The 144,179-nt window shown below is 43.0% G+C and overlaps 2 protein-coding genes across 4 annotated transcripts; both read left to right on the top strand.

The window, feature by feature from the left end:
• Window positions 1-36,023: 36,023 nt before the first annotated feature.
• On the top strand, window positions 36,024-121,706 carry P58IPK (DnaJ P58IPK-like protein). Of its 3 annotated transcripts, none has more exons than XM_087382377.1 (10): window positions 36,024-36,230; window positions 74,221-74,295; window positions 74,804-74,969; window positions 76,895-77,096; window positions 88,390-88,550; window positions 90,644-90,737; window positions 90,855-91,067; window positions 94,875-94,955; window positions 120,569-120,787; window positions 121,098-121,706. In XM_087382377.1, exons 1-10 carry the CDS (start codon window positions 36,131-36,133, stop codon window positions 121,245-121,247), a joined length of 1,461 nt encoding a protein of 486 aa, XP_087238503.1. In that variant the 5' UTR covers window positions 36,024-36,130; the 3' UTR covers window positions 121,248-121,706. The 3 variants fall into 3 exon arrangements, with proteins under 3 accessions (XP_087238503.1, XP_087238502.1, XP_087238504.1); XM_087382376.1 differs by having other exon boundaries at window positions 74,215-74,295; window positions 121,098-121,705; XM_087382378.1 differs by lacking the exon at window positions 36,024-36,230 and adding an exon at window positions 36,379-36,424 and having other exon boundaries at window positions 121,098-121,705.
• Window positions 121,707-136,096: 14,390 nt separating this feature from the next.
• On the top strand, window positions 136,097-137,158 carry LOC147895751 (uncharacterized). The gene has a single exon (XM_087383081.1). It carries the CDS (start codon window positions 136,205-136,207, stop codon window positions 136,868-136,870), a length of 666 nt encoding a protein of 221 aa, XP_087239207.1. The 5' UTR covers window positions 136,097-136,204; the 3' UTR covers window positions 136,871-137,158.
• The last annotated feature ends 7,021 nt before the right edge of the window (window positions 137,159-144,179 follow it).

The raw sequence follows: 144,179 nt of genomic DNA, 5'->3' as shown, positions 1-144,179 counted from the left end.
CATGAATGGATGTCAAACATGGCCATGGAAAATTGACATCTTGGACCCACAATGTGCCTGTTCAATTAAATTAGTAGCGAACCCTAAAACAATGCCCATAGGTTTTAAAAATTCACAACCCATTTCAGACACTTTTAGCAACAAAAATATCAATGCTGTGGGAAACATAACCTAATTCCAAATCGTATCGCTTTCATCCTTCTCTCCCATCCTTCACTGATCCTATATAGCTTTTCCGAACTCCATAGCCTTTAAGCAACTCTCTACAACAAAGGATGACTACCACACCTTCCAAACATCCCTTTCCACTAGGTTTCAAATTGTTGATTTTCTTTGGTTTTCTTTCCTTTCCCTTTCCCCTTTCCCTTTCCTTCAATTTCCATTTGCATCCCTTTCCCTTTCCCTCCCCTTCCTTTTTCCTTTCCCTTTCCTTCCCTTTCCCTTTCCCTTTCCCTTTCCTTCCCCTTCCCTTTTCCTTCTCCATCCCTTCCCTTCTCTTCTCTTTTCTCCTTCTTCTATTTTTCCCTTTTCTCTCTTCTTCCCTCTCCCTTTCCTTCTTCCGTTTCTCCCTTCTCTTTTCTATTTCTTCTCTTTTCTCCCTTCCCTCTCTTTCCCTTTTCTCTTTTTCTCTTTTCTCTTTTCTCCTTTTCCTCCCTTTGTTTCAAAATGTATGTATGCTTAATTAATTGAATTTACAATGAGTGTTAGACTTTATGAATGTATGTTTTCTAGAAATAGGGTTGAAACATATGCTTTCCCTTTATTTTAAAATGAATGTGTGTTTAATAAGCTGAATTTGCAAGGCCTAAAGGTTCAAAGCTGCGTATGCATATTCTCAAAGATTAAAGCATATGCATGTGTTAAGCATATGCTTCAAAGCTTTATGTTTATGCTTTAAAGCTTTAAAACTTTAAGCATATGCATAAGAAAATCCTTCAAATCTTTAAGCTTTATGCATATGCATAAAGCTTATGCTTTAAAGCTTTGAGATTTATGCATATAAATGCATCCCCTAAGAGGGAAGCATATGCTTAAATCCTGGGGAAGCATATAGTCTTGAAGCATATGCTTATGCATCAAAGCTTTATGCATAAGCATAAAGCTTAAAGCTTTCAAGCATATGCTTCAAGCCTTGAGAAGCATATAGGCTTGAAGCTAAAAAGCTTTAAGCATATGCTTCAAGCCTATATGCTTCTCAAGGCTTGAAGCATATGTTTGAAAGCTTTAAGCTTTATGCTTATGCATAAAGCTTTGATGCATAAGCATATGCTTCAAGACTATATGCTTCCCCAGGATTTAAGCATATGCTTCCTTCTTAGGGGATGCATTTATCTAGGGGTGAAAATTCTAGCGAGAACACAGTGTTGAAGTGGATGGAGACTTCACCATTTTGTTGCTTGGAATCCTTGCCCTCGTTGAAAACATGCTTCCCTTTCCCTTCCCTTCCCTTCCATTCCATTCCCTTCCCTTTTCCAATCCTTCCCTTGTCCTTTTTTTCTGTCTTCTCCCTTTATGTTTTCGTCTGTTTCCTCCCTTTCTGCTTTATGAATGTATGTTTTTAAAAAATAAGCTTAAAGCATGTTTTTTATGAATGTATGTTTTTTAGAATGTATGTTTAGTAAAAGCTTAAAAGCTTTATGCCGAGTTTAAAGCATATGCATAAAGTTTTAAAGCTTTAAGCATATGCTTCAAAGCTTTGTGCATATGCATAAAGCTTTAAAGCTTTAATTAGTTGAGTATTCTCGAGAAAATAGTGCTGAAATGGATGGAGACTTCACCATTGTGCTCTCAGAGAATCCTCTCTCCCTAAAAACATGTGTGTTTAATTAAAATGCATTCTAAAGTTTAAATAAAATCTTTTCAAAAGGTTAAATAAACCCTCCCATTTTGTTTTGTGAAGATGCCAAGTGAAGGATCAAGTGGTAGGGGTAAGAAGCGACGCTCCTCCAATAGTACTAACTAGAGTAGTAGTATGGAGAAGGCTCGCAAATTACTCACAAAGGTCGATCCCAATACTAGGGAAAGACTCATGCACTAGTGGGACAAGGAGAGACAACGAGTGTCAAGTCTATAGGCCTCTATAGAGATCTCTCAAGGCACCATCGACTAAGGAGAGAGAGAGCCATCATTGACATAGATGATCGAGCTCTGGTATAGGCAGTGCCATTGGGGGGAGCCCAGCCGACTCCCAAACTTCCACCACCCTCCCTATGAGGTTAATAGGGAGTATGAAATAATAATGGAATCCAAAGGTACCCGAGTTATAAACCAAATGCATAGGCTTGTATCCTCTGAATTCAAGAGGGTGGTGATGATGGATTTTTGCAAGTAGCCACAAAAGAAAAATGATTATATTCTTATTACATTAAAGGTAGAGTTCCCTATGCCATCTAACCTTACCTTGAGTTCGACAACCATTGGATGCTGAATAAAACAGGTGTGCTAAAGTCACAAAAAGATCACATCCACAGGAAGGCTAAGGCCAAGGAATCCAAACCTACTTGAATCCATGCAAAAGATTGAAATTTTGTTAAAAAGGAGTTAAAGGACCAAAAAAATTATGCGCAACAAGAGAAGGCGACGGTCGCGAGGAAGAGTAAAGTGGGCTAATCCCACTTGCACTCTGGCAGGCAGGCCACCTTTGAAAAATATTTTGTAAGTACCTGTTCTGTCACTCTTTTAATGTATAATTTTGGGTAGCATGTCAATCACTAAAACTAACATGTATTCTTATGATGTTACTTTATTGAAATGGGCCGAGAATGTATGGATTAGGAGTATAGGTATGCATACAACAACAACAATGAAGCTCTAATGAACCTACTCAAGGAGAGAGGAGGAATTGTAATGTTCCTCAATGTAAGCCCTTATTACATTTATTTTTTTAGAAATGCTCTTAAAGATATATATACTAACCATGCAAATCATGTGCCGATTAGTTCAATAGGAGGATGGACATGAATACTTGAGAGAAGCTCACCAAGAGGATGCTACAGCATGTGGAGAGGGCATTAGTGGGGGTGACAATAGTGGAGAGGGTGCCAGTAGGAGTGGAGAGGATGAGGACGAGGATGGGAGCAGTGAGGACTAGCACTATATTATTGATGACGAACATAAGGAGATAGTGCAGATCTTTATATAGTGTCAATATTTTACCTCATATGATGTTATAGGATGATTTTGTAATGAACAATTCTAAACAATACAATACAATGTCCACTACATTGATTATAATACATACCTTTATAAGAGGGCAGATTAGGGCTTGGCCAGGCCCTAATCTGCCCTTTTTTTTTTAATTCCCAAAAAAAAAGCGCGAATATTAGCATCGATAAGGCTTCGAGAATTTTTTACTAGCATCGATATTAGCATCGGTATCGCCATCGAAAAATGTATCCCAGAGTCGATATTACCATCAGAAAAAGCATCGAAAGAGACCTATAGAAAACTTAAAAAATCATCGATATGCACGTTGATATTACCATTGATATTAGAGTCAAAAATCTATATATTGATGGAAATTTGGACTTAAATAACGTTATTAATGTCGACATTAATATATACGCTTTTTTCAATGGATATCAAAGTTTGAAAAAAAAAAGTATTTTCTGTCAAAAAAAATCTTCGAAAATGAGTTGAACTGTTGTAGTGGCTCATATTCATCATCTAAAATATACTTGTGTACTCTAAGAACATATTGAATTGTTTGTTCTTGCTCTCTTCTTTCTGATGCTACTATGTATATTTGTGGCCTCAATGGAGGGTTCCATGTATTTGGTAGATGTACAGACGTAGGATTTGAGGATATGACCCATTGGGCATTTGCATTGTGACTTGGGGTTGGTTAGACCTAACATCCTAGGCTATAGGTCTTCTAGGAAGTGGCATGCTCACCCCAATCATAGGCCTATAAGGGGTGGTTGTTGGGTATGGCATACCTCCTCCCATGTTCTATGGCCAAGTAGGAAATAAAGGAACTTCAAATGTGAGGGATTTGTGTACCTTCTGGATCACTCCTCCTTCCACTATGTTCCAATATTTGAAACTCTTGAGGGAACCTAGGGACAAATTCACCCCTATATGACCGGCTTTTCATCAAAGGATGGATATGATGGTGATTGATTGCTAGTAGATACAAATGGGAGTTGGTTTCCTAAATATTTCTTTCAATACTAATGATTGTTTTTTACACCTGAGGTTCCATTGGCACCCTATTCTACCTAGCAAATGGGTTTAGCATGTTAGTTGGTTCAATTAGTCCAAGCCTCCCCATCATGCTAGAGAAGGTTACCCTTAATCTAGCTACTATAAAAGGGGTAGGAGACTCGGGATCATTAAGCTTGGAGTTTCGGGTCACTAAGGATCTAACATTAGGGAGTTCTCCCATGTATCCATCCACAAGCTCATGGACTCTTTTGAGCTAGACGGTCACCTTGTGGTGGTTCGTGCATGACGTAAGAACTGACTTTTGAGCTTGTAAAAGTTGACCCTAAGGATGTAGAGCTAGGTGTGTAGGTCCACAAAAGGGTATTTGATGCACTAAGGTTAGGTCATAAGGCTGTTCTTAATCTTAAGACTCTTTTCGACAAGAGGATATTTCATGCACTAAGGTTAGCTCCTAAGACTCTTCTTGATCTTAAGTGCATATGTCGGTTAGCACAGTTGAGACTGGTTAGCTCCTATGACTCTTCTTGATCTTAAGTGCATATGTTGGTCAGCGCAATTGAGGCCTCAATTCTAGGTTGGTCTTCTTGATCTTAAGTGCATATGTTAGTAGTCAATGGAATCGAGGTCCCAATTATAGGTTGATTCCACTTTGGTGTGGGGTCAAGGGGTGGCAAGCTGCTTGTGGCTTCCCTTGCCATAGATGCAAGGTCTAGGGACAACATCTCAGCAACAAGCTATGGGAGCATAGCCTTAGTGACTTTTTTGAAAAATGGGGCTTATTTCAAACCAATCTGAATGGAAATCTCATCATTTCTATCTAAATCTGCAGCAGCTGGCCAGGTATCAATTTTTGGGGCTATTTTAGCTACTGCAATGCTGTTGTGTTATGATTAATACACTGGCACCACATTAAGAATATCACTACGGATGTCATGTTAATGTTATTGCCCCTAAATTTTGCATTATAGATAATGCATTGGTGCTGTGTTACAATACAATAGGTGTCATATTAAGGTTAATGTAATGGGCACCCTACTAAGATTATCACCCCAGACTTTGTGTTATGATTATTACTAAAGATGTAGCATTGCGTTAATGCCTCAACATCACATTAGGAATAATGCTCCGAGTGTCGTGTTATGCTAACACACTGATGCTACATTAAAGATTATGCAATGTGGGTTGACTTTTTAATGCAACCTAGGTAGGTGACTGACAACATCAAATGTGCATTAAATGCCAGTTGGCAGTTGGTGGGATCGATCAAAGTGAGGTAAGCTAATGCTACATGGTGCTATGTTATAATGTGATGTGGCATCCCCGTAGCACTATTACAATGTGGCACTACATTCTAATGTGACGTGCCATCACCTTAGTGTTAATGCAACATTGCATTGCCTTATGCTTAATGCAAACAATGTAATATTTTTGGACAAAATTTTGCAAATTAGGCAATTTTTTTGCAGCTTCAAGGAATCTTGGGTGAAATTTAGGCCCCAAATGTAAAAAATATGCCAAAACTTTGATGAAAGTGAGATTTTTGAGCCATTTTATTTCCTAAAATTGCATTAGACTACACTATACTAGTCATCAAAATATGGAAAATAGTGTTACACATTTTAAAAAAATTACAAAATATATATAGTGCACTATAATAGGCATAAAATAATGTTATATAGAAGCTACACATCATGACACTTTTTCCAAAATCTATGTGGGTATTGCCAAATGTTTGACACTTTTCCAAGGGGAGGCCTTGAAAAAACATACAATAAATGCAATGTCCCTAATCCATGCAGTTTGCCGATAGGAGTTTGATGATTTACAAGTGATTTTGAGTTTTTGTGCAATTTTATTGTGTGTAGGGGGGTGCTAATCTACTTATTTAGGTGCTCAATCGGGATCGGTTTTTTGGCAAGCTTTTTAAGGTGAGTTTTTTTTAGCAAGGTGAGTTTTTCTTTCTAGGAACCATAGAATCGGTGAGCTTTTTCCTTGCATATAGCTAGGTTAACCATATGTTGGTCAATCATAGGGCTGCTAATTTTCATATCTATAGATTGGGTTGCAACCTAAGAGAAAGTTGGGAGCCTAAACCAAGTCTACCTCAATTCTAGGTTGGTCTTCTTGATCTTAAGTGCATATGTTAGTCAATAGAATCAAGGCCCCAATTATAGGTTGATTCCACTTTGGTGTGGGGTCAAGGGGTCGCAACTCCTTGTGGCTTCCCTTGCCATAGCAATTCAAGGTCTAGGGACAACATCTCAGCAAGCTACGAGGTAGAGCCCTAGTGATTTTTTTGAAAAATGGCGCTTATTTCAAAGCACACTGAATGCAAATTTCATCATTTCTATCTAAATCTACAGCTGGCCAAGTATTAAAATTTGGGGCTATTTTAGCTAATGCAATGTCATTGTGCTATGATTAAATACAATGGCACCACATTAGAAATATCACTATGGATGTCATGATCATATTATTGCCCCCAAAAGTTGCATTATAGATAATGCATCGGCGCTATGTTACAATACAATGGGTGTCATATTAAGGTTAATGTAATGGGAAACCTACTAAGATTATCACCCCAGACGTCATGTTATGATTATTGCTATAGATTGATAGGTAATCAAAGAAACAATCTGATATTGCAAAGGATAAACAAAGGTAGAAAATTACGTGCAACTATAGAAGAAACCTTTTAATAAAAGACTGTGCACCCCTACCGGGTATGTTACAGCAAACAACACAAAATTATGAGCCACAAATATTTGATGAATGATCACGACACATAGTTGTGATCATGAAACACACAGTGTAATATATTTCCTCCGCTCACCTATACTATATACTCCTCGTAGGAGTTCACAACCATGCGCAACAGCATCTGATCCTACTCTACAATCCTACTCTACACTATCTATTACTAATCAACCGACTCTCATTCTTCTCTAGATGATCACAGGTCAGTCAAGATGGTCGCAGTGCATAGGTAAGAGGGCATAGGTAAGAGGTAAGTGTTGTAGAACCCATGAGATACTTCAAAGGTCACGACCACGTGTAGAACCCGCCATGTATTATTGCATGCAAGAAATGACCAATCAGCAAGCTTGATTGCATGGGCCAATCCCATTGCTATGATTGTACCACCCAACAAATCAGATGATACTCCAAAAACCTTAGGACTATAGAGGCCTCCCCATGAGGATGAGCTACAAGGCTCTGAGCCAACATACCCCCCTCGACCAAAATGGGGAGTCCTTGACATGCTCTCAAGGAGCAAGTAAACAACATAGCTACCTCACAAAGAGCTCAATATCAAAAAAAGCTTCACCAAAAAAGAAGAAAATTGCTCACAAAGAGGTCGTCTGCTCACACAGAGCCCACGTCAACAGCGTCTCCTTCAAAAAGCCCATCCCTGATCCTTCAAGAACTCAGCTTCTACAAACATAGATGTCTCATTCACACCTTCTAGGATCATGACCTTCTTTTTACGTTTATCTAATTTTGTGACTTCATCATGTTTCTTGGTGTAGCAAAACTTCTCCACATGACCATCTTTTCCACAGTAAGAACAATGTCGAGTGTCTTGCACGGTTCTCTTCTTTTTGTTGATAGTTGAGTAAGCTCTCAAGTCATAAATAGACGAACATGTACTCCTCTCCTCACTTAAGAGCATTCCCACACACTCTAGGAAATCTAAATCGTCATCAAGACGTAAAATCCGAATTATTTCACCAAACTACTCCATAGGTAAACTTCTAAGTAAGATGGCCTTCTTATCTTCCTCCTCGACTCACGCTCCTACATCACTTAACTACTTGAGAAGAGCTTGCATGCGGTTTAGAAACATGCCCAATTTCTTAGATTCATTCATCTGAAGATCAAATAAATCTTGTTTGAGATTTGACTTCGAGTGCTTCATGTGAATTCCGAATAGAGCTTCCAGTGTTTGCTAATTCTCTATTGCCATGGCTTTCCCATCAAGGTGGTGAAAGTAGTTAGGTCCTAAAGCTCTACCCATATAGCCAACTACCTTCTTATCCTTCTTCTCCCACATAGGAATTTTATCTACTTTGTGAGAGCGCTCTTTCAACTAGTAGATACAAATGGGAGTTGGTTTACTAAATATTTCTTTCAATACTAATGATTGGGGCTTATTTCAAACCACTCTGAATGCAAATTTCATCATTTCTATCTAAATCTGCAACAGCTGGCCAAGTATCAATTTTTGGGGCTATTTTAGCTAATGCAATGCCGTTGTGTTATGATTAATATACTAGCACCACATTAAGAATATCACTACGAATGTCATGTTAATGTTATTGCCCCCAAAATTGCATTATAGATAATGCACTAGTGCTGTGTTACAATACAATGGGTGTCATATTAAGGTTAATGTAATGGGCACCCTACTAAGATTATCACCCAAACGTCATGTTATGATTATTGCTATAGATTTAGCTTTGCGTTAATGCCTCAACGTCACATTAGGAATAATGCTTCGAGCACCATGTTATGCTAATGCACTGATGCTACATTAAAGATTATGCAATGTGGGTTGACTATTTAATGCATGCTACCTTGGTTTCATTTCATTGATCCCCTCCAGCTCGACATGCGGCATCAAAATGCTAGAGGAATTTTGCTGGATCGCCCGGCCATTTTATTTTGGAAGTTCTAGTTTGCCAGGGGTCGCCTACCTTGATTGTTATGATGTTGGTCATAATTGTTGCAACAGAGAAAATAATTATCCCCATCTGCTTCTAGGCTAAAGTCACCATCATCACGATGGCAATCTATCATGTTGCGAATTGGAGGAGTCAAATGGATTGGATCAATTATAAGGGGGGAATTTGGGTGGTCAGAGACGTTGGTTGTGGAGTGTAGTTGCATGCAAAATTATCGAGAGGTCGATTGGTTAAGTCCCCTTTAGGTCTAGTTACTAATGTATGTGTGTTAGGGGGGTTAGATATGGGTTAGTGGATTAGGTAACTTTGTGTTATAATCATGCTTTGGATTGCCCCCCTTGAGTGTAGGAATGTGCCGATGCAGACGGATCGTTAATCGAAGGTCACGAGTGAAAGTTATGAGCAAATTAGCGCAAATTTTAGCCCACACGGGGGCATGAATTAACCAGTTCTAGGAATGCCAAAATGGTGTGTATTTGGCTGGAAATTTCCTCGTAGCATGCATTTTTGTGTGTGAATTCTTGGTTCAAGCGAAGTCCAATTTGGTCACCAAATGAGCGAGTTACGAGCCTTTAAAGTTAGGGGGAATTAGGGGGCCTTTGTTCTGTAGGTCCAAGTGTGAATGGACTTAAAACCTAATTGACCCAATTAGTTGGCCTAACTAAGACCATGTAGTAAACCTAACTAGTCTAACTGATAGTTAGTCCACTATCCTAACTAGTCAATTTATTTTACCTAACTGACCTCCCCAGTTCCACTAACCTAAGTGAGGTTATCCTAACCTACGTGTAGTTAAATTAAGCTAGCTACAGTTAGACTGACTAAGTGACTAACCTAACCAAACCTTGACTCGATTAATCTAGCCTAACCTAAAGTCAACTAACCTAACTAACATTAGTTGGTGGGTTGGAGTGAGGGTTAGGGGTTGGTTGTGTGTTTTTTTTTTTAAGAAGGGAGGGGGGGCCAAACAACCCCAGCGACGGCCTAGTGGTCAGTCGAGTGGGGGGCCTTGGAGGTGGTGTGGGTCTAAGTAGGGGTGAAGAGGCAGGGAGGCGGGTGAGGGGGTGAGGGGCGTGGAGGGGTGAGGGTCGCTTCGAGGCACATGGAAGGCGTCCATGGTGAGGCAAGCGCCGTCACTTGGTCGTGGACGGGCAAGCGCCGTCGCCTATGGCGAGGCAAGCACCATGGGTTGTTGATGAAGGCAGGGTGGGTGCGAGTGCCCAAGAAGGCACCACGGGGCATTAGAGGCACCTTGCACTACTGTTGGTGAGTGCTACGGGATGGCCACCACTTAGGCAAGAGGCCTTAGGTACTTAGGGAGGGGCTTGAAAGGGAGTGGTGTGAGGTGGAGGTAAGAGAGGTGAAGGGGGGAAAGAGAGAGGTGAGAGGAGAAAAGGGGAGAGAGAGAGAGGGGGGGGGGGAGGGGAGGGGGGAAGAGAGAGGCGGGGGCGGTTAGAGGATGGTGAAGGAGGGAGGTTGGGGGGGGGGGCGGGGGGGGCAAGAGAGGGAGAGAAAGAGGGAGAGGGAAGTGGTGGGGGTGGAGGGTGGGGGTGGAGAAGAGGGGGGGTTGGAGAGGGTAGTGATAGAGGGTGGAACGAGTTGATGGGGGTGAGAGAGATGGAGACAGGTGGTGGTGTAGAGAGAGGTGGAGAGATGGTGGAGTGGAGGGAGATGGGGGTGTAGAGTGGATGGAGGAAGGGAGATGGAGAGAGGTAGAGAGATGGTGTGAGAGGGGGGATGGAGGGGTGGAGGGAGAGGAGGGTATAGAGAGATATAGAGAGATGGTGGGAGGACAGGGGATGGTGGGTGGAGGGAAAGTGGGGGATTACCTTGAGTGGTGAAAGTGGAGGTGGAGGTGGAGGTGGAGGTGAGGGAGGAGAGTTTTGAGAGAAAAATAATGATGGAGGAGGGGTGGATGGAAAAAGGGGTGGTGGTGGTGGTGGTGGTGGTGGTGGTGAGTGGGAGATGGAGATAGTGAGTGGGAGGTGGAGGGGATGGATGATAGAAGTGATGATGGAGGATGGAAAAAGTGGTGGTGGAGGGGGGAGATTGACGGAAAAAGTGGTGGTGGTGGTGGTGGTGGTGGAGATGGTGGACGGAATGTGGAGGCAAACAGAAAACATGGAGGCTTGACAAAATTTGTAGATGGAGGAGAGATAGAAGTGGCTTGGAAAAGTGAGGAGAAAGAAGTGAAGAGTGGGGGGATTTTGCTTTTAAAGGATGTAAGGGATTTAAGCGTTTAGTGTGATTAGTGTATTAATGTGCTTATGTAAGTCAACATTATTTAGGATGTAAATCTCATCCTTTTGCACCAATTGAAAGCATTTTTTTACTCCTTTTCCTTGAGGGATGTGTCTTGAATGGTTTTTCGATGGGGATTCTTTTTCAGACGTGCAAACACGTGCTCCACTTTTGCTTCAGGTGCTAACCTCCTCGGTAGCAGTACCAAAATGTTGTCACTTTTTCGATACATGAGATATTTATCATGGATACACTTAATCAGAATTTGCGACTCCAAACAATAAGATTACTCAAATTATGCTAGAGGGTCAAAGTTTATAACATTATAGAGTCATAAGAGCCACATTTGATGAGAATTTGCAACTCAAAAAGAAACTATATTAGCAATTCTAATATGATCTACTCAGCCTAGTAAAGAGCCACACTTGATGAGAATTTGCAACTCAAAAACAAACTGTATTAGCAATTCTAATATGATTTGCTTAGCCCTACCAAGCTTGTTGTAGAGAATACAAAATAAGATTACAAACTATTACAAGCCACACAAGCCGAGACCACACTAGAAGATCTCATCATCACTCTCTCTTAACTTCTCAACAACCCAATATTTCACTGACTCAACGTCTATATCCTCAACAAAACATTTGGACAGTTTCACAACAAGACATTCATTCTACACGTCAAACATTAAAATTTAGGCATAGACTGTTATATCTCACACATAATACATTGTTCCTAAACCTCAGACATTAAACTTTAGGCATAGACTATTGAATCTCACACACAATACATTGTTCAGCAGATATATCTAACGAACTCTACAAGTCTAAAGAAATCTGTGTTGTCCACAATGTCAAGACTTAGATATATCTAACCAACTCTACCAGTCTAAGAAATTTGAGCTGTCCACAATGTCAAGGCTTTCATTTTCTATACAAAATGAAAATAAGGAAACTTAAGATGTATGCTATTGTTGAAGAGACAGATGCAAAAGCTTGCTAAAATGAAAGATGATGGCCACCCATATAAATAACAGTAAATGTTTGATACATTTTCTAGTCAACTGTTATCCAAAAAACTTCAATTGACTTCCTTTAGGGGAAGAGAGAAGTTCTACACACCAGTTCCTTTGAAACAACCTTCCATCTTTTTTTCACAATTCTGAAGGCAAAGCTCCAACCTCATCCAAACTGTTTACTTCCTTTCTGGCCCTCGTATGCATTGAAGACTCTGGCCTAGCATTTGCTCCACAAAATCCCACGTCTGAACTCACGGCATGAACCTTCTGTATGGCTTCCTCCTCACCAGTCTCTCTTGATTCCAAATTCTGCCCCTTTAAAAAATTTGTATTAGTATAATGTTAACAATACTATCTGATACTTAATTTGAAGGGGGTAAAATAAGTCACCTGGTAGAGCATCCTTTCATGACAGAATCTACACCATTATGGAATATGCTGAGAAAATAGAACATATTCAGTGCAAGAATTCTTTATGCAAAATATATGTTCCACATCGCACAAGGCTTGATAGGAAAAGCGTTTTGACGTGCACTAAATTGCAAATTGCAATGTCATCACAATATGTGAAGATGCGGTCACCGAGAGAGAGGCAGCATGATTCTTGTAATGGTATGTAGGAAGTACTGCTTTCATGGGTAAACAACTAAGAATGGGAAAATAGACAAATTCTCCTGGCAAGACAAGCAGCAAGATATTAAAGTTTTTGAGTGCAAAAAAGACAGCCCATTGGGTACAAGTTGCAATTGCTTTTGTGCAGTATCTATTAGTTATATATGCTGCTGTAATCTGACAAATTTCTGTGCTTCAACATACACCTGGCTCCATTGTTTCCTTTTCCTTTCCCCGCCCACCATTTTGGATATAGGGGGATTCTGTCAAAGAGTTTTGTAAGACTTCGGGGATACATTATTGGTTTACTTTTGATAGCCCAAGAAAAACCTACCCTCTCATTAAAAACCTAATCCCTTGCTAGTGATAGCCAAGCTACAGAACCCCAAGTAAAGGGCACAAGGGAACAAATCTGCCCATAAGTAAATGGTGGAAGGGAGAAATCTGCCCATAATCCCCCAAAAAATCCTGGCCCACCTACCCTCCCAAAGTTAGTGTTAAATAGATTTTGAAGCATGTGAGCACCTAGGGCTTGAGGGGATCTGCTCCAAATTCCCCTCCACTTATTCACTACAATTGCATCATTCTACGGCTGTCTATCAATCTCATCTAATGTGGAAGAAAGATTACGCCTCGAGGACTCCCTAGGCCTTCACTATAGAATAGAAGGCAACCTGATATCTGCGGGAGTAAAAATCCATCTACTGAGGAGTACAAAGAGTGAATGTCAGCTAGGAAAAAATCCTTCCAAGGCTTTTTTCTTGGCATCAATACCTCGACAACTAATTTTGGAAAGCAAAGATTTACTTTCAAAATTTGGATTACAGATATTCAGCCTGGAGCCGTCCCTCATCAGTAAGAAGGATCAAAGTCTCCCAAGCCACCCTCACTTTATCATTTACAGAGCCATCCAACCCACTCCAAAGAAAATTCCCGATCGGTCTCTTGAGCTGCCCAACACATCTAGCACCAACAAGAGCAAACAAATCAACCAATGGCTAAACGGACATCACTGATCACTACCACACTTGAGGCAAGGTCTAGCTTTGCAGAGCTCCAAAATAAGAGCTTCCTCTTGATACTCTTCACAACAAGAGCAAATAGCTATGGGGATGAAAGAACAATGCCAACATGGCAGCCAAAATACTTGCCTGAGGTCCTGGAGGAAAGATATGAGGTATAATAAATCTTTTGACAAACAAGACAAAATGAGACATGACCTGGGTATCTCTGGCATCCCACCCCCTCTCATCCTGAGTAGGAGCAGCAGGTGCAGCTGGCTATTTTGGAACTTGCTATCTACCACATGGATTGCATGTTGAGGTGTGGCAGAAGCAATAGCTGCTTCTGCTGGGCAGACCTCATCTCTAGTGACAAAGCCCCAAAGACACTTTGTAACGAGCAGATTCTTCACCATTAAACTCCACATGGAATAATTAGTGTCATCCAATTTATCATCTTGTAACTAGCAGATTCTTCACCATAAAACACCACATGGAATAATTTGTGTCATCCAATTTATCATTCTGGGCCAAAACCCCAAACATATCTCCTGAATTCTGATTATGATTATGATCCATTTCTAATGTATGCACATGTAACTGCCCTGACAAATTCACATACTGTGAACGGTACTGTACCAATAAAACCAAAACACCCCACTAGCCAATGCTTGGCTAAACAATGCACAACCTCACCTACATTCTGACTATACCTTCAAATGAAAAATCCCCTTGGCAGGGTGACCAACAAAGTGGGGAATGGAGAACAAAAGTCTCAGGACAAGAAAACTCCAAATGTGAGCGACAGAGAACTAAATCCTTACAAGGGATTTATCACAGAAATGTGGACAGCAAAACACCTCAAAATCTGCCCCAAAAGTGATTGAATCGTGACTAAAGTGAACCAAAATAAAGGCAAATGCACGCCCCTCAGTGAGGGCTTCACAGCCGAAGGAAAAACATACTTTTTAAAACCCCTACTGGGACTAACACAGGAGAATACAGAACTGTATAAGCACTAGAGGAGGCACAAACTACACTAGCCGAGCTGGAACCAAAAAAATAGTCCTGATTTCAACCTACAAAATCAGGTAAATGCTCAAAAATAGAGGCAACTTGACAGAGATTGAAGGGAGCAGCTCCAAGTCTCCAAAAAAGTCGGCGATCAGGGGATAAAATCTTGGAAACCAATCGAAAACCGCCAAAACCAGGTACAGCCTGATAAAAAACAGATTCAGCAGTTGAATTTCACACAAACAGGCCCTAAAAATGGTTGGCCAGCACTGTAGCACTCCAGGACTGCTCCAAAAGAGGCGCCCGGGCCTGTACTACAGGCAGCTGATGGCATTCAAATTTATATTGGATGTATCTCAACTTCTTATCATCCATGTTGAAATAGTAAACTCATGTCTCAATTGCTTGCAAGCTCATGTATGTAGATTGTGTTTGTAAATCCTACTCATATTCATGTATGCATATTGTATATGGAAATCTTCAAAATTTTGGAAGGCAGTGATCTACCTTTGCTCCCCCCTCACTTGGATCTCAAGCTAGATTGAGTAAAGATCATAGATTTGAGCTTGAAAGTCTAGCCTATTGAAGAATGCTAAAAGCTAGCTTGGGTCATTGGATGGCCTAAGTGAAAGCTTTGCCTGGTTGCAATTGATTCTAAAGGAGCGTCTCCAAAGCCAGCACAATAGGCCTTGGGGGCGCCCTTCTAAAAACCCTACGTAGTATGACATGCATTCAAGGAAATTTTAAACCCCTACTTTAAATTCCTTTCTCGTTAAAAAGAATTGAATTTTATGGCTTTTTGAATTGGTTGTGTGTGTGTGTGTGTGTGTGTTTGTGTGTGTTGGGCGGGGGGGGGGGGTTGTGCGCTAATCTTTGATAATGAGTTTTTGATAGTAGCGAGTGTGCTTTGTTTCGTTGTCGAGCATAGGACCAAAGAGAGAACTTTTTCTTGTGCTATCCCTAGAAGGAAATGAGTTTTTTCATTTTTGGCCCTCCAAGCATCCTAAGGGATGAATTGATTAGTTTGTGGTAATCAAGTCCATCTGACTTCTTACAATGTAGTTGGTCCAATTAACTAGTTTATTTAGTGTTTGATCCACACACACACACATGCACACTTACTATTCTCCTTTTTCTTTTGCATCCATTTTAACTTTTCCTTTTACTATTTTTTCTAATTCCTTTTCCTTCTATCTCACAAACACTCCCTAATATTTTCTAATTCCTCCTAATTTTTTTTCAATTTCTTTCTCAAAGCTCTAAATTTCTCTCTCTCTCTCTCTCTCTCTCTCTCTCTCCCCCCATCTTTAACCAATTTTCTCCTATTTTCCCCTCTTCCTTCCTTGTAATTTTCCCTAATTTCACTTGATTTTCCCCTAATTATTTTTATTATTTTTTTAAAACTAAGTCTTAAAATCCTTATTCCTTTTTTTCAAATTCTCTCTAGGCCCCTTTTTTTACACCTTTAAAGTCCACATCGAGCTGTTTAAGTCTATGTTTAAGCTACTATTTTATTGTGACCTTGATAACAAGGGAGGGGTGTTTATGACACCTGTGTTCCCAATTAAAGTTAAGCTATTTTTTACCATTTTTTCTTGTTGGATGGTGGTAGGTATGCAGACTCTCCTCTTTAATAAAAGATATGCTGTAAAAACATTATTGTCATTTCTTATCAAAGCTCTTATAGACTTTTAATGCAATTTCGTAGGTGCTTTACCTACATACTCAAACTCTTCCTTAATTCTATAATGTTCCCTTTCTATCCTTTACCCTAACTCTTTTGTCTTTTCACTATGCAATAGGGGTTCTTGACTTGTCTTCCACACACACACATATTTATTTATTTATCTATATTAGTTTTAAAAAATATTTTTTTATGTCTATTTATTTTTCTATGAATATTTTTAGTTAAAGATCCCCTTATGTTGAGTCCACAGTGTGGATGCAGACTAGCTCTTCCATGCATCGTGAGTATATAAAAAAGTGCAAGTTTCTAGGATGTATGTCTATTGGTTGGCCACCTAAGGAGGAGAGAATCTTTTTTTACTACTCATAAGCAGAACAAGGCAAAGACCTAAATGCAAAGTTTTCAAAACACGTACATTTAAGAATAAAACAAAGATATTTTATCGTGTAGAGGGAAGAAATGCATACTTCTTCATGTGATACTCAATGGTGTTGCATTATCAATATGATGGGTAGAATATAATGGTTCCATTCCATGTTCATACAAGATAAATTCAAAGCTATAAGAAAGATAGCTTGATATGTAGTTATAAAATGGAATTTCTATGGCATAGTTGGCATGTGTTGCAAGGGACTAAGTTGTACATGTACATCATCAAATTGATAATAAAGAAAAGCTTGACAGGGGGGTGGGGGTTATATATTTGTTGTGTGTATGTTTTTAGTGTAATTAAAAGTTCTTGAGATTATCTAGAGTATATTGTTCTTAATAAAACTCTGGGCGACAACTGTAGCAATACATAGTCCACATGGGGGCATATTTTTATAATCTCTATATTTTTTATTAAAATGCAAATATTAATCCACAACTCCCACCTCACCAAAAAAAACTATTGCAATGCCTATTTCATGTGGGGTACATGGTAGTCTTACTATTGTCCATAGAGAAGTTTTTATAGGATGTTTGACTATAGTAATACATAGTCTACATGGTGGACATAATATCGTTACAATTGCTACTCATAGGCAAGTCCTTAAAGGTGGTTCCATGATAATTCCTTGTGGGGGAGGAAGGATGTAAAAATCAACATAATCTTTATTGTATTTATTTTTAATTTTATCAACAATAGTAAAATTAAGATGAAGTGGCAATATCCTATACCTTCATCTTTGTGTATGCATTCTTAGTTGGTGTTCCCATTGGTTGTCAATGGGTGTGCTTTTAGATGTGAAACACCAGTAGAAAAAGATCATTGGGTCATAGATGTGTTTAGTTTTTCAATCATATGCTAATTGAGGCCTTGTGCAAAGGTTTAAGATGAGGAGGTGAGGTCTAGCATCATGTCTTAGATCTCAAATATTTTGTGATCTAGATTCCAAGTCTTCTTGTGCTAGTATTGAGGTTGCAGAGAGATATAAGGAGTGGATTTGGAGGTGGGGGAGAGTTTTACTAGGGCATTGGAAATGGCTTAAGGCACATCTACGGCTTCTATTCTTGTTGTACTGTGTCATGTGTAAATTTATTATGGAGGGATATTTACAAAGGGGAGGAACAATGATATAGAATAATAGACTAGAAGTGTAATTGTAAGGGGGGAGAGGGATTTAAGAGGAGCCAAAACAAATAATATAAGTAAAAAGGAAAAAGGCTTATCATTCTACAAAACAAGAATGATATAAGTACTTTCAAGGAATTTAAAGAAAGACTTTTAAGAATATTTAAATAATAAATTTAAGATTTATTAAAGAAATAATTTTAAAGCGAGAATTTCAAAGAAAGAAATTCAAAGAAAGAGGAGAGACTTTTAAATAAAGAGATTAAATAAAAAATTATAATAAAAATAAAAAGAGGGGGGGTGGAAAGGGGGGTGTTAAATGTTCAAAAAATGGGGGAATTTGAATTTTTGAAAAATGTAAAGAAAGGGGGGAGTTTGAACCCTCAAAAAATGCCAAAAAAAAGGGGGAATTAAATCTTTTCAGAAAGCGGGGGAAATTAAACTATTAGAAAGGATTAAAAAAGGAGGCAGGGGGGGCACAAGTAAAGAGAGTAGAACTATAAAAGAAGGGTTAGAATAAAAAATAGAGAGGGGAAATGGAATATATGGAGAAGGGGAAATGATGTATGTAGAGAAGGGGGAGGGAAAGTACATAATAAAGGGGGGGGGGGGGGATTTTAGGGTTTAGGTTTCTAAATTAGCTTTACTAGTTTATGATAAAGGGGTTAGAAAGGACTTGGATGGGAAGAAATAAAGGGAGAGAGAAGTATTGGAAGTAAGTAATAAATCAGATAACAATAAAGGAAAATAAACGTTATAAACCTAGGAGTCAATGATGTTGACACATGTAGAGAATAGAAGAAAGAAGCCTGCGATCTCGTCATGAAAGGAATGAGTAGGAGTACATATGATAAAGAATTAACCGCTGTTGTTCATGCTTTACGAATGTGGAAACATTATTTGATAGGAGCTGAGTTTCTTATCAAAACCGATTAGCAAAGTATCAAGCATTTGGTAACTCAGCCACTAATATCTGATAGGCACATCAAGTGGACATCATTTATATAGAGTTTTCAGCCCATGATTCAGTATCAACCTAGAAAGGAAAATGTAGTTGCTGATGCTCTTAGCAGAAAGCCAAGTATTAATCACTTCACTGCTGTAGAGACCCAGCCTTTTGAAGGTACGAAGAACTCTTATCAAGGGGATCCAGACTTCTCTGATATATGGAACAAATTAGAAAATAACAATTGGAATCCTATGTTGGACTATTCATGCAATGATGGATACCTCTTTTATCAAAAGAAATTATGCATCACTCAACCCTTTAGACAAATTGTAATGGAGGAAATGCACCAACCACCATATATGGGACATAGGGGAGTGACTGCCACTTTACAAGTAATAGCAAGAGAATTTCATTGGCCTACTATAAGAAAAGATGTGGCTAAGTTTGTAGCCGAATGTATCACTTGTCAAAAGATCAAGAGTTACAAAGGAAAGACCCCAGGATTGCCAATGCCTTTGCCTATTCCTATGCAACTTGGGAACAAATATCTATGGATTTCATAACAGGTTTTCCTACTACAGCGAATCAAAATGATATGATTTGGACAATAGTAGATCGCTTTAGTAAGCAAGCTTATTTCATCCCATGCAAGAAGACTTTAATAGCTCAATAAGCTACACATTTATTCATCAAGCATATCTTTGTTCATACAAATAGTACTATTCTGGATATGATAAAAGCTTATGTGGGAAGTTAACCAAATACTTGGGACAAGTACATTCATCTCTTACAGTTTGCTTATAATAATACTCCTCATTCTGCAACTGGAAGAGCACCCTTTGAGATTATCTATGGGAAGATTTTACCTATTCCTATCACACGATTGAGCCATAGAAAGGAAGCAGCAGATGCATTTACCATGACTATCAAAATATTCTCAAAGAGGTTCGAGAAGCCATTGCAATCGCTCAAGAGAAGTACACAAAACAAGCTAATAAGAAACGGAAACACATGCCTTTTAAAGAAGGCGATTATGTACTTCTTCGAATTGAGAAAAGAAGGTTGAAGAGTGTTGAGAAATGGCTAGTAATCAAGATGTCCCCACGTTTTTATGGACCATTCAAGGTGATTCAGAAAATCAATGATTTACTTTATAGGCTGAATTACCTCTTAAAGCCCTTCAAAGGACCTTTACCTATTCATCCTGTCTATGAAGAGGCTCCATTGATTGTTGATGAAGAAGAAATTCTAGAGCCTGAATGCATTATTGATCATCAACAAACCTCGATCCGAAAAGGAAAAGTCTATATTAAATACTTGCTCAAATTTAAGAATCATCCAAGAGATGATGCTCAGTGGATGCCTCAACGATTCTTTTGAACTTTTCCAAACCTCATTAGTTCCTATAATCAAACACGCAACAGAGGTCAGTTGCAATCCAAGCAAGAGGGATGTTACGGAAAATATATTTCTGATATATATCTTGCTTTGGACATTATTATTTTAGTCAAGTGTGACTATGGCAAAGTACTCCATAGGAGCGCACCGAACGCGGCGGGGGTCCTAGTGGATACTTTGTGTGGTTAGTTGGGGACGCCTGACTAGCTTGTGTTTTGCCATGCTAGATGGTCGGTATTGTGGGTGATTCCATGTTAATACTGATATCGCTAGTGTTATTGGTGTTGTGCTTGATTATTGTGCTTTGAGCGCAGTTATGTTGGGATCAGTTGATTTGGTGATTCGTTCAATCGATTGTTAATAACTAATGTAATTGATGGCTTGAGTACAGGTGATGGAACTCATAGCGAGGATTGAAGTTAGTGCAAGGGTACCGATCGAGGTGTCACACAGCGCATTACATATGGCCATGGGCCAATTTTGTATTTGTTTTATTATTGCAAGTTTGAGCAATATATTTTGTTGAGGACATAATTCAATTTGGGACCTAAGATGGCTATGTAAAGCAAATCCCTAATTTTTGGATGAGAGGGATAATTTTGGCTCCTTGGTGCTTTTATGAAATATCATAAATACTCTAGATGAGGAAGCGTGAGCCACTCATCTAGGGGGGAGATTGTACCCAGTCTGATGTCGCTCTCATGGTGTGATTGTGCGTTTCCTTCTCCAATTGATTATGTGGTGAATTTGTGTGTTGAAAAGATTACCTTTTGGTTTCATCAAGCTCACAAAATGCTTATACATAAGGCATCATTGGCTTGAGCCCGTTTATTGTCATTGCAAGATATTGTGATCTCTCACCTAGACTACAACCACATCAACATTGGTATTGTCCTTCAATCTTGCATCCACCATGGTTACATTCCCTAGCACACACTCGTTGTCGAGAACATCCACCAAAATAGAGGGTTGATTCGGTTCTCGATACAATAAATTTACCTGATTATAGAAATAGTTTTTTTAAACCTCCCAAAGCCCATGGTTAGAGGAAGGTGTAAGTGAATGCATGTTTGATTTAATTATCTATTTATTTTTAAATGAATTTTTAAAACATATGTCACAGAAAGTGTGGTGGAGAAGTGGTGCACTTCCTTCTTCATGTATTTATAATCAAAGAAACATGCCCTTCCCTAGGAGTTGAAATGTCGCGTGGACAATAGTGTCATGGAGAGTGTCTTGGATAATAGGGTCATCTCATAAGGTCATGAGCCTTTAACCTATTGGTGCTATCAAAGAGTCTATTACAAAAGTGTTTACTTTTTGCATTGTCCTAGCATTTAATACCGAAAGGCTTAATGAGCTTCAAATAATTGCATAGGCACAAGCACACAAGCATATTTTCATAAGCATGTATCTAAGAAAAGAAATAAAGAACACTAGTAGAGACTACAGAAATGATATCAATGTTCAAATCATCCCATGAAGCAATTCTCAGTCACATGCTGCTATCCCACCCACTTTTTTGGAGTGGTTTACTCATTCCCCTACCACAATCTACATCCAGGTTCATTGAGTAAGAAGCATATCAAATGGACATTGATGGATAGGAAAACTTCCTAGTCTATTGATTATTTTATGATGACTATGTAGTAAATGAAAGATTGTTTGCAAGAGAGAGATATGAGACAATGAGACAAACAAAATCTGACTCATTGATCTATTGAATGGTCAAGTCAAAATTGCAAGAAGCTAAGATAAAACTTGCAATGCAAAACTAGGTTGAAGCAAAAGAGATCAAGGACTTTCTAGCTCGCATAGAATACAATATGAAGTGCAATAGAAGAAATTTAGAGCAACAAACAATCCAAATGACAAGACATGACTCTCTCTAAATACAATAATAGAGATTCACAGCAAATATTACGAGCCAACCAACAAAATTTTCCAACTCAGCCAACAACTCCACCAAGGCAATACTAAATCAATAACAAGCAAGGACCCATCAAAGGGAGCGAAAACAAGCACATGAAAGAACTACTACTAGAAAGCTTTGGGCAAATTCAAGTCCTAGGCCAAACAGAAAAACTGAACAACGCTTCAACAATTCTAGGATTCCAAGATAACCCACCAAAATAGCACCAAGCCCAACAACTCAAAAAGCCAATCACTTGGCTAAGAGAAAAACTACATCTTTTCACAAAGGAAACTTAAGCTACTAACACTACTCTCCAACCAGTTGATTTTCCATCACAAACAAACACAACTCTCACACAGCTATAACAATCAAGGCTACAATCAAGAGGGATTCTCCTCAAACTTAGTGGGCATACAGCCTATGTTCATTATCTAATTTATTAGCCCTCATTGTTTCGACTGAGCAAGGTCCCTTGGCCTCTACGTAGTACCTCATGCATTCTCATGATTAAGGGCACAATGCAAGCTAGTTTGGAATTAAACAGCGATTTAAAAGTGACTTGTTTGTGTTCCAAATGTCCCTCTTTCCCTTTTCATGAGCCCTATGTCCAAGGTTGAAAGCTCTACAAATCTCCCCCATAGCATCCACCACTAAGGGAGACTCAAGAAACTACACTCGATTCCATTTCTGTATCAAGGGTAGGATAGGAGCAACAATTCAATAGCCTCACCACACCCCTACCATCTCCTTATTTTCTTGGCTCTCCCAAAAGCAAATTGCAAGAGAGCATACATGTTAGTAACTATTCACCTCATCTAAACTAAGCATTTATAAATACTTTTTACAATTGAGCGATTGTTAATTTGCTAGTTGCTATAGTTTTCTAAAGGCCCCTCTTCCCCTATTCCCAGTGCGATAGCTAAGGTTTGAACACTCACCAACTCTCCCTTATTCCCAATGCAACATCTAAAGTTGAACATGCACTAACTCTCTCTCGCCTCCATTGCTTGTCTTTGGATCCCTATTTGACATGTGACTAGGTGGGACCTATTTGTTGCAGTTTGCTACTTTCTACTTGGGACATCTCACTTTGCTCGAGATGTGTGTGAGGAGGTTGACACGTCACCATATGCAGCCATGTAGCTATACATTGTAAATTTCTCAAACTGCTTCGGAGTCCTCGTGGGGGAACTCAACACAAGGACAAGTGTGCGCTAGGTTTCGGTCGTTGACTTCAAGAACGATGCTATTTTGTTGTTGGACATTGATTTACATGTAGGTATGATGCGAGTCTTTGCTGACAGGCGGGTCTTGGTCAATGCATATGGGCATGCTCTACTGGACATGGGTAGGATGCATGATCTCATCATATACAATGGTGGCCTTCTTCAAGTAGTGTTTCCCACTTGGGGAGGCTTTAGCATACTTGACTACATGATGGGATCCCTTACCTTCACATCTAGTATCATTGATTTTTCTATTGCACACCATACATCTCCACCCCTGGTCTCGCAATACCACCTACACCACCGATCACTCACACTAATCATGCAATTTCTCACCTAATAGTTATGCCCGCCTTTACACACTGCTTACATATATTGATCACATACCTCTACTGGACGAGTGGGTTGCACATTTGGTTACCATTTCAAGACCCAGCATGCACGGTCTAAGGCTCAAAATAGTAGCATTAAAATGTACACTTAAACCATCCATATTCTTTAATTGCACTATGTACACAAAAATAATAAGCAAAATGGCATAACATCCTTCAAGTTGAGGTTTAGCCAATGTACAATGAAACCATCTTCTTTAACTACATTATTTACAATTTGCTCCATTTTTTTGCACATTTCTCATGCAAATTTTGCAACAAGAAAGATACGAAAAAAGTGTAAGCAAAATGGTATTATGTCCTTCCAATTGAGGTCTAGCCAATGTCCATAAATCTTTGCCAAAACCAATATTCGATGCAAGACGCACAAACATATACATATGTAAGTGCATATATGTACATGTTTATGCAACAACATGACATATGACCTTAGGTTATACCTTTTCCATAGTCAGCGTGAGATAAAAAAAGAAGTGAGATTTTCCCTAAGATACATTTTCCCTACCCAATGCAATCTGCAACTCATGATCCCTTAGGATAAGTTGATGCACAAACATATACATGTATGCATCCAAGGATGGTGGGATCTAGAGTGGGCCAGGATCCACGAGAAAAAAAGATTATCAAATTCTAAAGTGCAAAAAATCTACCCAAGATATTGGACAAAGATGGATGGAGTCAAGATTTGCGATTTATGCCAGTATCTAGGTCAAGTCAAAATAAAAAAGAATGTGATTTTTAGATGTGAAGCCAGGAGAGGGATACAAGAATCAAATCTAGATTGATGATCCAAATTACCAACATGGCATCTGGATTGTCAATGGAATCCAATAACCTATGGCTTTGAGAACAAAATCCACTACAAAAAATGACATCACAACCCCACGTGCATCTCAATACACATATCATCAACACCTAAAACAAAGTTTTCTTCATAGAGGTCATGACGTCACTTGTGAGACCCACATTCATCCTTGCAAAGAATTGCACTTGCACAAGTCATCAAACTCATTATTAATTCCCTGCCATACCAACCTTCAAAAACAATAATCATTCACCTAAAAACCCATTTCAAATCAAAACATTCAATAGAATTTCATCTCCTACACAATTGATGAGCTTCCCAAATACATTGGCTAGGTCAATATATGCTATGCTAACCTTACAAGCTATTGCATGTGGCTTGGAAAACACACTAGCCAATGGACGATATTTTGATAAGCATATTTCCATACCCTCGTTGCTCAAATGGATCAAACCCTCTATATATACATATATATAATATATATATTATAGCTTAAATGGATTAAACCCTCTTAGTAAGATAGTACAACAAAGGATAGGAGCTATAGATGTCCTCCTAGTGATTGCCAATGCCCTAGTACAACTCTCGCCTACCTCCAAGTCCACTACTTCTATCTTCTCTCAACCTCAATACTAGCACAAGAAGGATTGGAAATCTAGATCACAAAAGAAGAGAGATCCAAGACATGACGATAGACCTCACCTCATCATTCTTGAATTTATATTGTATGAACATGGAATGGAACCATTATATTCTACCCATCATATTGATGATGCAACATCATTATCACATTAATAAGTATGCATTTCTTCCCTCTACACAATAAAAAATCTTTGTTTTTACTCTTAAATGTAACTTTTTTGGAAAATCATACATTTAGGTCTTTGCCTTGTTTTGCTTATGTGTAGTACAAAAAGATTATCTCCTCCTTAGGTCAACCAATAGACACACATCCTAGAAAACTTGCACTCTTTTCTATACTCATGATGCATGGAAGAGATAGTCTACATCTACACTGTGGACTCAACATAAAGGGATCTTTAATTAAAAATATTCATAGAAAAGTAAATAGACACAAAAAAATAGTTTTAAAAACTTATATATATATATATATATATATATATGTACGTATGTATGTATGTATGTATGTATGTATGTATGTATGTATGTATGTACGTATGTACATACGTATATGTATATGTATATGTATATGTATACATGTATATGTATGTGTGTGTGTGTGTGTGTGTGTGTGTGTGTGTGTGTGTGTACCTTATTCTTCCTCGATCCCCCCCCCCTTTTTTTCAAACCTTTTTCCCATTATTTTCCTATTTTTCCAAAATAAAGTTTCTAAAATTTCCCTACTTTTTCCAAAATGTTTCCTTTATTTTCTCCTAATTATCTCCTCTTTTTTCCCCTAATTTCCTTCTTACAACCCCCCCTCCCCCCTCTCTCTATTTTCTACCATTCTTTCCACTTATTTTTTCTAAAGTTTCCCTAACTTTTTCATATTTTTTCCTTTCTCTAATTTTCCTAAATTTCCCTATTTCCTAAATTTTCCTATTTTCTCCTTAAACACCCCTCTTCTCTTACATTCTCCCTAATTTTCCCTATTTACACTATTTCCTATTTCCCCCTATTTTCTCCCTAAACCCCCCTCTTCTCCTACATTCTCCCTAATTTTCCTTCTTTTTTCTTCTATTCCTAAATTTCTAAGCTATTTTTCTCCCTATTTCTACTTTTGTTTCCCTATTTTTCTATTTTTTCTACATGCATCTAACTAACCACACAAATAAACCTTCTAACTACCCTCGACTCCCAAACTTCTGCGACCTCTTTGGACTACCTAATCGTTCCCCTACGTTGACTGAGCTACCCAATTATTCTCCAACTATCCTTTAAAACCCCCAACCCTATCTCTCTCACCCCCTAGCTATTCCAGCTCGCCATCCCATTCTTTCTTTCCTCCTGTGTGTTCCTCTAGCCCTAGCCTTGCCTGCGCATCTATCATCCATGCCTTTGGCCTTGGCCCCATCTACGCCTCTGTGCCTTCTTTGTGCATGCTTGCCCCGTGCATGGGTACTAACCGGTGTGCCTTTACCTTGCAACACTTCTACATTGCCTTTCCAATGACCCTGTTGCATTTTGTTGGTTTTAATTTTGGTTTCTCAAATGCTATTAGATGTCCATCTTGCATAAGTACAGCTCAGCTGTGTGAGAGCTTCTTTAAAAGCTGTAAAAGATTTATCTTGACGCTCAACCCATAAGAAATCTTAGCTTTTCTAAGAAGGTCTGTTAATGGGTGTGCAATGTATGCAAAATTCTTGACAAACTTTCTATAAAAGCTACACAATCCCAAGAATGATCTTAATTCATGTATATCTCGAGGTTTAGGCCATGTGACTATGCACTCAATCTTCTTTGGATCTACTCGAATCCCATCGACGGATACAATGTGACCCAAATACTCTATCTGATCTTGAAAGAAACTACTCTTTTCAGGATTCATGTACAATTGATTTTCTTTCAAGAGTGAAAAGACTAGCTTCAGATGTTCTTTATGCTTCTTGACATCTTTGCTAAACACCATAATATCATCGAAAAATACTACCACACAATCTTAGTGTTAAAGAAGGATTCGATTCATCATTCTACTAAAAGTAGCTGGAGCATTAGTTAGCCCAAAAGGCACAACTAAGAACTCATAATGTCCCGTTTGAGTTCTAAAGGCAGTCTTGTATATATCCTCTTCTACCATACGAACTTGATGATAGCCGAATTTGAGATCTATCTTATTGAAGACCTTGGCCCCTTTCAATTTGTCCAAAAGATCATCAATCCTAGGGATTGGATATTTGTTTTTCACTGTGATTTTGTTTAGTGCACGATAGTCTATGCACATTCGGTAGGTTCCATTTTTCTTTTTGACTAATAAGATAGGTGCTCCATAAGGAAAACTGCTGGGTCTTATCAATCCTCTTTCTATCAGTTCCTCCACTTGCTTTTGAATTTCCTTTTGTTCTAGTTGATTGACTCTATAAGGAGCTTTGCAAAGTGGAGTATTGCCCGGTAGGATTTCTATCCTATGATCTTTAGGTCGAGAACATGATAGTCCAGGCGATAAATCTTCTAAGAAACAATCAAAAAATTGAGAAAGAAATTTTTGGTGCATAGGCTTAGTGTTTGGCTGAGTAGCCGTTACCGTATTCACCAAAATCAGATATGTCTTCTCACGTTTTCTAATTGCTCTTTTGGCTCGCATGTGGTTGAGTAAAGGAGTGATCTCAGGTTTCATTGAGCTTTTTAGACACATTTCTTGTTTGTCCTTCTCAATCCACATCTGATGTGAATCGTAGTCTATCTTAGGATTGTATTGATGTCTCCATGGCATTCCTAAGATGATGTCCACTCCCTGTAGGGGTGCCACTAGAAAGTCTCGTGTATCCTTGTAGGGTTTGATTGTGATTTGAAGATTCTTGACTTCTCTAGTACAATTGTACTTTGTTTTGGTAAAAGCAGCTTTGACCTTGTAGCTAGATGGGAAAGACTCTAGGTTTAGCTTTGCTAAGGTTCTTTCCGAAATGAAATCATGAGTACTACCATCATCATGCAGATTAACAACTTCTTTGCCATTAAGGAAACCTTTCATCTTTAGAAGAGCATGACAATTATACTTACCTCCCTCTTGCTTGGCTGCTTCGTCGTCAATCATGTGCACTTTCGCCGTCGGGGTCTTCTTTCTTTCAGGACACTCAGTGGCTATGTGTCCCACCTTATTTCTTTCTTTTGATATTCCCACCATTTGGTTTCGAAGAAGAATCTGTCTTCTATGGAGCAAAACCATTTTTAGATTTAAAGAAAGGCTTTTTATCAAATCTCTTTTTCTTATGGAAAGGTACATGCCGTTCTGAATCTTTCCCTTCTTTTGGGATCCCATTCTTCCTTTCACAATTCATTGCAAGAGAAATTGCTGAGCTCAGTGAGCAAGGATGAAACATGTTAATCTCAGCTCTCAACTTAGACTTTAGACCTGCCACATACTTTTTGTGTTGATCTCGCTCATTAACTTTCTCTAAGGATTGTAATTGGATCAACGTTTGCCAAAATCTATCAGTATATGTGGAGATCGTTTCCTTATCGAACTGCCTGAAAGTATCCCATTGTTGTCTAGCTTTTGCTTTGAAATGTGAGGGAAGGAAATCTCTCTTGATGGCTTTTGAAAAGACTTCCAAGATTTTGGTCGCCTTTTACTGTGCTTAGTGATGTTCCACCAAAGTGCAGCACTCTCTACTAAATGATTTGCAGCACATGTAATCTTATATTTTTCAGAGAATTTCTCCACCGAAAAATAATCATCTAGCTGACTGATCCAAGACAGGACAGTGCGTGCTTCTTTCTTTCCATCAAAATTTTGAAATGAGAAAGATTTTTTACTTATCTTACTCTTCTTCCTCAAATTTTGTGCTCTCAATGTGGCTTTGACTATCCTGATAATAGTTCATTGTCGGAATCATCGTCGGATGACTCATCGTCAGATGAATGTCTCTTCCTTTTCTTACCATTGATTTTCTTTTCTAATCTCTCCCTATGTTCACGCTCAGTGTATGAGAATTTAAGCGGATGAAATAAAGATGTGATTCAAGTGTATGATAAGACAACGGATAGCGGAAGATACTAAGTGTATGAAATATAAAGCAAAGAAATCACTTATCTTGCTCTGTGATTCGGAGGTAGAAAAGACAAGTGGGAGATATGTGACCGATGATGTTGCTCATAGTCGTTTTGCGCTCGACTGATCTCCAATTAATTGCTCAGTGATTCATGGTTCCAATCGCCTTCTTGATTCAAGCTTCTCAGATTTGGCAATGGTCTTCGCCTTGTCGAGCTCCGATCGCCTTGTTGAATTTCCTCTTCTTCTTCTTCTTCTTCTTCTTCTTCCTTTTTATTATAAATTAAGTGCCTTTTGAACTTTTGGGGTCCCTTGCTTTTGGAAGTCAAGGGAATCGTTTGACTTGGAAAGCCTATACTTCAATCCTTAGAGTCGCAGACGGGTAGAGTCGCAGAAAGACTCTCCAATTGTCTTAATACCTTGTTACAGCGGGCGCGCAGATTAAGGAGTAGATTTTTGCTGTTTGCGATGGCAGAGTCCCAGGGCACACAGAGGGAGAGAGACTTCCAAGGTCTCTAGAGGCGGTTGGCCGCTCAATTGCTGGCTGTACTCAATGCTCCCTTTTTTTTTTAATGCAAGGTTACGAGGAAAAAAATGTTGCGGGGCGACGAGGGTCATGGAGGGTTGAAGTTTAGGATGGCACGCAGGCCAAAGTCCTACAGGTGATTGTGGGTATTGCAAACGGGGCCGTGCAGAAGGAGAAAATTTACCAAAGTCAAAAATAGTAAAGGCTCGGACAGCCTCTGACGTAATGCGATTGCACTAGATGGCTGCTCCTCCCAAAAATGGCGACACGAAAGACATGGCTGCTTCCAAAAATGGTGGTGCCATGGATATTACAGGGCTTCACCACGTTGTCAGAGGCTGCTACTGCCTCATAATTATTACGAACTGCAGGTCATTACGCTCGTGACGATGGCTGCTCCAAAACTTGCTCCAAGGTTAGATAGAAAAGAGCTGAAGGCACATCTAACGAGGATTTTTTGGCCTTTCAAATATACGTGCGGTCAATCTCTTTTTAGATTCTTTTCCCACGATTTCACGAGCTCCGGTTATGTACACGTCCTCTTGAATCCTCCACGAGCTCTATTTCTGCATTTGTCTCCTGGAGTCCTCTTCAAGACTTCTCTATCCAAGGTGTCTTTTTCTTCTCACATGAGCCATGAGGTAACCTTCTTTCTTTACAAGAGCATCACCAAAGCTCTGATACCACTGAAACCAAAAGGTAATCTTTTCAACACACAAATTCATCACATAATCAATTGGAGAAGGAAAAGCACAATCACACCATGAGAGCAACAGTAGACTGGGTACAATCTCCCCCCTAGATGAGTGGCTCACGCTTCCTCATCTAGAGTATTTATGATATTTCATAAAAGCATCAAGGAGCCAAAATTATCCCTCTCATCCAAAAATGAGAGATTTGCTTTACATAGCCATCTTAGGTCCCAAAATGAATTATGTCCTCAACAAAATATATTGCTCAAACTTGCAATAATAAAACAAATACAAAATTGGCCCATGGCCATATATAATGCGCTATGCGACACCTCAATCGGTACCTTCGTACTAACTCCAATCCTCGCTATGAGTTCCATCACCTGTACTCAAGTCGGCAATTACATTAGTTATTAACAATCGATTGAACGAATCACCGAATCAACCGATCCTAACATAACCGCGCTCAAAGCACAATAATCAAGCACAACACCAAAAACACTAGTGACATCAATATTAACATGGAATCACCCACAATACTGACCATCTAGCATGGCAAAACATAAGCTAGTCAGGCATCTTCAACTAACCACACAAAGTATCCACTAGGACCCCCGCCACATCCGGTGCGCTCCTATGGAGTACTTTGCCATAGTCACACTTGACTAAAATAATAATGTCCAAAGAAAGATATATATCAGAAATATATTTTTCGTAACACTTGAGGAATCAATCTTTACAGTAGGTAGCATAGAGGGAAGTTTTCTCTTTTTGAGCCCTTGTTAAGTCATGTGTCTTTATCAGTCATTGATTTTATGAAGATCCAATGGTTGACAATTTTATTTTATTTTTAATGGCTTTTCACTCTCTTTCCTCTTCACCCCATCTTGGCGACTGGTACTTTCTTCCGAGATCTAGGACTTCTTACTTTAATACTACGCTCAACCACATGCCCTCGACCAATTCGGTATACACACAAACCCCATTGTTGTTTCCATCTTGCACCTTACCTACTTGAACCTTGCCTGATCGCAACCGTTAGCAACAAAGGATGATCGTAGCTTTTCTTCAAAGCTAGAAAGCTACGGAACGACCTTGCCCATTTCCAGGTTTGTCTAACTTTTTACATAATCTTGCCCGTGTAAAGGTGTATGTCACGAGAATTGTTTGTGCAATTTTTGATATCGCCACCCAATGCATCGTCACTCTTCAATTGTGGAGAGAATCGAGAAGGCTAGACATGATTTTGGGTACTTCTCTTTTTGTTTGTGCACATGCAAGGATGTGTTATATGATGGTGTGCAAATCAGACAAGGATTAGTGGTAGCGAAGTTCTTGGACTCTTTTCACAAGACCGTGAAGGCTATAGCTTCGCAATTGAGGCACCAGCCAGTGACACTTGCACACACAGAGAAATGCTTCGATGGGAAATCTATCTCGACTTTCTTAGAAAACAAGCCACCCTTGCAAAAGGTAGCTACTAGCAAGGATCAAATCGAGGGGAAAAGGGATCATGGGTATTTGCAAATCACATCGCCGCAAAGTAGTAGCCCTCCAATGAACCAAGGACCAAGGCAACATAATTGCTAGCACTCTTCAGTGCAATCGATAACTCATGTGCTGCTCCCATCCTTCAAAGTCACACAACTATTTGAGGTAAAAGAGTCGCTAGTCAATTCTTGAAATTGAATATCATCTGGGAATCTAATAGACAATCGACCTAGAATTGTTGATTCTTGTGTTGAACGAGGCAAAGTTTTGGACGTAGATTTGGGGAAAGCCTCTGTGTTTGATGTGTGCCACAAACATATAAAGCATCACAGCTTGCAAAGCATCCTAGATGTATTGCACCTCTATTGCACTTGTGGCAACATCTAAGCGATTCAATTAGTTTAATAGGCATAGGAATTGTGTAATCGTATGCAACCTCCTCTTCGCATATTTTTTGTCTTTGCAAATAGACACCACAATGAGGAAACATATGTTAAGTCGATGACGAGAAAAAGTGCGAATGATCATAATGATAGAGCTATACACATTGTATCAAAACCATTTGATTGGTGGCTCAAAGATTATGTTGAGGTTGTGGACTTGTTGCGAGCGGGCGTGCGGTGCAAAAAAGCAACCTGCTACATGAAATAGTGGGTTATGTTGTGGAAAAGCAGCTAGTGATGACAAACAACCAAATAGAACACGTTCAAAGTCTTCCAAATCTCCAACAAAGAGCTCACTCACAAATGACCTCCATCAAAGCTCAAGCTGTGCATAGTAGGAATCGAACCTCCATGACACCCCATACTAGAGTAGAGATAGGAATGCAAACCCAATAATCAAAATAGAACCTACAGAGAAGTCAGGCTAAGAAGTTGTAGATAAATGGGAGGAGAGGCGCAAGGAGTCACTGTTACGAGTATGCAAAGCTCAAGCCGCTGAGAATGGAGTAGAGTCGAGTGATGACATAAAAGCTGACACCTACGCATAGAAGAGCTTGAAGGCACCCACCATCGAGGTGCAACCAAAAATCTCCATGGACTGCAAACAAGGCAAGCACGGTGAGCAGAAGGCAGGTAGGAGGCAAATTAAAGAACAAAAGCTAACAACAACTTTGGAGAAGCCAACCACCACCCACAAGCAAAGAAGTTGGAGGTGCCATAGAAGAGAGCGCAAGAGTAGCGCTTCAAGCAAAAAACAAGGTTGCCTCACACAAAAAGAGCTACAGGATCTCCAAGAGAAGAAACTCGATCAGAGAAGGAGAGGAGCTTGGCTGGGATAGGTTTGAGCATGGAGAAGGAGCTCGGGTGCAAAGAACTTAGAGGTGGAGAAGAAAAGGTGACTCAAGGATTTCTAGAGCAGGACACAACTCTGTATTAAATCATGAAACAACTCGAGGAAATAAACAATGGAGAAGATGTTCTTTCCTGGTTTTCTAAAGCTTGGAAAGCAAAAGTATGGTTGCTGTAAGTGCATCATCGTGGATTGGCAACTCAAACTACACATGAGGATCTCTGTCAGTCCCTCTTCTGTCCTGGTACATGTACCCCAAAGATCGAGATCACCCTTTTTTCTCTTTGCTTGTGAAACCTAGGACCAGAGATTTTGGCATTAGAAAGGATGCTTGATCTACTCCAAATCTCACACCACAGAGCTCTTGTGCCAAGTTGGATAGAAAGAGAACAATGGTGTTAGGCTACATGATGTTAAGGAGGTTTGGTATGTGCAATTTCTAAACTTCGTAAGATGTCTCCCTTGCACGTCAAGGATATTCCGACCTTTGTAAACAATCGAGATGCTACCCACTAGTAAATGTGGACTTATCTTTCCAATCATATGCAAGAGATCTACGAGGTAGAGTGAGTTCTTGTCAGTACCATCTAGAGAAGCCTTAGCATGACTAGTGGTATCTTAAAAATGGGAGCTTGAAGTGGTTTTCTGCATACAAAAACAATCCAAGGTACTAAGATCAAGTGAATGGCCCACAATTGCTTCCTCTGCCCTCTCATTTGTTTTCTCATCACTAGCCGAGTGTTTCAGCTCTGCCTACACACACTTCCAATAGTGCAAGAAGAATCAGCTTTCACAGGAAGCCTGGATATTGCCTCTAAGATCAAAGAAATCACCAAAAGACGATGAGAATTTGAATTCCGTGCAGCATGCTGCTCATAGGGATTTTACTAGCCTTTGACTACAATTACTACTATTGACATTTAGGTAATATGCAAGTACATATGGCGAATCAAACTTAGATTTTCCTTGCATGTAAAAATAATTTATATTAATATAACTGAATAATGGCTTAATTACGATAAATTTTGAGCCAAGACTTTTTACTTTTGTCAGAAATGTAGGTTTATATTGCAACATTACATGTAGTAATTTATAAACGTACTCTCAGAAATGTCATTGACATTCCAACACTACATGTAGCAATTTATATATAAAATTTTGATAAAAGCTATACTAATGATTTGTTGTTCAATAATACCGTATTTTTATATTGTTTCCATTTCAGATGTGTTTTTTGCATCTTTTCAGAAAGTGAAGCAGACGTACATACTTCGAATTTGGATGCTCAACTTGGAATACAAACACGCCCATTGAGATTTAGATAATGTGTCAACCTCTTACATATTCACGATACTCAATCTCGGTGCTAACAGTCTCGGAGATTTCAATCTTGGCGCACGGGGAAGGGCCCATTCCCTTGGATTATAACTCTTTGGGAAAGGAAGCGCATTGCCTCACCGCCCACACTATATGTGGTTATATAAAGTATATTATATATATGTTTTGAATTTCACCTTATTTGTTGACTTTTGCTTTTGCATATTCTAAATTCTTATTTGTTTCGGTTTTGAGATACTCGCAAGACAGGAACGCTTAAACACACATGACATTTGCTCGGGACGTACTATTGCTTGCTTAATTTCTAGTCAGCTATTTCCCTTTCTTGACTTTCAAAACTTACTGAAATCATATTTTTCAGTTTTCTTCCATCTCCTCGAGCCATGTGTAATGAATATGAGCCCCTAGATTGATTTTAGCCCTTACAAATATGAGCCCTTAGATTGATTTCAATGAAGGTTTTCTTCAAATAGCGTAAAAACTCGTGGGTAAAAGCATACCTTTGCTTTTTAAATGCAAAAAGGCAAAAAGCCTACAATTTTGATATTCTCAACTTACTTTTTCCATTTCAATTTAAAATATTATTAATTTAAATCAACTTATTATAAATTTAGTAATTCGTTCCACCTTTCCCCTTAGGTGGCCTACGGCACCCTAGTTATCCATTATGAAGTCCAGAATAAAAGCACTATCTTTGACATTTGTTTTGTGTCTCATGTCCAAGAACTTTTTCTTTATATAACAATGATAAACTGCTAGGTCTAAGATAGAGATTACGTAAAAAGAGAGTGTAAAATATTGAGTTTGATATCCGGTAAAGGGGCCAGTAAAGAGGCGAGTGCCTTTAAAATGTCATCAACCCCCCCAATAGGGAGGGAGGGGCCACCCAATGCTCTTCATAGAAAAAGATGATGTGTCAAGCTCTCCTTTCACCATTTTTTGGACACACAGTGCCTTAGTACTGGCCCTCACCTGACGTAAGCTCTGGAACTCATAGATTTCTATCTTCCACAATTTTTTAAAAAAGTTTGAAAATAAAAATTAGCTCCCTATTACTAGCCGATGACTGAGATAGCTTTAAATCTGAATTCTAATTTTAGGAAGGCAGTTTTCGCCATGGATTAGTGCTAAAATGTTAGCCCTCCATAGTTCCGGCTCCGTTACCCTACACGGAGATGAAAAACTACGCATGGGGAATTAGGCACAGGGCCAGCTGACATGGCTGGATTGCCAACGTGGATGCCGCCTGCTGACTTGGAGCCTTGTTATTGGTCGGCGAAATGGCTTATGACGTGGCGATGCCCGCGCTTCAAACTAGCAGGACTCTTCGGCTTCGAAAGCACTTCGTCTGCAACAACAACCAAGAGAGTGTGCAATTGTCTGCGATATTTCTTGGAGAAATCGCTTTAAGATCTGCTCGTCGGCTTGAAAATTTTGTCAAACCCTTTATTTCCGCATGGGTTGCCTCTGGGCGCAGCGCCATCGCGCTCTTCAATGCGTTTTCCCCCTCTTTCTAGTCGTGTTCCACGAGCTGCAAGCTGTAGCGGCGGATTCTGGTACTGCTCCTACCTAGCTATTTACTATATTTAGAAAACAAAAATCCCGGTTGGTTTGGGTCGCGATTCAGATTAAGAACCGTCCCTGGCAATTTACTTCGCACTAGCTAAATGCGTCGATGAGCGGCATGTATAGCTTACAGGAGTGGCGGAGTGCTCGGAGTCTCAAGGTGAAAACGAGATGATCAATGCGAGTAACGCAGCTATCGAAAAATTCATCAAGAGTCATGCAAATCGATTGGCTTCTCTTCTAGCTGAAAGCAAGCCTTTTTTGTGCGACGGTTTGTGGCCAATTGTTTGGAGATGCAATTTCTAAGTTGCACCATCCAAATAAGCTGAGACTTAACATACTGCCTGGGAAGCAACGATTTCTTTGTAAGAAGTACACATTTCAGCATGAAAGCTTTTACATAAGGCGATATGTCTCCCTTCACACACGGTAGCTAGTAGCCTAGCATATTTTTGTTCAAAGATCACGAACCTATAATTTCTCTTCACGTTAAGGGTGGGAATCTAATGGAGTAGTAAATTAGGTGTATCGACACTATTTGATTACCTCCATCACTGTGTTATAATTATGTGATCTCACGGATAGATGGTTGGTTCTCTTATCCACGCATGATGGCCTTGCAATTCTATAACCAGGCGTTGGTTTTTTGTTCCTCCACGCTGTATGCCCACAGGCCTTCAACCTTTCTTCTGTCATTATAGTTTTTTCATCTTGACCTTTGTTTGCAAGAGGCTGCAAGCAAGCAGAACATGCCTAAGTTTCACGAGGGGCCCAGACTGATATAACCTTTTGAGTTCCTTGCAGACCTGTCTATTGATATATGCATATAGTTCTGAAAAGGAAAATGTACTCATTTCAGCAGTGACCTGGTCTCTCCAGTGTTATATATATCTGCTGCATCAGTGGACAAGCAGATGGCGATTAGCTGGTTTAGTTTTGTCTTCGCTAAAGCATTCACTAGGTTTTGTTCGACACCTTTTACCACTCAATTTTTTAGTTGATTGTATATAACAGGGTTGTAAGAGAAAGTTGCTCTACTTGGTATCCTTATTTCAGGGATTGATATGTGCACACTTAAAAGGAAAAGCACAAACCCCCATCCATCATCTCATTCTTATGTTGCAACCATAGGACCGGACCGATCGCAAAAGAACTTAACATTTCCCATGAAGATTGTGATCTACAAAGGTCACCCTGCATATGAGAGGGTTCATTACTTGCAGATCTATGTGAGTCCCTGCAATTCGCGAGCTCAGGTATATTACTGACTGCAGGTTGCTATAAGACAAGAATCTGGGAGGACCATTGGATCTTCTACCGATGCCCAACTTATTTTGGCATCAGGGGAGGTACCAGTGTCAATTTCAAGAGGTATTTTCCATTAGTTATCTAGGTGAGGACCCCTATTTCTATTCATAGTGCAGGTGTGACTATAGAGATCATTTACTTAGAGCACAGGGAGCATCTCGTCAGGATCCCACATAGAGACTCATGATTCTCACCTTGAAAGAAGCAAATTGACTAATCTGGGTGTGTGATAGCAGAAAGCTGTAAAAGGCTAGTGCAATCAATAGGCTAAAAAAGGAAAAATTAAATAATTATGCTAATTAGGAGCAAATTAATGGGTTAATTATTCTGACCTAACACTCGGGTCAAGCTTATAGCCTAATTTTGTCAATTTTATTAAACCTTCTAAACACAAGGCCTGTCTGAAAAGTAGGGTCAATGCCCGACATGTGAGCCTCGATATGAGGACGACAACAAGGCTTGACACCTTAGGTTTGTTTGGGGTGTGATGCATAAACGGTGGAAGCCTTGCATGCCAAAAGGGCAGTATAGAGGCTCACCATTGAGGCAAGGATGGGCTGCCTTCTGTCAATTGCAGGTTACGATATGGTTCTGACAAAAGGGCAGTATCTGGTTCTGTCAATTGCAGGTTACGATATGCCACAATTGCAGCTTTGATGCCCTCTCCATATGCACACACATACCTACGAGTAGGTCTGAACCAGCCCATCATTGGGCACCGTGAACAGATTTATTAGCTACAGCAAGAGGTGAGAGATTTAAAGATGCAACTAGCAGATGCAATGGCCAGAATTCAAGTCCTCGAAGGACCTGGCAAGCAAGCTACTAGTAATTGATGAGGTTGTAAAGTCTTGCAAGGCTTCCCCTCCTACCCCTGAGTTAGTTTCTACGGTTAGAGATGTAACTAAGCTAGCCTACAGCCTGCTAGTATAGGTCTAATTCACAGCCTAATAATGTAGAAATTGCCAGCAAATGAATGCAAAGGTAAAGTACAGCATGTGGGATTGCAGAAATTCAAGAGCTGAGCCAACAAAGTACCTGGCTTGTGGGGCTGCACCAGCAACAGGGCTAGGAAAGGACATTCCTAGGCTAGGTGAAAGCATCCTAGCTCAGCTTGGAGCTATTCAAGCTTCAGCTGTAATGAGTGTCCACAAGTTTGCATTAAGAAATGAATTGAGTACATAGTACAACAGAGCCCCCTTTTATTGTTGGAAAGGTCACCTCCCCATCTGTAAGCCCCCAAATGAGGAGTGCGTGGGGGAGGGAGACCTAGGGCAGGATGTGCCCAAGAGAGAAGAAAGAGAGGGGGCTGCCACATGGGCAGCACCTCACAGGATTGCGACCTGCAGATCGCGTCAGCATGGCAAGCCATATGGCGAGGGTAGTGGGCAGGTGAAGGGCCTGCAACAGACCCTGATGATGGCGCGGTACAGGCGGGTCAGGACAGCAGGAAGTAGGGTCAGGACAGCAGGAAGTACGGCGCAGGACACGTGGCTGGGAAGAGCCTGGAAGAGGGCAGAACCAGCAGGCCTGGTGGAGCAGCAAATTGAGGCTGTCAGTGGGCAGTAGGCATGCCTTATATAGGCTGGGCCCCTGCCTTGATTGGAGGGCCAAAAGCCCTAGAAGTGTGGGGCAAACGGCCCCGGTTTTGAAGCCCTTAAAGGGCTGGTTGGGCTGAGCCAACCAGGTCGGTTGGGCCAGCCAACCTGGTCTGTCCAGTTGGCCAGATTGGGACAGACTGGTCGGTATTTTTTTGCCATATGGCAAGGGTAGTGGGCAGGTGAAGGGCCTGCAACAGACCCTGATGATGGCGCGGTACAGGCGGGTCAGGACAGCAGGAAGTACGGCACAGGACACGTGGCTGGGAAGAGCCTGGAAGAGGGCAGAACCAGCAGGCCTGGTGGAGCAGCAAATTGAGGCTGTCAGTGGGCAGTAGGCATGCCTTATATAGGCTGGGCCCCTGCCTTGATTGGAGGGCCAAAAGCCCTAGAAGTGTGGGGCGGTTTTGGAGCCCTTAAAGGGCTGGTTGGGCTGAGCCAACCAGGTCGGTTGGGCCAGCCAACCTGGTCTGTCCAGTCGGCCAGATTGGGACAGACTGGTCGGTATTTTTTTGCCATGCCTTGGGGCCTATAAATGCAGAGGCTCTTGCCTCATTTCAGCATCCAGCAAGTCAGCAGACAGAAGAGCAGCAGGAGCCTGATCTTTGGGCCTACATCCAGGAGGCAAAGCAGGGCCAGAGTTGCTGCAGACTGAGCTCACTTGGGGCTGAGCCTAGGCTGTCTACTAGGGCAGCAAGGTGCTGAGATCTTTGGACGGAAAGTCTACTTACGCTCGAGGTGGAGCACGCGGGCTCGAGTCTAGAGATAGCCAGCAGATAGGAGGAGGACCTTGTGGTAAGATTAGAGGACCACATCATTGGTGGGACTCTGGATCTGTCTCTTTTGTATTGTGTCCATAGTTGTGGACGGAAATATATATTTTGGTGGTTTCTCTATCTGGTTGGTTCATTGTCTATTGATGAGTCTGCACATCTATTGAATGCACATAAGTAAAGAAGTTTGTGATTCCACACCCACACCGCACACTGTGTGAGCTCCTGGGCATTACTATAAGTCTTCCGCTGCGTGTACCCTCTGTTGGGTATTTTCTAACATTTATATGTGTGGGCCTGGCATCAATTACAAGTTTACTTATGGGATGGCGAGCTTATGATGCCACATGGCAAGTTATGGCTCCCCTCATTAAAAGAACTATTTATTTACAAGCTATTGAAAGGCCACCAATCTAAAAGCTAACCAAGTAGATTTTCCCTTTGTTACAGTCACTCTGGCCCAAAAGAAAATTTCCCTCAAATTTGCAATGGCTGTAACGAGGAATTACAATGATAGAAATGGAAAAGTAACTCATATCTGGTCCAAACATGTTGTGACAGCAAGTCCAAATGACATAATCATATTCTGATTCATGTTGGACTGCAACAACAATATAGAGAGCATTGATTGACACCTTTCTCGTTGGGCTTTGTGGAGGAGGATGGCCGGACGTTTTCACTCTTCCTCAGATTCCCCGGTCTCCCTCAAGTGTACCATCGACCATTGGAGCCGCTTTCGGGATGGTCACCGAGATCCCCCCCTTCGTGGGATGCCTTCTTCGGCAACAGAGGTAGTTAGGTCGGATGGGTACCATGTGTTAGGGTCGTTGTCTCTGAGCCTAACATTACGGATGACCACATCATGCTCCAGCGTCCAGATGGCTGCGTCCAGATGGCTCATTCTTCAGGTAGAGAGTCAAGATCACTGGGTGACAGGATCAGTGTAGGATCTACAGGACCCATGGGCATTTTGCCAGAGATTGCCCAAGGAAGAGAAAAAAGAAATGGCCTAAAAGGTCCATGGGTGTAGCGCCTCATAGCACCACCTCGGCTGGACATACTTCACGATCTACTGCACGTCCTGCCACTTCTCGCGTTGCTAGACCTTCCACTTCATGCCTAGGACCATCATCTTCTCGTCCTAGACCTTCTTTTGCAGCGCGAACAGGTCCATTAGCACGCTCTGTTCCAGTCGTACCCCGTTGGGTGCCAGTCAGAGTTGTTGAGCCAATTCCACCTTAGGAGGCTTCTCACTGTGCCACAGACCCTCCCATACAGGCATGACATATTCCTGTCCTAGTTTCTTCTGCGGATGAGGTTGCTCATGTCCCTTCAGATGCTCCTGTGAAGGAGCTTCCATCTTTGGAGCAACTCATTGCTGAAACTCTGCCATAATCCATGCTAATGACACTTTTTTGGCTGAGGCCCATCATCAGCCCCCTTCGTCTACTCCACACTCTTCACCTCTTGACAGAGACAAGGGGCTTTTAGCTTCTACTCCATCATCCGCAGGGATTCTCCGCACACCTACACCAGCTAGATCATTTAGGAATTCTTTTGCAGTTCTGGCAGACATGGCAGAGTTGAGCTAGAGAAGGAGTTTGTACCCACCCTCTACCCTTGGGGAGCACCTTGTTCAGATCACCGTGGATAGAGCTTTCCCTTCTGCTGGTGTGGGAGTGCTTTCCTCAATTAACTTCCCTCCTCTTGATAGGAAGATTCTTTCCCAAGAGAGGGATATCTCCGCTACCAGGTCAGGTAGGGTTCTTCATCCGACCTCTTCCTCTTGCCGATGAGAATTGTCAGTTGGAACGTTTAGGGCCTCAGAGGTGTACCTCACTGCCGCCGTAGGCAGCTGATTTGTAACCAACATCATCCAGGTGATACTGGGGGCCCCTTTGATATTCTCATGATTCAGGAACACAAACTAGATGTCAAGAATTGTTCCAAGTCGGGTAAGCTTCTCTCAGAGCATACTTTTTGGTCACCCGCCTTGGGCATCAGGGGAGGTTGACGCACCATTCACTAACATAGAGTTCAGGACTGCTCTCTCTGCCCTTCACAAGGGCAAGTGCCCTGGTTCAGATGGGCTTACACTCTCTTTCTTTATTTCATTTTGGGATCAGATTGGGGATCACATTCCCTCAGCCCTACAGGGCGTCTGGGAGTTGGGTGAGATGCTAGACTCACCTACTGAGAGCCTTATGTATCTTATCCCGAAAGGAGGCTGCAGGAATTTAGTGTCTTAGTGGAGACCGATCACTTTGTTGGGTACTTTGTACAAAATCCTAGGAAAAGCAATCAACCTACGTTTGCAGCCCTTTCTTCTAGATCTTATACATGATACGCATACGAGATTTGTGCTTGATCTGGTTTTGTAGTGTATGGCCTTGATGATCTGCAAGTTTGTAGTGAGAGGATTGATGCCTAGACAAGAGCCTTAGAAAGATTTTTTCCTACGCAGCATTTAGTCTTGTACACCTTCTCACGGGGGAGATTAAAAGGACAGCTCGAGATGGATTTTTACTTCAGCCCATCTTAGATCTCCCTCTTCCCTTGTCATGGCTTCCATTCTGAAAGCTTGGGGCAGCTTCAAAGAACTCTTTGGAGAGTTTCACCCTTCTCTCGCGAAGAAATAGACAAGCAGCCAGTCATGTGGAATGAATCTATATTGGATGGCATGGCAGATCACTAGGTGTGTCACATTATATGCAGTTGGGAGAGGGGACCCGCTTCCACTGAAGGTGCCTGGAAGGCTTTTAGACAGCTTCCAGAGGATCAGAGATTCTAATCAGTTGGCCATCTCAAAGGGAGTGCAATTAGGATGCAACAGATAGAGGCAGCCATACTAGCAGAGTGGATAGATACAGATGACATGCCGATCACAAAGTCCACGTGGTTGGGAGCTTTCACGGGGACGGGTGTTCCCTTACAGGTTATTGCGTTGCGGGATGCACATGAGGAGACCCTTGTCTTTGATGTTCAGTCGGGAGGCAGACTTCTCAGATCTTTAGATGATATTCTTTTGGAGGTTGCCTTTCAGCTTGTTAGGTTTGCAGGTTACATGAAGTGGGGCACGGACTCATAGTGGTATCTTGATCCTGACCCTCTTCTCTTGGCGCTTGGGTCTTGGAGACTCTGGTTATATGGTGGTTCTCCCATTAGGTTCTTGCAGTGCGACCCAGGGGAGTGGGAATGGATTGATGAAGGGCACCGAGAGAAGAGCATCCCTTTCTTTCGTTATAGAGTGAGAAATGCCAGGAAATTTCAGCTTAGCAGTAGAGGTTGGAGGCCCTCCAGAGCTCGTCATTGGGATAGTTTTCATATTTGTGCAGAGGTGCATAATTTTTTTTGGAGGAGGCTCTGGAAATCCCTCAGAAATAGAAAGATCACTCTCTTCTTTTGGCTATTCATGGAGGGATTGCAGTGAACCTGTGGAGATCCAGGTTTGGGGTTGACCGTACTTGTCCTCGATGCCATGCAGCAGGTAAGTCAGTTCAATATTGCCTTTGGGAGTGCAGATAAGCGAGGACGATCTCGAAGGGTGTTGCTAGGATTCTTTGCACATTTCATAGAATACCCTTCTTCATGACTTGGGGATCAGTGGCTTCGTTATCTCTTACTGGCCCTCATTAGAAATGTGGGTCAACTTGCCCTCAGGGATTGGAAGAGGTTGAAGCAAGCCAGCTGGTCTGAGATTTAATTCCCTCTTTTGCTGACAGGGTTTGCTTGCTTGGACAAATTTATATATACATCTCTCCATAACCCGTTCCAAATAAAACTCTGTCTGACCTTTGGGGCCATAGGCCCCATTTCATATCAGCAGCCAGCAGATTTTGGGAGCAGCAGAAGCAGCAGGAGACACTCTCTCAGGTCTACATCCAGGAGGCAGAGAAGTCCCATTGGTGCTCCAAACCGAGCTCATCTAGGGCGGAACCTAGACTGCCTTCTAGGGTAGCAAGGTGTTGAGGGCCACAGCTATGAGCTATTACCTTAGAGCTCAAGCTGATAGTATAGGGCTGAGGCTTCAGTTGAGGCAGGAGGATGAGCTCTTGGATAGTGAGTTGGCAGATGACACAGGTGTTTTTTGGGATGCCACACCACAGACACTCACCTCGTTCAGGATAGCCTTGGATTTGTTTTGCACTGCAGCAGGGGCTCATATTAATTGGAGCAAAGCCAATGACTTTTGGATTAGTGATGAGGACACTCCAGACTGGGGGAATGACATAGGATTCACTTGGATTCAGAGGGGTGTTTCCATCATGTACTTAGGATGCCAGGTTGGGGTGTGCATCTCTCCAGCATAGCAGTTTGCTGCCGTGTTGGAGAGCATCAGGAGGAAACTCATTTTTTGGAGTCTTGCCAGACTTGACCTTGCATCCAGGGTAGTGGTTGTGAACCAGGTATTATTGGCTATTGCCTGGTTCGTTTGCTCATGTTGGTGCTGGAGGTTGTATCTCTCAACTAATGAGACCTATCGGGAACTTCCTATGGAGCGGGCTAGATGGCACCTCAGATGTTGTAGCCAGGGGGGCTTGGGAGACCCTCATTCTCCTCATAGGGGAAGGAGATCTCAATATTATTGATCCAAACTTGCAGCATATGGCCTTGCTTTGCAAGTTTCTAGTGAGAGGATTGATGCCTGGACAGGAGCCTTGGAAAGATTTGTTCTTACACAACATTCAGTCTTGTACACCATCTCATGGGGGAGACAGCTCGAGATGGATCTTTACTTCAGCCCACCTTAGATCTCCCTCTTTCCCTCTCATGGCTGCTTTTCTGAAAACTTGGAGCAGGTTTAGAGGCACTCTTCCGAGAGTTCCACCCTCCTCTCTCAAAGAAATAGACAGGCAACCAATCATGTGGAATGACTTTATATTGGATGAGCATGGCAGATCACTAGGTATGCCACATTATATGCATTCGTCTAGATGGGAGAGGGGATCTGCTTCGACAGTAGGTTCCTGGAAGGCTTTTAGGAAGCTTCTAGAGGATCAAAGACTCTTATTAGTTGGCCCCCTCAGAGGGAGTGCGGTCAAGATCCAGCAAATAGATGCAGCCATACTAGCAGAGTGGATAGATACAGATGACATGCCGATCACATAGTCCACTTGGTTTGGAGCTTTCACGGGGACGGGTATACCTTTACACGTTATTACCTTGCGGGATGCACTTGAGGAGACGCTTGTCTTTGATGTTTAGTTGGGAGGCAGAATTCTTAGATCTTTAGGTGATATTCTTTTGGAGGTTGCCTTCCAGCTTGTTAGGATTGCAGGTTACATGGAGTGGGGCAAGGACTCATAGTGGTATCTTGATCCTGACCGTGTTCTCCTGGCACTTGGGTCTTGGAGACTCTAGTTATGTGGTGGTTCCCCCATTAGGTTATTGCAGTGGGACCCAGGGGAGTGGGAATGGATTGATGAAGGGCACCGAGAGAAGAGCATCCCCTTCTTTCGTTACACAATCTGAAATGTGAGGAGATTTCAGCTTAGCAATAGAGGTTGGAGGTCCTCCAGAGCTCCTCATTGGGATAGTTTTCAGATTTCTGCAGAGGTGCAGAAAATTTTTTGGAGGAGGCTCTAGAAATCCCTCATGAATAGAAAGATCACTCTCTTCTTTTGGCTTTCTATGCATGGAGGGATTGCAGTGAACCTGTGGAGATCTAGGTTCGGGGCTGACCCTACTTGTCCTCGATGCCACGCAGCAATTGAGTCAGTTCAGCATTGCCTTTGGGAGTGCAAATAGACGAGGGCGATCTAGAAGGGTGTTGCTAGGATTTTTAGCAATATTTCATAGAGCACCCTTCTTCATGACTTGGGGGTCAGTGGCATGATTATCTCTTGCTGGCCCTTACGTGTTTTCGAGAGACATGACTTAGACTTAGCCTTCATTATACGAGGACACTCTGTGGAGTTTTGTTCTCTCCAGGATATTCCTTTCACTCCTTTCAGAGCTACTCATGTCTGGGTGGACACATCATGGAAGATTCTGGCTATTATTGCAGCTTGGCATATTTAAAGGGCGAGATGTACGGAGGCGATGGAGGGTTCCCAGGTTCACCCTTCCCAGTCTATGGCCAGTATATGGACTGATACTATACACACATTGGTGGCCAATCTGGGCGCGCATGCAGGGATTCTCCAGAGCAGCTACAACCAGGAGAGATACTTTTTTCAGAGTTTGGAGAGGATCTTCTTTCTTCTGTGAGTCTCCTTCAGGGTTGAGGTGGCATTTTCAGCCTCCATCTTGGATTTTTGTTAGCTCTTTTTGAGCTGGTTTTTTTCCTCATGCATGGCATGATGTACTCCTGCATTAGAGCTTGCTCTTTCACTTTTCATTTAAACTAAATGAAGTAATCTTTTTGGGGAAAAAAAAAACACTGGAGGAAGAATGGACTTTGTGTGAAGGAAGGCAAATCTGTTTTAGCTAGATGTGCCTTAGTCATTGTGGTTGCAGGGTGTTTAATTTCAATTTGTGGAATTTGAGTCTTCAGATTCAATGGCTTCACTATTGTCTATTCCCAACTTCGGGGAGATTGACAAGTTGGATAGGAGCAGTCACCTATTGTGGAAGGTGAGGATATGGGGCCACTTAGTGGCAAGGAAGATTTGGAAGGTGACCATAGGGTTGGAGCTGAAGCCCAAGGGGACAATTGATGCCATAAACAATGTTGTAGCACTTGCTAAATCCTACAGAGGTTGAAGTGTGGGAGAACAAGTACACTGAGGCTGTGTCCATGCTTATTGGGAGGAATTTAGGCTTAGTGCTTCCCCATATCCAACTTGTGAAGGTGGCCTTTGAAGCTTAGATGCTATTGAAGAACACATAAGAGACCAGAAACTCTACAAGAATGAAGGAGAGGGAGTTGGTGCATGACTACTCACCAATGTGAAGGTGGTCAAGGACCAGCTTGCTGTATCTGGTTAGAGGGTGGATATGCAAGCAATGGCAATGCTCGTATTGAGCATGCTTCCAAAGAGCCCAGTTCTTTTATAACCAATATGCCAAGCATAGAGAGGTCAAAGCCGCTCAGGTTTGAAGAGATTGGTGCTATGTTGGTGTTGAAGGGGGCTCGAGCTAAGACACAAGACACCAAGAATCCATGCCCTCTTGTAGTAATTATGTACCACACAGCCCATGCGTTAATTCTCTGATTTTAATCTACCAACTAGCCAACAAATTCTGAACCAGAATCAACAACTCATCAAGGAACTGGAACAATTGCACCTGGAACACGGGAGAAAGGAAGAGAACTCGCCAGCACCAACAAGCGCTAACCAACACGCACTATTGCCCAAAAAATAAGGGTTGGAGCGCGTAGGATTTATTACTTAAAACGAGTTTAATACAGGAAGCTCGAGAGGGAGCATAAAGGTTGAATGAGTTTGAATGAGCCTGAGAGATTCAGATAAATACTTTCTCAATCAAATAATAAAGTAAATACTTTCTCTAGTTGACTGAAGTCAACTCTCTCTTTGACTGGATCAAATTAAGATTTTTCTCTTTATTCCCTGGGATAAATACGATTCCGTGACAACTCTCCATTCTTGGGTCACTCACAACTCTGTCAGCCCTTGGCCTCTCTCAGCCCTTAGTGAGCCTGGTCTCAACCCATCTCAGCCCTCTCTCAGTCCTTGCCTTGTCTCAGCTCTTCTCATCCTTGAATCCTTTCCAGTTTTCTCTCATCCCCTTTTCCCCTCTGTCCCTAGTAGTACCTAGTGTACTAAGTGGCACATGTCATAAGTGCCCTAACTGTCCTAACTGCCTATATCTAGGCCTACAAATCACATACCGGGGAATAGAAGGCACCAATGGATAGCCCATGGATGGCCTACAAACCCCATTCCATGGTATGGGCTGAAGTATCTTGGACACGTCTCAGAATGAACTAATGTCATGGTTGCACATGTTCATCCTGTATGGATATAGCAAGCTATGACTGTACAAAGGATTACAGCTCAAGTTACAAAAGGTACTAAGTTCAAAGCTTGCCAGAAAGCTTCATAGGTTGAGGAAGAGCTTTCGGAAAGAGCTCTGCCAAGTTGCCTTTAGTGGGAACATAAGACAACTGAATATCACTTGCTGACAATCTCTCTCTGACATAGTGATAATGAACCTCAATATGCTTTGTGCGGGCATGGAAAACTGAATTCCGTACAACAGCCAAATATGAGTGAAGATGACGGTGGGAGCTGTTTGACATACATGAAGATCTGCAAGTACCTTCGGGAGCCAAATACACTCCATTGTAGCTGTAAAAGCTCTTAGCCTCACAGTTGGAAGTAGCAATTGTAGTCTACTTCTTGCTGAACCAAGAGATGCATGAAATACCAAGCATTAAATAGTTGCCACTATGTGACACATGGGTGTCGGAAGAGCCATCCCAATCACTATTAGTGAATCCATTTATGACAAGTGAAGAATTGGCCTTGTAAAGAAGGCCCAAATGCTGAGTGCCTTTGAGGTGCCTGAAGACACGCTTCATAGCCTGCCAATGGTGTGTAGAGGGGCTGTGCATATATCTGCTCAACTGTTAGACAACATACTGAAGATCTGGCCTAGTATGGCATAAATATATTAAATAACCAACTGCTTGCTAATAGAGAGTGATATCACATGCACCACTGTCATCCTCATATGGGAAATGAAAACCAGGCTCTAATGGTGTGGATACTGGCTTGCAATCTTCAAACTGAGAACGTAGTCCTATGTACTTGAATTGTGACATCAAAATATCCCCCTCACTGCTAGCAAATTGAATGCCTAGATAATAATGCAAAGGACCAAGATTTGACATAGCAAATGACTTCTGCAAGTCAAGCTTAAATGCTGCAATTTGCTCAGCTTATGTCCCAGTAATAGGCATGTCATCCACATAGAGTACTAAAATCAGCAATTCTGTCCCACTCTTGCGGATGTAAAGTAGTGTAGCCTCTGTAGGACTGTTCTGAAAGCCAAGACTTAGTAAATGAGCATGTATCCTTGCATACCAAGCCCGGGGTGCCTGTTTCAATCCATAAGGGGCTTTCTTCAACCGGCATACCTTCCCTTCGGAACCTTCAACCTCAAAGCCAAGAGGTTGGGTAACATAGACTTCCTCTTGCAAGTGCCCATGAAGAAATGCTCTCTTAATGTCAAGTTGATGCACCTCCCAATGGAAGTGGTCAGCAATGGCAATAGCACTCCTGATAGTGGTGATCCTGGAAGGGGGGGCAAAAATTTATTCAAAATCAATGCCTTGTTGCTGTGCATAACCCTTTGCAACAAGATGGGCTTTGTAACGGTCCACTAAACCATCAGCTTTCCGTTTGACCTTGTATACCCACTTAGTTCCAATCAAGTGTCATTCTGATGGGTTGGATCCAATTCAGCTTGCATGGCCTGCAACCAACAATCATTTTCAAAGGCATCCTTATGGCATAGTGGCTCTTCATTGTATGCTGTAGCAACGAATGCAGAAGCAACCAAGTTATCATGTTCTTTTCTAACAGTTGCTCTAGTACGGGCTGGCAGAGGAGCATCTTGTTTGCTGTCTTTGAGAGTGTCAAACAACCAATGGGGAAGTCTTTTGGGCTCTTGAATTTCAGCTCTCTCTTGGTCAATTGCTCTGTGTGCATAACATCTTGATCAATCTAAGGCACATGTGGCTGTAAAGTTTGCTGATTTTCAGACTGCACAACGGGCTGTAAATGACCTAGGAGGAGGAACCTCAGATGTAGCATCATCATGGGGGTCTGACTGAAACAAAGGCATCAAGCTGTTAAAAATATCTGATCCATCAACTGTGGGCTGTTTTTGACAGTCCAGCAAAGGCATGGATGATGACTCATCAAAACAACATCTCTATTGACAAAAACTTTGCCCGTGTGGGGCTGGTAGAGCTTGTAGTCCTTGCTTTCTGAGCTATACCCAATAAAAATGCATTTGACAGCTTTGTCATACAACTTTGATAAAAGAGTGATATATTCCATTCAAAACGAATCATACAACAGGTGGGAGAGAAAGTACTCTATCCCTAGTCTCAACAATGTGGCAAAAAAGCCATGGTGGTGGTCTAAAATGCCACGACATCCCAAAAGGGGTCAAATGAAAAAATAGTGAGCAGTCCCATGTCCTCATGAAGGATAAAAGTCTCCCACGAGCTGCCAAAGAGGTGCCTGTACACCGCTCCAACTGACTCCTGAGAGTGAAGATAATCTCCGCCCAAATGGAAGCAAGAGTGTCAGCCTCTGTGCATAAATGGCCCCCAAGGACAAAAGAACATTGCGAACACCAAATCTGCCATAGGGTAATGCTGGAAATCACCTCCCAGGCTGACCCTGCAGCTAAGTAGGCATGGAATCCTGAGCTGGTACAGGTACCAAAAGTAAATCCTGCGGCTCCACGATGCTGGCCTTTGTGGGACCCTGTCTCTGGTGACGCTGCATGAAGAAACTGTGGTCTCGTGGCTCTGACTCAAAGAGAGTAAAGGCTCCAGATGCTCTCCCCCAAAGGGCAACGCCCCATGTCATTAGAAAGGACTCGGATGTAACATGTGAGAACAACCTGAAGATACCTGTCCATATCACTCTAGAGCTGGGGCAGCTCCATAAACAATGCTTGCTAGATTCCTCTGCAAGCTGACAACGCATACACAAGGAGGGTCTACCCATCTGCTGAAGCCAAGTACCCACAGGTATGCCCCTATGTATAGTGAGCCAAAGAAAGTAGGAGACTTTCCTAGCTCTACTGATGCTCCAAAAGTGAGTCTAGTAGCTCTGCAAGAGCCCTGCAGTAAGTCCCTGTGCGTGCCAATGTTGGGAGGCAGATGGTAGGTGATGAGAGTCTCTCTGCTGAAGCCTGTAACCTGCCCTCGTCGAGTACTGGAAAAAGGGAAGAGGACGATCGCTTGCCACCGGAGCAGGCCATGCCCACTCACCTGGGTCCCAGTCAAGCTCCGTAAGAGGTCGACCTTGAAAAATCCAAAGTCTCCATCTAGTATCCTCTGCAATGGTCAACCTGGAAGGATCTGTGGCCCATTCCTTACCCAGGCAACCAATGACCCTGACTCTCTGCCAAAGGAGCTCCTGTCGATCCAGGGGCTGAGTGGGATACAATCTGTGAGAGGAGTTCGTCTCAAAATACATAAACGGTGCCGGTCCTAAACGAACTCCAATGCATAGCCCAGCCTCACTAAAACAACTTGACCAAGTAGAGATGGGATGAACATAGGTTGGATCTGTAAGTATATCCCTCCACTCCTGAGGAATAGCTCTCATGATCAGTAATCTGGTGGCAGCAATCTGTCCAAGTGGCCCGTGTCTATCTCTGATCACCTCCTCTGACATCTTTACACCTCCCCTGAACCAATCTCTGACTGTCACAACCCCCGAGCATGCCATCTGGCCAAGGGAGTCCTAAGTTCTGTACCAGGGGAAGATCCTTGATACCGAACCAGGGGGTTATGGAAAGTGGCTGTCGAGCAATTTCCTCTCTGGAGGAGGGAACTGCTCTGATGAGGTGCTGTCGAAAATGATCCCATATTTGAATAAGCCTTTTCACAAGTGGTGAGGAAGGCTGAGAATGCTGGTCCGTCAGGAAGATCCAATTGACTCTACCTACCCACTGGCCTGCTGCTCTGGGGGTGCACTGGTGAATCCCATGCAGTAGGAACTGCTTCCACGGCTGATCTCCTGGAGTCAAACCTCTAACAAGAAGTTTGACTAAAAGGGCTCTGCTCTGCATCTCCGGATCAAGAACCCTAAGTCCTCCTTGCGAGGAGGGTAAAGTGATAGTATCCCATGAAACTCTGGCCCTAGTGTCCTCAGAACCATCACCACCACTCCACAGAAAGTTCCGAAGCAATCTCCTCACCTGACGGCTCGAGTTAGCATGAAAGCACCAACATGACGCAACGTACCACATAGTCGCGAGTAGAACGTGGTTGAGTACCAACGCTCTTCCGGCCAAAGAAAGTCTAGCCGTACTCCAGTAGGCTAGCTTTCTCCGGAGGGCACAGGTGCATACAACTTTGTCTGTGTCTGTGAGGGCACATGTGCAAATGCCAAGCAACCAAAAGTCCTCATGTGAGAAATCTTGGGCTTATGGCCTATCCAAACCTCATAAGGTGTGATTGCTTTCAATGCCTTGGTTGGGCATCTATTCAAAATATAATTTGCACACATGACTGCATCCAACCACAATTTGTTAGGCAAGTGCTTCCCTTTGAGCATACATCTGGCCATCTCCATGACTTATCTGTTTTTCCTTTCAGCCACACGATTCTGCTGAGGAGTGTAAGGCACAATGCACTGATGATATATTCCACGTGAGGCCAAATAATCAGTAAATTATTTTGACATGTGTTCAGCCCCCTATTCATATCGATGCTGGCAATTTTCAGCCCACGTTCATTCTCTACCAAAGCAATAAAATGTTTAAAGCATGTGAAGACTTGAGATTTGGACTTTAGAGCAAGTCTGTAAAGTGCTCTAACCAATGTGCTAGTCAACACATGGCAAAGGCATGTGTAACATCATAGACTGCACACCTAACACCATAAAAAAGAACCTAACATCCACAAGTAGCTATGGCTGAAATGGATATGAGGTTTTTGCGGATGTGTGATACATATAGTACATTGTCTAGAGTGACTAGACCACCAGATATTGAAGTAATGGCAACTTGCTCAATGCTGCAGGAAGTGATGTGCTTGCTAGCACCACTGTAAAAAAAACCATGCATCATAACCATCAGAAGCTGTCATGCATGCATCATGAATAGAGCGATTGTACTGACAAATAACGAGAAAAGCCCAATGCTGATCATGTGCAAAATTGGCGGTCTCATGCCTGTCATTTGTACTAGGAGCACGAGAAACTGCAAGACCTGACTCCTCCTTTTCAGATGCAATTCTCTTCTTGCACTCAGTGATGTCATGCCCAGGTTTCCTGTAATAGTTACATCTATTTTTCTTCTTTTCTCTAGAAGAAGATGCATCAGAGGAATGAGCAGCATGTGTATGAGTGGGCTTACCAAGCTGAAACTTTCCCCTTGGGTTTCTATGCTGAGTGGCAAAGGCTTGATCACTAGCCATAGAAGCATTTCTATTCACATGGCTTTGTTCTTCCTGTAACAAAAGGGCAACCAGCTGGTCAAAAGTGTAGTGGTTGGCATTGCCCATGGGCAAAGTAGTGGCAAAGCTTTGCTATAAATCAGGCAATTCATCAAGTATCATGGATACGAGCTGAGAATTTGGGACTACCTCATCAATATTTGCCAACTACTCTTCCAAATCTTTAACACTGGTAAGATATGCATCCATGTTACCCCTCGTCAAGCTTTAAGTCCTTCAATTGCTTGCGAAGATAGGCCACTCTAGCCTCATTCCGCACCTGTTATAAGGAGGCAAGTTGATTCCATGCTTGTTTAACTGTCTTGCATGAACGGATATGAGGGATAATAACCCTTTTTACTGATAGAGCAGTCAAGGCATGTGCTTTTGCATCACGTCCATCCCACTGAATTCGATCTTGAGTAGGAGGCAAAGCAGCTGTAGCGGAAGAAGCATTAGACCCATCACCAGATGAACCAGAGGCATTACCAGATGCACCAGAGGGGGGAACAATTACATATGCAAATAATTTATCTTATTCAGTAAAAGGGATTGGGCAAGTTGCCATTACTTTAGTATCTGGTGGTCTAGTCACTCTAGACAATGTACTATATGTACCAGGTAGGTCAAGGCCTCACTTCTCAACCATTTCCAGCCACCTCGAGCCCTCTACATCTCATTGGTGGCCTTTTTCTTACTGGTCGACAGTCCATGTGAAGGCGCGACTGCACGTGTGAACACCCGAGGCTATATCAAGGGGTTTCATTGCCGACAATCACCTCTCTTGTGTCCTGCTGCATAGCACAAGAAATGGGCAATAGCAACTATATTTAGATCTAGGGATACAACCACAGCGAAGGGGCTGGCAGAGGAAGAATGCTCCAAGAGAGGCGCTTGTGTGAGACGAATTGAGTGGAGAAGGGAGGTAGCCTTTTGTTGGCTAGTCATTGGACCGACCAGCAGGTCAGCCAAGATGCGACCATCAGGTTGGCAGACCTGACCCAAGTAGGGTCATCTTACCCTCACACATCACAGACGTCTGCGTTTCCTTGACACCCCTTGGAGCCTATCATACTAATCTCTTCTTCACACCATGACGCGTCCCTATACACCACGTACTGCAACATTCACATCAACCATAGGTTATACTCCAAGTACGCGACCCGACTTTCTACAGTACACACAGATTTTAAAGACATCCCAAGCCTGGGAGATCGTGCTGCTCTGATCACCCGCTCCCTTCATGATGATGTCCTATACCACATGCTCCAATTGCCCACCTCATATTGGCTCAGTCTCTTGCAATAGTTGGTACGATTACGAGTGTAAGGCAAGAAGGCCACCAATTTAGACTCGAAACCAAGCAGCATCACTCGAGCACGATGGAGACCATAAGGTCCACAATATCGGGATGATAATTTAGCACTCTCCTACAGTCAAAGACTTAAGAGTGTGAAGTAGTTCTGAGAAAAACTTTTTTCTCCTTCCTCAAATTCTCTAAAAGATCTATTTTCATTCATATATGCCTTAGCTCTATCTGTAGCTTGGCGGATGTTAGCTCTCACAAGGCGTGTCTGGCATGTGAACAACATAGTTCTACACTTGGACTCTCACGCCATCGTCCCTTTTCACAAGGCAAGTATGCTCGGAAAGCTATAGGAGCATCATGATTGGGTCCAAGATCTATGCTTCGGTACTCGCCACATAGTTTGGCGAGTTTGCAAAGCACGAGGGACTTGCATGGAGATAAAAGGTTTATTGTTGCTTGTGGCTCAGCGACATGTCACATATTTCTACGCATTCGAGTCTACCTGTGGACATGGTGGAGTAGAGGAGGAGAAGATAGATGATATGAGGGCAGCATGGGTCAGTGGGATGAGATGACGACGAGTAGAGATGCAGCCAGTGATACTGGGGCCATAGATGATGCAGAGATGGACCTGAGCACACACAATCGAGGTTCAGCCCATCACAGCTTTACTTGGAGGGGATCGCCCGAGCAGAGGCTTCACTCTCAATATGGCCTGTTGAATACAAAGATCATGAAGATCGTGCCCCGCCACAGCAAGAGATAGCCTGGCGGACATAGATACGAAATATTTTTGTAGCACCAGGCTATGCATTATGATTTTGAGATTGAGTATTAGCTTTGAGCTTTGAGTTTTGAGCTTAGTTTAGTATAGTACTCAGCAAAGGGCTTTAGTGAGCCCTTTGCCTTTGCCTACTGATACTACCCTGATTTTGTACTTTGTCTCATGCGAGGCCTCCCAAAGACCGTAATACATCTCTCTCTCTCTCTCACAAACACACACACATTCAAATTTTTATCTTTAAATTCAAGAAGAAAGAGTGGTGAAAATACAGCCTCTCATCATTCGCTTCCGAGACACTTAGGCTCGCCTTACAACACTATGCAGACGATCGTTCTTGTGGGATCGCACCGAGATGTACATGGATGAGGACCTCACACCTCTATAGGTAGAGGAGGGGCACACCCTGCTTTAGCAATGGGACTTGCCCGTAAGGGTGGTAGTGGACAGTAGTTCGAGATGGGCAGCTCTTGTTGGGTGTTGGAAGCAATGGAAGCTAAAAATGGAAGCACAATGGAGAAAAACGAGATTCTATAATAGATTGCTGCAAAACTGAACTGTGCAGGCTCAAGCGAGAGCCAACATAACAAAACCCTAGGGCTAACTGTCCTAACTAGACTAAGTGTCCTAACTGACCTAGATGGTACATAAACTAACTGTACCAATAGTCCTAACTGACTATAACTAGGCCTACAAGGCTCATACCAAGGTATAAGTGGCATCTATGGATAGCCCATGAGATGGCCTACAAACTCCCCTCCATGGTATGGGATGAAGTATCCTGGACATGGCTCAGGATACCTAAATATCTAGTGTCATGGTTGCACATGTTCATCCCGTAGGGGTATAGCAACCTATGACTGTACAGAGTACAACAGATCAAGTTACAAAAGGTACTAAGTTTAAAGCTTGCCGAAAAGCCTCAAAGTTAGGTCGAGGTAGAGCCTTTGTAAAAAGCTCTGCCAAGTTGTCTTTCATGGGAACATAAGACAACTCAATATCTCCTGCTAATAATCACTCTCTGACATAGTGATAGTGAACCTCAATGTGCTTTGTGCGAGCGTGGAAAACTAGATTTCATGCGATAGCCAAAGCACTTTGACTATCAGTGAAGATGACAGTAGGAGCAGTCTGACATGCACAAAGATCTGCAAGTAGCTTCCGAAGCCAAACACACTCCATTGTAGTTGTAAAAGCCGCTCTGTACTCAGCTCCATAGCTAGAAGTAGCAATTGTACTCTGCTTCTTGCTGAACCAAGAAACACATGAAGTACCAAGCTTAAAACAGATGCCACTATGTGACACACGAGCGTTAGAACAACCAGCCCAATCACTATCAGCGAACCCATGCATGACAAGTGAAGTATCAGCCCCATAAAGAAGGCTTAAATGCTGAGTGCCTTTAAGATATCTGGAAACACGCTTCACGGCATGCCAATGGTGCATAGATGGGCTGTGCATATATCTGCTCAACTGTGAGACAGCATACTGTAGATCAGGTCTCGTATGGCATAGGTAAATCAAACAACCAACTGCCTGTTGATAGAGAGTGACATCACATGTACCGTTGCCATCCTCAGAAGAGAAGTGAAAACCAGTCTCTAATGGTGTGGATACTGGCTTGCAATCCTCAAACTGAAAACGCTGCAAAAGCTGTCCAATGTACTTGGATTGTGACATCAAAACGCCCCCCTCATTGCTAGCAAATTGAATGCCCAGATAGTAGTGCAGAAGACCAAGATTAGACATAGCAAATTTCTGCTGCAAATCAATTTTAAAATCTGCAATTTGTTGAGCATGGGTCCCAGTTACAAGCATGTCATCCACATAAAGGACTAAAATCAGCAAATCTGTCCCACGCTTGCGGATGTAAAGGGTAGCCTCTGTAGGGCTGTTCTGAAAGCCAAGTGTGAGCAAATGAGAATGAATTTTCGAATACCACCGGAGGTGCCTGCTTCAATCCATAGAGGGCCTTTTTCAAATGGCATGCCTTGCTTTCAGAACCTTCAACCTCAAAGCCAGGAGGTTGGGAAACATAGACCTCTTCTTGCAAATGCCCATGAAGGAAAGCTGTCTTAATTTCAAGCTGATGTATTTGCCAATGAAAGTGGGCAGCGAAGGCAATAACAATGCGAATGGTAGGGATCCTGGAAGTGGGAGCAAAAGGCTCCTCAAAGTCAATGCCATGCTGCTGAGCATAGTCCTTAGCAACAAGACGGGCTTTGTAATGGTCCACTGAACCATCAGCTTTCCGTTTGATCTTGTAACCCACTTAGTTCTAATGACATTCTTGCCATAAGGCAAATCCCACGACTCCCAAGTGTCATTTTGATGGATAGAATCCAATTCAGCTTGCATGGCCTTCATCCAACAATCATTTTGAAAGGCATCTTGATGACATAATGGCTCTTCATTGCATGCATTAGCAACCAAAGCATAAGCAACAAAATAAGCATGCTCTTTCCGGACAGCTGCTCTCGTACGGGCTGGCAGAGGAGTGTCTTGTTTGCCGTCTTTTAATGTGTCAAGGAGCCAACGGGGTACCTTTTTAGGCTCCTGAATTTCAGCTCTTTCCTGGTCAAGAGCCCGCTGCAAATGATCCTGATCAATGATAGGCATATCAGGCTGAATTTCTGCATGCACATGGGGTTGTAAATGACCAGTAGATGGAGGAGGGACAACCTCAGATGGAACATCATCCCGAGCATCGGATGGAAACAAAGGCATCAAGCTGTCTAATATGTTTGGGGCATCAACAACGGGCTGTTTTTGACAGTCCAGCAAAGGCATAGTGGAAGATTTGTCACGGTCTTCTTCCTATTCGTCGTTGCTCATGCGATAAAACGGCCTTACTGTCACGGTCTTCTTACTCACGGGCGATGGCTTTCTTTTCTTTCCTCCCAGCCAACTCTCAGGGACCTGATGCGTGATCATTCATTAATCTCATCGTTAATTCCTTCATCCTTATCCCTGAGACCCACAATTCCCTAGATAGTTCCTGGCCACATGTCTACATTTTAGGCCCTTACTTCACCCCTCTCTTGGAGTTCCTTTAAAAAAATTGCCCCTTGGCAATTTGCACATTTCGATGCACCTAGGCCCTAGCCCTATTAGAACTACCTAGTCAATGCCATTACGCCCTCACCTAGGACCTTGGCAGTTACTTCTCTTGACCATTTAATTACGCACATTAACTAGTACAAAAGTTGGTCATCTAAGAGAAAATGCCCACCGATCTATCTGAGGTCATGCTATCTCGACTAGAGCATAACATTCCTTCCCTCTTCAAGCATCAGCGTCCTCGATGATGAAATCTGGGAATGCTTTCCGTAACTGGTATACGGATTCCCAGGTAGCTTCCGATAGAGGCTGACCATGCCATGCAACCAACACCGTGGGTATCTTCCGATTTCGTATCTGCATTGTTCCTCGGTCCAGGATCCTTTTTGGTTTGCGCCTCGCAATATCCTCTATCTCCTGAAACAAAACCACACCTTCGATTAGTGAGTCACCTGTATGCAAAAATTTCTTTAAGCACGAAACATGAAAAACCGGGTGCACCTTACACCCCTGTGGTAATTCTAATTTATAGGCTACACTGCCTATTCTCTTTAGAATTAACCACGGCCCACAGTATCGAGGTGATAACTTAGCACACTCTCCTGAAGTCGACGACTTCGAGTGCGAAGGAATTCTGAGAAAAACTTTTTCTCCTTCTTCAAATACTCTTATAGACCGATTTTCATCCGCATACACCTTGGCTCTATCCATAGCCTGACGGATACTAGCTCTCGCAAGTGCTAGCATCTCCCGCATCTGAACTACAAAGTTCGCGGCACTAGGCACTTTCTGAGGTACTCCAACTATAGTTGGACTGGCTGGTCTATAACCATAGTTCAGCTCAAACGGACTGAACTCGGTAGAGGAATGTTTTCTATCATTGTAGGCAAACTCCAACAATGGCAACCACTTGTCCCACGTATGTTGCCTCAATGACACATATGCTCTCAGCATATCCTCTAAAGTTTGGTTGACTCTCTCCGTCTGACCATCCGTCTCAGGATGATCCCCACTTCTCATTCCCAACTCAGTCCTTAGTGTCTCAAATACCGCTGTCCAAAAATGACCGGTAAATCTGACATCTCGGTCTGACACTATGGATCTAGGTAATCCATGCAGACGAAATATATGTCTAATGAACAAATCCGCCACTTGCGGGGCACTAACAGACTCTCTAGTCGGAATGAAGTGAGCCATCTTGGTTAGACGATCAACCACTACAAGGATAGAATTATACCCTCCTTGGGTTACAGGTAGCCCTACAATAAAATCCATGGAAATGCTCTCCCACTTACTTAGTGGTATTTCCAAGGGCTGTAAAAGTCCGGGTGGCTTCACCCGCTCGGCCTTGCTTACCTGACACGAGAAACACCGTGTCACATATTCATGAATATGCTTTTTCATCTTTGGCCAAAAGAAATCTCGCTTCACGAGATCATATGTCTTCTCGACCCCTGGATGTCCCGCACACGGGCTATCATGGCATTGTCGAATGACTCTCTGCCTGAGATCATTATGACTAGGTACTACAACCTTGCCATTTCTAACTAGCATACCATCCCTTATGGTATATCTTGCATAAGTTTGGCCTTTTCTGGATGCCAGGTCATCCTTTTCACTTTCCCCGGGTTTTAACACATGAGCCTTAGGCCATAAGCTCTGGACAAACTCGTCCACTTTTTGAGTTTCTCTGATCTCGGTCATTAGAGCACTCTCTAATACCGTGAAACTCAGGTTATGCATAATGCGAGACAACGCATCAGCTACCTTATTATCTTTTCCTCTTCGGTACCAAATCGTTAGATTAAACTCCTGCATGAGCTCTGCCCACCTAGCTTGGCCGCCCCTCAAGTCAGGCTGTTTACAAAAATGTTTCAGAGTATCATGATCCACATCCACATAAAACTCTGAACCATACAAATAATGTCTCCATGTTTTCAAAGCATGGATAACAGCATACAACTCGAATTCATGAGTTGGCCAATTCCTTTGAGAGGGAGAAAGCTTCTTGCTTTCGAAGGCTATTGGTCTTCCCTCTTGAAGGAGAACTGCTCCTACCGCAATGCCACTTGCATCGGTTTCTAGGAACAACGGTTTCTGGGGATCAACTATTTTTAACACCGGTCTTGAGACCACAGCTTGTTTTATGGTGTTAAAACTTTCCTGTTGATTCTGTCCCCAAGCAAAAGGTACTTTATCTGAGGTCAGATCAGTCAACGGCGATACTATTCCGGAATATCCTTTGATATGCCTTCTATAAAACTGGACAAATCCCAAGAATGATCGCAACGCGGTCAGACTCTGAGGGATTGGCCAAGTTAGTATCGCAGCCACTTTCTTCGGATCCATTTCTACCCCCTGTGGAGTAATTATGAACCCCAAATACTCAAGCCTAACCATACACAGTATAGTTTTCTTTTTATTCACGTAAAGACTGGCTTTCCTCAAAGTACTGAACACTATCCTTAAGTGTTCATGATGCTCAGTAACACTTTTACTGAATATTAGGATATCGTCAATAAAATGTACTACGAACTTTCCGATATATGGACGTAGTAAATCGTTCATAAGCATGACGAAGGTCGCTGGAGCATTGGTAAGTCCGAAGGGCATTACCAAAAACTCATAATGACCAAACCTGCTTCTAAAAGCGGTTTTATGCACATCCTCGGCTCTAATCCGGATCTGATGATAGCCGCACTTAAGATCTATCTTGCTGAAAATCACGGCTCCATGTAATGCATCTAACAAATCATCAATCCGAGCCATCAAATACCTGTGCTTAACAGTGATATTATTCAATGCTCTGTAATCTATACAGAGGCGAAACGTATCATCCTTTTTCTTCTTTAATATCACTGGCAAAGCAAAAGGTGAGAAACTTGGTTGAATTTGCCCCAACTTGAGGTATTCTTCCAGTTGTCTACGCACCTCCGCCTCTTCAATAAAACTCATTCTATAGGGAGGTCTATTTACAGGTTCTGCCCCCGGCATCAGTTCAATCTTAAGCTGAACTTTCCGCTCTGGGGGTAACCCATAAGGTAGTTCATCCCTAAAACAATCAGAGAACTCCTCTGTTATAAGATTAGCCAGCTTGGCCATCTCACCACTTTGCGTAACATCAGTGCTAGCCGAAGAATCATCAACCGGCTCTACCGATGCTGTGCAAAGGAATAAAAACTCTACTTGAGCCTTCCTGATTTCCATCACGGAAACCAACGGTCCCTGAGGTATATCTTTTTCACCTCGCAAGACATAAAGCGCATCATTCATCTTGAATTGATATACGTGCTTTTTGCTTTTTCCAATCAATGGCTGGATTCTTCCTAGAATGCCACGCCATTCCCAGGGCTATATCTGCATGAGCAAGCTTGGTCATTTCAAAATCAAGCTTCTCAGCATAGTCCTGAATCCGAAGCTCCAACTGGGTAACCCTTTGGTCCCATACTTCAGTTGAACTTCCATCGGCCATCCTGACTGTATACGCATAGTCAGATGGACTTGTCTTTAGTTTCAGCCTCTTCACGAGCTTGGACTTAATCACATTGTGAGTTGACGCCGAGTCAAACAACACAATGACATCATGATTGGCCACTTGCCCTTTCATTTTAATTAACTCCGTATCATTAAAGGCTGTATACCCCGTTGCTGCGGGCTTAGATAGGATGTTGTCAGGTGCACTCGTCACTAACTTAGCAACAGATACACATAACAAACAAGGTACTAACCTCTGAGAAGGTCCCGCCAGTTGCATCTGCATATGTTCCGCACTGGGACTCTCCTGCATTTCTACGTCGCATTCAGATATTATCATATTAGCCGTGCGACGATCTTTATTCAGTGGACAATCCTTCCACTGATGTCGCTGAAGGCAGCCGAAGCACAATCCTTCTTTTCTAGCTTTCTCTTTTTGTTCAGGGGTCAACGAGGACTTTGACCAAGCCCGGGCTGCCATTGGAGTTATTTTCCTTTTCACCCCAACGGTGGTACTTGTTTTTACTGGTCCCTCAACCGGCTTCACCTGCTTGGTTTGGCCACTTGGCTGCGAGACACTTGTCTTTGAAACCCATTTCCTCTGAAATCCCCCTTTTCTCGGGTGCTCATACTGAGTCCCTGCCTGCACAAATCCACCAGATCTGCCTCTGGCATCCTCATAGTTCAGGGCTACTGCTATAGATTCATCTAGTGTAGTCACATATTTAGCCCGAACTTCCATTTTGATCTTGTCGTTCAGTCCATAGATATAGTCCTTTAACTGAACCGACATAGGGAGAGGATCTGTTATTTTCATGACACATTCCCTGAATTTGTCAGTGTACTCTGCCACTGACAAGCTCCTCTGACGAAGATTTCTATAAGCATCCCAAGCTCGGGATTCTTCATCAGGTGGGAGAAAGTGTTTCTTGAATTCAGCTTTGAACCCTTCCCAGGTGGTTGGAGCAACTTGATCCTTCTGTTGCTTTATCCACCATCTGTCCGCTGCCTCAATAAACAGGTGCGTGGCCTCGCGGATTTTCTTTAGATCGGATCTAATCTCACAAATGGCGAAGGCTTCTTCCCACTTGTGGAACCAAACCTCGATCACATCAGAGCTGTGCTCGGTCATCCGACCAGCCTACTTCTCCGGTCTATAATTAGCGATATTAGGCACTTTGACCCTTGCGCGCTCTAAGGAATGTACACTGGGCTCTGGCTCTGCTAGAGCTTTGCCCTTATCAATCCTAGACGGTCTAGCCGACAAAGCTTGCACCATCTCCCTAATCTCATTTAATTAAGGTTTTCCATATCAGCTGATCGCTGCCATGTATCCTTCTACAGCACATTTCGTAGCGGAATTTTCAACGCTCTTCCTCAAGCTCCTCTCTTTGATTTAACCATCGCATCCTTTACCACGGCGATGGATGTAAGTGTTCCTGGACCTGTGCCAATCAGAATACCGCCTACCGTTTTATGGTTTTCAGGATGGAAATTGGAGGACATGTATGTGATTTCTGGTACGCCTGGAAGCCTTGCTTTGTGACTTTGCCAATTTACTGCGGCAATAGGCTCCTTCAGCGTTATAATCTCTGCGTCGAACTCTACGCCTCACCTACACCGGTCGTCTATTGTCCGCGAACAATGATTTATCATCGCCTCCTGCTCCGCTATCCCGCTCTCAGCTAGGATCTCCCGGGACTCGCTCCCTGCAACTCAATGTTACGTTACGTTCCTCACCCGTGGCCCCTTTTCTGCTAAAGTTTTCGTTAATCGTTCTTCAAAACCAAAGATTCGACGGGTGGCTGTGACAATCCTTCGCCTTCCGTACCACAACGTGAACACGTTCGCTCTCGACGCTGGTCTAATTACGCAGCCTTCCCTTCTCTTCTTAACCTCGGCTCTGATACCAAATGTCACGGTCTTCTTCCTATTCGTCGTTGCTCATGCGATAAAACGGCCTTACTGTCACGGTCTTCTTACTCACGGGTGACGGCTTTCTTTTCTTTCCTCCCAGCCAACTCTCAGGGACCTGATGCGTGATCATTCATTAATCTCATCGTTAATTCCTTCATCCTTATCCCTGAGACCCACAATTCCCTAGATAGTTCCTGGCCACATGTCTACATTTTAGGCCCTTACTTAGATGCATCCTTTTTCACCCCTCTCTTGGAGTTCCTTTAAAAACAATTGCCCCTTGGCAATTTGCACATTTAGATGCACCTAGGCCCTAGCCCTATTAGAACTACCTAGTCAATGCCATTACGCCCTCACCTAGGACCTTGGCAGTTACATCTCTTGACCATTTAATTACGCACATTAACTATTACAAAAGTTGGTCATCTAAGAGAAAATGCCCACCGATCTATCCGAGGTCATGCTATCTCGACTAGAGCATAACAAGATTCTGAAACACAACATCCCGACTGACAAAACACTTGCCCGTGCGGGGCTGATATAGCTTATAGCCCCTGCTCTCTGAACTATACCCAAGAAAAATGCATTTAACAGCTTTATCATGCAACTTAGTGCGTCTCTGTGAAGGCACATGAGCATAAGCTAAGCATCCAAAAGTCCTCATGTGGGAAATGCGAGGCTTACGACCCGTCCAAGCCTCATAAGGTGTGAGAGTCTGCAATGCTTGTGTAGGACATCTATTCAAGATGTAATCTGCACACATGACCGCATCCAACCACAACTTTTTAGGCAAATGTTTGCCTTTCAACATGCATCTAGCCATTTCCATCGTTGATCTATTCTTCCGCTTAGCCACGGGATTTTGTTGAGGAGTATAAGGCACCGTGCATCGATGATTAATGCCACGGGAAGCCAAAAAGACAGCAAACTCCTTCGATGTGTATTCACCCGAGGGAATTAATGTTAAGGTCCTAGGTGAGGGTTGATAGCACCAGACTAGGTGGATCTAAGGCTAAGGGTCTAATGCAAGAAATGTGCCTAGGGGCAAAGGAAACTAAAGCATCCCAAGAGAGGGGTGAAATGTTGCATTAGTAAGGCCCTATGATGATGGCATGTGGCATCTAGATCCATCTAGGGAATTGGGGCTTGGAGTTAGTGAGAGAAGAGAATGCACTGTTCACGTATGCTTTTGGGATTCGGATTTTCTCTATGAGCTCTCACGCTTCGATAAGATTGGCTGGGGGGAACAAATTCGGTGCTTCTCCCGTGATCTGCCTGTAGTCAGTAGTTAGTGTGTTACAATTGGTATAAGAGCTCATGGAAGAGATCAAGGGATGGACGAAAGATCAGAGCCCAGGCTAGGCGCGGGATACGTGACATGTAGAAGAACGGGACTGTTCGTGGGTTTGACGGAGGGGCTTGATCGACGCTGGCCTACACAAACGGCGTCGAATTGAAAGACCTGCGATACCAAGAGAGGGGATCTGGTAATTAAGCGATACGTGGATTGAACGGGTCCCGCAAGGATGGTTGACAAATTATAAATGATGTAACGACGAGCAGCAGGGCCTGGGGACAACGTGGTAGCTGAGCTCGTATTGCGGGAGACCTTCGAAGCGATTCGTGGATTGGACGACGAGCAGCGTGGGCGTGTGATCAGAGAGCTTCACGTGACGCCGAACTGAGAGCAGAGTTGACGGGCTGACCTGACCTCCACGCCACGGGCTGATCTGAAGCGGTCGTGTACAAGGCCACGCAGACAGCTCTTAGGGTGTGACAGTTTCCAAATAGAGAGCTACGCTTTGATAGAAGTGAAAAAAAGGATCGTATCATTTGCGAGCAAGCAGTACGTGGAGGCTGCAGGCTTCGGGGATTCGAGTTTGTGGAGCTGAGACAGGAGTGATTGACCTGGGAGCTTTCTTTGGCCTTTCCTGATTTAGTTTTGTGCTTGAGACTATGCGTGTGTGTTTCAGTCTGAGTTGACTTGCAGGAAATTCCCTAGTATAGGGAAAAGCGGGATTTGGGATATATGCCTGTATTAAATGCCTAGTTAGTGTGAATCTGGGATTGCAGGTATTCCCTAGTATAGGGAATTGTGTCAGAGTGTCAATACATTGAATTGTGTCAGTTTGTAAATACAGTTTTCTAGCGGTGTTTAAAAAAAAAAAAAAACCACCCATTGACCTGAATGGAAGCAGAAGAAGCTTCCAGGAGGGACCCTGGTGAGTCAGGAGTCCGGCTGACCCAGCAAGTGTCGCGCCTAGGAGCTCACACCTTAACTGGCAGGATTGCATTACTTGAGGATGCCTTACAACAGTTATTAGCGCAACAGTTACAGGCCAATGCAGGGCAGTCTGAACTTAGAAGAGCAATACATAGTATGTCTGCCAGACCTTCTCGAGAGGAGAAAGGAAAGGCTCCAATGGAACCTGAGTCTAGTGTCCATACGGTCGAGCCTAGGAAGACTAAAGTATCAAATATTGCCAATTACAGGCCGGAAAAGTATTCTGGTCGGATGAACGACTGTAGTTCTGATGTCATTGAGACCTGGTTACACAAATGGGACGAGGCGTTCGCCATTTGTGAAATCAAAAATGATATCAAGAAGATCCGCGAGGCCACCCACATGTTTAGTGAGGCAGCGGATCGGTGGTGGATTAAACAACAAAAAGATGGTATAGCATCCACTACCTAGGAGGGGTTTAAAAGAGAATTCAAAAAACACTTCTTACCTCCTGACGAAGCATCCCGAGCTTGGGATCAGTATAGGAACCTTCGTCAAAGAAATTTGTCAGTGGCAGAATACACTGATAAGTTTCGAGAGAGCATAATGAAGGTTGATGAACCCCTGCCTTAATCAATCTAAGTGAAAGATTTCATTTTTGGATTGAATGACCGGATAAAAATGGAAGTTCGGGCTAAGTACGCGAACACGTTAGATGATGCAATAGCCATAGCCCTGAACTATGAAGATGCCAAGAGCAGCAGGCCAAGTGGGTTTGCACAGGTCGGGACCCAGTATGGGTACCAAAAGAAATCTGGGTTTAAGAAGAAGTGGATTAGTAAAGGGAGTGGTTCTCAGCCGAGTGGTCAAGCCAAGCAGGCGAAACCAGCTGAAACTCCTAAATCAAGTACCACCATTGGAGTGAAAAGGAAAGTAACCCCAATGGCAGCCCGGGCTTGGTCTAAGTCTCCCTCAAACCTAGAACAAAGAGAAAAGGCGAGGAGAGAAGGCTTGTGTTTTGGATGCCTTCAGCGTCATCAGTGGAAGGATTGTCCACGGAATATTTTTAAATTTTGAAGTAAAAGATGTAAATCTTGGCAAAACTTTACATTTTTTTGCATAAAAGTTTCAAATCTTGGCGAATCTTTCAACTGTCTGTTTTAATTATTTAGCTTCTTAACGAAAGTAAGTTGAAAAAATCATCCATGTGAACAAGACCATGCAAATGGGACCAAATGGCCATGATACTTTGCAGAAGCCTCAAACTAGGTGAGTTCAAGGTTTGTGTAAAGTCTCATAGCCATCGAGCCCCATTTGCATGGTCAAGAATGAACATTTCCATGTTTTTGCCCATCCATCCTCTACAGTGGTAACAAAACGTGGAAATGTTCATTCTTGACCATGCAAATGGGACCTGATGGCCACGAGCCTTTTCACAAGCCTCAAACTAGGTGGTTTTAAGGTCCATGCAAAGGATCATGCCCTTTGAGTCCCATTTTCATGCCTAGAAGACCTTCGAGGCCATTTTTTGTACCATTGAAGAGGATCTATGGGAAAAAACATAGAAATGTTCATTCTTGATTATGCAAATGGGACTTGATGGCCACGAGCCTTTGCACAAGTAGGTGGATCGTCGGATGGCTGAGATGGTGGTCTCAGAATGCGACGTGGAAATGGAGGGAAGTCCCAGAGCGGAAGAGATGCAGAGTCAGCTAGCGGGATCTTCTCAGAGGTCAGTACCTTGTTTGTTATGTGTGTCTGTTGCTAAGCTAGTAACGAGTGCACCTGATAACATCCTATCTAAGCCCGCAACAACGGGATATACAGCCTTTAATGATACGGAGTTAATTAAAATGAAAGGGCAAGTGGCCAATCATGATGTCATTGTGTTGTTTGACTCAGCGTCAACTCACAATGTGATTAACTCCAAGCTCGTAAAGAGGCTGAAGTTAAAGACAAGTCCATCTGACTATGCGTATACAGTCAGGATGACAGATGGAAGTTCAACTGAAGTATGGGACCAAAGAGTTACCCAGTTGGAGCTTCGTATTCAGGACTATGCTGAGAAGCTTGATTTTGAAATGACCAAGCTTGCTCATGCAGATATAGCCCTGGGTATGGCGTGGCATTCTAGGAAGAATCTAGCCATTGATTGGAAAAAGCACGTATATCAATTCAAGATGAATGATGTGCTTTATGTCTTGCGAGGTGAGAAAGATATACCTCAAGGACCGTTGGTTTCTGTGATGGACATCCGAAAAGCTCAAGAAGAGTTTTTATTCCTTTGCACAGCATCGGTAGAGCTGGTTGATGATTCTTTGGCTAGCACTAATGTTGCGCAAAATGGTGAGATGGCCAAGCTGGCTAATCTTATAACAGAGGAGTTCTTTGAATGTTTTAGGGATGAACTACCTTATGTGTTACCTCCAGAGCAGAATGTTCAGCATAAGATTGAACTGATCCCGGGGGCAGAACCTGTGAATAAACCTCCCTATAGAATGAGTTTTACTGAAGAGGTGGAGGTGCGTAGACAACTAGAAGAATACCTCAAGTTGGGGCAGATTCAACCAAGTTTCTCACCTTTTGCTTCGCGAGTGATATTAAAGAAGAAAAAGGATGATGCGTTTTGCCTCTGTATAGATTACAGAGCATTGAATAATATCACTGTTAAGCACAGGTATCCGATGGCTCGGATTGATGATTTGCTAGATGCATTACATGGAGCCGTGATTTTTAGCAAAATAGATCTTAAGTGTGGCTACCATCAGATCCGGATTAGAGCCGAGGATGTGCATAAAACCGCTTTCAGAAGCAGGTTTGGTCATTATGAGTTTTTGGTAATGCCCTTCGGACTTACCAATGCTCCAGCTACATTCGTCATGCTGGGAAGGCCAGTAGCCTTTGAAAGCAAGAAGCTTTCTCCCTCTTAAAGGAATTGGCCAACTCATGAATTGGAGTTGTATGCTGTTATCCATGCTTTGAAAACATCGAGGCATTATTTGTATGGTTCAGAGTTTTATGTGGATGTGGATCATGATACTCTGAAACATTTTTGTAAACAGCCTGACTTGAGGACAAGTGGTTGCCATTGTTAGAGTTTGCCTACAATGATAGAAAACATTCCTCTACCGGGTTCAGTCCATTTGAGCTGAACTATGGTTATAGACCAGTAAATCCAACTATAGTTGGAGTACCTCAGAAAGTGCCTAGTGTCGCGAACTTTGTGGTTCAGATGCGGGAGATGCTAGCACTTGCGAGAGCTAATATCCGCCAGGCTATGGATAGAGCCAAGGTGTATGCGGATGAAAACTGGTCTATAAGAGTATTTAAGGAAGGAGAAAAAGTTTTTTTTAGAGTTCCTTCGCACTCGAAGTCGTTGACTTCAGGAGAGTGTGCTAAGTTATCACCTCGATACTGTGGGCCGTGGTTAATTCTAAGGAGAATAGGCAAGGTAGCGTATAAATTAGAATTGCCACAGGGGTGTAAGGTGCACCCGGTTTTTCATGTTTCGCGCTTAAAGAAATTTTTACATACAAGTGACTCACTAATCGAAGGTGTGGTTTTGTTTCAGGAGATAGAGGATAATGCGAGGCGCAAACCAATAAGAATCCTGGACCGAGGAACAATGCAAATACGAAATCGAAAGATACCCATGGTGTTGGTTGCATGGCATGGTCAGCCTCTATCCGAAGCTACTTGGGAATCCGTATACCAGTTGCGAAGAGTGTTCCCAGACTTTATCATCGAGGACGCTGATGTCTAAAGAGGGAAGGATTGTTACGCTCTAGCCGAGGTAGCATGACCTCGGAAGAATCAGTCGACATTTCCCTTAAAGGATCTATATTTGTAATATATTTATTTGCGCTTCATGTAAATGATCGGGAGGGAATTAATGTCAAGGTCCTAGGTGAGGGTTGATAGCACCAGAGTAGGTGCATCTAAGGCTAAGGGTCTAATGCAAGAAATGTGCCTAGGGGCAAAGGAAACTAAAGCATCCCAAGAGAGGGGTGAAATGTTGCATTAGTAAGGCCCTATGATGATGGCATGTGGCATCTAGATCCATCTAGGGAATTGGGGCTTGTTGGAGTTAGTGAGAGAAGAGAATGCACTCACTGTTCACGTATGCTTTTGGGATTCGGATTTTCTCTGTGAGCTCTCACGCTTCGATAAGATTGGCTGGGTGGAACAAATTCGGTGCTTCTCCCGTGATCTGCCTGTAGTTAGTAGTTAGTGTGTTACAAATGTGCAGCCCACTCTCATTCGAGGCCAAGGCAATAAAGTGCTTGAAGCATGAAGAAACATCAGACTTGGATTTCAATGCGAAAATCCAAGTGTACCTGGTGAAATCATCAATAAAAGTAACAAAATAGTAGAACCTACAAGAGTTGCAACCCTCATGGGTCCACAAACATGACTATGAACTAGATAAAGCTTGCGTGAAGCACCAACTCTCCCCTCCTTACGGTGCAACGGGGTACCTTTTTGGGCTCCTGAATTTCTGCTTTTTCTTGGTCAAGAGCTTTGTGCAAATGATCCTGATCAATGATAGGCAGGCTGAATTTTTGGCTGCACATGTGGCTGCAAATGACCAACAGATGGAGGAGGGACAACCTCAGATGGAATCTCATCTCGAGCATCGGATGGAAACAAAGGCATCAAGCTGTCGAATATGTCAGGGGCATTAACAACGGGCTGTTTTTGACAGTCCAGCAAAGGCATAGTGGAAGATTCATCAATTACAACATCCCGGCTGACAAAACACTTGCTCGTGCGGGGATGATATGGCTTATAGCCCCTGCTCTCGGAACTATACCCAGGAAAAATCCACTTAACAGCTTTATCATCCAACTTAGTGCGCTTTTGTGAAGGCACATGAGCATAGGCTAAGCATCCAAAAGTCCTCATGTGGGAAATGCGAGGCTTACGACACATCCAAGCCTCATAAGGTGTGATAGTCTGCAATGCTATAGGAGTGACAGGCTCTGAAAGCAAGCAAATGAGGGCTGGAAATGAGAAATACAGCAAAGGAAGTGCTCCCACTAGGAGGAGAGCACGTAGAAATGGAGAGAAAGAGATCCAATGGAGGGGAACTCGCAGCCCAAGGCAAAGGGATGCCAAATGAGGAGGGAAGGGCTATAAGAGAAGTCTCCGGATCAATTCAGCACACTCCAAATGGCAACAAACGCCGGCACGCATGCTAAGGCAGCTCCGAAATGCTGAGAAACCTTCAATCTAGATGGCACACATCCTGAGGCAGCTCCGTACAGCAGTTAATGCTTGCTGACGCAATCCGTACTATAATAAATGCTGATGACAGGTCCGTACACAGGCTGTACAGCATTAAACGCACATGTCAGAAATGCGTACTGCATCCGTACAGCAGTTAATGCACCGCCAGTAGTGCGTACAGCGTTGTAAATGACAGTAAATGTAGGCGTCTGCTGTCCGTACACTCCGTAGAGTGTGTACGGATGGCTGTATAGGTTCCGTACTGTTGTACGGATTTTGTACAGAAGCTGAGAGCAATAAATGTGCAGTAAATGCACCGATTCAGTAGAAAAGGCTCCAAAGCATCGATTTCCCGTGCCAAAAGTGGAGTTCCCATGACAGAAATGCTCGAGGACGTCACAGGTCCTCACAGATGTGTAGGAAACCTTGAAAAATTGAGCAAATTAGCAAGAATGAGGGCTCAAAAGGCTGCCAAACAGTTTGGGAAAGCTGTCAATGGCTGAAGGAATGGATTCCCGACCTGCTTTGATACGACTACTGGGTGTTGGAAGCAATGGAAGTTAAAAAATGGAAGCACAATGGAGAAAAACGAGATGCTCTAATAGATTGCTGCAAAACTGAGGTGTGGAGGCTCAAGGGAGAGCCAACACAACAAAACCCTAGGGGTAACTGCCCTAACTGGACTAAGTGTCCTAACTAACCTAGATGGTACATAAACTAACTGTACCAATAGTCCTGACTGAGGCCTACAAGGCTCATACCAAGGTATAAGTGGCATCTATGGGTAGCCCATAAGTTGGCCTACAGCGCTCGTGATAGGCTTCCCACTGGCATTGGTGGCTCCCCTTCATAGGGGGTGGGATCCATGAGATTTAGAGTACCGAGACCCTGGCTTGCACTGTTTGGAACTATAAATGGTAGCCGATGGTCAGATCCAGATAATTTCTCTCGGAGTCTTACACAGGACAAGATATAGCCTTTTATACAGAGATACATCAAAGCCCAGAGTGCCTTTGCCTACTGTAATGGATACACAAAGGGAGGCAGCATTGCTGGAAGAAACTCGTGAGACAAGTGGAGTGCGTGGATGAAGAGGAGTGGCAGTAATATACATATCATCTCTCATTTGGGCGGTTTCCGTCGAGAGGCGTGATATACATGTAAGATTTCTGTGGATTTAGATTTGACACCCTTCTCAAGAGGATCTATTCATTGCAGTATGTTACTTGCCCCCGAGACCTCACATTTTTCTCGAGACCTATGCGAGGCGGCTGAGATTTCACCATACGCAGCCCTATACCCGAACATCATGGATTTCTCGAGCCGTGAGGAAGTTCTCCTTGTTAGGGACTTCAACGCGAGGACGAGTACACATTAGGTATTGCTTCTGGATTTTGTGATGACTTTTCCCAGATGTTGATCTAGATGAGGCTGGGATGTCCCGAGTCTTTGCAAACAGGCGAGCCCCAATCACATCCTATGGGCATGCATCTTGGACATGGGCAGGCTACATGATCTTGTCATTTATAATGGTATGGATCGATGGCCCTCCTTAGGTGGTTCCACTTGCTTCCCACATTGGGGGGCTATAGCGTAATTGAGTATCCCATGGGATCCCCTGCCTTTACCTTGCATATCATGGGCTTCTCTGTCTCTCCACCACTTCTAGGTGCGGACCACACCTATCTCTTTTTTAGTATATCCATCCCTCGTCTTACATCATACACCACGACACCACTCACATACACTACATATCCGGAGACACATTTTAATCAGAGCCTTTTACCTGAGTACTCTGTACACCTTTCCACTTTAGTCGTTGACATAGTGCTACTAGAGGATCGAGCCGCCTTGATCACCTGATCTGTCCATGAAGCTGCCCTATACACTTTCACACACCACCCATTCCACTTGCATACCGCCTCTTGGCCCAGTATCCAGTAATAGCTGGTATGATGATGAGTGAAGCTTTATGCAAGTCAACTCAGATTCGAGACAGCATCTTCTTCCGATTGAGGTAGAGACAATATGCAAGGACCATCACATGCTACGCTGGAAGAAGTAGGATTTCTTTGGCCAAAACGAGGAGTTAATAAAAAATATCTGTAGTAACACCTCTAAGGACTTCTGGCTTATCACCTATCTTGTTTGACCTCTATATAGATGGATTACCAATGTAGGTTGTTGCAAAATGGGAAATCCCCCTTTTATAGAGGCCTAGCCCTAGTTGCTGCAAATATACCTTACTGGCCAAACAAAAGCTGCCAACAGAAAGACTGCTCAGATAAAGACATTCCCTTGCCCAGTAAGTGGGCCATGGATGAGTAAGGACCTGCTAGAGGGCCCCTAACAGATACACTTAGGTCACATTTGTGGGTACAAAAACTGCTAAAGTATCAATTCAGAGAAATCAGGAGTGACATTTGGACTGTAGTCTCTCTAAATTGTACAGAAATGGGCATTGCCCTGTTGAGGGAGGGTAGCAATCTCAATATTTGGGAGGTGACTTAGAAAAAGACAAGGAGAGACAGGGGACAGCGTTTGTTGTATTTGTCTCAGACCGAATATATTGGCAAAGTATTGCACAGGTTTCATATGGAGGGGGGGAAGACCCTTAGTTCTCCATTGCCTCCATATGTGAAACTCAGTGCAATGGACAGCCCACACTCAGATGCTGATAGGGCTGAAATGGCCAAGATTCCGTATGCTTCAGCTTGTGGCAGTCTCATGTATGCCATGGTTGCTACCAGACCTGATATTGCGTTTGCAGTGGGAGTGGTTAGCAGAGATATGGCAAATCCAGGCAAGAAGCATTGGAATGCAGTGAAAGGTATCATGAGATACCTGAAGGGCACACAGGAGTTGTGCATATGCTTTGGCAAGCGAGATGCAATTGCAGAATTTTTTGCATGACATTAAGTTGTTAGTTTGACCCAGGTGGGGTAAAGCTAACAACTTTGATCACTTTATGGAGGTATTCCAAGGGCTTTCAACAATCTGAAGGCTCTTATTTTCAGAGGACATTGTCAGTGTTTTGAAAATTATTCAGCTCATTGCCTTCTTGTACCAGTCTTTGGACTTGAATATTATGGATTTGTATATGATTTGTTTCTGAACCTTCGAGGTTTGTTATTTGTGAAGTTGAGACTGCATGTAAAAGCTGTGGAATGTTCTTGGAAGAATTCTAATACTATGTTTGCTTCAGCTTCAGATTTACAGGCTGGTGATTATTATGTGTCAAAAGGAGAATTGACTGTTGCTCTCAAGCATTACAAGGATTTTATTGGTAAGGGTCCTCATTTGTATTGTAAGGTGCACAACAATGCCAGGTCTTCTTGCATGTACCATATAGGAGTTTAAATTGGCGATAAATAGTTTAGCAGGTCTCTTCAATACCTTTTCAAATTTCCTTCCAGATGCAGGGGGAGGGTAGGACTTTCACCGAACCGTCTTGTCCTCACCTCACCCAACCGTCTGTCACTGTTTGCATCAGTGTGCAGCTTTCAAGTTTCAAACACTAATGCTGTCTTTGTTGCAGTATATTGTTCAAGTTATGCTTCAGAGTACTTGTTTAATGAACTTGTAGCAGTAATAAAAATGGGAGACGTTCTCATCTGGAAAGCCTTTCTAGTGTGGGGTCTTACTGGAACAACATGAAGCATCTTTAAGAACAATATTGAGCAAGTAATTGTTGGAGAGTAAGGTGGTAGGGAAAGTTATTTACTTTATCTCCATAGCTTGAGGGTTTTCGAATGAATGCGTAAGCAGAGAAAAAATGTTGGTTGATATTGCAGACTTAAATCCCACAGCTGTTATCGGATACACTAAAAGGGCTGCAGTTTATTTGCAACAAAGGAAATTTGAAGAGGCCCTGTGGGACCTCAACAAGGCTTTGGATGTCAACCCAGAGTATATCCAAGGTTACTTGCAGCGTGGTTTATTATTCCGCCAAATATGTCGGTATGAAGCTACTTTCAAAACTTAATATCCAAACGTGGATGCACACACTTTTTGGTAAAAAGAACCTTTCATTAAAAACAATTTACATTTGGAGCTCACTCAAAGTGAGACAACTACAAACATGGATGCACACACACTTGATAAGGTGGACCGATCGAGTCTCTTCTGCTAGTTTGGTAGTAGTGTGTGTATGCTTGTGTGTTTGAGAATGTGGGAGTGTGTGCATGTGAAATACCATATTTTTCTGTCATATATTCATTGTTAATCATTGATGACATCAGTGGGATACCAGCTGTTGCTATCCACATATAGTTTCTGACCTTGTACTGATAAAGTCAGCAGGATGTCGTAGCAGCTAGTTCTTGGATGAATTGCAACCTTGCGGGAAGTTTAAAAGTGTTAAAAGTATCATGGGATGGACATGTCATAGAAGCTCATTTTTCTGAGGGCTTGATGGGTTGTAACCTTGCGAATTATTTATGAGCTTGCAAATTGCATGCCGTTGCTTCCTTTTAATAATGAGTCCTTGCTGTGTAGGGTGCGCTGACTATTTTAGCCTGTACTGGTGAAGCCAGCAGGATGTCGCAGTGATGGTTTGCAATTTTCTGGGTGGGGTTGCAAAAATTAGTTTTCCTCTTTCATTAGTGATAGTATTTCATTGGGTATGCCATTAGGCTAATTCCTGAGGGCTGGATGGGTTGTAACCTCATGCGTGACTTACAAGCTTACAAACTGCATTTTTAGTTCCCTTTTAATAATGGGTTTGGCCATATTAGTATATGATCATGTGGGCTTCCAAAATTTTTAACCATTCCATGTTTTTTTCCATGGATGGGTTTCCAAACTCAGAACATGTTCCTCAACCCTGAAGACCTTTTCATGTGTTGCTGCATCCACAATTTTTTCTTCTGTATTTGTAAAAGAGAGCTAATATGCAGATAATAGGTAGCTCTAATGATCTGATATGAGAATGGCTCAATTAGTGAGGATGTAGAATGGCCATAATGAAGAATCATTCGCTGAGTAGATATTCCAATGATTTTTGACCTTGTGGGTGACAACCATGAAGCAAGTTAGTCTAGTTAGGATTGCCGTCAAGGCAGTGGTAATGTTAAGACAAATGTTTTGGTAAGGTATTCCTTAAGGACTCCAGTTCTACTTCGACATTGTTAATTTTGGTTAGTTGTTTTTTGTGTTGCAATGCATGCCTTTGCTTTTTTGTACATACTTTGTAGCCTCCGTTTTTCCACCTTCAAGTCTGTGCAATAGAAAGGGAAAAGGCCGTAACCCCCTGCCTCCTTGTTTTTACAGGATCAGGTGGGGCATGTTCTAGTCTAGGCATATATGGTATCTGTCCTATTGATTTTGATGGGATTTCCGCTAATATCATTACAACACTTTATTTCATTACATGTCATAAGGTCACCTTGTTTAGATAAAGTTTTTGTTGACCAATGGAGCCCAAATCAGTGTTTACTAAATGGCATGGTATGCTGTATAATCTGATGACATTCTTCTATCAAGTTTCCTATTATGTTGAACAAAAAGGGAAGTGTATTTTAAGCGAAGCTAACCAAATGATATAGCTCCTGGTATTGGTGGTAGATGCATGATTGTTAATATAGTGCATGTCCAGGGCAGTTGTTGTGGGATGCATGATGATCTGTAAACATCATGATGTTATTTGCATGCTCCCTAACTTCAGGGTTTTAAAAGGAGATTCTTCCTTTGTAATATTACTCTAGGTCAGCATTAATGGATTTCATGCTCTGGACTTTCTGTTTTCTAGGGATAAGAACCACAAAATTGAATATTCGCTGTTCTGATTGGAATTGGGCACAAAATTGAATATCCCCTGTTTTCTAGGGATAAGAACCACACAATTGATTATTCCCTGTTCTGTTTTTGGTGTCTGTACCTTACAGTTATGGGGATGGTGAGAAAGATTATGAAAAGGTTTTGAAGCTAAAAACTATTCACTCTGCAGCAGACAAGGAGCTCTCCCAGTTGCGTCAAGCCAAGAGTGGCTTTGATCAGGCATTGATTTCCTTTGAGATCGGCGATATGTCAAAAGCACAAGAATATTTAGACAAAGTAGTGCTTGTTCTTTCACCTGATTGTGTAAAGGTAATATCTGAAGTTTAACATGCATTTCAGGTACTCAACTTTGGTTTCAATTTAAAAAAATATATCCAGAGGAAAAGATGTGAATGTGAGATGGCCTGCAATGGTTAGTTTTTTGCAAGTGACTGTAATGAGAACTGCATTTCTTTAAATAAAAGTCTCTCTCTAAAAGCTGTATGCTGAGTGGCAACATTATTTTTGGCTTAGAACAACCTTGGGCATGTAGACTGGGCTCTCCATCGGAACACCATTTATACCAGATGCATGTCCATTTGGGAAAGTTTGACAAATCCATAGAGTTTCTGTGAACAAAGGTGTCCCTTTTCTCAACAGATGGTCTACCTTTTCTTAGACGTCATTCCTTGACAGACAGGAGTACTTTTTCTTGGCTTACTGTTTGGTTGTATAATTTACAAGCATCGACTTTTGATTGGCCTACCTTTCATAGGCATCTTATTGAGTACCGACTTTCATCAAACTGTCTAGAAACTCTTCTTGTTATGATGCTTCCATTCTTCCTCAGAGGTAGGAGTGATCAGCTCCTTTTTTCTGGATGAGACTTACAGTCAGCCAAAAAGGAGTCGGATTATAATAATAATCCTCAATGGAAGGAACATACTTTCAGATATTCATGAATGTTTGTATTTGTTACAGCCTATGGCTTGAATTCTGTGTGTAGAAAGGAGAATCCTGGGAGGTTTGAAAGCTTTGTACAGCTTCCAAAATAAGTGCAAGAAAGCACACCTATGGAATTGGGAAATGAGGAAGTTTTTATACACCAGGCTTGTATAAACAGTGATACTTTATGGGTGTCCAGCATGGGCTTCCAGACTCTCTAGGACCTACTGAAACATAGTAGAAATTTTACATAAAAGATTCAGGGTCAGACACCCTACCCCATCCTACTGGTTGAGATGGGCATGATACCTCTTGAGGGAGAAGCATTATGCCAATTCATGGCTAAGAAGATGGAAGCCAGCATGATACCTCACAAGGCAATTGGAAGCCATACAAACCACTGGATGTGAAACCGGCCTTCAATAAACTAAAGGGCAGTAAATTGTAACTATCTTATTATACACACTCTTTAGAGCCACATTGCATCATTTCCAGCCACTTCCATTAGTTAAATGCCACTGAAAAGAACCTTTGAAAACAATTAAAGGGAGGCTAGAGTGCCCCTGCTTATTAGAAACCAAATGCAAAAGATGCAGATTGGCCCCCAAATGCTTTGGCGCCCCTTTTGGTATTTATTTAATTCTTCCGACAATGGAACAATGCTTTTACAACAAGGGCTCAGTCCCTTGCACTCTACAACACTGGCAAATCCACTGTCCAAGCCAATTCCTAGCTTCAAACTGCATCTAATCCCAACACACACTAGACCCATCTGCCAAGGCAAGGCTTAGGCATTTCATAAGGCATCCATTGCAAGGCTGTCCAGGCATTCCATAAGGCATCCACCTTGCTCAAAGGGTTTGGCAGCCCCACAAGCCAATGTCTAGCCTCACAGGTCAACATTGCAACAACACAGATATCAAACTGCACACGTGTCCTCAAACCAGAAAGAAATCCACACACTGCCTCTCTGGCACCAAGTTTCAAAAATGACAAACTGGAAACCAAATAAGGGTTAGAATGACCGTACCTGCTGTCCTAAGAGGAGCGAGCTCTACCCTCGCACCTATCCTTTGTCCAGGCCCCCAACAGTGCACAGTGACCCTCAGGCACGAGCAAATGAAGAAGGGTTCACCTCCAAAGGGCAGCAAATCCACCATGCAAAGGCTAGCAGGAGAATTGGGCAGCTTGGAGAGGAAGAGAGACATAATGCTTGAGAATCAGAACGGGTAGGGGAATCACGGGCAGAAGAGAGAGAGTGGAAGCTGATCACGTGCAGGGGAACGTGACCCAACAGACAGCAATGAGGTAAGGTACCGTGCAAGCAGTCTGTACAATCAGCCAGGGTCTTGAGAAACGTGCAAAACAGCCTGTACACCCTGCACAGAATCGCCTTTACAGTGCCTTGGAATTCATGCCATTGCCAGCAGTCGTACAAGGAAATCACCTCAGGATTTGTGCAGCAGTCCGTTCAGTGTGCAATCAATCCTGTACAGCAGCAATAAATGGTCTGTACAACGTGCAATCAATGCATCGGGATGTGTGCTGAGACTTGTACAGCCCGCCTAGAAATGTGTGCCCAAGCAGCCTCGAATTACGTGATTGGATGCAAGAGAAAGAAATCTGAAGTTGATCACGTAATAGGATCCAAAGTGCAAGGCTAGTCAGAGAAAACCCAAGCTAGAGAGAGAAAGGTAACACTTGGGACCACATGCATACATGGGACTGCCTCGTGGCTCACATTAAGGCCTCTAACCCCTTACCAGTGACACACTTTGGTGCTCCCTTGGGCCCAACTTTATGAACCCTCTAAACCTTGCCTTGCCCCTAGCATTTGGGCCTAGTGGGTGCACCTAGGAATTAGACCCTCCTCCTTACATCAAACCTTAGGGGTTTTCAGTGTCCATGGGTTTTATGGGATGAAAAAATACCTTGGGGAAGATATCTTTATGTTCAAAAGGCTTCTAATATGCAAAATGAGAACTTGCTCAAATGACCTGAAAGTGGAGAAGGAAAGGTGGACAAGACTGAGGGTCAGAAGAGAAGAAAGAATATGCAAAATCTGGCCTACGGGAGAGGTGGAAAATGATCAGCATGTACTCCCAAGATGCTGGGCCCATGCACACATCGAAGAAAGGTATGATGACAGCAGAGGCAGCCTGAAACATTTATTGGAACGGCCAACTCTAGAAAGCTAGGAAGCTATCTAAAAGAAGTTTTGGAACAGTGGAACAAAGTACTTGGGCTAGCACACAAACTAGCCCAACAAGTACTAACTAAATAGCAGTCGATAGTATTTGATTTCACCAGATGTAAAAGATCACTATTTGTTGATAGTGATCACTAGTCCTATAGATCCTGAAGGATTTCAAGAGGACTTAAATACAATCATATCATATCATATTCTCTCTCTCTCTCACACACACACACTTTTTTTTTGGGTAATATCCAGTGTCTCACACACACTTTTTTTTTTTTTTGGGTAAAACCACAGCTTAAATTATCAAAGACTATGTAATACAGAAGGTGAACTCCGTGATGGAGTCAACCTTTGAAAGTCAAAAGCAGTGGAAAAAAACATCCAAGACCAAAGTATCCAGATCTCCCTGTTGAATACAATCATAGAGTGACTGACGAAGGGATCCTCGAAAGAAATAAAATGGATCAAAGGAACCAGAGCCAAATGATAGATGAGTCCTCTGCAACCAAATGCTCCATAATGACCAGAAACGGACCCAGGTGAGGAACAAGGCAAACGAGCGAAGTCGGGGAGGGGTGCAACCAAAGATCCAATAGAAGCGGCCAAAAACCACCGAAGGAAATCGGAGCCGAAGACAGTGCGAAATCCGATGAATAAGATCCCTAGAGGTGGAGCACGACCATAACAAATGTGGGATGGTCTCCAATGAAGAAGCACAGCGCTGACATCGAGAAGAAGCAATGCCGCGACGAGCCAAAGTAGTGCCCACCGGTAGAGCTCCAACCAAACAACGCCAGAGGAAAAGGCGTCGTTTGAGCGGCAAAGAACTTTTCCAAAGAGATTCGAGAGTTCGTTGCCACCAAATCAAAGGCTTTGAAAGATGCCAGAGTCGATTATCATAATCTGTTCGGTGTCACACACACACACACGCACACACACACACACACACACACACACACACAGAGAGTTTTTTTTTTTGGGTAAAATCCAGTGTATTTATATTCTCATGAATTTACAAGATGGGAAGTCTCTAAAATGGAGAGTATCCCAAAGATCAGAAACATAAAAAGAAAAGCTCTATGCAAGAAGCATGGATATCACCCTCATGGCAGGCATCATATAAGGATTGCCGCAATGAGGCTCGGAAAGATTCATATGAATTGTGAATCTGGCGACCCAAGTATGCCAAATTATGCTCACTCCAGATTGTCCAAAGAGCCCAATATCTGACCCATGAGAGAAATAGTGAATAGTGAGACAAAGATCTCATAAATCTTCCAAATAACCAAAAATGTTTCCCAAATCTGTGGCTTGGGAAACAGAGCCGAAGATGATCTGAAATTCTTCCAAGAAGGTTCCTAGAACACGGGCAGTGCCAAAACACACGCGCATACACACACACATACACTTTTTTTTTAGTGATATCTAGTGACACACGCTTTTTTTTTTGTGAAACCAGTAACTATATTATTAACATGACATCAATGTACATGACATTAGACTCCAAAAGAGAGCCTAATGGAAGAACTCAAAAACAGTCAGAAAACACTTCAAGGCTAGTAGCATCCAAGTCCCTCGCAGCATAACTATCATATAAAGATTGCTTGAGGGACATTCTGAAGAAAGCATATGCCTGAGGAAACTGTTGTTCCATCCTAGAATGCAATCTTTGTGTCCAAATAGTCCATAGTACCCAAAAACGAGCCCAGTGAAAGAAAGGGAGGAATGGAGACATCCGAGATGAGAAGCATCCAAACGGCTAGAAGAGTTTTCCGAATCTGATAGAGGGAAACCGAAGCCGCAGCAAATGAGAGACATGAGTGATCAATATCTGAGAGTGCGGGCAAGACCATAACAAATGGGGAACTGTCTCACGGTGATGAGAGCAACGGGGGCAGGAAGGGGAAGCAATGCAACGTGCTGCCAATTTCACCCCAATGGAAAAAGCTCCCACTATACATCTCCAAAAGAAAAGCCTCTATTTCAATGGCAATTTAGCTTTCCAAATTTTCTTGAGTTGTGATTGCCAAAGATAAAGGCCTATCCAAATTCCAAAGAGTGTTGGCATGCTTATCAATCCATGGCGGTGGAAGAAGAAATCTGTAGACCATCGAGGAGGCTAGATTATCCAATGAAAGTGAACATATAGCGGGAGATAAGGAAGTCAGATTCCAGTCCAGTAATCTGTCCTGTACAAACAGTGGAGGAACAGGAACAAATGGCTGCAACATAGTTGTAAGTATTCTCCAAATGGGCCTATGATGCAGACCCAAGGGGAATGTCCTGCAAGCTTGTGGAAATGAAAGCACATATCCATGTTGATCCACAACATCTCCGACAAATCTTATGCCCAATTTCATAAGATTATATGCTTTATTAGGTGTCTGTAAAGCAAGAGGCGATTCAAACACCTTGCTCCAATGGATGCTTTCCAAGCAAAGAGAATTACCATGATGGGAAGAAGCACCTGACCATTTAGCATAAGAGAGAATTCTCTTCCAATCATGAATAAAAGCAGTAGAAACAGGACAACCAGGAATTTTCCCCTGAAATGTGGTCATGACTGCTTCCCAGTGATCTGTAATCCAATGGCCATATGCATGGGTCGTCATGTTTCCACACATAGCTGCTAGCATAATAGCCCATGGCTGTTTTTGCTGAAAAAAATCAGCAATCATAGTGCTCTTTCTTGCCAACATATGAAACTGAAGATTGAGAATATTCAGTCCCCCATGAATCTTAGGAGAACAAACAGACTGCATGGGAAGTAGTCGCAAAGCCTTTTTGTGAGATTTGCTTTTCCAAAATATCTCCATAGCTTGGGACATATAGGAAGCCAAATGCTTAAAAGACCAGTGAAGAAGGCAGATAAAATTGCACATATGCCATAATGATAGACTGTACTATCCGAAGTCGAACATGTAGAGGCCAAGTGGACAAATGCCAGTATTCCAGCTTCTTGTTTATCTTTTGAAGCACCCATTTGAGCTGTTGTTGAGGGGTAATATTCCAACCAATGGGATACCCTAAATGCCTCACAATAGTATGGGAAGAGATAACGTGGCCTGGCCAGAGGAGTGCATGCCAATCAGCTTCTTTCAATGCTAGAAGATTCGATTTCTGAAAGTTAATATGCAGTCCAGCAGCTATGCCAAAATCATTCAGAGTATGCATCAAGTGAGAGAGATCATTTTGAGAATTCCTGGGCATGAAATATGAATCATCAGCATATGCCTGTGCAAGAAACGGCTGTGCCCCTGGAATTTGCAAGCCATGAAGCTGCCCTGTATCTGCAAGATGGTCCATATGCAACAATAACGGATGAGTAGCAATGGCATACAGTAGCGAACTAAGAGGGCAACCCTGTCTCACTGAGTGGGTCATAGTCCATGTTCTTGACAACCTACCACCAAGTAAACACTGTGCAGTGGCATGAGAATAGAACCAATAAATAATATGAACCAGCCGAGGGCCAAATCCCAATTTATGCATAGTCTGAGAAATAAAATCCCAATGGACAGTATCAAATGCTTTCGCGATGTCCACTTGCAGAATGAGAACATCTTGTTTAGAATATTTGGCATACTCAATTGCAAGCAAAGCATTGGAGATATTGTTAGTAATCTGTCTTCTGGGAACAAACCCATACTGCCTGGGATGAAGTTTTGCTTGCAAGATAAATCGAACCCTGAGGACAATCATTTTGGCAATGAGTTTGTAAATGACTGGCATAAGAGATATGGGCCGCCAATCAGCCATTGTCTCACACAACCTTTTTTTGGGGATCAATTTGACAAGGCCATGTTTCCAAGAGGGAGGAAGAGATTGTGCTGCCCAAGCATGATTGATCATGAGAAGCAGAGTGTTCTTGAGATCACCCCAAAATGCTCGGAAAAATTCAACAGTCAATCCATCCCAACCAGGAGAGCTGCCTTTACGTAAATGACTCAAAGCATCATCCAATTCATTAAGCATAAAGGGCTGCTCCAATGCATGAGCCTGTTCCGGAGACAATATAGGCTGAACATGCATAAGAAATTGAGACCTAGCTGCATTCACTTGCATTGAATGATCAGGCTGAGGAGAAAAGAGATGCTGAAAATGACTAGAGCATTGCAATTCCAATTCTGATTTGGAGGTGGTCCAGGTGCCATCATCTTGCCTGATCCTGCAAATATCCTCCTTTCGTCTATCCGCATGCAGGCTTTTAAAGAAGGCTTTAGAGGAGCAGCCCTTATCCAAAAGGGGTTTCATGCGAGCTCGGATTTGCCACTTCTTTAATTTGCGAAGATCATTTTGATGGATGATATGAACCGCATAAGCACAAGAATCCTGTTCAGAGGAGGTGAGCTGCCTATGAGAGCTGATTACATCCATTTGTTGCTTGTGAGATTGAGCCCATTTCAGCTTAAGCCTGAGGTTTCCCATGTAACTCCGTCCATAATCTTGAATAACAGCCTGCAAACGATGGGCAAGATTAATCCAAGCAAAATCCATGTCCTCCTGAGCATGTAAGAGGAGGGGGCGGACAGCCACTCTCACCATGTTCTGAAATTGTTGATGAAGCAAATAAGCACTATTAACATGGAGTAGGTGACGACCGAAAAAAGGCATATCATCTGTCAAACGTGCTATAGATAATGTCAAGCATACTGGAAAGTGATCAGATAGCAAGAGGGAATGATCAACCCATAGTGCACATGTGAAACTAGCATACTGGTGAGCATGCAACAAATACCATCTGTCAAGTCGAGCCCAGTAATGAGTAAAGGCATTGTGATGGTATGTATAACCCATATCTCTGTCCCTTGTTGAGAGCCATAAATCTTCTGCATGCAAAAAAGAAAGCATATCCTCCCAATGTCGAAGCTCAGTGGGGATCATGTGAGAACGATGAGTGGTGTTGTCTTGGATGGCAGGCGAGTTATTAAAGTCTCCACACAAAAAGGCATTAGACAGCCATGGATATTGTTTGAGGGAGGCCCACATTCAAGCTCTTGATATGCTAAAATGCGATGGCAAGGTTGTTGTATCTAGTCAAAATGTTCTCAGGCAGAGGGTCATTTGATAAGGCCATGATAGCCCTTGTGCAGGGCATCCAGGCGAGATTTCTTTTGGCCAAAGATGAAAAAGCTCATTCATGAATATGTGACGCAGTGTTTCTCACGGTCAAGTAAGGCAGAGTAGGTGAAGCTATCTCGTCTATTGCAGCCCTTGAAGATACCACTGACCAGATGGCATGGCATTTCCATGGACTTTATAGTCGATCTACCTATGGCCCAAGGTGAATATGATTCTATCCTTGTGGTGGTTGACCATCTTACTAAGATGGCTTAGTTCAGTCTGACTCGGGATTCTGTTAGTGTCCCACAAGTAGTGGATTTGTTTATTAGTCATATATTTCATCTACATGGTTACCCAAATCCATAGTCCATAGTGTCAGATTACCAGTCATTAGAGTCAACTACACTGTAGAAGATATGTAGAGAACATATGTATCATTAAGACAATAACACATGGAACCATTGGATGCCATTGTTAGAGTTTGCCTACAATGATAGAAAACATTCCTTTACTTGAATGAGTCCGTGTGAGTTGAAAAGGTACACCTAGTGTTTCATGTTTCTCGTCAAATAATTTTTGCACCTAGGTGACTCACTAATCAAGGGCGTTGTTTTGTTTCAGGAGATAGAGGATGATGCAAGACGTTTACCTTTATCTATGGTGCCTTCGAAATCCCTATATCAAATGCGGAGAGCATTTCCAAATTTCATCATCAAGGATGCTAATGCTTGCAGAGGGAAGGAATGTTATGCTCAAGATGAGATAACATGGCCTTGAAAGGGTCATCTAGCATTAACTTCCAAGTGGCGGACATTTGCATGTATATGGATTGCACTTTATGTGTATGGTCAAGAAGTTTAATGTCGAGATCATTGGTGAGGGTGATTACATGATGGGTGAGGTGCTCCAACTTGTGAATTGTGCCTAGGGGCAAGTGATTTAAGGATATCCAAGGAGGGGTAAAGTGGGCACCTAAGGAAGGCTCTAGAAATTGGACATGTGGCAATCTAGACTCATCTAGGGAATTGGGGTTTGTAGAAGTAACCACACAAACCTAATGGAGCGATGAATTTGAAGGTGGTTCTATAGACGTTGGCTAGGAGGAGAAATTCGTAGTTGCCCGTGATACTTGCCTTCAGGTGAATAGAGATTGATAGTTCGTAATTGGTTCGCTCCTTACATATGCTCATAGTTCCTAGGAGTTTCGGAAATGGGAAAACGAAAACGGGCGGGAAACGGTGTTTTGGAGTTTTGGTCACTAGAAGAAATGGTGGAAACAGAGTTTCGGTTTTTAAGGTTAATAAAATCAAGATTATATATGTAATTATTATTTGTCGTACAACAAGGCGTGAGAGGACAACAAGGAGGAGAGGAGAGGGCAAGGGCTGAGGAGAGCAAGGAGAAGAGGGAAACAGCTGAGGAGAGCAAGGAGGAGAGCAGAGGAGAGGGCAAGGGCTGAGGAGAGCAAAGAGGATATGCTAGAGAGGAGAGCGAGGAGGAGGGACAGTGGGCTGAGAGGGGGGTTATAGGATGAGAGGAGAGCAAGACGAGGGGCTGGAGAGGGAGAGCAAAAACTGCCCTACCCGCCGATGGGGTTCTAACTTCTTACTCAGTGGTTGAGGCGCGCGTGCGCGCGCGTGTGTGTGTGTTGGTACTTTTGCTTCTATAGCTGAGCATTGGTGTCTACAAGCTCTTACATTGTTGCTCTATATATACGTCTCCTTGGATAAATTCTAGAGGCATTGCAAAAGCACAAAACCAAAAAAAAACAGCCTGCGCAAAACGCCGTTTTGGTTTCGGAAACGGCGCCGAAACGGCGAACTGTTTCGGGTGTCTAGAAATGCCGTTGCTGTGCACTATGCATATGCTCTAATAACCTAAGTACCAAGGCAAGTTTATTTGGATTGACCGAGTATGTTCTCTAATGCCTCAAGTTCCTCTGCCACCTGTTGTTGAAATTGTTGAGAACATGCCATCAGTACTTTGCACGACGAATTCCTTTTTGCAAGTCGGCGTGCATTGTGAGATGTCGAAATGCAGCATTTGGAAGATGAGAATCATTTGATTCCGACTAGTGCAAAATATTGTGATGCTCATGCTTGAGATGTATTAGCATTTGTTTACGTAAATCTCTTGCTGGATAGCAGCTGGGGGTTTTGGCCCTTTGTACTTTTATAGGGAACTATCCCTTTGATAATTTTGTACCTTGAACGGACATTGACTAGTTGGTTGTGAAGGTTGGCGGAGGATGAGAGAGCTGACAGTAACAGCAATACAGATTATGTAATTAAATTTGAAACTTAACTTGAACTTGAATCCTCCATATTGTCCCTCTTGTGCCCTAAAACAATTGATGCTTGAATTATTCAAGATTATCATTAGATTGTGTTAAGGCTGATGTTCTTCAAGCTTTTGAGAGCAAGAAGCTTTTGAGTGAACAATCCACTCATAAAAAAGGAATCTTTTGTTGTCTTTGAGACTATCAAACCTAAGAAGACTTTATTTGTATGGATCCCAGAGTGGGATCCTCGTATATTACCCGCCATTTAGAAATTTGTAACCATCTACACCTTTAACGACTATAGGCATAGCCATAGCCCAACAGAACAGTGACAGGTTTTACATACCATTGGATCTACTTTTCTATATCCCAGATTTGAAGTTCTATAATTATGTAAACTATGCTGGGAATTTGTGTGGTGTGGACAAGTATTCAGCTTTGACTAGATGATTTAAACGAAAATTATGTACCTTACGTTACTGGAGCATATTTAATTGAATAGTGCATGCAAATGGAGTGATTGATTTTGAACTGATTAATCTTAAGAAATACAGGGATGAAATGCTTGTTAGGATTATCTTCATTTCGTATTGATGATGCTTGTACAGTACATTATTCCTCTAAGCTTTGAATTTATGTTTCTGTAGAAAGAAATTTTCATGCAAGCATTTAGAGTAATTGACTCTGCATCTTTGATGCTGAGGAAAAACTAAAGCATAGGATATGCAGTAAACAAATGCTTGCAAGACCTATCTTAAGTCTGTTTTGTGATGCTTTGAACAGTGCCTCATTGTTCTAAGCTTCCAACCTTCTTTATCTGATTAATGTAAGCAGCTCTGATGCTGGAAAAAAATTTAAAAACCCTAAGAGCAAGATTTACAGCCATGTTCCCCACTTTCCAGTGCTTCTCAGGATTATTTGAAGCCAATATTTTATGATGCTTGTACATAATGCCATTCCTCTAAGATTTGAATTAATGTTTCTCTAGAAGTGTTGGTGATTAACAACTAGTGGGTAGGTTGGAAGGCAGATCCTAACTGTCTTTGTTAAACTTTTTCGTTTTATGTTTCTGTCCAAGATCTCGGGTCTGTACTTATGCGTGTTGTGGTCTACCAATAATCACACTTTACCAGGCAAGACTTCTGAAGGCAAGAGTGCTCTTGAAGAGCAAGGATTACTCTGGTGCTATTGCAGAGACTGCACGGGTGCTCAAACATGATGAAAATGATCTTGAAGGGCTTCTTCTGCGGGGCAAGGGTTATTACTACCTCGCCGATCATGATGTCTCTCTCAGGTTTTCAAAATAACTATTGGAAATTCCTTTAATGAGCTGCAAAATTGTTCCAGTTAACTGCTCTCTATTGAACTTACTGTAAATAAATATTTAATAAACACATGAGGGCGATTGCCTCATAAGTTGTCTTCGAAATGTATCTTTGGTTTCATGAAAGAGCTCGAATGGTTGCTGACTCTTATAGCCTTTCATTCCTATTTCAAAATTTCAAATGGCTAGTGATTCTTGCTCATTTCTCTATTATTCTTTACAAAATGGCATCCACAACCAGTGTGACCAATATATAAAGGAGAGGTAATAAAGATGGTAGTGTGATATGCGTGATCATTGTTTGCGGTGTGAATGCTTACCTGTTGTTATGTTGTCAGCTCTCAACTTCTGAAAACACTTTGGAAGAACACCATAATCTTTCATTTTTTTTTAAATTTTGTATTTTCATATACATGGATCTTGCTGTAACCATGATATGTTACACATTCTGCATAAATCTTCATCTAAAGTAAATGAGAGACCACTTGGCTGTTAGCCCCAGTTCCAGAGATCCCCTAGGCAGTGAGCTGGGCTTCTCTGGAACAGGCCGGTTTTTCTTTCAGCCTTTTCCGGTTTTTTCATACTCAGCACCTTCGGGGCTGTTGTCTTGTATGAAATCTTTCAAGCATTAATAGAAGGTTCCTTTCTTTGAAAAAAATAAAATAAAAAATAAAGTAAATGAGAGATGTAGAGATTTGATGAAACTTGAAAGCACTGTTTGGTGAGCTGCATAGCACTAGGTAGTTGGTTGGATAAAGGATTATGATATTTGTCTGTTGCAAAATATAGACCGTATTGGCAACCCTTATCTACCAAGCTAGGTGATCAGGAGAAGAGGATCTGTATCCTCATTCTATCATCAAGTCATCCCATTGGAGAATCTTTTGGGTCTGGTCAGGCTTCTCTTAATTATTCCTCTGGGGGTGAAGAGGGCATCGATATGAATACTTGGTCACTGAAGTGGGACCTGAAAGCCAGGTTTGAGATGATAAGCATATTTTCTCCTGACCTGATATCGTGACGGAAGGGGAGGCACCTGCTCTATTGGCAATTATTTGATTTATTTCGTTGAAACTGTGATTTGTTAGGCTACTGGAAACTTCTAATCAGGAAATGGCTCCAATAGGGTGAGCCTTTTTTTGACTTATACTTTATTCAGCCTAACACTACCAAGAAACCATTCCATTTTTTACGGTGAGGGTTTGCCCCTCAAAACAATTTTATTTCTTGAGTAGATCGCCAAGTTTTATTGTATAGTGTCATATACTTGGTTTTTTCCCTCTGCTGTTCCTTTCTCTGCTTTTTTAAATTGGCGTCCTGCACTTGTTTTGTGAGGAATGATTATTGAATTTGTAGTTATCTTTTCTGTAAATGTAGATTATGTTCTAAATGTTATTTATTTTATTTTATCCTGGAGTGGGAGGATCACGTCTATAAAGCATTGAACTTGTAAGTCCACGAATAGTGCTGTCAGGTTTTAGATCTTGTGGAGTGGGTCTACTTCTTATGGTTTAGTCAATGGTTCCTAGGGTTTAGAGATGCCATTAAATAAAAAGTGTCCAGCTGGACAATGATCCTGAGCAAGAGATATGCTGGGAGGGAGCACAGCTGCAGCTTCATGGAGATTTTCTTCAAATTTAATGATGTAATTTATAGAATCAATGAGTATGTAAGATTTGTAGAGAGTTTTCCATTGCCTGCTAGCTTGTGTAAAATGCTGTTGTTCTCTTAAGAACCATTAAGATTTTTGGAGACTGACTGGTTTGAGTCAACAGTGTGAATTTGCTCTGTGAGTCTGTTGTATATGGGCTAAGAAGCAGCCTTTTGAATGTGGATCAGCTTGTCGACAATCTACAGAGAGGAAAGTTCTTGTTTATGAATGATTCTGCAGCTGCGTATTGAATTTTTGCAAAGCTCCATGTTGCCTGCTCTTTGCTGAAGATGTATTCTATTGTGTTGGATGTTATTTTATAACTGTTTGGATCACCTTTAGCCTCATTTGATCCTCTATTTTGACTGTAATCAAACATCTAATACATATGGTCATGATTGCTATTTTGTAGACATTACCAAAAGGGTCTCCGTCTTGATCCAGAACATAGCGAATTGAAGAAGGAGTATTTCAAGCTCAAGAATTTACTAAAGAAGAGCAAGAATGTAATGATACAAATATCTACTGCTTGCAATTGCAAGCATGCTACCTTATTTTGAATTTCTTTTTAAAACTTCATTTCATCTTTTTTTGAACAAGTGGTTCCCGTACTATTGTTTCAGGCAGATGACTTGGTGGAGAAAGGCAAGTTCCGTATGGCAGTTGAAGAATATAAAGCAGCTCTGGAGATAGATCCTGAGCATGCTGCACATAATGTCAATATTCATCTAGGCCTTTGCAAGGTCCTTGTAAAGTTGGGGCGGGGCAAGGATGCTTTGAGCAGTTGCTCTTCTGCTGTGGACATCAATGGGGAACTTCTTGAGGGTTTGACCAAGGTCAGTGCTTTCCATGGCCCCAGTAAAAAAAAATTAAGTTTATCTTTCTTAATAGCATTTTCCTTAATCTGGTTAGTTCAGTAAGAGATTTCTTACCAAGCACCTGATATTCTTATATCGCATGGCATGTGTTGAAATTCATACATAAACATGGTTTGACCAAGGTCAGTGCTTTCCATGGCCCTAGTCTAAGTTTATCTTTCTTAATAACATTTTCCTTAATCCGGTTAGTTCAGTAAGAGATTTTTTACCAAGCACCTGACATTCTTATATCGCATGGTATGTGTTGAAATTTATACAGAAACACGGTAGGCTTAGAGCATGTAACCGAATCCGACTGACTATGACAGTCATATTTCTCACTGGAAGGTTCTCCTGCCATCCTTACATATGTTCCAAGGCTTCATGCACTGGCCTAATCAATCCATTCGTTCAAGGATACAAGCAGAACTCATTTTTCAAAGGTACATTTTGCCTTTCAAGGCAGATTGCAATCCGAAACTGAGTTTCCTGTAACAACCTTGCAGTACTGATTAGCAAGTTATGTGCGTCCTAGAGTTGATAGTGTACTGTGAAACTAACTTAAGGCTTTTAATCTGCTTCCTGGGTGGAGCAAGGCTGGTAGTCATCTACAAGGCTGATAGTGTACTGTGGAACTAACTTAGGCTTTTAATCTGCTTCCTGGGTGGAGCAAGGCTGGTAGTCATCTACAATATTCACCACATAAGAGTGTACGCTTATCGTCCTCTATATGATTAAGATATGATTTTAGAACGCACAATAGATGGAACATATCACTATTGATTTTGATTGCAAAACATGGTAAATGATTATAATTGAAAACATTCTGATAGCAAAACACGCTGAAATTAGAATGCATGTTGGTTTTTTAATTCAAATCATTAAGGAAACACAGAAGGCAGCCATATGTTGCAATATAGGGGATGACCCAAACTCAGCCTGAATAATCTGGTGAGGGAAAGACGGCTTACCACACATCATCCGCAATAGCATGAGAACCTGTAGCCGATCCACACGAGCCCACTCTATATATGATAGATCCGGCCCCCAAAAGGGCTGCCGTACATCCCCGCTGGAAGGAAGGCAGCGAGACACCTTTGGTCTGGGTATGTAAGGAGCTTGGTGACTGGCCCAAAACCGTCTCTGAAGAGGTAGTGATATCGGCCACCGATCTCATAGTATACGGGGCATCTGAATGTGAAGTGCTCCTCCGACTCAATCTCCTGTCGATCACACAACGTGCATATGCAGCCCTCCCTGGGGATCCCCTCAACTCGTCCACTCTCAATACAGAGTCGGTGCCATGACACTTGAAACTACCCAATGGCGATCCTTAGTGAGTGTGGTAGATGGATCCGCGTGTACGCATACAAGTTGTATGATCCCAACAACCGCAAGGTCATTATTTCTAGAGATGTAATCTTTGATAAGGAATCAGAATGGAAAACCTCACCTACACAGGAGATAGAAGCATCGACTTCACAGTCATCTGCAGAACAGATTGATGAAGAAGAGCAAGAATTGCCAGCAACACCCCAAGCTGAGCCACAGCAGGTCAGACGGTCTACTAGGGAAAGCAGACCTCCAGCCAGATTGACATATGCTCAGAAAGGCAAAGCAATTCAAGTGGAAACCTCCAACTATGCTCTTATGACTACCATCATGGCTACAGAAGAGCCAGTGTACTTCGAAGACGCAGTAGACAAGCCAGAATGGCAAACTGCTATGAAAGAAGAAATGGATGCTTTGTATAAGAATAATACTTCGGAATTATGCAACCTTCCACCAGGAAAGAAGGCCATAGCAAACAAATGGGTATATAAAGTGAAGTATAATCCATATGGTAGTATTCAAAGATACAAATCCAGACTAGTTGCAAAAGGATTTGCACAGCAATATGGTCAGGACTATGATGAGACTTATGCTCCAGTAGCAAACATGGATTTGATACGGTTCTTGATATCACTAGCGACACTCAACAAATGGAATGTGTATCAGCTCGATGTCAAGAATGCATTTCTCAATGGTTACCTAGACGAGGAAGTCTACAGGCGACAACCAGCAGGTTATGTTGAATCAGGAAAGGAGAATAAGGTTTGCCATCTCAAGAAAAGTCTCTACAGCTTAAAGCAAGCACCTAGAAGTTGGTACAGCAGAATTGACAAGCATTTTACTTATCTGGGATACATGAAATCCAATGCAGATCATACTCTCTGCTACAAAGTTCAAGGAGAAGACATTACTATTGCACTTTTGTATGTAGATGATCTGATTGTGACAGAAAGCAAGAATAGCTTCATTAGAAAATTAAAACAAGACTTATCTGTAGAGTTCGACATGAAAGATCTTGGACTTATGCACTATTGTCTTGGAGAGATTCAGATATATTCATGAGTCAGCTCAAGTATGTTGACAGTATCCTAAAGAAGTTTCATATGGTAGATTGCAAGATTGGAGCCACTCCCATGGAACATAGTTTGAAACTTACTAAAGATTGAGAAAAGCCTACAGTCAATGACAGATACTACAGGCAGCTCATCGGATCTCTTATATATGTGACAATCACACGACCATATATTTGTTATGCAGTAAGCTCACTAGCACAGTTTATGGCAAACACAAAACAGTCTCACTGCATACAGTCTCACTAGAATGCAGCCAAAAGAGTCTTGAGATACATCAGAGGTAAAAGACAGTTTGGGATAGAATACAGAGGAAGTCATCCACGGTTGCATGGATACTGTGACAGTGACTATGCCGGAGATCATGAGACCAGGAGATCGACACAGGGATATGCATTTTTCCTTGGTCAAGGTGCTATATCATGGTTGTCAAACAAACAGCCAACTGTTTCTTTGTGAGGCTATATGGCTCAGAAGACTATTGTTAGAAACAGACTACTTTGATGAGTCAAAGCCAACAATAATATACTGTGATAATCAATCGGCTCAAGCATTGGTCAAGAATCCAATATATCACTCCAGGACAAAGCACATTGATGTCAGAGAGCACTTCATCAAAGAAAGAGTGTTACTTGGTGACATCACATTGCAGCATTGTGATAGTAAAGAGAATGTTGCAGACAGCTTTACCAAACCACTCGGTAAAGAGCTTTTCGAGAAACACCGATTAGCTCTTGGTTTGACGCAGAGGAAGGACATTCTCATTAAAGGGGTGTGATGGAATGTAATGCTCAGTCCTTCTTCGATTCCCCAGAATCATCATCTTGAGGGAAGGCCTACTTTATGATGCTGATCTTAAGGGAAGGTGTTGAGAGTTCACGCTCAACATCATGTGATCATATGTGCATAGTACTAACTTTATAGAGTGCTATAAAGGAAAGGGTTAGATCCCTTAACCCTAAATGGATTTGTATATATTCTATTTTTCACCTAAATCTAGTGTACAATTAGTCATTTGTGGTGTGCTCTCTAGCTGTGCCCTCTCTCCTCATCTCCACTCTTCTCCTCTCCCCTCTCCATATTTTTGGCTCAGACATTTTCAAAACTTGAAGTCACTTGTGATTTGTGATATTGCTTAGAAGAGCCACAAGTTATATGCAACTCACCATGCCTCTTTTGTCTCAAATGTTGCAAACTATGTTTCTGAATTGCTTGTACATCTACTTGGCTTCAGGTAATACTGTAGTAGATATGTCAAGAATACTCAAAATTTTGATTATAATAGTGTGTGTTAGGAAGGTTGTCATGCATCTTATGTTTTTTTTAACAATAAAAAGAGAAAATTCTTTGGACTTCTTCTCAGAAAATTGCTTGATTTGTGCAGAGAAGTGAGGCAAAGATATTGTTGGAGGATTGGGAAGGTGCTGTGGTGGATCTAAAAGTGGTAATCAGTAAGGATCCACAGGTATATTTATTTGCATGTTTATTTTTTGAGAACTTTGATGGTGAAGTTCTTTGGTGTGAGATATGGATGCATAACTACTTAAGAGTGTTCACTAAATGTACATGCATCAAACCTTAAGCTGAGGAATATATATATTCTCCAACGTATGGTTTTGTAGTGAAGCCTGATGGTCTTTGCATACAAAGAATTAGTTAGGAATTGTAGTTGGTTTGAAATCAATGCAAATTTAATGTCATTCCGTCACCATGCTTTCCTAGTAATGGTGTGGCCAGAGCCACGAATTGCTTGAACTGCGTACCTTCCATGGATTAAACATCTTTAATCTATCAGGTCCCTAGGAGAGCCTGATATAGTCTTCAGGTAATGCAAATAATGTTGCTGCTAAGTGTGTCCTTGAGAGTTGGTAGGTTACTTCAATTTAGTGATGCCCATTTTGTTGTAAGCCCGGTTTTTTAACAATTTAGTGATGCCCATTTTGTTGTAAGCCCGGTTTTTTGAGGAGCAAGAAGGGGCATTTAAGTTTGGGTTTGTTATGCTCAAGTCTAGATAACATGGTCTCGGAAGGGTCGGTGGACATTTTCCTTTAGAGGACCAACTTTTTGTATTATATTTCGTTGCGCTTTAAGTATATGGTTAAAGGAATTAATGTCAAGGTCCTTGGTGAGGGCGAATTGACACTGACTAAATGGTTCTAAAGGCCAGGGGTCTAGGGGCATCAAATTATGTAATTTCCAAGGGGCAAATGGAATTTAATGGTACTCCAAGAGAGGGGTAAATGGTGCACCAAGGATTGATCCTAGAATGTGACATGTGGCATGTAGAACCATCTAGGGAGATGTTGGCTTTGTGTACAGCACGCAGGGAAAAAATTTAATGTGTGAATTGTATCAAGCTGGCTGTCACAAAGGTTGGCTGGGAGGAATATCTGAGTGCCATTGCCCGTGATTGCTAGGAGCAACTATATTAGTGCGTTCCATTTTCAGGGCTAGTTACGTTGGTTGTATCATTTGGTATCAGACCGTAGGGATGTGGGTATTCGTGGTTGTCGTGAATTAGAGAGCGGAGGGTCTTTAGTGGTTTACTTTATTTTCGATTTGAGAACTCTGTCGTGCAGCCCGTTATGGATTTTGTCAAGGATAGCATCCGCCTTGTCAAGCAATGAGATCGATCAGAAAGAGTTTAAGATTTGGTTTGTGGCAATAGCCTCTCGGGCTTAGTTACGCTTTGAAGACTTTCGTTCATTGCACTGAATTCAGCAAAGTTAGTGACTTCTTAGCTGAGCTCTGAGAAGTTGAAGAAGATGAACAGGAGTTAAAACCAACAGATTCAACACTCGAGCCATACTGTCACTAAGATCTTCTACAAGATACTTCAATCTCGGCGGTTCCATTTTGGTTCCATTAGGATTTGTAATCAAGGAGAGCTCCTTGTCACGATCTGTGACGTATTCCTTCCTCTATATCTTAGACTTATGGATGGTTTGATGAATGGACACTTGTGGAAGGGTATGCCCTTTCGACGGGACACTTCCTAAGAGGCACAACCTTTCACAAGAGACATTCTATGGAAGAGACACTCCTATTGTAATGTACCCTCTCATCAAGGGTCACACCTTTGACAAGGGGTACACACCTCTTCATGCACATACACTTTGGAGTACACACCTTTTCATGTGTGACTATTAACTCTCTATATAAGAGAGGCCCAATTGTATGGATGACACACTACAGACACTACAGACACTCAAGCAATACAAATATTCCTTGTTCTCTGCTATTTCAGTCTCCTTTCTGCTCCTTAGCACATTTCTTTTTTTTTTCGGAAAAAACAGTGCTGATTATATTACCTCGAAAAAACAAGATACATAAAAGTCAGTTTTGCAGCTGACGGGGCTGCGTTCACAAATTGGACGCAGCCCTAAGTGGAAACAAAAAGCTCTCTCTCATGGAGGGATCAGGCGGGTGTGGATAAACAACCAGAGAGGCGGTGAGTAGCGCCACTGAAGGCCCTGAGAAGTATGCTCGAAGAAGAGGCCCTGCATATCCCAATCTCGGAGGAAGCGTCTCCGCTTCTCCCGGCCAGCCCGGGAGTCCCCTTGGATCTGGTCCCACTGGCCTCTGAGCGTGTGGATAATCTCGCACCAGACGTCGGCCATGACCTGGGCAGTCGAAAGAGACGTACCACCGAGGATCTGCGCGCAGCGCGAAGTGCAAATGTGCCATCCGACGATGCTGCTAATAATCTCCCAGACTGGCTGCCTCACCTGAGAACCTGTGTCCGCCTCTGCCAAGTGCTGCGGGATGCCCTCAAGCGGCCCCCAAGTCCCCTGTGTGATAAGGAACATAGGGTCCTGCGGACCTGCCTCGAACAACTGATGATAGCCAGGTGTGGTGCTGCACCAGCAGAACGCGCCCCAGGTGATCAAACCTAACTCCGGAGCAGCGCGAGTAAGGATCCCGAAGGCCCACCTCCACACGTCTTGGGCGCGAGTGCAGATCCACAGGCAGTGCTTTGGTGAGTCCTCGTCCTCATGACAAATCTGACAAAGTCCATCCTGACCAATGTGCCACAACCAACTCCCCATTGGAAGACCCTTGTGGGCGAGTAGCCAAAGGAAGTAGGAAATCTTCCGCGGCCACTAGCTCTCCCACAAGGCCTTCCAGAAGGCCTGCAAAAATAGCCTGGAAATACCCTGAGAATACCAACTGTGCGCTGGGTGGGCGGTCAACTCTGCATCCTCCCGAGAACTCTCCTGCCCAGTTTCGTGCTGTAAGCGAAGAAAGGGGTCGGCCCCTGGCCTGCCACAACCTCTGGCCATCTCCACTCACCTGGGTCCCAATCAAGCTCTGACAGGGCCCGCCCCTCCCAAAGCCAGAGGCGCCATAACTGCAGCTGATCCTGCTCTATACTAGGATCGATCCGCCAAACCTTCCCCACGAGGCCTACGACACGAACCCTCTGCCATGAGAGAAGGGGGTCGATGAGCACACCCTCTCCTGAGTCGGCCATCCCCCAAAACTGCGAAGAAGGATACAGAGGTGTCGTCCAGCCGGCCTGCAACCACCAGTGGGATGACACGGGGGGTGAACTGTCCAAGCCAACGGGCATCACCAGGCATGAGGATCTGAGTCTCGGGTGGAACCAACCTAGTGGCAGGAATCGCTCCATCTATCTCTGTGCGTCTTGCCTGAGCTCCACGGACACCTCCGGTTGCGGTTGCTAGAGCAACGGTCTCCAAATGTCTGTAAGTGTCCCTCCAAACTCGAAGGGATCGGGCTGGCCCCGCATCCAGCCGTCCCACGAGATATGTGACCTCTCCCCCAGCTGAAGGCCCAAGGTATCTCTGACCTGATTGTTCCAGATGAGCAGCTGGCGGTCGATCTCCTCCTGACTGCTAGGAGGGGACTGGAGGAGACTGAGACGGAGTCGCCTCTAAACTGTGAGAAGGCTACGAATGAGCGGGGAGCGGGGGTGAGTAAGCGGTGCAGAGGTGAAGATCCATCGGAGGGACGGTAGCCACTCTCCACCTCGGCGCGGGACGCAAGAACTGATCCCCTGCTGAAGTAACATCTTCCACGTTTGCCCCCTCGGGGTCAAACCGCGGATAACTAACTTGCCCAGCAGGGCCTGACTCTGAAGCTCCGGATCAATGACCCCCAAGCCACCCTCAGCCTGCGGAAGAATGACTGTCTGCCAGGCTACCCTGGCTCTGGTATCTCTAAGACCATCCCCCCCAGACCACAGGTCCGGACCAACCTCCTGAGCTGTGCCACGCAGGATCTCGAGAAGCACCAACAAGAGGCCACATACCAGGCCGTGGCCAGGAGAACCTGGTTGACTACAAGAGCACGACCTGCAAGAGAGCTTAGCAGTGCTCCAGAAAGCCAGCTTCCGTCGTATGGAATCTAGCACCGGGAGAAACTGCTGAGCTGGCGTGATGTCCAGGCCGACCTGAAAGCCGAGATATCTAGTACTCTGCCCCCGCGGGATCCATCTGAAGCCCAAAAACCTCCCCCACTGTGAGCATGCCCCAGGGTTTGTGAGAAAACCAACTGATTTGTTCCAGTTGATTTTCGCACCGGCTGCCGAGCAGAAGACCTCTAAGGCCAGCCTCACCCTCTCCAGCATCATCTCATCATCCTGAACATACAGCGCTGTGTCATCTGCATACTCCGAGTCCAGGAGCTCCGTGTCCTCCCTGATGGGAAGGCGAATACCCTGGATCCCTGTCGACCTCGACCAAAGATAGTATGTCATCGCCTCGGCGAAGAAGAGAAACAGGTAAGGAGCAAGGGGGCAACCCTGACGCACCGGTCTCTCCAATCGAAATCGCTCTCCCATCCTGCCACCGATGATGACCCTGTTGGAAGTTGTCCTGTATAACGCTGAGATACCCTGAATCCATCCTACTGGGAATCCAAGTCTCTCCAAAGTACCCTCCAGGAAGGACCAGTCCACTCGATCGTAGGCCTTCTCAAAGTCGAGAAGTAGGATGGCTAAGTGCGACCCGCTGTGCTGAGCCCACTCCGTCGCCTCTGAGAAGGTGAAGATATTATCCAGGATACTGCGATCTTGGACAAAGCCTGTCTAAGTGTCATGAATGAGGTCAGGAAGTAGTGGACGAACTCTGGCGCTGATCATCTTTGCAAGGATTTTATAGGTAGTGGTGAGGAGAGTGATCGGGCGCCACTGACAGATCTCCTGTCGATCTCCTCCCTTCGGGATGAGGCAAATCAATCCCGAAGAGAGGCTCTCTGGCATATGACCACTGCTGAAAATCCTCTGGAGAACTGCTAGGAGGGGCTGATGGATCTGATCCCAAAAAGATGTGAAGAAAGCTCTAGAAAGCCCATCCTCCCCAGGGCATTTCTGCCCGTCGATGGCCATCAAGGCCTCCTGCATCTCGACAGTGGTGAAAGGTGCCATCAGCGTCGCCTGCATGCTGGGCTGAACAAGGGTCGGAATGTGCCTCCACACCTCCTCGCGGGAACGTCTAGTGCGGGGGGCAAGCTGCTCCTGCTGGAAAAGAGTCCTGTAGAAGTCGGTACCCAGCCCCAAGACCTCTTCCTGGTCCGTAATGATGTGCCCCTCCGCTGTCCTAAGACTCCGGAGCTGGTCACTTGCTGCCCTCTGGCCATGCGTCCTGAAGAACTCTTTGCTCATCCGGTCGCCCTTCCGAGCCCAGTAGGAGAGAGAGGCATGATAAGAAAACTCTGAGCGACGCTGGAGAGTCTCCTCAAGAAGGGCTCTGGCTCGAAGGGCCTGGATCCGAAGCTCCTCCGAACCCGGAGCTGCCTGTTGGAGCCGCTGAATGGAGGCGAGGTCCCTACGAAGAGCTCTCTCTCTGCCCCACCACTCCTGGCGAACCTGAAGGGCTGCGAGCTGGCAAATCTGGTTGGACTCCTGTAGAGCCTGTGCCACCGACTCTACCAGATCCACGCACCCGTCCCAATCTCTGTCTCAAAGGCTACCGATACTACTGCGCACCTCCTCCCTAGAGAAGATGGAATCAGGAATCCTGCACGAACGGGGAGGAAGGGACTGAGCTGCCGAGTCTAGTGATAAGAGCATTGGCGCGTGGTCGGAGAGCGTCGTCCCTGGCACTACACCCACCTGACCACCTCTGCTGATGGCCCAATCACTAATATAAAATTTGTCCAATCTCTCCAGAAGTCTGCCCCCTTCCTTGCGGAAGCCCCATGAGAAGTCCAAGCTCCCGTGCCATCGGCGGAAGGACGGGTCTCTCCAGCTGTCCCTACCTCCTGTCGCGAAGAGAAAGGAGTCCCAAGCGGACTGCTCTGCCTCTATAAACTCTGGTCCTTTGCCCTGCTGGTCCTCCAAAGTCTCCAAATTGTTGAAGTCACCTCCAACAATCCACGAATCCATGTCTGGGAGAATCTCTGTGAGAGTCCTCCAGAAGGTGGCTCTGCGTCGGAGGTCTGTGGGTGCATAGATGTTGAGGATTCCTATTTTGGAGCCCTCCAACTCTAGGCCAACCCAAAGTGCACGGCCTGGGATCAACGTACCATGGCCAAAAACTACCGGGGCAACCGACTCGCAAACGGAAGTGCAAACACCGCCACTCCTCCCCTGTGCACCGATCAAGGGCTCCCAATAAGTGTGCGAGCGTCCAGGGAGGATCTTCCCGCAGCTACGGGTATGAGCCACTGAAAGCTTATGCTCCTGGAGCAGGAGTATATCCAATCGACCAATCACTGCTGGTTGAAGTTCCTGTCTCAAGATGAGCTTCCTAGGACCACGGGTGCCAGAAGAATGAAACCGGTTCACGTTCCAGGAGACAAGGTGTAAGCTCATGATGAGGACTGGTAGGCTGTGAACAACTGTCTGCTCGCGGCCGAGGTCGAGGAAGAGGTTGGTAGTTCGGAATGAAGTCGCTGACGCTTTTGTGAGGGTTTGGAGGGGGAGGCGGGGTCATCCTGCCCGTTCTTCAAAACTTTTAGTAAAGGCGTGAGGCCTTTGGTGCCATGGACAAACGCTTTCTCGAGCCAACTCGAGATCTCTGAAGTAGTCATCCCGTAAAAGGCGCGAAGTTTCTGTGGTGTCCATGCTCTCACATCCTGGGGGAGGGGCCACGATAGAGGGGGCCTGAGGATAACAATCAGTCTGAAACGCTTGGCGGCGCATCGCCATCGTAGGCGCACGTCACCCTTGGACCACTGAGTCTCGAGAAGCTGTCCACCCGTTGGGCCTATCCAGGAGCAGATTTGAGTGTGCGTCTGCTCTCTGAGAGCCTCCCAGACCGAGTCGTCTGTCCAAATCTCGGTGCGGTCGCTGAGAAAAGTGAAGGCAAAGCTGGGGCCATCCCTCGGGGCCAAGGCTGCGATCTTCCCATCTGCCCCTTTACGGAGCAGGAAGATACTGATGTCGAGGCAAGTTGGGAAGGTCCCGAGGTTGGCCACGTCCAAGTAATCCCAGGGACCGGATTTGTAGAAGTCGCGAGGAAGCTCTCTCTCCTGGAGCTGAGGCCCGCCAGAATCTGCAACTGAGGGGGCCGGGCTAGCTGACAAGGAAGGTTGCTCCAGGGGTGGTGCAATCTCGGGGTGTCCTGCCTGGGGTAAGGGAGGGGAAGGAGGTTGTGGAGTAGGCGACACCGACTCCACGGAAGCAACTAGCGGGGGGGGCGGAGGTGGGAGAGTGGGGGCTTCACGCGGCTGAGAAACCACCGGTGAAGCTGACACTGCGGAAGAGCTGAGAGAGGCGGGGGAGGAGGGATGGGACTGGGGCTGAAGAGGAAGAGGCGGGGGCTGAAGAGGAAGAGGCGGGGGTTGATGCTGCGGGTCGGAAGAAGGAGACTGCGGCTGGGGTAGGGGCTGGGGCTGGGGCTGGGTGGGGGGGAGCTGGGGATCGGGAGAGAGGGGGACCTGAGGCTGCGGAGGGCGGGCTACCGCCGAAGAAGAAGCTCTCCCAGGACCCTAGGGCGGCTGCCTGTCAGGTCTCTGAGGCGCTGCTGCCGGTTGGGTAACCTCTGCCTCCTTGCCTTTGTCAGAAGGCTTCTTATTCTTTCCTCTTTTCCTTCTGACCTCGGTCCAGCCGCCAGCCACCTCTGGACCGGACTCTGGCTGCCTCTGCTCTTCCTGACGTGGCTGCCTGGAGGGAGGGGGAGGGGGCTGCCGGGGGGGAGGCGGGGGGGGCCGAGAGGAGCTGGAGAAGCGCGGATAAGCAGCAGCCAAGTGCCCAAAGCCATGACACCTTAGGCACTGGCCAGGCTGACCTGTGACTACCATGCTCTAAGTAATGCTGCCAGCATCTGTCACAATCTCAATCACTGCAGGGAGGGACGCAGGATCTGCCACGGCCACACGGACTCTGGGAGCTCCTGCCGTAGCGACTACGTCGACAAAAGTGTCATGCATCACCCAGCCAAAGTGGGAACCCAGGTTTCTGAGTATCGGCCACAACTCAGCAGCAAGGCCTGGAAATACTAGCGTCACTGGGTGGCGAGGTATGCGAAAACGAGCATCAAAGTCCGCTGCGCTGAATCCTTGGTACTAAGGGACTATCATGATGATCTTTCCATCCACCGATGTGGGGGAACCAGCAATCAGGTTGCTCACAGCTTTTGCAGTGGAGAGTTTAAGCCAGAAGATGCCCCTTCCCATAAGGGCCACCTCCTCGATGTGGCTATCCTCTAGCATAAGCGTGGATTGAAGCCAATCCCTGCTGGCTGGTCTGGAGGGGGAGTGTCCAATGACTTTGCCATAGACTGAAGTGTGGGCAAAGTCATTGGCAACCTGTTGTACCCGGGACGATTGTTGCTCTGTCAAGATCACGCGGTAGGCTTCTGGAGAGGGGGGTCCGGCTGGGCCTCCGGTTCCGGGCAGGGAGCCGCCATACCGCCAAGACAAACTGCGAGAACTCCGATGAGGAAGAGGCTGCCACCAAAAAGGGGAAGGAGTTAGACGAGGGTGGAGCCTGGGTGTGGATGAGGAATCGGCGAGCGAGGCGAGAGCGTGGCGAGGGCGAGGGCGAAGGCGAAGAGAGGCATGGGCGAAGGCGGGGGCGAAGGCGAATGCGAGGGCGAGGCGAAGGCGGGGGTGAGGGGCGAAGGCGAGTGCGGAGGCAAGGGTGTGGAAAGAACGGAGGGCGGAGGACGGAGGCGAGGGCGGAGGGCCGAGGCGAGGGCGTGGCGGGGTGAAGGAAGGGCGGTGGTGAGGCGGGCGCGGTGAGGCGAGGCGGGTGAGGCGGGCGCGGCGAGGCGGGCGAGGTGAGGCGGCGAGGCGGGCGAGGTGAGGCGACGAGGCGGGCGAGGTGAGGCGGGCGCGGCGAGGCGAGGGTGGGTGAGGCAGTCGAAGCGAGGGCGCAAGCGAGGTGAGGGGAGGGCGCAAGGCGAGGCGAGGGGAGGGCGCAAGGCGAGGCGAGGGCGGGCGAGGCGGGCGAGGCGAGGTCGCAGGCGAGGCGGGCGAGGGGAGTAGGGAGGTAGGCTATGGCGAGGGAAGGAGGGCTCGCAGGAGCAAAACCGCAATTTCTACTACATGCAACTCCTACATGCATGTTCTACAAGCAAGTCCTCATCCGATGACTTACGGCAAGAAGAAATCTGCACAAAGAATAAGGGTGATCAATTGTCAACTAGAGTCAAGGAGGTTCCACTCATCATACGGGAAGGTTCGCGGCAGCAAGAAGTTACAGTAGTACAGCACGTCACAGGTAAAGGTAAGGCTAAAGAGGTGGAAGCACTTCCCTTAAAATTAAAAGTGAGGAAGGCACCCTTGATCTTGGATGAAGGACAGGCAAGTGGATCGATCTTGGGTGAAGGACAAGCAAGTGGATCAAGCAAGGAAGCCTTACTCAAAGAAGGTATGGACGAGGCAAAGCATGACCAGGAGGAGTTACCAGGAGGCATAGATGGTTCTTCAACCATGACCTTACAGACTCCAGAGCAGCCTACTAGTCAGGAACCTAGTAGCCAGGTCCCTACTTACCAAGAACTTGGTCATGAGACTCTACCTCCTTGGTGAGCTCCTTGAAAGTCTCCTTCCCCTCCGGAGTATCAGGGTTCTCAATGACAGGCACAGTTACAGTGCCAGTCGTTACTTCGTACAGATCATACTCCTTCAAAAACATGCGTAACCTCCATTTCCACATTTGGAAATCTACTCCATTGAAAGGCTTAACAAACTTGTGTTCTAAAACACGGATGCTTGAAGCAGCAACAATAGAAGCGACAGGAGTGGCAATAGTTCCTTGCGCTACTTGCCCCACGCTAGAATCCCTTAGCACATTTCTAAACATAGTAAATCTAGGATTTCTTACACTCCTGTCATGAAAAGTTGCTCGAAAGAGGCCTTTCCTAGAAATCTCTTCGTATATTCCTCTAACCTTGTCAAAGAAACCCCATCGTCCTTCGATAGGCTTTTTGGAAAGACCAGCTCTAGGAAAATCGATTGCGATCACATGCAAACCATGGGATGCTAGGCATGGGACGATGTGCCGGTAGAGAAAAGGGCTCACTTCTAATCCATGGATTCCTATTCCACGTAGTGGCAGAAATATACAAAGAGCCTTGGGTTTTTCGGTGATACGCTGGGAAATTGTGCCGCTTGTGATTCTGCAAAGGCGAGCTTGTTGTCCACGCTCATGGTCTAAAGGTTTGGGTACGTACAAGAGGATGATGCATTGTTGCAGAGACATGATCAAAGAGACTAACTAATCAACCCCACGAGTTCCATCCACCGCAAATTAACAGTAGAGTGAATCAAATCGCTCAGGTCTGCTACGGTGATCGCTCGTACCTTTGCTTCAAATACAGGAATTGTTGGCAGTATGGACTTCCGTCTCATGAATTTAGAGCTCCAACCAGTACCAGATCGTTGAGAAGCATAATCGAACCAGGGAACATCTTATCCTTCATTACTCTGACTGATTTATATTCTAACTATATATCAGTCTTGCAGTTGTGATATATGTTAGTTCGTTTGCCCTTAGAATTTGAGTTATTTGAGGCTGCAGGAATTTCCCTAGCATAGGGAAAAGCGATTTTGGTTTATAGTTGGGTATATGCTTGGTTAGCTGTAATTTTCGGACTTTCAATTGTAAATACAGTTTTAGGTGGTGTTTTGGAGAGAAAAAAAAAAGCCCACTTTATGGACAAAGGCAAGGCTATAGCGATGGAAGTCGAAGAAAAGCCTTCAAGGGTGGATCACGTAGAGTGGAGAGTTCGGCCGACCTCGCAGGTGCGGCCCATACAATGTCTGGTAGAATTGCATTATTAGAGGATGTCTTGCAATAGATTCTGGCTCAGCAACTTTAAGCAAAATTTAGGGCAATCCGAGCTTAGGAAGATGGTTCACAGTATGTCTACTAGACCATCTCATGAGGAGAAAGGTAAAGCTCCAATGGAGCCTGAAACCAATGTTCATACGGTCGAGCCTAGGAGGGCTAAGCTGTCTAATATTGCCAATTATAGGCCAGAAAAGTATTCTGGTAAGATGTCTGACGATATCATAGAAACCTCGCTTTCTCTTTTTGCTCTGGGATCAAAGAAGATTTCAACCAAGCCCAAGCTGCCATTGGAGTTACTTTTCTTTTCACCCCAATGATGGTACTTGGTTTAGGAGGAGTCTCAACTGACTTTGCCTGCTTGGCTTGGTCACTAGGCTGTGAGACACTCCCTTTGCTAACCCACTTCTTCTTAAACCCAGTTTTCTTTGGGTACTCATACCGAGTCCCAGTTTGCACAAACCCACTTGGTCTGTCACCTTTGGCATCCTCATAGTTCAAGACTATGGCAATTGCTTCATCTAGAATATACGCGTACTTAGCCCAAACTTCCATCTTGATCCACTCATTGTGTCCAAAAATAAAATCTTTTACTTATACCGATTGAGGTAGAGGTTCATAAACGTTCATTACGCTTTCTTTGAATTTATCAATGTTTTGGATGCCTTCAGCCTCATTAGTGGAAATATTTTCCACGAAACAAAGATCGTCGGATGATTGAGATGATGATCTTAGAGTGCAACGTGAAGATGGAGGGAAGTTCCTGAGTAGAACAGATGCAGATTCAGCTAGCGGAATCTTCTCAGAGGTCAGTACCTATTTTGTTATGTGTGTGTCTGTTGCTAAGCTAGTAAACAATGCACCTGATAATATCCTATCAAAGCCCGCAGCAACGGGTTATACAATCTTTAGCGATACGGAGTTAGTTAAGATAAAGGGGCAAGTAGCCAATCACGATGTCATTGTGTTGTTTGACTCAGCGTCAACGCACAATGTAATTAAGTCCAAGCTAGTAAAGAGGATGAAATTAAAGACTAGTCCACCTAACTATGCAGTCAGGATGGCATATGAAAGTTCAACTGAAGTATGGGACCAAAGGGTTACCCTGTTGCAACTTCGAAATTCAGGACTATGCGGAGAAGCTGGATTTCGAAATGACCAGGCTTGCTCACGGAGATATAGCCCTGGGTAAGGCTTGGCATTCTAAGAAGAATCCAGCCATCGATTGGAAAAAGCACATTTATCAGTTCAAGATGAACGATGTGCTATATGTCTTGCAAGGTGAAAAGGATTTGCCTAAGGGACCATTAGTTTCCGTAATGGAAGTTCGAAAAACTCAAGAAGAGTTTTTATTTCTTTGTACAGTATCAGTAGAGCTGATCGATGGTCCATCAGCTAGCACTAATCTTACCCAAGATGGGGAGATGGCCAAGTTAGCTGATCAGATAGCAGAGGAGTTTTTTGATTGCATAAAACCGCTTTTAGGAGCAAGTTTGAACATTATGAGTTTTTGGTGATGCCGTTTGGACTTACCAATGCTCTAGCTACATTCGTCATGCTTATGAACGATTTACTACGCTCGTATATCGGGAATTTTATAGTATGCTTTATTGACGATATCCTTGTTTTCATTAGAAGTATTGATGAACATCATGAACACTTAAGAATAGTGTTCAATATTTGAGGAAAGCCAGTCGGTATGTAAATAAAAAGAAAACTATGCTGTGCATTGTAAAACTTGAATATTTAAGATTCATTATTACTCATGAGGGGGTGGAAATGGATCCAAAGAAAGTGGCCGCGATACTGACTTGGCCTATCTCTTAGAGTTTGATTCCCTTGTGATCATTCTTGGGATTTGTCCAATTTTATCGAAGGCATATCAAAGTATATTCCAAGATAGTATCGCCATTGACTAATGTGACCTCAGATAAAGTACCTTTTATATGGGGATAGAATCAACATGAAAGTTTTAACGCCATAAAACAAGCTGTGGTCTTAGGACCGATGTTAAAAATAGTTGATCCCCAGAAATCATTTTTGATAATGAAGATACTTCCCTTGTTCTTTTCACATGTACTTCATGTATACTTCAACAAAATATTTCCTATTCCTAAGTGAATGGATCTAGCCTCTCTTCTTTTCAGAGCTATTCATATTTGTTCTAAGCATGATTCAACTAGCCTAGAACTGTCTAATTAGGCTAAAATAGTTGGAGATAGCTCTAGTTAGAAGCAGCCCAGTTGCACTTGCTGTGCTTTCATTTAGGGGGGCATGGGGCTGCTAAGCCGCTTGGTGTGGGCTCGGATGGCATATGGAATGGATGAGCCAAGGTTGCTTGGAAAATAATGATTCTATCCCAGGTAGAGGGAGCTTTGGGTATCATCGATCTAGAGTTGGAGAGCAAAGCTACATTGGGGAAGCTCATTATCAAACATTTAGCTCTATACTCCAAGCCTTGGATGCGCTTACACCCCACATAGAAGGACAATGACAATGGTCTCATCGATGGATCGACGCACATACCCAAAAAGCAAGTAGTCGCTACATACGCATGCATCTCTCAAGCACCCTTACCACGGGCCAACCCCTAGCACAAGGACGTGTTTGAGCGACAACCCTTGATCTAGCACCTCGACATCTGAGACTAGAAGGGTCATGTGTTGGAGCAATACATGCACACTGGTTGGACACAGTAAGACCGTGGTCCAACAAGATCCTTGAAGGCATGGAGCCAACTCTCCTTGTAGCTCGAGAAAAGACTGAGTATGCTCACTAACCTAAGAGGAGCCACTAGCATGATTCATGACATCGAGGAGGCCACCTAGGAGGCATGGTAAGTGCCACAGACCATTTGCGCTAGTTTGGTCCTCTCAAAGTCTTCTACCTACAATAGGACCACAACGAGCCCTAGCTAGTTTTCTTCAGCATCGCTTCGCGTGGGCCACTCCACATGGACTCACAATGATAGGACAAGGCCTTTGGGACGATAGGATTTTAAGTCTTAATGGAGTGGCGGGGGATCAAAGTAGTTGGCCGGCTAGGGCAAACCTCTAGACTAGCCTTTGCCAAAGGAAGATTTCTTATTTCTTCTAGCTCCCAGCTCGTCGAGATCTGTCCATAAGACCATTGTCTGTCGCTGTTTTTTTTCCCCCTCAAACAAAGGACTTCTATCAAGCATGAAAGAAACTCCGAGAGCAAAGATCAAGGGAAAAAGTACATCATGTGAGGCATGAGAACCAAATACCCTAATAGGGCAAAATCAAAATCCTGTAAGAGAGCTAGAGAAAATCAAAGGTTGAGCTGTAAGTGTCACCTCAACCTTGTGGGGGACTTCTAGAAGAATGGGGAGCCACGTCACTCTCTGAAGAAGACCGTCCTCTTGGTAGAGGCTGCCCATGAAGACCCCTGCATTCTCCCCCAAATGCCCACCAAGCTGTGTACCGTATCTATCCAAATATTGGCCAATATGTGTGTAGGGTGGACATGGGAACCATCTAAAGCCTCTATGAATCTGAATCTCCAAATATGCCATGCTAATATGCTCACCAAAATCTCCCATGAAGTGTCCACAAAGGCATATGAGGTTTTATATGGAGAGCCAAGAAAGTCATCTAGAAAGCATGACTCAACAAAATCTCATCAAGCCAAAAGAGCATAGGAAGAGTTATGTCTCTCGTAAAACACCTGAGGCCCGAAAGAGAGAGCCAAGCCACCGAGCCCTAGGTCATGAAAAAGGTGAGTACATAAAGGTACTCAATAATCCCCTTCCAAATGATCCTCGCATGTCTGCAATCCCATAAAATTTGTTGAATAGACTCATCAACAGAAAGTCAAGGAGTACATGTGGAATCCGCCCCAAATTTGGACCTCCACTGCTCAATGCAATCCCTCAATGGATAAAGAGCCAAACGAACAAAGCGATTTTCCTATTCCGGAGGGATTTCTAGAGTTTCTTCCAAAAGAATTTTTGCAAATCAGCAGAAATCTGAAATTTCTCCCAGCTCTGCACTTCCAACCTCTAATCTCCTAGCATTACTAACCATGTAATGAAAGAAGGGAAGGCTCTCCCTACATCAATCCATTCCCACTCCCAAGGGTTCCACTTCAAACATTTATGGGGACACCTCCATAGAGCCAAAGACTCCATGAGCCCAAGAGAGTGTGCCTTGGGTTAGGTCTAGGTACCATCTTGAAGCCAAAGGACTACAACCCTGATAGGCTAAAATGCAGTATGCATAGGTATATCATCTGTAGATTCGGAAATAACCTGCCCCAAAATGAACATCAAAGATCCCCGTCTGATCCTTATAGTCTGAAGTGTGATCCTTGATCTCGTAAAGCTCCTAGCCAAGTATCTGGAGAATGAAAACTTATCGCCCGTAAGGACCCAATCCAAGGATATGGTTGCATCAATGTGCTGGATTCTCCCTACAATTCCTTTGTGGTGAGTTTGTAGTTAGAGTATCAATCATCTGGAAGGATTTTGAAGACCTTCCAAGAAACCATAAAGGAAGCAAGACCTCTCTTTTAACAAGACCACTGCATACAATGAGAAGTACCGAGTGAGTGAGGTCAAGGTGGAGGAGTGCGAAGGGAGTCGTGAGGGAGCGTAGAGCTGAGGCGAACCAAGGAAGGATTCCGCGTGCGGCTAGCTACTCAAGGGACGTGTTGGCATGTAGGAGAGAAGCGCAGGAAGGTGTGCAACACGCTAGGACTAGATCGCGATCTGGGCCGGTTGCTTTTGGCGGGGGGCTTGGAGGCTTAAAAAAGCACCACCCCTCCAAGTTTGGAGGGTGGGCTTTTGAAAAGAAGGACTTTCCTAAAAGCCTACTCACCCGTTTATAAACTCGGCTACTTTGCCTTCTACCCTAGCCTGTGGATTGCGCATGCTCCAAGCCCCTCTACGCCCTCACGTTCGGGAGCCAGATATGTTGGACGGCCTGTTGCAGAAATCCGTACAGACAACCAAGAGCGGGAGTCCGGGGTCCAAAAATCCGAGCTGATCGTTAGCTCGGACCAGCCTACCTTCTTCATCGGCCAGCCTTTCCCTTCTTCCGTCATCTCCTCACTCGCCAGCTTTCACTTCGTCCCTACCTCCTAGCTCCGAGGCCACCTGATTGTTTCTGATGTGTATCTGACCAGGGCCTCTACAATGATCTGATTACAAAGACTGCCTTCAGTGACTTCACCGCCACTCTCGATGAAAAGTTTAAGTGTGTCAACGAATCAAACGGGATTGACATAGCAACTCCAAGGGATTCAGACTTCACTCTCACTTTTGACTAGCATTGTTCAGGCGCCCACGCATGTGGATGCTTTGGCTTCAGTGTTAGGCCTGAAAATCACTCCAGATCCTTATCTCGGAGATCAGAAGTCCCGTGCCAAGGAGGTGGTTAACAATTGGTTGCACAAGTGGCAAGTACACTTCCAGTTTCACCCTTAACCGGATGACAAGAAGATGCAGCTTGCAGCAGGATATATGTTAGGGAAGGCTTTATTGTGGTGGAAGGAACTCCAAGGAGGAAGATTACAATACGTAGGCAAGCTCAAGGCCCTCGATATGTCCAAGCTGAATTTGACTTTTGAGGTCTATCTTCAGAGGTTTCGTGATTTGCAGACCAGAGCAGTTACCTTGTTAGGTTTCTTTGTGGATGGTTTGCTTGACTAGTACAAGCTTTAGATTAAGAACAACAAGTGTACCACTTTGCAAGAGGCCATGAACTATTCGCGCATCTATGATGATACCATGGCAAGCGCAAAGGGAGCCACCATTGCCAACACGAGTGGGAAGAGAAGCGCAGGTCGGTGCGCAACAGGCTAGGGCCAGATCGCGATCTGGGCCGGGTGCTTTTCGTGGGGGGGCCTGGAGGCTTAAAAAAGCACCACCCCTCCAAGTTTGGAGGGTGGGCTTTTGAAAAGCAGGGCTTTCCTAAAAGCCTGCTCACCTGTCTATAAACTCGGCCACTTTGCCTTTTACCCCAGCCTGAAGATTGCGCATGCTCCAAGCCCCTCTACGCCCTCACGTTCGGGAGCCAGATATGCCATAGGGTCTGTTGCAAAAATCTGTACGGATAGCCAAGAGTGGGAGTCTTGGGTCTAAAAATCCGAGCTGATCGTCAGCTTGGACCAGCCTACCTTCTTTATCGGCCAGCCTTTCCCTTCTTCCGTCATCTCCTGACTGGCCAGCTTTCACTTCGTCCCTACCTCCTAGCTCCGAGGCCACTTGATTGTTTCTCTTCTCTGGCCTATCTTCTTCTTCAGATCAGATTTCAGTCATGGCTGATTCCATAGACCCCGATGGGAGACCAAGATATGAATTACCATGCAGATGATGACCAAGGCCTCTACGATGATCTGATTACGAAGACTGCCTTTAGTGAATTCACCGCCACTCTCGATGAAAAGTTTGAGCGCGTCAATGCGAATCAAAGAGGGTCGACACAGCAACTCCAAGGGATTCAGACATCACTCTCACTTTTGACTAGCATTGTTCAGGCGCTTACGCATGTGGATTCTTTGGCTTCAGTGTTAGGCCCAAATATCACTCCAGATCCTTATCTCGGAGATCATAAGTACCGTGCCAAGGAGGTGGTTGACACTTGGTTGCACAAGTGGCAAGTACACTTCCAGTTTCACCCTTACCCAGATGACAAGAAGATGCAGCTTGCAGCAGGATATATGTCAGGGAAGGCTTTATTGTGGTGGAAGGAACTCCAACGGAAGCCTGCGACATGGATAGAATTCGAAGAGGTCTTCAGGAAAGAGTTTCTGAAGGAGGAGGAAGATTACGATATCATAGGCAAGCTCAAGGCCCTCGATATGTAAGCTGAATTTGACTTTTGAGGTCTATCTTTAGAGGTTTCGTGATTTGCAGACCAGAGCAGTTACCTTGTTAGGTTTCTTTGTGGATGGTTTGCTTAACTCGTACAAGCTTCAGATCAAGAACAACAAGTGTACCGCTTTGCAAGAGGCCATGAACTATGCGCGCATCTATGATGATACCATGGCAAGCGCAAAGGGAGCCACCATTGCCGACACGAGTGGGAAGAACAAGAGGAAGTTCTTCCAGTCTACCACTGGTACCGGGGAGTCGAAGTCTATAGACAACGCCTCCAAGAAGAACTCGACTCAGACGAAGAGTGGTCGTGCCCGTTTCCTACGCACATTGAAGTTAAAGAAAGAAGGACGTCGCTTCATATGCAAGGAGCGGAGCCAAACTCGGAATGATTGTCCCAAGGGCAAGAACCAAATACAAGTGCCGGGACCGAAGCTCCATGCGGGACAAGGTACCAAAGCTAAGGGAGCTAACCAAGTTTCGATGATAGGTATTTCTGTTTATATCATTTCCTGCCCACTTTCTTGTAATTGCACTTTTAATAATTCGTTATTTGGCCCCCATGACCTTTTCTGAGTTTATGGAGAAGTAAGGGACCAAAGTGTTCACATTCTCTTTGACCCGGGCAGCCGTTAATTACAAACTTGTGCAGTGGATGGGACTGTCCACGATACCTAGCGATCACACCTACGAGGTAAAGCCTCCAACTGGGAAGCAGTTGTTTCTGTTAATAACAAAAATGATTTAAGCGTGTTTGAAAACCGTGAATTCAGAACGTTGTTGGATGATTTCATGGATGTATTCCCTGCTCAATGGCCGGAAGGTTTACCTCCACAACGAGCAGTAGACCATCGCATAGATTTAGTACCTGGGGCTCAACCTATTAGTATTCCACCTTATAGGATGAGCCAACTTGAGGAGGATGAGTTAGCTTCACAGCTACAAGATTATCTGAATATGGGCTATATTCGCCCAAGTAAATCATCTTGGGGAGCATCTGTCCTTTTAAGAAAGAAGAAAGATGGTTCGTGGAGAATGTGTATAGATTATAAACGATTGAATAAAGTGACCATTAAGCACATCCAGGTATACATCAGACTTTTTCTCTTGTGAAACATACCTTTCATTGGCCTACGATGCGTGCATTTATTAAAAACTATGTGGTAGGTTGTCGGGTTTGTCAGGTTAGTAAGGTAGAACGCCTTAGAAGCGCGGGTTTATTACAGCCATTGCAAATCCCGGATAATAAATGGGAAAGTATTTCCATGGATTTTATTACGGATTTGCCTAGAATGCGCAAGGGTCATGACTCCATTTGGGTTATAGTGGACCGTCTGACAACAATGGCTAGATTCTTACCTAGAACGCGCAAGGGTCATGACTCCATTTGGGTTATAGTGGACCGTCTGACAACAATGGCTAGATTCTTACCTAGAACGTGCAAGGGTCATGATTCTTACCTACTAGAACCACCATTTCAGCTGGTCAGCTGGCTCACGAGTTTGTGGACCACTTGTTTAAGCTCTATGGTTTGCCGACTGACATAGTCAGCGACAGGGACTCGACATTTACAAGTAACTTCAGGACAATTGTTTTTGAGAATTTGGAAACTACTCTTAAGTATAAGTTCCTTAGATCATGCACAATTTGATGGCAGTAGAGAGAAGGTCAACCAATTGGTTGAAGATATGCTTCGGGCATATGTTTCTAAGAGACAGTCTTCATGGGAAGATTATCTCCCCATGAGATATGCTTCGGGCATATGTTTCTAAGAGACAGTCTTCATGGAAAGATTATCTCCCCATGATAGAATTTGCTTATAACAATGCAAAGCATTCGAGTACTGGTTACAGTTTTTTTATGCTTATGTACGGGTTTCAACCTAAGCCACCAGTTATGGTTGGGTTCACGGGAATTCAAAATGATGCTGCAAAGACATTCTTGCAAGACATGGAAGAAATGTTGCAGTTTGCCAAGGAGTCTATTAGAAGTGCCCAAGATTGGGCCAGATTTTATGCTAATAGACATCATTCACCCAGAGAGTTCTGTGAAGGAACGATGGCATATTTGTGTATTCCCAAGGAATTCAAGAGCCAAAGTATTGGTTTGGTTCTGAAATTATCCCTCAGATATTGTTGTCCGTTCAAGATTATTAAATGGACCAGTTGCATATAAACTAGAATTGCCTCCTGATGTTAAGTACATTCAGCGTTTCATGTCAGTCGACTGAAACAGTTACTGGGTGGGGATGATCAACTTGTTTCTCCTCAAGACATAATAGAAGTTACGGATTTGACCTTTATTCCACACAAACTTGAGAGTATTCTTGAATTTCGTGAAAGACAGATTCGTAATAGAACTATCACGGAATGTAAAATCAAGTGGAAGGATCGTGTTGAGAAGGATGCAACATGGGAGACATTATAGAACCTCCAGAGGATATTCCCAGATTTTTTAGCAAACTCAGGAGTGAGTTCTTAGAGGAGGGGAAGTATGTCATGTGCACGGATTGGTATCTGACGTGTATTGGGGTACACAAGACTAGCTCAAGTAGCTTGGGGAGGCTTAGGGCTAGGCAAGCTTAATTCTCGGGTTGAGTGGCAAGGGTAAAAACCAGTGTCTTCGCTATTTTTGGAGCTTGGGACCCAAGTCTATATAAGGGGCCCAGAGGTTCAGTTCTCAGGGAGCCGATAAGAGCAAGTCTCATTCCTAGGTGCTAGGTCTGATCCTCGATTGAGTCACGGACGCGCGCCTGCATCATAGCGTAGCCCAAGGCCCAACAGTAGATCCCAGTCTTCACGGCGCCACCTGGTGGTATGGGACACCAGGCTGGTTAGGATCTGGTTGGGAGTTCGTGCCAGTAGCTCAGCTTGTGGCTTGGAGGGGACATCAGCTGATTCGGGATCACATCCCGTAGATGTCATGGTTGGGTGGTGAGCAGCCTGCTCAGATTCCTCACGTTTGGGTGTGTTCTGGTGTTTGCTTGCAAATCAGAGGTTTTAGGAGTGTTGGGGTCGTGTCAAAGAGTTTTTTTTTTTTTGGCAAAAAGAGACTTCTATTAAGTATTAAAGAAAAACCGTTAGAGCAAGCTCCATACGATATACATCATGCAATGCACGAAAAGCTCAAGAGCCAAAAAGAAAGGATTGAGGCTGATAGTGCCATCTCAATCCGGTAGAAACCTCCGAGAAAAAGGGAGAACCCCTCCAAACTCTGAAGAAATATAGTTCGTCTAGAAGACGCTGCCCGTGAAGGGCCCTGCATGCTAGCCCATATGGCTATCAAAGTGTGAACCGTGTCAGTCCAAATACCCGTGAACACCTGTGATGGGTGTATCTGGGTGCCATCCAAGGCCTCTGTACATCTGGCTCTCCAAATGTGCCAAGAGGAAATGCTAGCCAAAATCTCCCAAGAGGTGTCCACTGAAACATGAGAAGCTCTGAAGGGAGTAAGTGGTACATCCTGCAGAGAGCAGGGCTCTATCAGCCCCAAGTCATGAAGAAAGGAGAAGTGTGAAAGATGCTGAGTATCCGAGCAACCGCTTTCCAAACAATCCTTGCCTGACTGCAGTCCCAAAGGCAATGTCGCACTGACTCCTCTGCAGAATGACATTGAGGACAAGTGGGATCAGCCCCAAATCGTGATCTCCACAGATTCACTGCAATCCCTCCATGAATAGAAAGCCAAAAGAAAAGAGTGATCTTTCTATTTCTGAGGGATTTTCAGAGCCTCCTCCAGAAATTTCTACGCAAATCTGCGGTGATGAAGAAGCTTTCCCAATGGGGGGCTCTGGAGGGAATCCAACCCCTACTGTTCAGCTGAAATCTCCTGGCATTACCAACCGTGAAACGAAAGAAGGGAATCCCCCTCTCTCGGTGCCCATGATCTATCCACTCCCACTCTCCTGGGTTCCACTGCAAGCACCTGATAGGTGCACCTCCATATAGCCACAACCTCCAGGATCCCAAGGCCAAGAGCAGAGGGTCGGGGTCTAAGTACCACTGCAAGCCCGCTCCATGATCCACAAAACCAGCAATCCTGACAGGCTGAAAGGCAACCTCAAGAAGAATGCCATCCTTGGATGTAGAAAGTAAACCTCCAACCCCAACATCAAAGACCAGTGCGTCTTCCCCGAGACCTCGAAGAGCAATCACCTGTAAAGGAACTGATGTCCTCGAAAAAGCCCCCATCTAAGAGTGGAAGTAATAGGCAACTCAACTGTCCATTCCACCGGGATGGCTGCATCTATCTGCTGAATCCTGTGTGCTACCCCTCTGAGGTGACTCACGGATTGCAGTCTCTGATCCTCAGGTAGCCTGATAAAAGATTTCCAAGTGCCTACTGTATAGGCGGGGCCTCTCTTCCATTTGGACCACTGCATGTAATGGGAAGTGCCCAGTGGTGTGGCATGCTCGTCAAGAATACTATCATTCCAAATGATCGGCTGCCTATCAATCTCTTCGACAGTAGAAGGTGGAATCCTTCGAAGAGTGTTCCTGAAGCTCCCCCAAGCTTTCAGGATGGCAGTCATGAGAGGAGAGGCAGGAGATCTGAGAGGGGCTGAAGTGAAAATCCAGCGAGGGCTGTCCACCCAATCATCTCCCAAGGTTGGTGTGCAAGCCTGAATGCGTCCAAAAAAGAAATCCTTCCAAGGTTCCCGCCCAGGCATGAGTCCCCTCACCACCACCTTACAAAGCAATGCCCTGCACTGCAAGTCCGGGTCAATGACATTAAGGCCCCCTTCACATGTAGGGAGAATAATGGTCTCCCAGGCCACCCTTGCTGCAACATCTGCTGTGCCATCAAGTCCACTCCATAAAAAATTCCTGACTGGTCTGATGAGCTGAGTGATGCAATCCCTAGACCGGCACGAGCAAGAACACACAAACCAGGAGGTGGCCAAGAGAACTTGGTTCACTACCACAACTCTAGATGCAAAAGGTCAAGTTTGGCAGAGCTCCAGAAAAGGGGCTTTTTCCTTATACTTTCTAGTACTGGGGCAAACTGCTGTGCTAGAGAGATGTCCAATCCTACCTGGCATCCCAAATACCTGATAGGAACACCCCTCTGAATCCAGGAAAAACCAATGTCAACTCCCCAACCTGGAGTGTCCTCATCACTGATCCAAAAGCCAAATGATTTATGCCAGTTAATGTGTGCCCCTGCAGCTGAGCGAAAAATATCCAAGGCTGTCCGGAAAGAATCAAGTGACTGCGAAGAGGCCTCAATAAAAATAGCAGTGTCATCAGCCAACTGACAGTCAAAAAGCTCCTGCTCCTGTCTCAAGGGCAATCTCAGCCCAAAAAGCTCAGCCTGAGATCTAAGGAAGATACTCATAGCTTCTGCCACAACAAGAAAGAGGAAGGGGGCTAAAGGGCATCCCTGACGAACTGATCTGGAAATCTGAAACCTGTCATCCCTTACCCCTCCAATCAAAACCTGGCTGTGGGCTGATCTGTAAAGGTAGGCCACCCCTCTGATCCAAGCATCTGAAAATCCAAACCGTAGAAGAGTGCCCTCAAGAAAACCCCAATCTACTCTGTCATAGGCTTTCTCGAAGTCCAAGAGTAAAACTGCTAGCCTCTGCCCACTCTGCATAGCCCACTCTGTGGCTTCCCAAAAGGAAAAGATATTATCAAAAATGCTCCTGCCATGCACAAAGCTTGTGTGAGTATCATGGATGAGGTCTGGAAGAAGGGGCTGTAATCGGATGCTGATCGCCTTGGCAAGGATTTTGTAAAGAGTGCCCAAAAGAGTGATGGGTCTCCAATGGGATACAAAATTCATGTTGCCACCTTTCGGGATAAGGTGAATGAGTCCCTCGGTCAGTGAGTCAGGCATCTCACCAGAGTCCCAAATGCCCTGCAGGGCTGAAGTAATATGATCACCTATCATATCCCAAAAGGCTATAAAAAAAGGAGTAAGACCATCGGAACCAGGGCATTTGCCCTTATGAAGGGCAGAGAGAGCAGTCTTGAATTCTGTGTTGGTAAAGCGTGCATAAGTGAGCATAACATCTCTGGGGTGACCAACATAGGTAAACTCTGCCAAACTTCATCTCTAGCCACCTCTCTGGATCTGCGGAAAGTAGGGAGGTATGGAAAGCTGTCGCTAAATGCATGACGGTTTTCGGATGGGACTGTAAAACGCCGTCAGAGTCAATAAGCTGCCTGACACTCTCTCTACTATGTCTGGGACCAAGTGTAGAGAAAAAGTGTTTATTGACTCTCCCTCCCATCTGTATCCAAAAGGACTCCCGTGCATGGAAGGCATACTCTGCTCTCTGATCAAGCAAGGTCTGCAAGTGAGCCCTTGCCGCAGCAAGGCGCTCATGTATCCAAGCATGTGATGGTCGTTTCTGCTCCTCCCTTTGTAGGGCTGCCAACTGCCGGCGGATACCGATCTCTCGCCTGAGTACCTCACCTCGCTGAGCACTAGCAACGAAGTGATAAAAGTCGCCGATACTGGCAAGGTATGCAGTTGAGGACAACTGTGGAATACATAGGAGCTCAGAATGCCCAATATTGCAAGAGTTTCTAGTTCGAAAGAGAGATTTTCTGATGGCTGCACTGCATTTTTCTTGACAGTAACATATTCACATATTCTCACCAAGTTCCATTACAAAAATTATTGGCCCATATCATCACTTATGTTTAAAGTTGTCTACTGACTACCTCATTGCTTAGGTCTTCCTTTTCACCATTTATAAATTCAAAATCGGTGTCATGTCAACAAGCTGAAGCCGACTTATCAAATGAATCGCTAACCTTCAACTTGCAATGTTTTTGTCCCTGATATTCTATGGGAGGCTCCTTACCTATTGAGGCTGATAAATTTGAGTTTGAAAGATAGCCTTCTACATTACTTTTTTGCTGCTTCTACCCTCCTTCCCTGATATACTTTGCATCTCTTATGCAAAATTTAACCGTAGTCCATTGTAGTTCCAAAATGCTACTGCTTGGTTATTCTGTATCTGTACTCAACCTATTCACAGGAGCACCTGGTAATGACCTCAGAATCCACAATTTGTAAGATCGCCATATACAGTAGGGCATATTTATTTGCCTGCAAATTGCACCTACTTTCGGAGTGGGTAGGGCTTGATGCCAAGAGGATGGTGCTCTTTGCAGAGCAAGTTAAAAACTGTGCGCGTGTTGTTTAAAGAGCCCAGTTTAGTCAATTCAACATATGTAACATGTGTGCGCTGATCATATCGCTTCTTGGGAGCATACATTATTTGATTTGTGCAGTCTATTCATTGAGGGAACTAGCACCTGCAGAGTCTGGAATTATAAAACATAACCAGCCCAGAGCCAATGTGTGATCCATCACTTTCTGCTGGAGCCATTGTCCTTTGTGTCTAGAGATATAAGGTTGTGATTCCTGCTATAACTGCTGGAAAACTTGATTGCATTTAGTTTGAGATCATGAAACAGAGGTTTGATTAGATCAGGAGTAATGTCCTGGATGGCCTTTTTGGTATTCCTTTCTTGAAAACTTTCCATGGAATGAGGCATACAAGGGTCAAACATGGAAGTGTGGGATAAACATGACCACTCCACATTGCGTTACACTGCTTGATCGTTGCAGTGTAAGCAATCTAAAAGCTTTCCAGTCACTGAGGTGTTGCTAGACAGGCGCTACAACTGAAATTTTGATGAGGCCCCTGGTTAGCCAAGCAAGGCCTGGATGATGGCCATCTAGTCTGATGGTAAGTGGTGAACGTCGTTTGCCAAACACAGCCTTAAGGTTGTCCATTTGTTAAAAATATGAGAGCAGCTCTGAGCCTGCACAGGGCTTTCAAATTCAAGTAGTGTTGAAGCATTTCCCTAAACTTCCTGGGCTGGCTACACACTGCTTGATATTTCAAATGTTGAATCTAGAAGAATCTGGATGTTTTGATGCAGTGTAAGACGAAATAAGCCAGCTTCCGTCTAATTATAATTGTATCCTCCTTGGATTGGGTCGCATGTCCAACCCCAGGGCACTAGTCAAAGTAAGACTTACATGTGAGGTTTCACTGATCTCTTTTCAGAACCGTGAAGCAAGAGAAATACTGATGAGAGCTGAGCAAGGCCTCAAGCTGAGTAAGCGGAAAGACTGGTACAAGGTGCTTGGCATTTCGAAAACTGCTTCTGCTGCAGAGATCAAGCGTGCGTACAAAAAGTTGGCTCTCCAGTGGCATCCAGACAAGAATGTGGAAAACAAGGAGGAAGCAGAGGCAAAGTTCCGAGAGGTAGCGGCGGCTTATGAGGTATGTTGCTGGAACTGAATGATTTACAAAATACCCCCTCCCCAAACCCTAAAAAGATCTTTCATCTCTCTTGTTGACTATGATGTCCTATTCATTGCAAATATAATTGGTAATAATTCCTTCAGATTTGGAATGTGCATGCATCATGAGATTGTTTCTTAGAGATCTCTTTGGTCTTGTTTGAGCAATTTTTGTTGTAAAAACAAATATCTTCTGGGCTGGGAGGTGACTAAATGGCACAAAAAATTGTGCCCTGTGCCTTTTCCTCCCACCTTCCATCATTATGATTACTTTGTTCATTTTGATGCAGGTGCTTGGAGATGAGGATAAACGGGTTAAGTATGATAGGGGTGAAGACTTGGAAGAGCCAACAATGGGACCTGGAGGGCCTGGGGGTTTTCATTTCGGTGAGCAAACGTTCACATTTCATTTTGAAGGGGGATTTCCTGGTTTCCATTGACGAAAATACCTCCTACAGTTACACACAGAATGATGCTTTCACTAGGGAGTTAGCAATTGAAAAGAGAAGCATATCCTAGCAGGTAAAAGTGTTGGGTTTTAATTTATTGTATTGCGCAAGGTACATTATTTTTCCTACCATTTTTGGTAGTGATGAGCATCTCTCTTGGTTCATGTTCCCACTCCATTCATTGGAGTTCAAATATATGTTTTCCATAATCTTACTATTGATGTGTGAACACACAAGCACTTGCACTCATAGGTGCATGAACACTGTCACAGGCATGCACACACGTGTGCATTGTGTGCCCATGAGAGAGAGAGAGAGAGACAATTAAAAGGCCTTATGGGCTGGCTAAAAATGCATCACTCCGTCCAGATACACTAGCTATCCGGTGTCAAAAAGTGTAATTGTGGGGTCTTATTGCTATTCCTGTTCGGTATCTAGTGGCAGATTGGCATGACCATCTTTCTCATGAAGAGGATCATCTGTTAGGAAGAATCCATGCTAACCTTGATATTTCATTGACAATCTTGCTCGAAGTCTTTTGGAAAGGGGAAAAGGCTTGTAATGATCAATCAATTTGCTTAGGATTCTCCCAAAAACAATAGATAGCGATTCAAGGATTCTTCCAATATGATGACGTGTGAAGCCTCCCCGTGGTCTTCCATGATCGTGAACCATCAAGAGTCAACTGTTTTAGGTTTAGAATTTTCTAGTTGGCCTAACGACCATCAACAATCAATCTTTCTTTATGGATTTGCCTTAAAGACCATCATCAACTGCCAAGAGATTCCTAAACAAGAAAGGTCTCACATTGGTAATTCCTTTTATCTTGATGTATACAACTTTAAGGGAAGATCACCCCACATTGAATGACCTTAGCAAATGTTCCTATACCTTTTGAACTAAAGGCCAACTTCAAAAGTTTGACCTTTCTCCAAGGTTTGTTGATGACTTTAGTGTTTACCACAAGCTGCTCTAGACGTTGCTAGTTGGACTTCATATTATCTCGCTCCAAGGATCACCTAATAACAACTTACAGAGGCCATGGAATACTTAGTTGTTGGCTTTTTGTGTCAAAGAAGAAGGCTTTTGCTAAAACACCTATGACATACGCCTGAAGGCATTGTTCCTTCAACATGTGTCCCAAGCCATCACTTTTGTCTCAACCTCATGCTTGGCTAAGGAGAGAAAAATTGCACATACTAATATATAATGTATTAAAGACCATAACTTGGGACTATTGATATGTATCTTTAGTACCTTGAAAGTAGAGAGGCATTTTAGTGGAATTAGTTTGTCCGTGGAACAAGAAGGGGTGGAAAGGCTCATTGATAGTGGTGTGAACAAGAAAACATTGTGAGCATTAATCAAGCTAAAATAGAAGGCTCAAACTTCGAAGGCAAGGTTGACGACTTGACAAAGCCAATAAGGCAGCTAATAGAGTAAGCCAACGTAGGTAGGCTTTGCAAGCTTAGAGGGAGTGCCAAAAGTGAATATCACTTGGCCATTACATAGGTAAGGCCATTTTCAAACTGACCCACATAATTAAAGAAGCTCAATTAGAAGCAAATTGTTATTATGAAAGTCCCAACCACCATGAAAAAACAGGTGTCCACATAACCATGTACTTTCCATGGAACTAAGCAAGTCATCCAAATGCAATATCAAAGGACCAAGCTTTACTGAAGAAGTAGAGCGTAAAAGAGGCTTTGGATTTTGAGGATTCAGGGCAGCACATGCCTTATGAAAGGTCAAAACTGGAGAAGAGCTACTATGGGGTGAAAATAAAGAATTTGATGGAAAGAGCGACTGATTGAGGTTTCTTTCAAGATTGTTAAGGGGAAAAGTGCCTTCTCAACATTACCACGATAGTATGTTCTTTCTTGGGGGCAATAACCATCATATGTTGCTTGTGTTGCATTGCTTTGCCATTTCTACATTTGTCTATGGAGCTCCCCTTGCTTCTTGTGAAGAGGCTTTAGGGCCCTCCTACCACATATTGCATGAGTGCTACTAAGATTTTGTCTAGTAATGCTCTCATATGCAGTAGCCCGTGAGCTTGCATTGCCAGCAATGGCAAGACAATCGACATTGCTACAATAGACTAGAAAGAAAGAGATGGGAGGCGGCTTTAATACCATGTCAAAAAAACGTGTGGAATCAGGCAGAGAGGAAACACCTAAGGCATAACAAATGCTTCTCCATTGTTCCATTGCAAATTGTAGTGTTTAGTCTCATGGGCTTATCCATCCTCATCATTGCTTAGTTCATCTATGCTCACATCATTCCTATGCAGTAAACTATCAGTAAGTGTGCCCATTACTTGAATCTTATACCACATAACTAAAGTTAGAACAATCCTTAACACCACTATACGTAAATACCTATATACATCTATAATTATACTTAAATCCTTCTAAGAAAGGTTCTAAAAAATATATATAATAAGTATATATATTTATATATTTAAACAAAGCCAAGTCAAACTGACTAGAGGATACTTTTTAGAGGTAGGCTCTTATCATGAAGATAAAGAATTATATAAATATAAATATATATATATATCTATATAAAAACAAGATGAATGATGAATATCATTCATAAGGCCTGCCCGAGATAAAAAAAGAAGACGAATTTGAATGTGGAGCATGGAAAGAGGGGCAAAAAGCTGAGAGAGAGAGAGAGAGGATTTGAAAGGAAGAAATTAGCAATGAGAAACTTGGACCAATAAAAAAGTGGCACTAATTCGAAGCGTTGGTATGGCTCCACGTGGCATGAATTAAAAAAAAAATGAGCTTTTTGAAATGCCACTCAAGGAGAATACTATAAACATTAAGAAAAATAGAACGAGTGTATTCTGCCGCCCACGAACAGACACAAATAACTTCCTTGTTCCAGAACGATCAAGAACGACATCCGTCAAGCCTTCCTCCACTGAGCATGAACGATGCAGCACCCTAGATGCCCGCACTTATTCGGTTTTTCAAAAACTCGCTTGTTAACTACAGAGATTCGTCTTAGAAACTCCAAGGCCGACGACAGACTAATAGCTCGCTAACCAGTCGAAGAATAAGGTGGTCAATTTAAGAGAAAAACAACAGACCAGCAGGAAGGCATAAGAAGAGTAACCACAGAAAAACCTGGAGTATCAAAGTCAAGTCTGTTTTGTGTATTTCACTACTCTGGTCACTAGGACGAGGGCCGCTCGAACAGAGGTAGGAGGGCGAAAGATCCCACCGATCGGCCAAACTTTGTAGAATGCAGGAGAATCACAGAGCCATGCAACCGTATATCACTAAAAAGCTAGAGCAGAGAGAGCAGAGTTTACAACTCGGGATTACACTTTCAAACGAGTCACTCCTTACGTATCATTAGGAGACCATGCAGATAATGGCCACCTATAGCTCCTAGAAGGAGAAGCGAGAGCCAGGAAGCTAACACACAGAGATGCAGGACGTTCGATCCAGCATCCAACTGAGGACCTGAGCCCGAACATCAACAGCACGTAGGTGAACATTTAATAAGTGAACTTTAGCACTGGGACTGGCAATACAGCCCAAGCTACAGCAACCACCCAGGGAAGATACCCGGACAGCAAAAAGTCGAATGAAGACGTTGACCTCAGACAGTGGCACCACGAAAAAGCTTTTACCAAAAACACAACAAAGGATAGAGCTCGGTCCAAGGATACGAGCAAAGGACAAAACATTCCCTTGGCCTTCAAAACGGCGACGCCACGTCATTGATGACATTACCAGCAAATACGAAGGCTGTAACGACTTCTTAAATAGGAAGAAATACCCCCTAAGGTCTACCCATGGAAAAACTAAAGTTTCTACACCTCTCATTTTAGTTTTAGAGACACGAAAGACAAAGGCACGTTAGAGAATTAACACCAAACCAGACTATGAAACCATTTGAGAGAGTTAAAAATTTTTATCATGATTTAAGTAATAAGCCATCATTGCAGTCTCCATGTTCTTTCTGCATACCAGTTTGAAGTTAGTAATATCCTGTTGGTATGTCTTTTCAATTTTGATACATACACCACAAATTACTCTACTAAATAAGATCATAAAAACCCACATAGCTAACCAAATCCAATCTCCGTGAATCAAAAAGTGAGATAGTAATATGTATATGAAATATGTTTCTAGAGCAAATTTAGATGTTCACAATAGATATCATGTGAGACTTGTCCATCATTGAACTTTGCCAAAATTCATAGGGTGGAGTCTGATCCTTCACACCCCATGAGACACACTCGATCATGGTCTTTTGTAGTTGCATTATAGTCACCACATTCTTTTTGCATAAGTTAGTAATATCATGTTATGTCTTTTCAATTTTGATCTTGGCTTGCTCGTGTGTGTGTGTGCACGCGTGCGTGTGTGTACCCGCCATCCATCCCTCATAACAAACCATTTCAATTATTTTAATTGTGATGATTTACTTCATAATTGAATCACATTAAGTGTCATTATTGCTACCTAATTTGTGGTTAGCCTGATGAGCACCTATTTCCTTGCCGAGTATTGCTTTTGTTTTATGTGGATCACATCTGGCCTTGGTATATTTCTTTGATAGTGATTTTTAAACTATTTTTATCAACCGTGGTATTTGTAAACCTTTTGTATTGAATTCTTTTATTAGTTTACAAATTTGTATTGTTGCATCTCTTTCATCATTGCATGTGTATAGCAATGGTTGAATGTGTGATCTTATGACCTTATATGAATATGGACTAGGTCTATTTGATTGTTTCTAAATGAACTCTGTTATGTGTGTGTGTGTGTATGCATATAAATACGTATATATATGTATATGAATATATATATATAGATATAAATATGTGTGTGTAAAATCAACAATCTAACTTTATCTAATTAATTTTTTAAATAATTAATTATATAACTTCTAATTAATAATTAAACATTCTTCGACTTCAAAATCCTGGAAAGGAGATTATCTGACTATGCTAATAGTCAGGTAAAGATCACAATGTAAATAAGTAAGCCTAGCACATGAGCAAATTAACCAATTATCTTAATCACCCATTAGTTGAATCTTATACCACATAACTAAAGTTAGAACAATCCTTAACACTACTATACGTAAATACCTATATACATCTATAATTATACTTAAATCCTTCTAAGAAAGGTTCTCAAAAAATATATAATAAGTATATATATATATATATATTCAAACAAAGCCAAGTCAAACTGACTAGGAGGATACTTTTTAAAGGTAGACTCTTATCATGAAGATAAAGAATTATATATATACATAAAAACAAGATGAATTATGAATATCATTCATAAGGCCTGCTCGAGATCGAAAAAGAAGACGAATTGAATGTGGAGCATGGAAAAGGGGGCAAAAAGCTGTGAGAGAGAGAGGATTTGAAAGGAAGAAATTAGCAATGAGAAACTTGGACCAATAAAAAAGTGGCACTAATCCGAAGCGTTGGTGTGGCTCCACGTGGAGTGAATCTCAAAAAAAAAAAGAGCTTTTTGAAATGCCACTCAAGGAGAATACTATAAACATTAAGAAAAATAGAACGAGTGTATTCTATCGCCCACGAACAGACACAAATAACTTCCTTGTTCCAGAACGATCAAGAACGACATCCGTCAAGCCTTCCTCCACTGAGCATGACCGATGCAACACCCTAGATGCTCGCACTTATTCCGTTTTTCAAAAACTCGCTTGTTAACTCAGAGATTCGTCTTAGAAACTCCAAGGCTGACGACAGACTAATAGCTCGCTAACCAGTCGAAGAATAAGGTGGTCAATTTAAGAGAAAAACACAGACCAGCAGGAAGGCATAAGAAGAGTAACCACAGAAAAACCTGGATTATCAAAGTCAAGTCTGTTTTGTGTATTTCACTACTCTGGTCACCAGGAGGAGGGCCGCTCGAATAGAGGTAGGAGGGCAAAAGATCCCACCGATCGGCCAGACTTTGTAGAATGCAGGAGAATCACAGAGCCATGCAACTGTATATCACTAAAAAGCTAGAGCAGAGAGAGCAGAGTTTACAACTCGGGATTACACTTTCAAACGAGTCGCTCCTTACGTATCATTAGGAGACCATGTAGAGAATGGCCACCTATAGCTCCTAGAAGGAGAAGCGAGAGCCAGGAAGCTAACACACAGAGATGCAGGACGTTCGATCCAGCATCCAACAGATGCCCGAACATCAACAGCACGTAGGTGAACATTTGATAAGTCCACTTAAGCAGTGGGACTGGCAATACCGCCCAAGCTACGACAGGGAAGATACACCAGACAGCAAAAAGTCGAATGAAGATGTTGACCTAAGACAGTGGCACCACGAAAAAGCTTTTACCAAAAACACAACAAAGGATAGAGCTCAGTCCAAGGATACGAGCAAAGGACAAAGCATTTCCTGGGCCTTCAAAATGGCGACGCCACATCATTGATGACATTAAGCCAATGCTAGAGACTATTAAGGCACACCTACCAGCAAATATGAAGGCCGTAACGACTTCTTAAATAGGAAGAAATACCCCCTAAGGTCTACCCATGGAAAAACTAAACTTTCTACACCTCTCATTTTAGAGACACGAAAGACAAAGGCACGTTAGAGAATTTACACCAAACCTGACTATGAAACCATTTGAGAGAGTTAAAAATTTTATCATGATTTAAGTAATTAGCCATCATTGCAATCTCCATGTTCTTTCTGCATACGAGTTTGAAGTTAGTAATATCATGTTGGTATGTCTTTTCAATTTTGATCTTGGTCGACATACACCACAAATTACTCTACTCAATAAGATAATAAAAACCCACATAGCTAACCAAATCCAATCTTCGTGAATCAAAAAGTGAGATAGTAATATGTATATGAAATATGTTTCTAGAGCAAATTTAGACGTCACAACGGATATAATGTGAAACTTATCCATCATTGAACTTTGCAAAAATTCATAGGGTGGAGTCTGATTCTTCACACCCCATGACACACACTTGGTCATGGTCTTTTGTAGTTGCATTATAGTCACCACATTCTTTTTGCATAAGTTAGTAATATCATGTTATGTCTTTTTAATTTTGATCTTGGCTTGCTTGTGTGTGTGTGTGTGTGTGTGCGCACGTGTGTAGCCGCCATCCATCCCTCATAATAGACCATTTCAATTATTTTAATTGTGATGATTTACTTCATAATTGAATCACATTGTCATTATTGCTACCTCATTTGTGGTTAGCCTGATGAGCACCTATTTGCTTGCCGAGTATTGCTTTTGTTTTATGTGGATCACATTTGGCCTTGGTATATTTCTTTGATAGTGATTTTTTAACTATTTTTATCAGCCGTGGTATTTGTAAACCTTTTGCATGGAATTCTTTTATTAGTTCACAAATTTATATTGCTGCATCTCTTTCATCATTGCATGTGTATAGCAATGGTTGAATCTGTGATCTTATGACCTTATATGAATATGGGCTAGGTCTATTTGATTGTTTCCAAATGAACTCTGTTATTTTAAACGTAATAATGTCTCTTTTACTTCGTGACGTAATATGATCTAAAGCAAACTGACATGACAAATAGTTCAGTGTTAAAGAAAGTTGTTCGAGTTTTAAGTATTTGCCCCACGCTCATTCTAGGCAAAGTTTTTTGTTTCTAATTTAATATCACGAAGTTTTTGGATATCCAGAAAGGGTTATCCGTGGATAAATTTGATGACTTGTTTAAGAACACACATGCATTCATTATGTTGATCAGACATATATCATTAATGAATGTTGGAAAAGATCTATTAGATCCCATCTTTCAAGCCTCATCAGTCTTTTAAAGAATGAGTATTCACAGTAGAAGAGGTAGAGGTTACACCACATTGGTGAGCAGGAGAATCCCATAGGTATTCCTCTTATTTGCTTTCATACTTTATCCACTCATAAGTATCTGTCATCCAATAAATGCAACATCTTGATCCAATGCATAGAAATATTTATTCTTGTAGATATTTGCAAGCTTCTTGAAGTGGCTCTAGGCATGTTTTTAGATGTGACATTATTAGAACTGTCGTTTAAGAGGAACAACAATTATGGGCATTCATTATCCATTTGAAGGATTTTTTGTCTACTTTATATGAAGCAGTTATGTATAGAAGCGATTTTGATATCACTTTGATTTGTGGATATCTTGATTCTTATATTTCACACATGTTGGTGGATATTTCCTCTATCGATTTTGTATTGTATCTGAAATCATCTCCTTCAAGCCTTTCTAGTGCTAATTGTCATATTAATTTCTTGCACACACATGCTACATTATTTTGAGCCTTATCCATGTAGCATAGATATACGTCTCTTGTCAATTCCTCTATCTTCCCTTCCTTTCTAGTCAGTACGTCTTGAGAGTCGATTTGATTTTTGCTACTAGTGGAATTTTTGCATAACTGATCTAGGTCATCGGTGAGGATTTTAATAATATCCTCACTAGCTAGGCTTGGACATACAGCTTCTGCGAATTGATTCCATGTGACTATCAATTTCTCTTTCACTTCTTGAAGGTTGTTTGGTATGATTCAATCCTTTTTCAATAATTTCTTGCATACTTATGTCTTGGATTAGTTTTAAGTCATATATTGCTACATGACCAAACTCATTCTCTTGGAATGGCTTTAGCCATTTTGATTCACATGCACAATCTATTTTCTCTTGATTCTCACTGGGGAACCTATATTTGTGACATAAGGTCTAGCTGATGATGGTGGAGTGGTTTTCTTTAGTTTTTATTTTCCTCCTATGGCTCCATGTGCTCTCCCATATCCCCTGCCATAGTATGCCGGCTTTAGGCGACAAGGTATTTTTTTCTTTTCTCATCTAGTCATCCTCATAAAAAGTGATCGGTCCATTAGGCTTAAGGATCCTTTGTATAAATTAAATTCCTTTGCCATCCACCCCGAGAAAGAGATCTATGTTTTGGTCTCACGACAAGGATTGTTTAGACCTTGTTTTATGAATTCTCGGAGCTGCACAAAAACTATCGATGCCTTATCTATTGGTCTAGCGTTATTCATTAGCCACATGATTAGTGTCAGCATTTGGATTTTTAAGGACTCGCCATTCATCAAGGAATCAGCATTATTCAATAAGAACCATGCAGCATGGTCAAACCATAAAAAGTATGATTTGCATCTCGTTGTTTTTGGACAGAGGCATTTTATATATGGATGTAGATAGTTCCATGTTTCTTCCAAATGTTTCTTTTTTTTGTGCCCACTCTCTACCTTGCAAGTTTTGACTTGTGAGAACATGCCATATGGACGGACATTCACATTGATCGGCGTCGAAATGGTTCATATTGAAGCTTGTTGTCAGTCCGTAGTTCTCACAAATCACGTATATTGTTATGCCTTTGCTAAATCTTTGCAATGCTCATTAAATTATCTTCCTTATTTTTTGAAGTCTCCCATTATTCCTCGCGTCAGTAGAAATCGGTGCTAAGAGTGAGTAGTCATCAAATTTCCACGCTTTGTTATTAACCAATGCTAAATTTATTTCCATATGTCTTTGTGTTATTATCTCTCTTTCTTCCTAAGTGAGATCATCCATAGGTATCACGCTATTAGTGCCCACTAGGCACGGAGATGTGTCTCCAAATAGTCTCTCTTTCCTTGGATATGTAGAGGAGATGTCCTTTACTCCATGAATTTTGAAAACCTTCTCATTAGCTAGGGAGTTGCAATCATAAAATGTTATTGTTGTTTCTGATCTTGGATTATCATCTCTTCAAATTGATTTTAAATCTGCACCAACTTTATGAGTGAAGCTTTTTGCCTATGTAATTCAGGTGCCATAGTTTGCACTAATCTTCTACTGCTAGCTAAGCCAGCAGTAGCAGAGGAGACTCGGGCTCATTTTTGAAAGTATATTAGGTTAAGCTCTTGGACTTTCCTATGAAACTGACTAAGAATGCATGAGTTGCCGGGGAAGGGACCGGTAAAGGTGTATCATACCCCAAAGACCTCAAATCTGCATGTCAACCATAACACTGCATACATGTGCATTTGTTTTAGTTTAATGGTTTGTTTTTCTAAAAAAACCTTTGTCTTATTGACCAGTACAAGTACAGGATACGCATATGAAGGCCGTAAGCTTTATGTGTGTTTACAAACATATGCAAACCAATCCTCTATATTGCTGAACTTTAATTCAACATATTGTATCAATACAAATCAAATTCTAAACATCATTGTCATGTGGTATTTTAATCAAATAGTAAATTTCTTTTTCTTGTACTGTCTTTATAGAAATTTTCACAAATCCATATATCAATCAAAATAACAATGATGATATAAATACCCCAGTATCTTGTCGAACTTTGTGAAATTTTTCATATTAATTGAAGGAGAGGTACTAACCTACCTAATATTTTGTTAGAACAATACATGCTACGATGGGAAGGAAGGTTTAGGACACATCTCCCTAGTTGTTATCCCATGTCACAATTATCAATAACCAAATTCACATTTAACAATGCTATGTCTAGTGAACATATGAGGGAAATTTGGTGCTCATTTTGGGGCCTTATGAGAATTTCACTAAGAGAATAATCTCTCAAAAAGGTGGGCATGGATATTTTTTTGCAAATTAGCTCCAAATTTGTCAGATTTGGCATAATTAGAACCTACTCTTTAAGAGGTTTCCAGTGGTATATACCATGATGGGGTTTGGACATGAGGATGGAAAGATACAAGGAAGATTTCATTCTTCTAGGGATCTTCCAACGTAGGGAAGATTTCATGTCGAAACCCCATCATGGTATATATGACTTGAAATCTCTAAAAGAGTCGGTTCTAAATATGCCAATTCCGACAAGTTTTGAGCTAATTTGCAAAAAATTATCCATGCCCATCTTTTTAAGATAATATATATTCTCAAGTGATACCCTTATAGGGCCCCAAAATGAGCCCCAAATTTTCTTAATGTGATATTCACAATGTCCACCCCAAGGAAACTAAGATATTTTAGAGCAAGACCTATCTTGCATGGTTGACAAGGGATGTGGTTTGACCATTTTCCTATTTCTTTTCGTGATACCTTATTATGAATTATTTTTGTATCAAGTGTTTGTATATGATACCTGCTTTATTAGAAGAGATTAAAGCTAGAAAAGGTTTGATTCTCTTGAAGTGATCACATTAACATTATTCATGAATAGTTATCCACAAAAATATGTGAACATCTTCATGTTGTTAGGGATAAATGGGTGCATCATATCTCCACCCAATAGTAAAGTTAGAAACACTCTTGACTTTACTATCAAAGAAAAATTTAGACGTTTCAATGATATTAGTTTTTATACGCACCAATTCCCATGATTCTGCTAGTTTTAAAAAAAGCACTAGACCATCTTTAAATTTATTAGCAAAGGAGTTTTTTAGTTTCAATATTCTAAAATCATCTCCTACTTCCCTTGTACCTATAGTAAAATGAGGACCATCTTTACAATTGATCAATTGGATTTTGCCACGACTGTAGATCTTTGCCCTTATTAGTGTTTGAGAATGGGGACTTCTTCCAAGGCCCAAGATAGAGCTTTGACAATTATTTTGATATAGTACTTTATGAGGTGTAGACACATCCATCATTTCTTGATTTCTCATTTTTGAACCCCTGCCAAAATGGCTTCTTCCTCCCTGATATGAGTTACCTCTTCCAAAAGGAGGTGATGTCCTTAAACATGTAAAACTACCTCTTTGAGTGCCTATAATTTTCAACTTCATCATATTATTGTGCCCCAACAAAAAAGAAGGTTGTTTGATAAATATTTCAATTGTGGTTGAGCCATTTTCATTCAATAACCTAGTAAATAGCTTGGCATTAGGATCCTTAGTGTACCCCATGACTTCTTGTAGCATGTATGCTGTGACACAAAAGAACGTGACCAATGGATAGGTTCATTATCGGTTGAACATGCGAAGATGATTCACCATACACCACACCAGATGATCCACCCATAATAAGTAGCTAGCACAGAGAAGCAAAAGGACGAGTAGGAAAAGCAACACTTCTAAGTACGATCCTCCTTGTCATAGATGCATTTGGCTAATCCACACCCAAACGATCACCTTGGTGAGGGTACCAACCCCTCACATTCTTTTGGCTTTTATCTTGCATAGGCCCTCTAAGTTATTCAGGAGTTGTAATACAATGCATGCGTATTTAAATAGAGGGTTTCATGATGGGTCTAACCAAGCACATGGGATCTGTTTATAGATATTAAGGAGTGAACTTAAACCTTTATCTCATGACTATAGTGCACAATTTTGGCACAATCTCTAGCACCTAGAGTTCGTCCCTTTTGATACTCTTTAGGTATGAGATTCTATGGTTGCACCTCCTATGCAAATGTTTCTTTTTTTGGGAACCCTCCAAAAAAGTGATACCTTCATTTGGCAATGACCCGCCCCCCCCACATGCGTGGGCCTCACCAAAATCAAGTCTAATTCAATGCTTGCATTGCTTTTTGTATAATTATGTATACTGAAAATATCAAGGGATGATTTATGCAAACTCTTTTCCAACTATTACATACATACAATTTCGTACAAACTAGGACCTAGGAAATTAGGAATCTTTAGTTGAAACAAGGAAATTTAATATATGTACATAGAGATAGATATATTGTGATCTTGGTAGTCCTTCTAAAGGATATTTTGAGCACAACCTTTCACATCTTAAATATCCTTGGGTTATCTTTTAGGAAGAAAAGGTCCACTAAAGAGACCTATTTTGATATGTACATAATTGTAAATATCCTTGGGTGATCTTTTAGGTAGAAAAGGTCCACTAAGGAGACCTATTTTTATATTTTCATTGTGCACATTTTTATGTATGCATTCATTGAGAGAAATGTAGTACCCACTTTGAGTGTTATTATCTCCTAAGATAGTCTAAAGAATAATATTTTCGACAATGTATCACCTTCCAACGTAGTGGCTATCACCTAAGTGCTACCCATCTACCTATTCTAAAGGCCCTTAATCTCAACAAATTACTCCATACAGATAATGTAACCTAAGGAGAAAGCTTATTGAAAAGGTTTTAATTTTTAATTTTGGAAATGAAGTTGAATTCTTAGCTACTATAAAGGTCGAGTGCCCCAATGAGAGGTCAATGGGATAGCTTCACAATTTATTACATAGGGGAATTTTGGACGTAAGACATCCATTTCCCAATCCTTAAGCTACATGATGATTCTCTAAAAGAAGAGACTACATACACTCAGTGCCCAAAGTTGGGTAGAAGGGGCGTGGGAGAAGGTGTATGCCATGTTGCAAAATATCATTAGATGTGTAAAGTAGGGTGGACAAACTCTTAGGCAGCCAAACTCCCCTGTCCATCCCTCATCGAAGTCTTGAATCGTGGATCCCATAAGCAAAAGATAAGAGTTTAACCAATGGGCTCCAACAAATGCACTTACAAATGTAGGACCCATTTTTTGATTTCCCCCCCGTCCATAAAGCACTCTCGCTTGTCCCTCAAGCCAATTGGTAGGTGTGAGGGCAGAGTGTACCAGGCCTAAGTAGAGTTCAAGGGTTTTAAGTTTTTACCCTCATAAATAAGAGGGGAGGGCCCCCTCCCGCCGTCATCAATAGAGAGACTTCCTCATTAGTGTATCTCCTCTTTACCCCTTGCCTTACCTTTCTACTCCCTTTTCCATATCTTAATGCATTTTGTTTTTTTAAATTTGGGGGACCTATGGGTATGCAAAACTAAAAATAATCAAGATATTGGTCATTGCCAATTAAAGTGTTTCAATGTTTGCCTTGCTTTTTGGTGAATAGTTTGTGTCTAGATTTTGTATGACCTCCGTTTTTTCACGTCTCTCCTCGAAAAAGGGCTCTCAGCCAAGTGCCCCATCAAATAGGTTCTCTAAAAATCAAAGCCATGGTAAAGTAGCACCAGTCTGATGAGGTGTTGTCAATACCAGTATGCAACCTGCACTATGTTGTTGCGGATGTAAAAGACTTCACCTTATCTTTCACATTTAAACAATAGGGACTCCTGGTAGTTCTCTCGTTTTCTAGCCTTTGAAATCTCCCATCTCATCTCATAAGTCTCTCACAATCCTCGAATTGCTTGATCGCCATCCTATCTCTTTGCTTCGCAGTTTTGGTTCACTCCGGTAGTATCGGCTTCTGTTATGGACAGAATGGAGATAGTTATTGAGCACTAACATCTCATCCCTTAGACCCATAACCTCAGTCTTCCTCATATCCTGCAACCCCTACCTCTGAATAGTCCAATTCTATGGCTTTATGCAAACCAACCTGACTCCTCTTGAACACTGGACTTTTCATATTATTAAAAGGAACCTCCTCTACACCAGTTCGGGAAATACAACATTCTTGCTGATGCCTTATAAAGAGCAACAAGAGTAGCGGAAGGGTATGAACTACCATTGTCCTTAGTGATTTGGACTATGAACTTCTTAAGCATCCCGTCAAACACACACATATCAAGATCCTTGAACTATTGACGTATCGAGACCATTACAAATCCTCCATAAATCAAAACGATTTCTCGCCCATCTCCTTATTCCGCTGAGCACACTCCTCGATCTCCTTCTCGACATGAGGATCCAACGAAACAACCGGAAAGGAAGAACCACCATGGCTCTTTCCACCCCTACCAAAGCACATTGATCGTCGACGACGACCAGATATACCAAATTCATACTTGCATGCACAAAACACGTAACAAACTATAACAAAAACACTGAAAAACGGACAAGCTAAACCTCTAGTATCCTAAGAATCATCCGGAACATCCGATGCACCAGATCCACTCTTGTATCTGACAACACCACCAACAACGACAAAGAAGCCTCCACCAGAAGCAGAACTCTCAACGTCCTTTTCCGGTTGCGCTTTTTCCCTCCAACCTAGAGGCGCTCGGATTTGGTATGGGGCCTGTCGCCATGGTCTCTACCCAAAACCCCTCTATCTGCCCACAAACGTCGTCCGCCGTTCCCCTTGCTTCATCTCGAGTAACCGTACAAGAAATCCTCACTGGCCTCTTCAACAGCGAGCCCCACCTCCAACTACTTCGGGACTGGCGAGCCGAAGAAAAAACTCTTCGTTCCCGAATGCATCGGAAAGAGCAGAACCTCAGCGCTGCGCAGTCTGAGATCTATCAGCTCTTGGGCCTCTTCTGTCTCTTTCAAGGAGTCGTCTTCACTGCAATGGCTCAGTCCAGTATTCTGACTTGCTCGAACTGGTGGAGTCCCTTCTGTTTGTCGCTAACAGTAATGGCTGCGACACTCCTCGCTCTAGAGCAGAAGTTCAAGGAGCTCAAAGATTTCAAGGTTGAACTCCTGAGAAGCAAGGCGCAAGCGACGGTCCTCTTTGACATTACAGACGAGCTTAAAACGACTGGCAGGTCTTTTGAATTAAATCGACTGAAATCAGAACCCGTATGCTTGCCAGAGCCGCCTGTGGAGTACCCTAATTGTATCAGCAAGATGCTGTTCGAATACATTTTGACTTACGGTTTTGCTGTGAGGGGAACAGTGGTATACCTCTCCATGATTGTCTTAATCTCCTGTCGAAAAATACTGTGTGACGGTTGAACGTGTACTTCACTACCAAAAGCTGTGCCTCTCTTAGCACCTACCGCCTAAGATATATGATCTACGTTTAAGTCCAATTGGATTCCCTGGATATTGCAGGCTTTGAAAGACACACAGCGCCTTAAGGAATAGACGATTAGAAGTTTGAGCTGATGGTCTAAGCATTCTACTACGTGTATGTTAGATTGAAAAAAAGTGTGTATTCTATAAAGTACGCATTATGTAAAAGAGAGGGATCATTGCATGCATAAAGCATACATTTTACATTTGGCTTGTAAGTCAACACAAGATGGTTTGAATTTTCCAACTTGCTACTTGGAAATAGCATTCAGTTTTTGAAAGTTTAAGCTCTCCTATCTAGTAGCCGCACTCTCGTGCACTATCTTTATTCTCCAGACTCCAATCACATGATCCTTGAGGCGATCCTTTGGCGAGAGCTTGGTTCTCTCATTTTCTTCTCCAGCTTCTAAGTTGCACTCACTTGATAATGACCACTGACCAGTAGCCCTGGTACAGCGTATCTGCAGGCAAATTTGCAATCAGAAAAGCGACTCTAGTCAGGGCCAAAAAGGAAGTTAAGAGTTAGGACACTGAGGATGCATGGGACACTAGCAGGTAAGCCAGACACACTTATATACCTCACCTCCTTGTGGCCCCTTCATTTTTTGAGTGGCACTTGTTTGTCCCTTGCATGCTGGTTACACATTCTGTCATTTTCTTTCTGCAATTGCGTTTTCTTCTTTTCATTCAGTACGTGTGCTCGACTCTTCAACTTAGTTAATTGATGCCAATAATTTGCTGTTGCGTATGCTAGAAAAAGACTTATGATTGTTTGATAGAGTTTTACATGAGCATTGGAATAACTATTCTTTCTACTCTGTTGCAAGCATTGTTGGCATTTTCTCTTTGTCAAAGCTTCTTTGCATTTGCACAACAGGAAGGCATGACCGCACTAGGGAAAAATTGTTTTTTGTGGGATAGGGTTTTTAAATAGCAATTAAAGAACCATTCCTATTGTTGAATTTAATTCTTAACGCTTTAAGAGTATACATGCTATCGACTACTATTTAGTGGTTTTTCTTGGAAATATTAGTATATCAAGGCAGTGCCAATGTAATGATTAGCTAGAAGGGTTAGAGTCCTCTAACCACAATGTGAGTGATTGAGTTGAGGGGTGTGTGGGTTCTGACCCTAGTTTGTGTTGCCCTAGGGTTGTCATGTTGACAACCCTTGCACTCTTTCACTTACTTATTCTTGCAGTTCAGTTGCGTTTTGCACTCCCCACACCTTGTTCTCTGCCCCCATCTCCATCATTTGGTGTTGCTCTAGTCTGCCCCACGCTTGGCCAGACCTCTCTTAGCCCTAGGAAAGAGCTTCTGTCGCGACGAATCTTGCCGGTGAGGCAGTCTTCAACCATCGCCCTGTTCTATTGATCGTGCCTACGTTGTACAGCCATGTATGGTATTTCTGCATCGATTTGGCATCGGTCTGCAGCTGCCCCTGTTCTGAGTCTGGTTGACACCTTTGAACATTTCACATCTGGTTGTCAACTTTGGAAGCGGTTTTGGAGCTGCAGTTACCTGTGTCTGAACAGGTTATACCTGCTTACCTCTGGTTTGAGATTGCTTACAACTTGTGGACACTTGTTTTGGAGGATATTCAGTGCTCATGCAATTCGTATTTGTCTATTCCAGCTCCAACAGAGGTTGGATAAATTCTGTTTCAGTTGATAAGCTTTCGCTGAGGGGGTTGCATCTGCCTCAATATCATTCAGTTCAGCAACGGTTCAGCCACATTGGGAAGATTATGGAGTATCCAGAGTTGGAGGTACTGAGTTTCAGTTGAGATGTTTATTGTCCATGCATTTGTGGCTAATATGTGGTAAGGATTTATTCCTTTTGTTGCCCTCGGAAATTGCTTACTTTGCTGGCCCTTGTGCCAAGTGGATTTTTTATTCACAAGGCACTGTATGGGCTGAAAGAAGCTCCATGGGCTTGGTTTGAGAAGATTTTTATACATATTTGACTAGTCAGGTTCTATAGAATAGTCCAACCATGAGTATTCTTTATGTTAAGGACATAAAGGATTTGTCATCTTGTATGTGGGTGATATGCTGCTCACAGACACAATTGAAGAGAAAATTGCAGATCTTGAAGCTTCACTTCGGATGTTTGACGTGGGGTTGTTAGACTATTATTTGGGTATTCAATTTATGCAATCAAATGAAGGCATTGTTGTTCTTGGTTCCATTCCAGTAGTCCCTCACCTTTCCTCCATTGGGGGGTGTTAGGAAACGGAGTCAATTTGAGTGACTTTTAGTGTGTTCTAGAGTAGTACTATACTACTTTATATCCTAGAATGCCATGTGTCACTATGGGACTTATCCCATATACATTTGACACTTAGAGTGTGTGTGCCTATCCTATAAAGGTATTGTGCTGTCATTGTCATTTCCATAAAGCCTCATGCCTTTCTTGATCATGTAAGTACTTTGCTTAGCTGTATATTTCTTTCTCGCATTATTTCATTTCCATTATGCTTTCCTAGTCTTGCTTTTCCTTTCCATTCCATTCCATGTCTTGCATCTTCATATGGTATCAGAGCTAGAGTATCTTTCAAGAGGTTGAGGTAAGAGATCGAGGACATTAAAGCCTCTCTCTCTCATTCCCCTTGGAGGAATGGCTTCTGTAATTCCATCTAGAGCTCTCTTCTCCACGCCATGATTTGCCACCTCTCTTCTCCTTCCTTCAGCTATATCTTTTTGTGACCTGTGGATGATGTGACGCTTCTATTCGGATTTAGAAGCAGAATCACGGCTTTGTGTCTTCAGCAAAGTTTTAGAGGTACTTGAGTACTACAAATTTCGTTTTTACATATTGTAATCTGAGTTTTCTGCAAAAAGTTATAGCCCTTGCAAAAAGTGACAAAATTTGTTTATGCACGTAAAATTTTGTTCTGGAGCTCAATGATTTAACAACCCAAGCATGATGCAGCCAGCTCAACGTGGAGTTGTTCATCCTCTTCATCGTTGACCTCTCCTCCAGTGCGCCATTTGCTCCTTCTGCCTGACATTCTCTTGGAGCTGTTGCCTGCAAGTTGGTGCTCGTATTCTGTCTGTCATTTCTTCCTCTCCTACATCTCCATTGTGCCCGTCATTTCTTCCATTTCTTCCTCAGGTCTCTATTTTTCCCTCAGCTCACTTGTGCCCTTCATTCTATCCATCACTCTTCTCTCTCCTAGTTGTCAGCTTTATGGATTCGCTTTCCACCAACTCTTTGCTTGTGGACAAATTCAAGGGGGACAGATTTTCCACATGGCAAACAAAGTGCAACTCCTTCTCATGAAGGAGAATGTTTGGGATGCCATCCAAGATGATGAAGCACTTGAGACATCAACGAAGCTTCAAACACGAAAGATTTGGAAGCAACACCATTTGAGGGCCATTGTAATAATCGGGCTTCAAACAGTCAAACTATATTTAGGGACTATTACAAGGGTTCAAATATTTACCCATTTTTACTCCCATGCAGCTAGGGCTGAGGTTGTCCATGCATGATGTAAGGCTGTTGGATGTCTCATTTATCTCTGCAATACCCCTCCAGATATTTAGTTCAGTGTATGCCAGTTGAGTGTTCTGTGCAAGGGGAGTGACTTTGAGTTGCATACTTTCAGTAATTCAGATTGGGCAATTCATACCACAATGATAGTTTGGGACGTCAAGGTTCGGAGTCCGCTTGAGTGTGGAAGGTAGAGAAGTGAACCTTCATTGTCGAGATTACGCTATATGTGGAGGCTCAAAGCAAATGAAGCTCAACGTGGCCCTAAATACAAATGAAGAAAAGTAGGAGCTTGGCAAATTGTAGTAGTAGCACTCCAATGCACACAGGTATATGATATAGGCTTCTCATGGAAGCATTTAGATCCACAATCATCTCCTTCAATTACTCCTTGATTCTCTCAACTAACCTTGTGGCATTCTATGCCAAACCATCTTTCACCTAAGCGTGCGTGCACACACACACACACACACACACACACACACACACACACACACTTTTTTAGTGAAAATACACACGCGTACGCGTGCGCGTAGACATTTTTTTTGGGGTGAGGGAAACCTCGAGGAAAAAAGCCTACCATGAAGCACAAAAGCTTAAAAGATTACAAGTATGCTTCTGAGAGAAACCTCAGAAGTCTGCGAGAAAATATAAAACTGATTGCAAGTCACTTGGAGGAGGATTAAGTAAGATATCCTCCAAAGTAAGATTATTAGCTTGTAGAAAACCATGTGACGGAGTGACATCACCATCAATAAAACAAAGTTATTTTTTGCCCTTGTGGTTCTTCTTAATATAGGTTGGCAATCGGAACTTTTGAACCACAGGATCAAAAACCTGTTTGAACCAAGGATGAAAGGACTCTAGTGAAAAGGAAACATCTGCAGCCAGAGATGAAAGGCCTTGTAAATATGGTTGCATTGTAGTAGTGTTCTCAATCAAAGGAGGTTGAAACTCTAAGGAGAAGGGAGCTGTTGCATCCCGAACATTTGTATCTGGAGTTGAAAGACGCTCTAAATTTTCCTCTATTGTAGGAAATTGTTGAATAGAAGAAAAATCCATAACATCTTGCATAACAGTAGAATTGTCCAGCAGTGAGGAAGCATCCAACATTGCAACTTCACTCTTTAAAATAGAAAGAGAAGCAGAATCACAAGGAACGTGAGAATTTGGCACTGGAGTAATTAGGATCTGGAATTGCCAAAATCGCAAAAGGATTGGAATCTTTAACCGCCTTGTCTTCTTGAACTTTTGTCTAAACCTTAGAGGGTTTAACAAAATGCTTGACTTCCTATATGTTGGAAAAAGAGATAGGAACATGATGAATCGGAATAGGAGCAGCAGAAGGCTTCTGAGCATTAGTTGAAGAGCATGGAGAAGGGCATACTCTAGCAAAATGGCCCAATTGTCAACATTTATAACATGCATTTGGAAAGGAGGAAAAACGAAGTGGAATTCGGAGAGGGTGAGGCAGTCCAAAATCCACCAAGCACATGATGGAATGAGTTGCTCTATATCCCAAAGAACACACACCCGTATATCTCTGTTGGTGACCAGAAAATCTTGCTTGGGAATGAAAAGAAGATGGCCTAGCAGAGCTGCCAGAGAAGGCTCATGTTGGATAAGAGGAATCGGCAAATCTTTCATAGTAATCCAAACAGGACAAAAGTTGAGAAGCGATCGGGTTGGATGAAATAAAGGATCCTAAGGCAGAGCAATTGCAAAATGGCTCGCCCCATGTACTCCACCCAAAGTAAGTAGAGAGCAGTGTCCATAGAAGCACAACGTGCAAAATAAATTCCTTTTCCCAAGAAAACATAAGATATAATCTTGCCTACACCCACTACAGCCGAAGACCAAGCTTGTAAAATAGACACTGTCATGACTCTCCCCATAAAACATAAACAAACACCAAGCTATTGTTCTTGGCGAATACTTTGACGCAAAGGTTCAAGGGAGAGAGGTCGGCGTAAAGAAAGTCCAGCAATGGAAGGCAAAAGCATTGAATCATCACACAATTGACAAAGCAGATATTTCTGAAGGGAGGAAGAGGGGAAGCTAGAAGAATCAAACTTGATTGCCTTCACTCCTTTCGAAATGGATGAAGAAAGAGAGCCCCTTTTCTTTTTACAAACATAGTGAAGAGCAGGAAAAGCAGAGCTCTTAGGGAATCAAGAGACATGGAAAGAAAAGACGAGAGGAGGAGTTGTGGCTAGGGCAGTCGAAGTATGAACAAAGGCACTCAAGATGGAAACAGATGGAGACAAGGTAGAGACAGAAGCTGTCGGAGTAGCAAGAAGCGGGGAAGGAGACGCATTTGTAGCGGACTGCGATGGAACAGGCATAGTATTGTGAATCAGGTACGGACAGTAGCGAAAGTTGGACGGAGGGCGACAGGAGTGGTACGGATAGTTGCAGGAGTGGTACAGAGAGCAGTGGGAGAGGTACAAACAGGTTAGTTCTCGAGGTGATCAATGGCTGGTTGGAAGCGAGGTTCGAGGACAGGATCCCAAGGTCGAGGCTTTGGTGCAGATCTACGAGCGTGTGTACCTCTTCAATGCTTTGGTAGCCTCCCTTTCGACTTCTTTTTGCTCTTTTTCTCTTCTCCTTGAAGTTGGAAGTCACCTGCACTTTGTTGGGAGCCTAGTCAGGGGATTGGTGCGAGGATTGAGCTCGCCCCTTTGCCACGGACAACGGGTATTTGGATTTGGACTTCCATTTGTTTGTTTTTTTTGCTTTGAAGTTTTTACAGTGCATGTGGTGTTTTGCAGTCCATTGTAGTTTTCTCTCAGGTTCTAGCAAGCACCTAGAGGTAAGGGTGTTCCTGGGGAAAGACTTAAGGACAATGTGGATGCATGTGATGGCCTTGAGGCTGCTTTGAGTATAGTTTGTGAGTGGATTGGGTGCCTGAATGCCTTTTAGTTGGGACAGGTCAAAAGTGGATGCCGAAGATCGCTACTGGTATTGTAGTGGTGCACTTGGATTAGATGTCTAGAAGACAGATAAAGGATTTGCAAAGAACATATCCGGGGTGAATCCCTGGTGTAAAGCATTTCTATTTAGAAGCATGAAATAAATACCGAAAGAGGCGCCAAGGCATTTGCGGCTAGTGGGCGTGTTGTGTATTGTTTTTCACTAGGTAAGGGCATTCTAGCCTCCCCTTTGTTGTTGTTGAAGTTTGTTTCTAAGTTTTGCTAAGTGGTTGAAGTGACTGAAGATTGCATTGTGGCTATTTATGAGGTATATGATTGAGTAGAAGAGGATCACTACCCTTTAGTTTGTTGAAGGCCGGTTACATCACACACATAGCTTTAGCTCTAATCACTCAATTCCAATTACATCGATTGGTCCAACGTTCCCCCCGCATTGTCCACCACATTTGGCACTCACAAGAACACAAGATCCACAGGTTTTTCCACCCAAAGAGTGTTGCGTCCATGATTGGACTAACTAGGGTATAGGCTTACCAAAGCCTAGGCGTGGCTAACCTAGGATCTTAAATTAGATCTAAGGTAAGTGTGTCTCCTCTAAAGCCAACACTTGGCATTGAACCACTTATGTTGTCCATGGACCATGTAACTTTTCTCCTCTAAAGCCAACAATTGGCATTGAACCACTTATGTTGTCCATAGACCATGTAACTTTCCTCCTCTAAAGCCAACAATTGGCATAGATGATGCTCTTCTAATTTCTTGGATTCTCACAAAGCAATCCAAAGATTACAAATTCAAGTGGAACCATAGCCTCCAAGC

The sequence above is a fragment of the Dipteris shenzhenensis genome, chromosome 12 (assembly GCF_047967505.1).
Source record: "Dipteris shenzhenensis isolate YYH24624 ecotype China chromosome 12, Dip_SZ_1.0, whole genome shotgun sequence".
In the NCBI taxonomy this organism is placed as follows: Eukaryota; Viridiplantae; Streptophyta; class Polypodiopsida; order Gleicheniales; family Dipteridaceae; genus Dipteris; species Dipteris shenzhenensis.
The sequence above is the reverse complement of the archived record's forward strand: the minus strand, read 5'-3'. Positions and strand labels throughout refer to the sequence as shown.

Bases quoted from the DNA above. Each gene is read 5' to 3' on its own strand.
- P58IPK (XM_087382376.1), top strand. From the start codon at position 36,131: ATGGGTTGCCTCTGGGCGCAGCGCCATCGCGCTCTTCAATGCGTTTTC. The intron at 77,097-88,389 runs GTAATATCTGAA...ACACTTTACCAG, and splicing joins TTTCACCTGATTGTGTAAAG to GCAAGACTTCTGAAGGCAAG. The intron at 94,956-120,568 runs GTATATTTATTT...ATCTCTTTTCAG, and splicing joins TAATCAGTAAGGATCCACAG to AACCGTGAAGCAAGAGAAAT.
- LOC147895751 (XM_087383081.1), top strand. From the start codon at position 136,205: ATGGGGCCTGTCGCCATGGTCTCTACCCAAAACCCCTCTATCTGCCCA.